Genomic DNA, 140732 nt, shown 5'->3' with positions numbered 1-140732 from the left:
GTCAGCATGAAACGTGCAGCTATAAACTCCTTGCTCACATGCCTCCACCCAGCCAGTCTTCAGACTGACCGTGAGTCACACAGCAGGCAACCTCACTTGCCCTGCAGACTGCATTTACAGGACCTGCCGCATGATCAGTTCCAGCAGAACAAATCATCAAAGAATCAAATAGCTTGAAACACCGTTGCCCTCCTGCTTGCCGATCCTCTGTGTCACATTGGCACAGAGCGCTAATGAGGAGCACACCCCTGAGTCGCTAGCGGTGCTTATTACTGTACCTTCCGGTTGTAGCCCACCATCACGTCCGTGCAGCCCACTTGGTGAGGTCCTTTCCCATGGGGGAGCTGAAGCGACTGCACTCCCCCCATGCCTTCCTGAGCTGCTGCCAGCACCTGAAAAGGGACAAGGGAGGTTGCAGTGTTAGAGCTGTTTCACCCAACCCAACAGCTGGTGAAACAGAGACAGTTCATCTCGCTTCCTTCATCTGTTTCCTGTTGATCAAAACCACCAACCAATGGCTACCCCACTGGATTTTGAAAGCTGCAAAACATTGGCCGGTGATCTTAATCCTCAGGCAGAATGAGCCACTGAGCAAGATTTTACCAAGAAAGCCTGTGCCATGACCCAGCATGACCAGGGCAGTGAAAGGAAGCGGGTCTCTTGATTCTCAGAATTGTTATGAACAGAGGCAACATGAACTGATTGTTCCAGCAGGGCACTGGGAACCCGGACTCCAGGTTTTTGTTTCCAACTCAGTCACTGACTCGCTGTGTGAAGTCAGCTCAGTCATTTTCCTCTATAGAATCACAGGCCAGGATGGGATCTCGAGAGGTCATCTAGTCCAGTCCCCTGCACTTATGGCAGGACTAAGTGTTATCTAGACCATCCCTGACAGGTGTTTGTCTAACCTGCTCTTAAGAATCTCCAATGATGGAGATTCTACAACCTCCTGGGGCAATTTATTCCAGTGCTTAATGACCCTGACAGTTAGGAAGTTTTTCCTAATGTCCAACCTAAACCGCCCTTGCTGCAATCTAAGCCCATTGCTTCTTGTCCTATCCTCAGAGGTTAAGGAGAACAATTTTTCTCCATCCTCCTTGTAACAACCTGTTATGTACTTGAAAACTGTTATCATGTCCCCTCTAAGTCTTCTCTTCTCCAGGCTAAACAACCCCAATCGGTCGTGTTTTCTCAACCTTTAATCATTTTTGTTGCTCTTCTCTGGGCTTTCTCCAATTTGTCCACGTCTTTCCTGAAATGTGACACCCAGAACTGGACACAATACTCCAGCTGAGGCCTAATCAGTGCGGAGTAGAGCAGAAGAATTACTTCTCATGTCTTGATACAGCACTCCTGCTAAAGCATCCCGGAATGACGTTTGCTTTTTTTTGCAACAATGTTACATTGTTGACTCATATTTAGCTCGTGATACACGATAGCGCCCAGATCCCTTTCTGCAGTACTCTTTCCTAGGCAGTCATTTTCCATTTTGTATGTCTGTAACTGATTGTTCCTTCCTAAGTGGAGTACTTTGCATTTGTCCTTATTGAATTTCATATTATTTACTTCAGACCATTTCTCCAGTTTGTCCAGATCATTTTGAATTTTAATCCTATCCTCCAAAGCACTTGCAACCCCTCCCAGCTTGGTATCGTCTGCAAACATTTTAAGTGTACTCGCTATGCTATTATCTAAATCACTGATGAAGATATTGAACTGAACTGGACCCAGAACTGATCCCTAAGGACCCACTCAATATGTCCTTCCAGCTTGACCATGAACCACTGAAAACTACTCTCGGGGAACAGTTTTCCAACCAGTTATGCACCCCCTTATTATAGTTCCATCTAGGTTGTATTTCCCTAGTTTGTTTATGAGAAGATCATGCAAGACAGTACCAAAGTCTTACTAAAGTTTGATATATCACATCTACTACTTCCCTCCATCTACAAGGCTTGTTACCATGTCAAAGAAAACTATCAGGTTGGTTTGACACAATTTGTTCTTGACAAATCCATGCTGTTACTTAACACCTTATTATCTTCTAGGTGTTTGCAAATTGAGTGCTTAATTATTTGCTCCATTATCTTTAGAACATAAGAATGATCATGGTGGGTCAGACCAATGGTCCATCTAGCCCAGTATCCTGTCATCTGACAGTGGCCAATGCCAGGTGCTTCAGAGGGAATAAACAAAACAGGTAATCATCAAGTGATCTTTCCAGATACTGAAGTTAAATTGACTGGTCTGTAATTCCCTGGGTTGTCCTTATTTCCCTCTTTATAGATTGGCACCATATTTGCCCTTTTCCAGACCTCTGGCATCTCTCCTGTCTTCCATGACTTTTTTAAGATAATCGCTAATGGCTCAGATATCTCCTCAGACAGCTCCTTGAGTATTCTAGGATGTATTTCATCAGGTCCTGGTGACTTGAAGACATCTAACTTGTCTAAGTAATTTTTAACTTGTTCTTCCCTATTTTAGCCTCATATCTTACCTCATTTTCACTGGTGTTCACTATGTTAGACGTACAATCGCTACTAGCCTTTGAGGTGAAAACTGAAACAAAGAAGTCATTTAGCACTTCTACATTTTCTGTTATTGTTTCCCCTCCTCATTGAGTAACTGGTCAACCCTGTCCTTGGTCTTCCTTTGCTTCTAATGTATTTGTAGAATGTTTTCTTGTTACCCTTTATGTCTCTAGCTCAGGGGTGGGCAATAATTTTTGCAGAGGGGCCACTCCATGAATTCTAGTAAGTCTCACGGGCCTGGGCCACTGTGGCGTCTGGACATGTGACTGGAAGCAGGAAGTTCGGGAAGTGACCAGCCCAAGAAACTAAGCTGCCCGACGCACCAACTACCTTGGGAACTGGAGCATTGGGCAGCTTAGTGATTCTCAGCCGGTCACTTCCCGAACTGCCTGCTTCTGGTCATGTGACTGGAAGCTGGAAGTTTGGGTAGCGACTGGCCGAAAGCTGCCTGACACTCCAGCGTAACACTCCTGAATGGTGGGCCAGCAGGCTGGACAGAAAAGTTAGACAGGCCAGATCCAGCCTGCAGGCTGTATTTTGCCCACCCCTGCTCTAGCTAGTTTAATCTCATTTTGTGCCTTGGCCTTTCTAATTTTTTTATATTAATCTTTTGTAATTTGACCTGGTTTCCACTTTTTGTAGGAATCTTTTCTTGGGTTTCAGATCATTGAAGATCTCTTGGTTAAGCCAGGGTGGTCTCTTACCATACTTCCTATCTTTCCTATGCAGTGGGATTGTTTGCTCTTGTGCCGTTAATAATGTCTCTTTGAGAAACTGTGCTGTTTTCCCTCCTACCATTCCTTAGAATCATGAACTCTACCATTTCATGATCCCTTTCACCCAAGCTGCCTTGCACTTTCAAATTCTCAATCAGTTCCTCCCTATTTGTCAAAATCAAATCTAGAACAACCTCTCCCCTAATATTTTTCTCCACCTTCTGAAATAAAAAAATCCATGCTTCACTTTTACAAAGTGCTTTGAGATCCTCCAGTGAAAGGAAATGCAAGTGTGAAATAGCATTTATTTAATCCTAGAACGACAGAGATGGAAAACACTCCCATTCATTACTGTAGTATATAAGAGCCAGATTTTGAAAAATGTTTAGGCTCCTAAAGATGCAGACAGATACTAAGCAGGATTTACAAAGGTGACTAGGGCTCAGGTCCTCAAAGGAAATCAAAGTTACTGATTTCCCTGGGAGTAAGGTTCCTAAATACCTTTGAGGATCTGTGCCTGGGTGCCTTACTCACATTGGAGGTACTTTTGAAAATCCCACTAGGCACCTATCTGCATCTTTCAGCATCTGTTCCCAAGTGCTTCATCTAATGCAGCCCTCCATGGACCTGTGCACAAATGTTCCCTATAGTGTGTTTTCTAGCACTTTGTCCATTCACCAAGAAAAGAGGCTTCCATCAATTTCCTTGGGACACTGCTGCACTGGTTTCAAAGCTGCTTGTAACAACAGCTAACGTGTCAGCAGGATTTGGCCAGCATCCAGGGCCAGGCAATGCCCCGCTCTGAGCTGATCCCTTTCGTCACTCAGCCAAGCAGAGCTTGTGCAGCCTGGCAGCTCAGCAGCTCTTATGAAAGTGCTTCCTGCGGGAGTTTTAGATGCATCTTGAAACTGAACGTACAGAAAACATTACACCAACCAACGTCCTGCTCTGGCTGCTGTTTATGGGGCAGTTGCCTCCCGCACGCTTTTTAAAGACCAAGCTCACGCAATCCAGACATCTGTGATAAGCTAGCTAGGGCCACAGGGAGACAGCGGGAGCTGGCCCAGGACCAGAACAGGATGCAAAGGGTGACAAAGCGGGCTTGCTTTTATTTTTTTTTCCAACTGAGTGACATGAGTGAGCGTCACTCCCACTTACCCAAGAAGGGCAACGTCGGAGGGATAACGCTTGGCTCTTATATGCCAGGATCTCAGGGTGCTGAGCCCACACCCGCCTGCAAGGCAGGGAAATAGCTGTATCCCACTACTACAAGTGGGGAAACTGAGGCACCGAACGGGACAGTGACTTGCCCAAGGCCACCCAGAGAGCTGGAACTGGAACCACGGCGTGGCCACAGGCAGCCCCTCGACCCCTTTCCTCACTGCACCCCACTCCCCCCCCCCCAGACTCGCGCGCCCTGCCCCACTGGCTGCCCCTCCCCCCACCTGTGTCACCCTCCAGCCCGGCTCCTTGTCGCCCCTCCAGGCAACCTGCCCCACAGGCGGGGGTTGGAGCCGGCGCTGGGTTCCCCCCTTTCCCGGCCTGGCCCCTCCGCCGCCTTTGGGGGCTCAGCGAAGCCAGCAGGGGGCGCGCCTGGCCTGCGACGGACAGTTCAGGGGAGGGGGCGGAAGCCCCCTTCAGGGCCACCCGAGCGGGCTCCGCAACGCTAGTACCTACCTGACCTCCCGCCGCCAGCCGCCCGGAAAGACGCGAGATCCGCCCCCCGCTGCATCCTGGGACATGTAGTGTCATGGCCACACCCAGTGTGAAGGGTCCCCATGCTCAGCACTACAACTCCCAGAACTCCCCGCGGCCGGGACTTTTTGCCCAGCACTACAACTCCCAGAACCCCCCGCGGCCGGGACTCTGCCCAGCACTACAACTCCCAGAACCCCCCGCGGCCGGGACTTTCCCCCCAGAACTACAACTCCCAGAACCCCCCGCGGCCGGGACTTTCCCCCCAGAACTACAACTCCCAGAACTCCCCGCGGCCGGGACTTTGCCCCAGCACTACAACTCCCAGAACCCCCCGCGGCCCGGATGGTTTGTCTGTCTCCCAGCTCTGTTTCTGCTCCGGAGAGTCTCTCGCTGGCCTTTAACTGCCTCTCCTGATGTTCCCCATGGACTCCCCCCGGGGGCAGGGACTGTCCGTTAACGGGGTAGCCTGGGTTCTAGTCCCAGCTCTGCCAGAGGAGCTGGGTATGGCATCCCTCCCGCCCCTAGGCACGCAGGTCTCAGCTCCAGGGAGCTATTCATCCCCCAACTCCCAGGACTACAAATCCCCTGGACTGCAATGCCTAGAATTCATTGCTGCAGGCCCCTCTTTCCCTGCAGTGCTAATAAACTGTCAGACAAAGACGCCGCAGGGCGCCCTGCTCCTGCCATGCCCTGGATTGCCGGCTACATCTGTATCCCCCCCGCTGCCTCTCCTCATTTTACCACAACTCCCAGAGATCGTTGCATGCCCGCCTCTGGGCTACTGAATAACAGCGAGACGAAGACGCTCTCTGCTTTGCACCCGCTGTGGGTCCCAGGTGCCGTGGCACTAGTGAGGAGGGTGCGAGCCGGCTGTAGGCAGCAGAGCCACGTTCTCCAAGGGCCTGCTAGCCAGACCTGTAATATGTGCAAGCGCCTTTGGGACAGGCAAAGGCCGGGTGAATCGGTTAGCTGAGCTTCAGTCCCCATTTGCGTGGCCTGTTACCAAATGCTCCCGTGCATGGAGACATGGAGGTGCGGACACGTGCAGACGTGTTTCCAAATATGCCCAGGTTAGGAGGCCCTTTAAAAATGTGGCCCACAATGTGCTGTGTTTACTAGTAAAAACCTTCTGCCTTTAGAAGAACTCTGTCTAGAGATTTCCCCCTAAACTCTAAGCTCCTTGGGGCTCTTCCCCCAGGCTTGGAACATGCTTTTCACGCACCAACTGCCCTTCCTCTCCCACCCTCCTTGAAATCTCTTTTCAAGTCCCTTTCCATCACTTACCACTACAACTACCAGATCCCTCCCCGCACCTGCCTTAAGCAGACCATAAGCTCCACAGTGCCAGGACTTTGACTGCGTGTGAAGTTCACAGGACATCTATGGTGCTATAGAAATAATCATAAGTTCTAGCTGAGGGATGAATAAAGGGATCAAAGCCTAGATCAGAACCTTTAGCATCAGCCTCTTGCCTGGTCCATGCTATGGCACCATTGCAATAACAATTACGGTGTTTGTATATAGAAGGGAGAACTGCCCACCTCAACCTCCTCTTCCTACTTCATGTTCCTAAATACAAATATTTTGGTGGTCCCAAAATTTGGGAGCCACTGCCCCCACTTTCTGCGCTCCCCTCTCAACTCTGCCTTTTGCTTTTGCTCTCTTCCTCCACACTCTTTACCAAGTTACTCTAGTCCTGGCCAAACTGAGCTTGATGCTGTAGCTCTGTTTGGCAGGTAGGTAGGTGAATCACAGATTGTGCCCAATGTCTGGGCCCACAGAGAGGAGGTGGGGGTGGAATGTCTGTCTGCCCAGATTTATTGCATTGTTGTCACTGAAATTAAGTAGACATCTGGAATTTCCTGGCCCCTTGGCTGTTTCCAGAGACCCAGTGATGGACTGGGAAGGTTTATATATGTTTGCTTTGCTACTCATCATTTTTGTCTTTACTCAGAAACTGTTCATTTGAGGGAACAGCAGAGAGGGCCTCAAACCACAGAATCCATCTTCAGTTGCAGAGTTTGATGACCTGGGGCGTTTTGGGGTTGATGACCTAATTCCTTCATTTCCATCTCTGATGTTTGTGATCTGAGATAATATTCTGAGCTCACATCCCTCTATTTTAACAGCCTGAACGTGGCCAAAGCCAGAGGGTGTGGAAGACACAAATGAAGGAAAATGCTCTTTGAAAACCAGCCCAGGTTTTCAGCTTCTAGCAGTGAGGAGCTTATGCAAAACCCCAGCAAACTCTCTGTGCATCTGGGATCTATTTTGTCATTTGGCAGCCTCTGTTGGATGTATTCATTGTGTGTGTGTGTGCAGAAAATGCTTAGCTCGCTGCTAACCAGAGCACATAATAGAGTCATCCTATGAAAGATGGCAAAACTAGTTGAGATAATTACATTTTGGACTTAATTAAAATCATGGACACTGGTGGCAGCTTGTGGTATATAAAAAGCTTAGTCTGAACTGGAGAGCTGGTCTTTCCAGCTAATTAATACATTTCATTTTGCAGCTTAAGTTGTGCCACAGTAAATAGTATGAACACAGTAAGGCAGAGTTGCATAGTGCAGAGTGTAGGTTAGTTCTTGGTAGTGATCTTCATTATGCTGATTATTTAGTATTTGTGTTACTTATGGGCTCAGTCAGTGATCGTGCCTTATTATGCTAAATATCACCCCACAGAGTACAGTTACTTTGAAGGGGACATTTCAAATTGGTAAAGTTTTAACCCTACATGTTTGTGAATCTGACCTTTTTTAAAAAAGTACAGAAAATGGAATAACAACACATGACCATTAATACAATAATAATACAATATTATTATTCATAGATTTTTAAGGCCAGAAAGGACCATTATGATCATTCTGTCCGTTCTTCTGCATAAGAGGGGCCATTGAACTTCACCCCATCATTCCTGCATCCGGCCCACGTCTTGTAGCTGAGCTGAATCATGTTTTTTAGAAAGACATCCAATCTTGATTTGGAGAATTATACCCATGCAAAGCTGCCACTTTATCCTCTTTTAAATCCCTTCTTAAAACCTACTTGTGCTGCTACCTATAAATCACTCCGGCCTGGATTGGTTAGGCAAGTGGCGAGCTGTGTCTTCCGCATTTCTGCAGAACTGCAAAAAAAAAATGGCATTTCCTTGAAATGTCCCTTAAAGCAAAGCGTTGTCCCTTATTTTTCATGTGATTTCCCTTTATTTCATACAATGGCAATCATCTTACTGGCCAGGGCAGACACGTTCTCCCACAAGACACCCAGGGCTTAATTTGTAATGAAAGAGATGCCCGAGCAAAAGCAATTTTTTTTTACATTCATAACTGACACAGTTCCAGAGGGGTAGCCGTGTTAGTCTGTATACAGTGCCACAGTCTTTAAAGTGCCACAGATCTCTTGTTGTTATAACTGACACAGCAAGCCCAGAGGTGCTGGGGCTATGAACTGCCAAGCCCAGAGGTGCCAGGACTCAGCCCTGGCAAGCCCTGGCATATTTTAGGCACAGAACACACCACAGACCCATTCCTAGAACAGCTCCAGTTAATGAAGCATTAGGAACCTCGGGCTATGCCCCCAGAGACCAAACCCATGTAACAGCTGAGCGTGTGTGGATGCACCTGCACCGGCGGTGCGCAGCTCTATAGCGTGGGCGCTCTGTGGCAAGTTTGGCTAGCATGCCAGCTGGGACGTAGCTATATTCTGCATCGTGGACAGACCCTGAGAGCCAGTGCTGACCCCATAATTAAGCATTAGCTGATCATTTCAGTGGAGGGAATGGGGTACGGTCTGGGGGTTGCCGCGGGGAAAGGAAGACTAGAGAAGAGGAAGCCTACAAAGACAGGGAAGAGAGAGGAGGATGGGGAAGGAAACCCAGGAAAAGCGGTGGTTCTAAGAGGAGCATGTTTTCCCATGCAGTGAGGCTCAATATGACTAAGCACTAAAGTAAGATAATAGCTGTGGGTAATTACCACATAAAGGCCACGTTCTACCCTGGATTGCCATGCAGAACCAGGAGCTCTGCTGTGCTTGGAGAACGGCAGAGAATCCGGAGTTTAAATTAAACATGGGATTCATCCCTCTCCACTGGATGGGTTGGAGGCCCCTGCTGTCAGGGGGTGATCACAGCCTCAGCTAGCACTCAGCCTAACCAGATGCATGCTGCTTGCCAGCTTTAATCTTTCCTTGTTAATTCATTGAGACTCCCCACCCCTCTGGGATGTACGTGAATATTGTTAAACATGGGAGGGAGCCAAGTGCAGAAGGAGGCTGAGTCCAATGCTGTACAGCAAGTCAATGGCAGGGCTGGGTATTTTTTTCTCCCAGTTCTCCCCTGCCCTACTAGACTCCCTCCCAGAACTGAGACTAGAACTGGCTCCCAGTCCCTGTACCAACCTCTAGACCTCCCGCCCTCTGGTAGGAACAACATGCAGGATTCCTGTCCCGCCTGCCTCCGCTATAACCACTAGACCCCACTCCCAACATCCTCCTCCAGCTCACAGTCTTGGAAAGTGTTAAGAGGGGTTCCTGCTCCATTCAGATGTGTCTCCTGTTTTTCCTGGAGCTGACAGGGTTCCAAAATGAATCATTGTATGGGACCATGTATATAAAGGGCAGACTGAAATGAATGTTTACTAATGAGAGCTGCTGGGCTCTCAGGAGACCGGTTTATGAAAAATAAATCACAGTGCCCTTGCTTTGGAAAACAGGCTGTTAATTACAGGCAGCCTCCCTTTGGGATGTTCACACTAGGAGGCTGAGAATAATTGCCACAGTGGTAAAAATAGTTACGGAATCCCGCAAAGTGATTAACTCTTTAACTTCCACTTTGTCTTGGTTTTGTCTCTTCCTGGAAAAAACTGCAAGGGTCTTTGATCTTGGAGGCTGGCAATGTGGTTGTGGGCAGCAGCCTACAGCATCAGTAGTAATGCTTTACGGTTATATCCAGTGTTGCCTTTCATCTGAGGATCTTCTCAAAGCACATTCTGAGCAGCACTGGTCCTGTTTTACAGGTGGGGAAACTGAGGCACAGGAAGATTTGCCAAAGTCAGATGGTGAAGCCACGAACAGAACCCAGCAGCCTGATTCTCAGTTACCCTGTTTCTTCATGTGGAACATGGACAGGCTGGAGGAGTTAAGGTGGTTTTCAGCCCCTCTGCACCCCACAGGCCATATCCTCAGCTGAGTAAATGGCTGGAGCTCCATTGACTTCACTAAAGCAATGCTGATTTACATCATGTGAGGATCTGGCCCCCTGTGCTCTGGGATCAAACAGGGGTCTGCCTGGCCCCTGCTGTAAGTTAGAGTGGCTTCAGGGCTGCTTTAGCCTTATGCTCCACTTCAACTGGTCCCTGGCTGTAGTGCAGTGTGCTCTGGACATGCCCTATCATGCCCCCTTCGCCAGGGGCTGGGAGTAGGGCTGATGTCCTTGCAGCCCTACACCCTCTGTGTGGGGCCAGGGTGCAGCACGGCATAAAAGGCCTTTCGCTGAGAGCCCGGCCCCTAGAATCCCGAGAGAGAGAACAGGGCTGGTGTATCCACAGCGGACTGTGTGGACGTCAGAGCCCCAGGGTGCCGTGCCATCGCTTTACTGATGCAGCGAGCATTGGGAGGGGATTGCTCTGGGGCTCCCAAGAGATGACAAGGTGCTTCCCTAGCTCCCGAAGGGCGAGTGTCACTGGTCTATGGGGTAGCCTATGAACATTGGTCATGTGCTGTGGAGCCGGGCAAGTCCGGAATCCTTGCCCCTTGGTGCCGGGTGTAGAGGCCTAGCTGAACTTACTGAGCGGGTCCCAGTCCAGTCCCCACCCTGACCAGCATCGTCCCATTGTGTCCCTATGCTCCCCCGTCCCTCTGCCTGCATCCACTTGTCAGCTCATCTTGTACTTAGATCGTCAGCTCTTTGGGGTTCTCTTTGTTCTGCGTCTGTACAGTTGCGAGCACAACAGATTCCTGGTCAGGACAGGGACTCCAAGGTGCTACCAAACCACAAATAAGACGAGATAATTTCTCAGGGTTTTATGCTGCTGCCCATCACTGTAGCATCTGAGCGCTCACCGTAGGGTCATCCTTGACAGCGCTCTGCCAGTGTGCCTATGGCCTGGCCCAGTTCTCGGGCTGACAGGGCGTCGAGGTACCAAGGGTTATTCAGCTTCTCCGCTGAGGCATCAGTAAGAGAGTGAGTAAGGCCTAACGGGGGAGGACGGGGACACCTGACAGCCACCAGCCTATGACACAAAGGCCAGCAGAGGGGACAACAATCAGTCAGCGCCAGCCCAGGCCGGATTGAAACGGGTGCCGCAGCGGTGAACGGTCTCCAGCCCCCACGACCAGTAACTCACAGGTTACGTGAGTACGAAGCAGTCTCAGCCCCCGCTGGGAGGTCAGGAGCCGGTGCCTGCCAGCGTAGGGAGCCAGACCCTAAGGGCTGTGTTCTGACAGAACTTGCTCGCGCTCAAGCGGAGTTTCACGCTCAGGCGTGTCCGGGGTGGAGGGTGATTCTCCCATCAGATTTCTGCCCAGCTGGTCTGCAGCCAGCTGGAAATCAGGGGAGGTGCTGGGGAGGCAGGAGGGAAAGGGAGCCAGGGGAGAAGCCAGCCCAAACCTGCAAACCACCCGCAGCTCCTAGTAGCACGACGGTTAGAGAAACCTGCCTGGACCACGTGAGTGGCTCTTACACGGCCAGCGATTCCAGGACTCCCTTACCCCTGCAGGCTCACTGCCCCAACCACATGCAAACCCAGGCCTTTGGCTGGAGCGGAGCATTCCCATGCATGGGTGCCTGCAGCACCTGGCACTCCAACCCTTTCCTCTCAGCTTCCTTCCTCCCCTCCGGCTCAGCAACCTCCGCCTGACCCCGGTCCGTGTCATTCTGCCTCCCCAAAGCCATCCCAGTCCCTGTTTCCACTCCGCTGGCAGCAGGTGCCTTTAGCCTCCCAGGATTCTTTTTGGCCGGACCACACAAAGGATTGCGGGGCTCAGCTGAGATCCGAAGGCAGAAATCGCGGCGAGGGAGCCAGAAACATAGCAGCTGGAGAAGGTGGTTGGGCATGACCTGTGGGTGAAAGGCCACAACGGTATCTGTGTCACCCTCGCTTCGTCCCTTAGAGGGGACCCGTAGTCACTGGGCCCATGTCTAAGGCTTCCCCTACCCCTCCTTTTTCCTGGGAGAGGACAGGACACCCCGAAAGCCCCATTTCTCGCCACTTCAGAACGATTGCTTCCCCTGTGGCTCACGCTCAGCGACCCAGGAAGCATTGGGCCAGATCTGTTTGCTCTCTAGGGGAACGGCCCGCAGCTCTACAGTTCTCTCCCTCTTTAGCTCCCATGCAGGGGCGAGGTGCAAGCCACGTCTGTGTGTGGGTTCGGGTGTGTGTTCAGGGCAGGGTGGGGTGCCTGGATGCTTTGCAGGATGGGCAATGCCTACGCTGCTGTGGACCACACAGGCATCCGTCGTGATCTTTACCAGCTGCTGGGATGGGCTCGGAGGCTCACTGCCCCTTGTCAAGTTTCGCCCAGCTCTTTCTCTGGTGATGTTTGGGAGGTGGAGGGGGCCCCACATCCTCTGGGTTTCTGTCTGTGCAATTGCATTGACTTCAGGGGGTTCGCTCCTAAGTCTCACAAGTATAAGTGACAAGGAGCTCAGAGCCTTTGGTTTTTAATTGGTGCTCAGCTATTGCCAGGATGGTGTGCGCGTGTCTGAACGTGTGTGTGAGACAAATGTTTAAATGACCTAAATAAAACCAAACTTTCCAGCCATCCCAGAAGAACGTGCCTGTGCTAGGGAAGACGCTTTAATTAGAATACCTGTCAGCCACCGACTTCAAAGGGCTTCTCCCGTCGTTAATTCCTGAAGCCTCACAACACCCCCAAGGAAAGAGAGAAGTTGTGTTTTCCCTTGTTTTGCAGATGGAGAAACTGAGGCGTGGTGAGAGGAGTGACGCTGCCTGTTGGTACTGGGGCTGGGATTAGAACACAGGAGCTGTGGGCACCCCAGGGCACCCTGGCTTCTTGGCCGGGATGGAAAAGCCTGTGTTTACGAATACAAAAACAGATCTTTCGCAGGACCTGCCTGCTCTGATAACACGCCCAGAAGGGAGACCCAAGCTCAGTGCTGTGTACACAGGCAGGTGGGACCGAGAGTCACTTTGTAACCAGGCAGCCACATTCATGCACTCGAGAATCCCCTCTTCTCCGAATTCACCACTCCCCAGAGGCCTCTTCAGATCACACCTCTGTTTATAGCTCTCCTGCCGGTGCGAAGAACAGGGCTCTGTCTGCTGCTGGGCTCTGCAGGGCAGGGCAAAACTATTTTGAAGATGGCTGCTTCGACCACAGTCTCTGATAGTTTCTGAAACTTTCCGAGGGAGCACAAGGCATCTGCTCTGGATCCTAGGCACAGTCGGGGTGACCCCGGCGAGGGAGTAGGGGAGAGTGAAGAAGAGATCTGACCCAGAGCAACAACTACCCAAACCAGTTATTAACAAAGCCTCACAGAGCCTGTCATCCCTAGCTCACAGATGGGGAAACTGAGGCACAGAGAAGGGAAGCAAGTTGCCCAACGTCAACCAGTGAATCAGTAGCACAGCTAAAAACAGAACCCAGGTGTCTGGATTCCCAGTGGTGGGCTGTAAGCACTAGACAGCGCTCCCTCTCCTCCGCACCAGTATTGCGAGCTGGGGGTGAGTGGGCCTGGCAGACAAGGTTCCTCTGGACGTAGGAACTAGAGAGGAGATTGCCGCTACAATGCAGGGATAAAAGAAGGTTAAGTGAAGGAGACAGGCAGCAAATACAGAGCTACTACTAAGAATCCACGGCGTAGCACAGCTCACTGAGAGCTGTCGGGGTGGGGCAGAGGGGGATGGAAAACAGGGGGTGGCAGAAGGGGAATAGAGAGCAGGGAGGGTGAGGCAGAGGGGGTATGAAAGCTCTGGGGAGGGTCAGAGGGGAACCAGAAAGCTAGGGGAGAGAGCAGGGGGATGGAAATCTCGGTGTGGAGAGCCGAGGGGGAATGGAAAGTTGAGAGTTGGGAGCAAAGAACTGGTGTGCGGAGCGGAGTGCAAAGGGGAACAGAAAACTGGGGGTGCAAGGCAGGGTGATGAGGTGCAAACAGAGTGTTAGCGCTGGGGAAGGGAACAGTGCATTGGAGGAGGGGAGAGCTGGCCCCTGCAGTTTTATAACATTCCCTGCTTTCTTCTCTTTCCCAAGACGCTGATCCTGATCCCCCCCAACCTCCCCCCTGTCCCTGCAAGTATTTATGTGGCTGGCACACACCAAAGTAATGTGGTGTCGCTATAGATCACTCTCACCACCATAAAGCTGGCAGGATGAAATGAGTTTAGTGCACAGGAGAGGAGAAATGATTGAAAATGTTGCAGATTTGTTCAAGGCCTCATCTCACTTTTGCCCAGAACGACTCCCCTCTCTAATCAGCCGGTCCCAGGGCGGCTTCTCTTCTCACTGCTCTTGATTAAATCGGCCTCTGCAGTTTTTTACATATTTATTCCATGGTCAGGAGAGGGGATTGTGTGTTGTCCCCGGTTGGTTTCTAAGCGCAAGGGCAATAGAACTGATCCTGGATACGGGTACGGAGAGAGAAAGACGTTTGTTGGGGTGGGGTTGATCCTTCTGCACTTTGACAGGGCAGCAGGTATTGAATCTATGAGAGTTCAGTCTCCAGCAAAATCTCCCATGGAGCAATCAGTTTCATGGATTCCTGGGGATCGGGGTTGGGTTGTGTGGAGGGGGGGTGTCTATAAAGGCTTTATTGTTGTTATTTATTATTTGTGTTACTGTAGTGTCTGGGAGCCCCAATCATGGACCAGGACCCCAGAACAGAAAGATGCAACTCCCCCCCCCTTGTGTTCGCAGCCCTTCCCCTTGCAAACACAATCCTCGAGCTGGCTGGGAAATCATCATCTTTTTCCCTTGCAAAAAAAAAAAAAAAACAAGAAAAAGAAAATGTTCCCTTTTTGTTGACTTTTTTTTCAGGTTTTCATAAAAACAAACAAGCCCCAAAACTGAAAAATGTGGTCATTTGATCAACGCCTCCCCGCCAACCTTGATGAGATCACCGTTTCACTGAAAATCCATTTTTCATTGGGGAAAAAAGGTTTGACAAAAATATTCCAAGTGGCACAAACTAATCACCCTGAGTCCTGGGATGTGCTGGGGGAACTGCAAGGATTGGCACTGAAGTAGGTGGCATTGGGGACTCAGGAGGTAGCTGTCTTCCCTCTAAGCCAATGCTCCCTACCCAGCTCCTGGTCCCCCTGCCCAGCATGGAGTGCACTGAGGGGACTTTCCTTGTGCTTATGCTGCTAATCACATTTCATGCACATCAGGGATCATTCAGCCTTTACAAGAGCTTTCTTTAAAAGGATTAACTTGGCCAACACATGCATTCCAGTCCCTGAGATCTTCAGGCACAATAAAGAGATTTAACAGCGGAGGCCTGATATCAGTTTAGATTGGGCCATTAACTGGGATTCATTGATTACAGAAGCCCTGCCTGTCTCTGGCTTCTCATCTGATCTGGGGACAAGGGATAGTAAAATCGACATGGCTTTTTGACATCGATCTTCTTTCCCAGTGAGGTTTTTGAACATCATCTGAAGGCCTGACCCAGGGTGACACTCAGTGCTAATTGACTTCTATCTGTGCCGTGGAAACCCACCTTCCACTCAGCAGCTACATAGCTGGCCATGCTGAGTATGAAGTTGGAGGAAGTTCTGCCTGGCAACTCCAGTGCAGGGCACACTGAGATCTGGAAGCTGTTAGGTCATGTTGCAGAGGGGCAAGGAAGATGAGGCCATTGTGGAGAAACTAAATGAATTCTTTGCATCGGTCTTCATGGCTGAGGATGCGAGGGAGATTCCCAAACCTGAACCATTCTTTTTAGATGACAAATCTGAGGAACTGTCCCAGACTGAGATGTCATTAGAGCAGGTTTTGGAACAAATTGATACATTAAACAGTAATAAGTCACCAGGAACAGATGGTATCCACCCAAGAGTTCTGAAGGACCTCAAATGTGAAATTGCAGGACAACTAACTCTGGCATATAATCATTTAAATCAGCTTCTGTTCCAGATGTCAGGAGGATAGCTAATGTGATACTAATTTTTTTAAAAGGCTCCAGAGGTGATCCTGGCAATTACAGGCCAGTAAGCCTCACTTCAGTACCAAACAAATTGGTTGAAACTATAGTAAAGAACAGAATTATTAGGCACATAGATGAACACAATTTGTTGGGGGAGAGTCAACATGGTTTTTTTAAAAGGGAAATCATGCCTCACTAATCTACTAGAATTCTTTGAGGGAGTCAACAAGCATGTAGACAAGAGTGATCTATTGGACATAGTGTACTTAGATTTTCAGAAAGCCTTTGACAAGGTCCCTCACCAAAGGCTCTTAAGCAAACTAAGCTGTCATGGGATAAGAGGGAAGGTCCTCTCCTGGATCAATAATTGGGAAACAAAGGGTAGAAATAAATGGTCAGTTTTCAGAATGGAGAGAGATAAATAGTGGTGTTCCCCAGGGGTCTGTACTGGGACCAGTACTGTTCAACATATGCATAAATGATCTGGGAAAAGGGGTAAACAATGAGGTGGCAAAATTTGCAGATGATACAAAACTATTCAGTATAGTTAAGTCCAAAGCAGACTGTGAAGAGTTACAAAGGGATCTTACAAAACTCAGTGACTGGGCAACCAACTGGCAGAGGAAATTCAATGTTGATAAATACAAAGTAATGCACATTGGAAAACATAATCCCAACTATACATATAAAATGATGGGGTGTAAATTAGCTGTTACCACTCAAGAAAGAGATCTTGGAGTCATTGTGGATAGTTTTCGGAAAATATCCACTCAATGTGCAGCAGCAGTCAGAAAAGCTAACAGAACGTTGGGAATCATTAGGAAAGGGATAGATAATAAGACAGAAAATATCATATTGCCTCTATATAAATCCAAGGTATGCCCACCTCTTGAATACTGCATGCAGATCTGGTTGCTCCATCTCAAAATATATTGGAATTGTGAAAGATACAAAAAAGCGCAACAAAAATGATTAGGGGTATGAAACAGCTTCCATATGAGGAGAGATTAATAAAACTGGGACTTTTGATCTTGGAAAAGAGACGACTAAGGGGGGCTATGATAGAGGTTTATAAATAATGATGGATGTGGTGAAAGTAAATAAAGTAGTGTTATTTACTCTCTCTCTCTCATAACACAAGAACTAGGGGTCACCAAATACAATTAATAGGCAGCAGGTTTAAAAAAAACCAAAAGGAAGTATTTCTTCACACAACGCACAGTCAACCTGTGGAACTCTTTGCCAGAGGATGTTGTGAAGGCCAAGACTATAACAATGTTCAAAAAAAGAATTAGATACGTTCACACAAGATAGGTCCATCAGTGGCTATTAGTCAGGATGGGCAGGGATGCAAACCCATGCTCTGTAGTGTCCCTAGCATTTGTTTGCCAGAAGCTGGGAATGGGTGACAGAGAATGGATCACTTGATGACTACCCGTTCTGTTCATTCCCTCTGAAGCACCTGGCATTGGCCACTGTTGGAAGACAGACTACTGAGCTAGATGGACCATTGATCTGACCCAGTATGGCTGTTCTTATGTTCTTAAATCTGCCAGCAAGCAGCTGAGGTGCTAAAGAAGGAAGCTGCCCTTTCCTAAAGTTCATGAGCCGACATGTTTCCTAGTTGCGGGTCTCCAGCTACAAGCAATAGGATGAAACCTAGCAAAAGGGAAATTAAAGCTGAATGTCAGGAAACATTTCCTGAGAAGTAACAAGAACTGTTAGACTGTGGAATGGTCCTGAGTGGGAAACCTGCAGTTTCCACCATTAAAAACTAGACAGGAGAAAGTTTATCATTCTTAACCAGTTTCCAAAGTACCACACTGATCTCACTTCTACCATAGCTCAACTGAGCCACAGAGATGTAAGAGGGAGGAGAATCAAACCTTAGATATTGGTTTGATTTTCCTACACACATTGGGTTTTTAAAAAACAATTTAGCCTTTTTGTTTTAAGATGGTACTTAAAATATTGTCGAAGCCAAACGCCGGTTTGATAACGGCATGGTGCCAACTGGCAAGGATGCCAGTGTAACTTCCCTACAAATCAGGTCAATTGCGTTGCCATGGTGAAGGCTGTGATCTCATAAAGAACGGAATTATCAGATCATGAGCAGAACGAAGTGGGGCAGTGATTCCAGAAAGAGAAAAGAGGTGAGGAGGGGAGAGACCAGGTGAGGGGCAACTCCTCAGATTTCCGATAGCCCTGTCTGCTCATGTTCAAATGAAACCAACCCCAACCCCCTCCCTCCCTCACCGGGAATGCTCCATCACTTCAAAATACTGTTAGCAAAGGGCACCAGCAAATGGCTCTGGGACTCCTGTGCTATTTTATCTTCGTGTTCTGGGGCACTGACAGTGGTTATTGATGCACACACAGCTTATTGTGACTTCAGTCTTCAGTTTGAAATCCCATCTCTTTCCAGCAGATGCTAGAAATGAGCCTCCTTACAAATAACTGTCTCTGGAGATAGATAGATATCTGATCTGCGTGGGTTTTGAAATCAATACATTAACACTAAGCACACATCACTTAAATTTGTTAGGGGTGGAACAGTGCTGATGATGTATATCCAATATATATATCTATTCCTGAGGCCCAAGACAAGGGGGAAAAGGGTGCTAAAACAAGGTTAACCCCTGATTCACCAGAGACCTGCATCTTGACGCAATTAGCTATATCAACCTATGTATCTATAGGCTCATGAGACAGAAGTGGGAAAATGCTTTTGGGAAAACTGGAACAAGATTTGAGCTGAGTCCCCAGATATCCTCAGCAGGTGTAAATCAGCATTATTCCATTGAAGTCAATACACTGATTTACACCAGCTAAGGATCTGGCCCTGTTTTTAATGTCTCCTTGTCTGCGTATGTGAAATGACTTTATATTCTTGCTATAATTAAACATTTTTCCTTCAGGGAAAGACCATGCTGACTGACTCCATTTCTTTCTGATGACATTTTCCCCCACCATCTTCTCTAATTAAATTCACTGTAGTAATTAGTCGGGCTCCCTGTCTTTTTTTGCTTGAACAGGTTACAGAGTGCCTGCAGAGAGGAAGGATAGTCTTGTGGCTAAGGCACTAAACTAGGACTCAGGAGAGCTGAGTTCAGTTTTAGTACTGCTCTGCCTTTGAGACCTGTGGCAAGTAACTTATATTCAGTATTCAAGCCGAAGAGAGGCACGACTGTGCTACATTCAGGGTTTATTCCTTCCTTCACATATAAAAGGCTCTCTTACCAAGCGCTTCCTGAAAGTAGAGGCTCTAAGTTCATATATTACCCTATATATGAGCACCTATAACAGCCCATGTTGGGAAGCTATCTATCATAACAATTTAGGCCTTCATCTACATGCAGAAGTTGGACCACTTTAACAATACTGGTCCATATAGTTTTGTAACCCTTCCATAGGTGTTGCAGGCAGTAAAAGAGGACTGGCTCCATTATCAAGGGGTTCTTCTGAGAACTGGAATAACAGTGGTTCAAGCCTCCACTTAGAAACTGGGAAAACTAAATTATCTCTCCTCGGCACCCTTGATAGACAATTTTTCCCCTTGATAGACAATACTTCCCCAGACAATACTTCCCCACTGGCAAGCACTGAGTCCAGGGGGTTCAAACCAAGGGAACTTGTTTGGGGAGTGTGGTGGAAGGGGACACAGAGTAAACTTGGGAAAGCCTTCAATTAACAAATCAACAATTGCTACAAGCAAGACTCCTCTCCTCCCCACATGTCTTGGCAACAGTCTTAACCTCAGGCCTTCTCTCACAAGGCAACCCACATTCCTTCCAGCATTAGCCACTTACCTCCTCTAGGCTGCTGCACTTACAGTTTGTTGTCCAGGGTTGGTGGAGTCCAAAATCCAGGCAGCTCCATCTCCAGCCCCCAAGAGAAATGGTGCTGGGGCTATTATCTTACCATCTACCCCAGCTGAACTGATAACAGCTTTTATGGTGAGTAGGGAAATCAACACTAGAAACCTCAGTTAGGCTGCAATTCCCTGCAGTTTCACCCCAGAACAATCTTTTACCTCTACACTACTTACTACACTCAGTGACATGCAACCTTTACTTTATAGTCTTGGAAAGGGGAATAGAATGTTTTCTTACAAACCTACAAACCTCCTTTTTTTTTTTTTTTTTTTCCTGCTAGTTTTAGCAACGCTGTGGTACCCAACCATGCCTGACTGTGGTTTATGTTAGGGTGACGCCTTTCCCCATGCACAATGGCTGCCAGCCTCTTGCCCTTTTTCTCTTTGATGGGGATCATAACATTTAATTGCTCCCAAATTAAAACTTGATTGAATTTTCATCAAAAACACCCCAAACTGTCATAATATAGAAATGCAAATGAGGTCTGGCCCATTCACTTGTCCCCCCTTGCTCGTCAACAGGTGGCAGCAGAGAGCGCCCTCACCTATGGAGCATCTGTCCAGCAGGAGTTCAGAAGAAGCTGTGGTCTGCTTTTTTCCCTGTTCATTCACTAACAGGTATCAAAAGTGACCTGCTGCTCCAAAGACGCAGGCCCCTGATCCCTGAGCTAAAAAGGAATCCCTTTTGTACGTAACAGGAATATTATTACTTAAAAGACAGCTCTAGCATTTTTTTTGCAATGCACTCACAGGAGAATAAAATTACCCAAGTACAAACTTGGCTCTGGATTCCTTTTAATATTTTATAGACATCAAACACAGCACTTCCAAAACACTGTTAATTAAAACCCTGATGGTGTCATTTATATCTTGTGTTATAAAGGAAGCGATGATGTCAGTTTCCTTGTATCTTTAAAACAGCTCAAATGTAGCAGGGGTGTTAGGAGGCGCCCTGATCTCTGTGGAGCAGAAGTGTTCCAGGACTTGGCTGTGACTAGCCAGGAGTGTAAGGGTGGCACTTAATTACTCCAGGGTTGCTTTTCCAGAGATTTAGGAGCATAAGTCCCACTGACTTTCAGTGGGATTTGTGCTTCTAAATCCCTTAAATGCTTCTGAAAATCCCACCCTTAATCTGCACAAAAGGCAGCAGATTGAATCTACATTTATTTTTAATCTGGATGTTGGGCTCCAAAGACTACCGATCCCAGCACACAAAACCTCATCTTGATCCAAGTGGCTAAGCCAAGACAGAGCATTGAACAATGGGATCTGTAGTCTCTGGGTGCTGCATTTTTGTATTAAAGCCCGTGAACCTTTTGTATCCATCCCGCGAACCAAGCTGACGCTGGAGGGTAGAGCTGTTGCCGAAAGAGTGGAGGGCGCGTGATTTCTCGGCGGACGGCAAGCCACAGCGAGCTGCTGCCAAAAAAGAAAGAGCTGCGAGATTTTGCAGTGGACGGGATCTGCCACCAAAATACCGTTTCTGGCGACATTTCTCGGCGGAGACTAGGACATGGTGAGAACTCTGCTGGCGGGTAATTCAAATGTGGCCCACCGGTGGAATTGAGTTTGACACCCCTAATGAAAATTCCCTGGGTGCACACCCTAATGAAATGTGCTGTGCACGCCTGTGATGAAAAGGCAGTGGGAGACACACCTAAACCCTTCCAAACAAGGGTGATGGGATTAAGACAACTCCCCCTAGCCTCATCTACATCAAAGATGTAAAAAGGAGGCATCTCAATTAGCACATTGACTGGAGAACAGAAGCCTCACCTCCATCGAAGATGGAACAAGAATTAGCATATCGAATGGAGAACCAAGCTCCAAAGCAGGAACCGCACTGAACTCTGGGACTGGCAAAGCAGGGACGCACTGCATGATGGAAGGACTTGTAGCCATATGAACACACAAGTAACACAAACAGTACATTCATAGAATCACACGCCCCCCCTTCCAGGAAAGTAACCCTAGTAAATGAGCATACCCCAAGGTGACGGGCAAATCTGGTAACAACTATGAGAGATATTATTCCCATTTAATAGATGGGGAAACTGAGGAACAGTTAGGCGAAGTAATTTGTTGATGGTCACATGATTAGTCAATGGCAGAGGCTAGAAGGACTCCGAGGCACCTTCCAGACCTGGCTTTGATTTTGCTAGGCAACATGAAACATGCTTCCCCCCCTCCCCGCCATGTGGTCAATGTGCCTTCACCTGGTCCTAGAGATACCCCACAGCGAGGGCAAGAGGGGAGTTCATTCTCCATGGCTCATCCCATCCTTAGCTGCTGCTGACACTGGGAGCCAGGGCAAGGTGGGAAGGGGTGCAGTTAATGCCAGTTGCAAGGTGAACACCTCTCTATTAGGAACCGGACTGAGACCTTCCACTTCATCTCCCTCATGGCATGGAACAGCCATCAGCTGGTAAGTGTTTGGGCTCTGCTGGCACAGACTGCAAAAGCCCCATGGCCAATGCCCTGAGCCATCCAGCTCCCACGAGCTGTGCGCCATTGAATCCATGACGAAAGAACCATCACCGTAACCCCCTCCCCCTCTGATCATAACACAAGCCATTGAACCCAGTCAGGTAAAGGCAGAAGTCGGGATCCTTGCATCATCTTGGTATCAGCCTGTCTCCCTTACAAGGGAAAATCCCCACGGTGACCAGCGTGACCCTAGCAGCCGCTCATAAGGGGGCTTGCAAGGCAGGGGGAAGAAAATGAGAATAAGGAGGATTAAGAGGCAAATAGGAACAAAGAGTGGGGATTAGTGACATGGAAACAGACTGATGAGAGAGGCAGGAGCAGGGGACGGAAGCCAGGAGCTGAATCAGAGAGCGCTTGCAGCAAGAGGAATGGGGGTGGCTAAGGAGTTGGATGGCAAAGACTTGATTGAACTGGCACCAGGGGAAGGGATGTGGGACTATCAGCGTCTCAAAGGATAAGGAGGAACAGAGGCCAGGAAAAGGGAGGGGGATGGAGCCAGGGAGCCAGCATGGGCAGCTGGGACCCGGAGCCGGGAACCAGGAGATGTAGTGGTGATGGGATTGCGGAGACACTCCACAGGGTTTCGGAAGTATTGAGCTTTTGAAGCCTCACTGAAGCTCAGCACCTTTGAAAACCAGGCCATCAGCAATCAGTATATGGGGGTTTAGGACACCCTTCCCTTCCCTCACACTTTCCTTAAAGGCAAGGGGCCAAATTCAGCCCCCTGCAATAGCCACGTAACCCCACTGACTTCACAGACATAGCAGACAGCAGAATCTGGACCTGGGCAACTAACATCCAGGAAATGTGCCCAGGGTCTCGTTCTGTCCTGAAAGTGCTATTGATTGACCGATGGGATGTCTCTGGAAGGAGCAGCTCAGCACAGCAGAGCCTATAGCCTGCAAAGAGAACCGTGGATTGAGTTCCACATCTCGGGAAGCTTTGTAAGGAGCTGGAGGGCTGGGAAGAAGGAGCATGGGGAGAAGAGAAGCAGTAAAAAGGAGAGAAGGGCATGGAGGACTGTGATCCTCAGGGCCCAGGAAAGAGAGGGGAGGGGATTCTCTTTCATCTCAAATTTTGTTGCCTGATCTATTGACTGTGTGTTAATTACACTGATTATTTAAGAATTCCCAATTAACACGCTGAGGTTTGGTTGGTTCTTGGACCTTTAGGAATCTTGCTGTGCACAGTTGCCACGCTCACCCTGAGGGAAAACCCTCTGAACTTGCAATTGTTTTATTACCAGAATTAGTAAAGTCCCAAAGCCAGCAAGGTTGATAGAAATCATACAGAATGTGCATCTGAGCATCCGTATACTCGCACCAGCCCTTGCAAAAGGACCCGAAGTGGCAGTCATCCCTCGTCCTCAGTGGTTGTCATCCTGGCATTTCCCAAGAGTTACATCTTCCAAGACACGCAGGCCGGGATACAACTTTTATATCATCTTACACTGACGCCACTGTGCCTAATGCACATTCAAGAGGGGTTTCAGCCCCTTTTCCTTATTTGTAGTTCCTCTCCTTACTAACGGTGGGTGCCCTTCTCTCACAGCTTACGAGGCCTTTTATCTTCCAACTTATTAGCACATACTACAATTAGTTACCAGGGCATGCTTGTGGTCAGACATCTGCTGATGTTCCTAAAAAATATCCCAGGCTGGGGTAAACTAGCATCCTGGGGTTACCTGTCAGCAGTTTAGTCCTCACAGCATCTATCTTGTGATATCTAATGATCCAGGGTTACTCCTGGTTAGCTGCTTATGCTAAGGCTTTTGTGCCTTATACCTTATTTAGCTAAGGCCTTGTAGGCTCATTACATTGCTGCCTTAACTTATACCCACGCCTTACCTAGCAAACACCTCTCATTGTGGGCTACAATCTTAAGGCACTTTACAAACATTAATTCTCACCACAGACCCGCAAGGTAGGCAGCTCCCCTGGGTATTCTATATATATATGCATGCAACAGATGAGAAAACTGAGGTGAAGGTGGGTTAAAGGTTAAAGTGTCAGTGGCACAGCTGGGAAAATAACCCAGAGGTCCTGACGCTCACTTGCTGTTTCTCACTACTGGACTCCACTTCTTCCCAGGTACAGTCAGGGAAGAACACTGGTTCTCCCACATAGCAAACGAGGTGCTGCGACCTTGACTTTAGGAAAACATGGAGACACACCACTGGGGGTGGAGGGGTATCTCATCAAATTACTTTCCAGTCAGAAAGGCAGCTCCCCAGCCGGCATAAATCAGAATAGTTCTGTCTGGCCTAGTGGGGTTTCGTGAGAATCTAAATGACAATGTTAAACCAAAGAAATGTTGTTATGAGTTGATCATGAGGAATTTAATGTGGTCAACACAGCCCTGGGCCTGCTTCTCTGGTGTTACTGACTTACTGATTTCTGACTTACACCAGTGCAAATATGGTTCAACTCCACTGAAGTCAGTGACATGCACCGAATCAGGTGCACCGAATTCAATGGCACTAGCGAGGCCCTGTGCTTTCAGGGCTCTTACATCTCTCAATGGTCTTTTTCCAGAAAGTTTGAGCTCTGATTCTTACTCCCTCCCGCTGTGCACAGAGCTTTGTAATCAGCATCAGGCTCCAAAAGGGAAACTGAATTGCTGACACAGTGGTTGGCCGAGGGGAGCACAAAGAAATTGCTGATAAGGCTACATGAGTGTCTGTGTGGTGGTGGGGGAAAGAGAGAGGGACAGCCGGGGGGGGGGGGAGAAAGAGGGCTGGATTTCCTGGCATCCTCCCTCCCTGATAAAGACATCTTATGGGTACTTCCCTGCTTCTAAAACCAGATCTGTGCTCTGAACACTTAAGAGGGGCACACGGGGTATTTTCCCTCTTCCTCCCCACAACTCACGGCTAAGAAGATGCAGTGGGGTGTGTGAATTTTTCCTGCTCATCTTGTACTAGGAATAAATTGCTGCCAGGGTTCTTCAGTCAGTGGCAAGTCATGGGGAAAATTTCCACCGCTTCCCCCTTACAAGTAAATGACTGCTAACCCTAGGAGGTGGGGATGGGGGGGTTACTTAGCTTTCTCTCTACATAAAGCCAGGCCTAAAGCCATGTGTGGTGGCAGGTAGGCGGGATGGGGAGAAGATCCCCCCGGCTCTTCACTATGCTAAATGTATCACTCTAAGGGGTGCAAATGGGGAATGAATCCCGAGGATTCCCCCTATATCTGAATCCCTGTTAAGACTATCCAGTGTGTGTGCGGCGGTGGTGGGTGATTTACATGCTCTCTCCCTACCAATAAACCTGGCAGGTTTCGGCTGGTTGGAGGGGCCAGCTGCAACCCACATGGGCTGGGATGAGAGACAGGAGCAGAAGATGCTGCAGCCTTGGGATTCCCCTACACAGGCTGCACACAGGTAGGCTCAACAGAGCCCCCTCCTCCCCCCCTTTCTTGCGGGCAGCCGCCTGAAAGCCAATCAGAGCGCAAGCCCAGGACCTCATGCCCCGCCCCTCTTTTGGGGCTCGGTTAGGAAGGGGTTAAAGAGAAGCCCCGCCTCTGGGGGGGCTGGGGAACGAATGAGAGCCGAGCGGGCGGGGCCGAGAGGAATGTTGTGAAGGTGGCATTAGAACGCTGGGGAACAGCTGCTGCTTGCCAGCCAGAGAGAGAAGTAGAGAAATAGATGAACAGACCGAGATAGGTAGATAGAAATAATCAGAGGGAGATCAGAAAGAAATGGCAATCAAAATAAATAGAGGAGGAGAGATCTCAAGGTAGACATAGAGAAAGAGACCAAAACAGACCAAAGATCAAGCCAGATAGGTCCCCAGCAAGAGAGAGAGAACATAGTCAGCAAGAGAAAAACAGAGGGGTGGCGAGAAAAGATATAAATGTAGTTTAATAGACAGGGTGATAGAAGAGGAGGTGAGTGGGGAGTAAGAAGAAATGAATCATGGATCAGAGAGGAGGGACACGGAAATAGAGAGAAAACAGGCATGCAGGGAGAAAGGTGACTGTGTACAGTAACTAGGATGTACTACTCACAGTATTTACTCTAGACACATGTGTACATGCCATTCGTACACACAAAGATAGAAGGGCTAATTACATAAGGTAAGACTAGAGAGTGTAGTTCTGCATACACCCAGGGAAGTGGGAGATAAAAAACACTCTCATACAGAAATAACTCCACTCAGAGAGAAAGGGCTAACCAAAGGGGATAAAGAGAAAGAGAGAGCTTAATAACAGGCAGAAAGAGCAGAGAGCTTAGTCCTAAAAGACCTCCAAAGACTCTCTAATGAGACTGAGGATGTGAGCATAACTCTGATCAATTAGTGACCAAGAGCTGGTTTGATCTTCTGTAGAAAGGGCATGGGGACATGCTTTCAGCACTGTGATCTCTTTAATTGGAAATGCATCCCAAAGACAGCAAGAAGCTAGAAGTCAAAGCTCCACAGAGGGAACAATCGAAGAAAGCAGATTGGAGCCCCGGCTGCTCTCTTGAAGCTCTTCAATGGCAAAGGAAGCAGCGATCTCTATCTTTGGACCATTGAAGGTAAAAGGGAGACTGAGATTAAAAGCTGGCAGAAGTGGAAAGGAAAAGATTTCCAAATGAGAGCATTAGAGTGAGCGACTCAGAGAGACATTTATCTTCTGCATGCAGGAAAGCATAAACTTCTAATACATAGAGAAGTCTGAAGGGGCTGGGGGGGAAAGTCTACATCAGAACTAAAATAGCAAACTGAGAGAGCTGATTAAAATGACACAGAATATTAACACAAGAGAAAGGAATGGTGCAACCTTTCTCTCCAAGGGTTTAAGAGCCAGGCCAAGCAGTGGTAGAAAAATGATTGTTGCTCAACACAGTTTCATGCTGAAATAAATATTGCGTTGTAGAAAACAGGATTGGACAATTTGGAAATATTGTACAACATCAAGAAATCTAAGACTACAAAAACAAATGATGCTGAGGAAGCTTTGCGATTAAATCTCCATGGGAGGAGAACAGATTTTAAATTAAAAAAAGCAAGAGGAGTCCCATTCAACGTGTGTGGTGCTGGAAATGCTGGAAGAGCTTACAGGGTTAATGCAGCGTTCCCAAGTACTGAAACAGACACGATACAAAACACACGCTCCTTGAGTGCTCCCGCTCCAGTTCTGAAGCTGGCATTGGCTAATGGATTTTGGATTGTGATCCTCCATTCTAAGCCCACCGGAATGATCTTCCTTTCTGAACCCACCTGCTGACAAAGTTTACCTCCTCCTGGTTCAAATGAGGAGTCAGGGGTCCAGATGAACATATGCAGACCAGGAAGAAATACATTTTCATAACTTTCTTTGCCTCTTGGCTTCTGCTTTTCTTCTTTGGAGGAGACCAAATAAGACGCCTCGCCTTCCTGTCCAGAAGGAAAGCCGAAGGGCTGAAGAACTGGCCCCACTGGACAGACAGGTCCCTCCTCAAAAGCTTTGCAGATCCTGAAGAACTTCAGAGCAATGGAGGCCACCACAAACAGTCCCTCAAAGCCAGAAGGGAGTCGAGAATGAATATCTATAAGAACAGCAGGTGCCGCATGGAAACTTGCTTTGATTTTTCCAGGTGTGAGAAATATGGTTTCAAGGTCTTTGTTTATCCCTTGGAGAGAGAGGACCCAGTGTCAGAAAGTTACCTCAAAATAATCACATCTGTTGAAGAGTCCCGATACTACACCTCCAACCCAGAAGAAGCCTGCCTCTTTATCCTAAATATTGATACACTGGACAGGGATCATCTCTCCATCCAGTATGTTCACAACATCAACGACAAAATCCAAGGCTTCCCTCTATGGAATGACGGTCGAAACCATCTGATATTTAATCTTTACTCAGGCACCTGGCCGAATTACACCGAGGATCTGGGCTTTGACATTGGACAAGCCATCCTGGCCAAGGCAAGTTTTTATGTTGAGAACTTCAGGCCCAGCTTTGATATCTCCATCCCTTTGTTTTCTAAGGAGCATCCTCAGAAGGGCGGGGAGAGGGGCTGGCTGTACCAGAACTCTGTGCCTCCTAAGAAAAAGTACATGTTGGCTTTTAAAGGGAAAAGGTACCTGACTGGCATTGGCTCTGATACCAGGAATGCTTTACACCATATCCATAATGGCAAGGATATCATCTCCCTCACAACCTGCAAACACGGCAAAGACTGGGAGAAACACAAGGACATGCGCTGTGACAAGGATAACTTGGCCTATGAAAAGTAAGTCATTACTGATGTTGGGATTTACTCCAGTCCAGTGGTTTCTGGGTGAAATTCCTAAGGGATGGATCCAGGTAAATAGTGCACTGAAATAGAGTTAGCCAATGAAAATGCAAAGACAAAGAGGAGGAGGGGAGGAAAATATGTATCTCCTGGCTGAGAAGTTGCTGAGGATCAGGTCCGCCGCTGTTGTGAATGGCCATTGGCTGTGATGATTTACACCAGTGGAAGATCTGGCCCAAAACATTTAGAGACAGATGACAGATGGGGGGTAATTTCTCTAATAATTTCCCCCCCTGCCATTCTCCTGTATAAACCACTGCTTAATTTCCATGATGGGAAGAGAAAGTCTGAAAATGCACGGCTTTCCTCTTCTGTATTAAAGTTCAAATAATCTAGCGAGAGCTGCTCTTATCTGAGATCAGTGTGGCTGCCCCTCTAATACGATTTGCTGTTTTCCAGAATTCCAGCAGAGATGAATGATACTTTCTCCCCCCCCCACCCGCCCCCACAGCATAAATATTTTTAGTGGAGATGAGCCCAAATGAAACCCCCAGATCTGAACACCCCCTAACTTGGAGGTGCTTGAAATCTGGATCCAGGCTTTCAGACCTTGACCCGTATCAGTGCCTGGGTTGGTGGAGAGAGAGTTTTAGCAGAATATTGATTCTAGGCAGAACTCCTTAGTTTGGTAAGGACAGGGATTACTGATGGGCTGTTGCAACACAGTGGTTTTTAAGAGTCTTTACTCACGAAGGGCACATTTACAGTTGAGCTGGAGGTGTTATGACCTACCTCAGGTAGACATGTGCCCTAGCTGTGATCGAGTAGAAGCGTAGCCATGGCGGGTGCAGGCAGCAGGACGGCTAGCTGCCCCAAGTACAATCTTGCCTGGGACCCTAGATACCTACTTGGGCGGCTAGTCTGTCCTGATACCCAGAACCACTGCGGCTACTCTTCTATTGTCAGCGCACTGGCTCAGTCAAAGCGAGTGGGCGTATATCCACCCATGTTGGAAATTACATCTTCAGCGTGAGTGTGGATGTGGTTGTGGGTGCGTCTACACTGCAGAACACCAAAACCCTAGCAGCCGTGAGTCTCAGAGCTTGGGTCTACCGATTTGGGCTCATGGGGCTCATGCGATGACACTAAAAATAGCAGCGCAGCTGTTCCCGCTCGGGCTGGAGCCCAGGCTCTGAAATCCAGCAAGGGGAGTGGGTCTCAGAGCCCATCTCGCCCAAATGGAAACGTCTCCACCGCTAGTGTTAGTGCTGTAGTGTGAACTCGAGTCTGTTGCCCTGGGCTGTGAGATTCGCTGCTACGTTTTGGGGTTTTTTTTTGCAGTGTAGACATACCCAAAGAGTCTGATCCCGAGAGGTGCTGAACATCTACGGCTCCTTCAATGGGATCCGATACCAGTCCAGGACCTAACCCTACGAGTTGCTGAGTGCCTCCTGAGAGGTGCCGAACAGCTACGTCTCCCCTCGACTTCACGTTGAGAGCACTTAGCATCTCTCCGGAGCTGCTCAGCCCCTTGAAGGACTGCAGCGCTCTAGATGAGGACACACTTGTTCCAATGGGATTTCCCAGGAGGGCTATGTTGCGGCAGCGGGTTCAACTCAGTGCTAGTGGACGTTCTTGTTGCTGCAAATTACCACTGATTGCAGCCGCCGGAACACTCCAGTGAGGCAAGATTAGCCCAAGCTGAAAAGTTTGGGTCTGGACTTTCCCCAAAGGCCTGTCTCTGGTGGGACTCCCCCCCATTGCTGACAACAGCAGTTACACCTGGGCTCACTCACACTCTGTGCAGTGGAACTGGAAATGGGCTTGTCCCGGCTGTGCTTGCAGTTAAACATTGTCAGGACCCGCTCCGTTACATTGCAAAGGATGACAAGTGTTGTTTAGAAGGGCTCGAACCCCTCAGGCTTCAGGGCAGAAGCCACCCACTAACTGCTGGCGGTTAGGCAGACTCCCCCTGCGGGCAGGTCATTCTGTAATTGTTCACTTTGCGGTTTTGTGTCCCTCCCTCTGGACGCAGCTGGTGCTGGCCCCTGTTGAAGACGGGATTTGGAAGTAGATGGGCCCCTGGTCTGCTCCAGTCTGGCAATTCCTGCACTGTCCTATGAGCTGTTATTGATAATGGTTGTCAACAGTGAGTCACGTTCCTGATGGCCGATGTTTTATTGTCAGGGCGTCTGCACTCAGATCCAGGGTTTCGGTTCAAGCCCATTGCTATCAGTTAGTAATATGTGACTCAGCAGAGGGGACCTTTAGACAGGCTGGCACAATGACAGGAGGATAATGACTGTTTTGTGCCCTTTCTTTTATATTCTGCCCCCAAGGGTCCCCGTGGGAGTTGTTCTGTTAGAAGCCCTTTGGCCTCTAATCTTAAATATAAGGGGCTAAATTCTGCCCCGTGGATTCAGTGGCAGTTTTATACCCCCCGCTCAGGCAGGGAAGTAGGAAAGAGACATCCAGCACTGGCAGAACACTACAGCAGTGCAGATCAAAGTGTGCGCCGGCCCCAGCTGGGGGTACGTCCCGGTCAGGCTCCAGGGGTTGGGGAGGTTGTGCTGGTCCCGGGGTGGGTAACTCTAATCTAGACCTGGCTTTGAAAAGTGAATGTACAACAGGGTTCACCTCATGCACCAAGCTCGCTCTCTGAGTCCCAACAAACCTCTGCACTGACCACGTTCCCCTTGCTCTTCCCGGTCTCTGTGCGCTCTCCATGCATCGTCAGCGTGTCCCCTCCTTATGCTACCCAGAGCGACTCTTGGAAGCATCACTGCAGCGGTCCTCTTGCCATGCTCTCTTCCTGGCCTCCCCACACCCTCTCACTTTGCCATGCTGCTTCTCTAAACCCGCACCGGGCCCTTGCCGGGGCAGCCTAGATGGCTGAAAAGGGATGGATGTCATGGCTTCCTCTGGAGTATCTTGGTGCGCAGCAGCTAGTCGAGGTCACAGGGCTCTGCACAAAATCCCCTGCATTCAATTTCCTGCCCCCCTCACCTTCCATGCCATGAAAACCTGCCCATCATATCATCTGATCTAACGCCCGACTCAGCCACTTTAACCCACGTAGGTTTGAGTTGCGTTGGTTTGATCCTGCTCTCAGTGAAACCAATGGCCAGGCTAGCAGGATTTCAGGGGGAGCAGCGTGAAACCCTATATATACAGCACACCGGAAATGCAGCCGCCGTCGGGGTGAGGGGCAGCAACCCGTCAGAGCACACTACACCATGCAATGCTGAGAGGGGGTTGGGGGGAGGGCAAACAATGGCTAAAGAGCCCCATCCTCTTTCAGAAATAGCCTGGGGACCTTTGACAGCCAGCCACAGCCCAGATGAACTCAGGTCCCAAGACCCTCACACTGTAAGCTTCATAGGGCCCGGTATAGCTGCCTTCCAAAGCAGAAGCCTGGATAGGATTTGCAGATGTGCATCCAGGGAGTATTGCATTCCCAGCTGGACGTGTAGCCTATTGAGCTATCCCCTCCAGCAGGGAGCGGGTGTTATCACGGACCATGACAGCGTCATTCGCCCAGCGTTCCGTTTGCACATCCCTAGGGATGGCTCCGCCTGTCAGCAGCAATTGCCCCCGGAGTGCCGCACTGGGAGGAGTTTGGGGTGTCCCATTCGTTCTCCTCTCTCTTTCCCCAGGGGATGGGACAGTTGGCGCTTGTCAGACCAGGAGGGTCTTAGGAGTGGCAGCTGTCAGGGGCCACACGAAGGCTGCAAAGCGACACAGACGTTCCTCTTTTTAAAGGTCTCTTTAACATCGTTTCATTGACCAAAGATGATGCGCTCCCGGAGTCGACGCTAGCGAAGGTTTTCAAGGGCCACTGGCCCGTTCCAACAAACACGGGGGGTCTGGCATTGACGTAGCGACTGGGTTCAGAATAATGATTCTGGCACCTGTCTTTGCCACCAAATCACTGCTTGGTAGTGACTGAAAGCCCCTGGCCGTCTGCCGGCTGGTGAGCTTTCCGTCTCCTGTACTCACATGGTCCCCGCACTGTAATATTCGAGCGGCTCACGATCTTTCGTATAGTTATCTTCATGCAAACCTGTGAAGCAGAGCAGTGCGGTTAACCCCATTGTACAGATGGGAAACTGAGGCACAGAGAGAGGCTGTGACTCACCCGGGGATTCTGTGGCGGACCTGCGAAATATACCCAGAGCTCCCAGACTGACGCCCTGATCACTGCCAACCTCTGGCCAAGTCTCCGCCTCGGAGAGCCCTCTTTGTTGGCAGTCACAGCAGAGGCCAAGACTGGCACAGATCTTAAGGCACTGGGCGACCGTCCCAGGCTGAAATTCAAGGCACCTAGGCAGGGAAGTGGGCACCTGCTAGCACTCTAGCTGTTTTGTGGAGGGATAGTGCTCCTGGACCCCACGAGGCCTGGCACCAGCACGGACAGAGAGGATAGCTGTCTCTGGAGCTCACCAAGGCTTTCCGTCCTTGCCCTTCTCTGCTGAGCAACAGATGCTCTGCGGCAGCCCCATAATAGATTCGCAATATCCCCCATCTCACAGGGAAATCAGATCAACAGGAAAGGCCTCTCAGGACAACAGCATTAGAGAGACCGTCGGCAGCCAGCATTAGGAGGTAGCGGGAGGCTAATATGTGGGCTGCATATGTCATCTGGTAGAGAAGATTATCAGGGACCTGCCGGGGAGTCTGTGAAACGAGAAAAGATCATCTGAATTCCAGAGGCCCCCGGACATCTCACTGGGCCCGTTTCCCAGGACAAGAGGCAGAGGCCTCTCCGAAGCCCTCCCCAGTGGCTTTGCTGCTAGTGGCGTTTCCCCGGATGGCTCAAAGGGCTGAGGGGACCCATCAGTTACCTGGAAAGCAAGCGGAACTCGGTGTCCCGGGGCTGGTGTGGCCTCGTGAACCCAGCGAGACGAGATCATGGATGTGTCAGAACGGCAGAGGCCTGCGTCTGTCCAGGGCCGTGGTAGAGCCTGCCCATCCAGCCGGCATCCGGAGCTCCTACGTCAGGTACCCGGAGCAGTGCACCTGCTTAGGCGACAGGGTCCTGCAGCTTTGTAGCCTCGGGAGGCAGGACGCTGCGCGGTTGCCCAGGATGGATGGCAGAGGGAAAGCACCAACCCAGGAAAGCAGCCCTTGCTGAGCAGGATCTGGTGTCGAAGCATGGGAGAGACTCGAAGGGGAAGGGCCCCAGAAAAGGAGAACCCACTACAATGGAGTAAAGAGTGACCACGACCCTGAGAGTTCAGAGGAAAGGGGGTGCTGTGACTGAGCACTGGGCTGGGAATCAGGAGGGCTGGGTCTCCCCATTCCTGCCTCTGCCACAAGCTCACTGGGGGAGCTTGGGCAATTCACTTATCCTTATCTCTCGGCCTCATTTTCCCCCTCTGTGAAATGGGAGCAATAACATTCCCTGAGGGCGTGCACTGGTGCCTCGCAGCAGCTCGGCCCTGGCTAGGATTTGGCCCAGGGTCCAGAAATGACTGGCTAAACCTCCCCCTCAGAAGGGAACGGGAGCAGCATGGACTCACGGCTGTGCCCTGGTGAGAATCAGAAGGAAGGAATGGTTCTTCCCCCTCTTAGCAGGGCCAGTGCTCAAGAGAACCTCACTGCGGTCAAAGAATTGCACCAGTGTGCGTGAGCTCAGAATCAGGCCCAGAGTATGTGTGTCAGGGGAGCTGAGGGAGAATCAGGACAGGTCACCCCTGGATGTCTGTTTCCTGAGCTGTCTTCCAGGGGCTTAGGGTACCTGTGGTCTCGGACGGGTATGTACTCAGGTGGCTAACCCCTCCAGCTATTTGTGCAGCCCCGGCTACGCTCTATTTCCAGCACACTAGCTTGATCAGAGCTAGCGTGGATGTGTCTCCTCGAGCTGGGAATCAGACCTGCTACTCGAAGTGCGGCCGGTCCCTAAGATCCTGACTCACGGCAGGTTTTGGTACTCACCAGCCCTGTGCCTGTGTCTGCACCCTCCACCTCTTGCGAGCATCTCTCTGCAACTATTTCAGGCTCCCTCGGACTCCCAGGAATGAATTAAAGAGACAAAGGGAGGGTTTATTTCATTTGCATTCGACAGAGGCATTGTAAGACTGGAGAGCGCTGACTCATGCATAATTAAAACGCCCCTGGCCCTGGAGCGCTAAATGCACCTCCTGCTCAGTAATTGCTACCCCGAGAATTAAAATAAATGGTGTATTAGTTTAACTAAATGGCCACCTGCTGGATTTCGCCTCCTGTCAGATGCCAGGTGCTCTTCATTTCTCGTCCATCACCAAGGGAACATTTCCCTGTGGATTTAAATGCCAGCCAGTCAGGAAGGGTCATTCGTACAACAACGAGCGTGTGAGTGTGGTTTGTGGGTGTTGGTTTGGGGAGACGCTTCTGTGAGCATGAGACTGGATGTTTGTGTAGAGAAGCTGTTTGCTGGGATGCAGGCCAAAGGAGTAGCGTGGCCCTGAAGTGGATGTCCCAGTGAAGGCAGGGAGTTGTTTGCTGTTTCCAGGAAGGAACTAGAAGCTAGGACTCCTGGGTTCTGTTCCTGCCATACTGGGCAAGTCACATAGGCCCACATTTACAGATGTGGGGCCCAGATTCTCAATGGTATTTAGGTGCCTAACTCCCATGGGTTTCACTTGGCTTTAGGCACCTAAATACCTGTGAGGCTCTGGGTGTCTAAGGTTAGTCCATAATTAGGCACCTGAATAAGGCATCTGATTTCCCCACACATTGAGCCCCGACAGCCTCGGCAGATTTCAGTGGGAGATGCTGGGCACTCAGCCATTTTGAAAAAAATCAGGTCACTTATTTATGCACCTAAACGTGGACTTAGGAACCTGGCTTTAGACATCTGGTCTTTAAAAAAAATCTTGACCCCGGATCCCTGGGTTTTGTTCACGACTTCCACTGATCTTCGGCAATTCTCTTAGGGCAAGCGTGTCAAATTAGCCTACCTAAACTCATCTGTAGGCCTGCGCTAAGCGCCTAGCTGTCAAACGTGGGTAGTACTTCTCTGGTTCAGACGGGGGTGGCAAGGCCTAATTCATTAGGATGAGCAGGGCACTTTGAGATCCTCAGATGAAAGGCATCACAGAAGTGCTGAGGGTTAGTACAGAAAGAGAAAAGGCGTCGTTCAGACAGAACCAAGGTCAGATCTTCACTAGCAGGAACTTTGGAAAGCGAAATACCTTCTCCTCCCCCTGCTCAAGTAATCCAGGAAAATGGTTTGCAATTTACATTTAACCGAGGATGGTTTTAGACTCCTGATACGTGAGGAGCACATGGTATAAGCTGGCAGACTGACGTATGGGGTGGCGTGGAAGTGTTTACTCCATAGCAGGGAATCAAGGTGACAAAGGGGCTCTGAGAATGGATAGACGGTAGCAAACTTTGATACATTTGGTATTTCCCTAAACAACGGTAACCCTTGCTGTGCTGCAGGCTTTTAAGAACTGGCAGTGTTAAGAATTTACATTTGCACAGCTCCCTTCCTCCTAGAGTCCTTCCCAGCAATGGACCAGATTCTGATCTCAGTTACACTGCTGTCGATCCAGAATCAATCATAGAACCATAGGGTTAGAAGGGACCCTCTAACCCCCATGCACTGACTTCCAAGGGTTTCCCAGGATGTAACAGATAGGAATCTGGCCTGTCATTGCCACTGAAGGCAGCTGTGCCCAGGGTGGAGGGTGGCAAACAGCTGCCACACAATACACTGCCTGATAGTGAGGGAAAGGAGATTTTGACTATGGAAGCTGAGGCTCGTGTCCTGGGATCTTTAAAGTCCATGCGGAGCAAACAGGACCTTGGTTTTTAAAGGTTTTATCTGAAAGATCTGCACGGAGTAAGCTGCCTGGGATCGAACTCATCTACCCTGGAAGGATGGAGGGCTGAGATGAGGGCATGTGTGTGTGAAGAATGTGTAAGAGTTACGTTATTCAATGGGGAGATCCATCAGCCGTCCTAGGACTCTGCAGAGCTGAGCGCGATCCTGCACTCCTTACTGGACTGGACTTCTGTTCATTTCAGCTGCTGCAGCAGTCCCGATGTGAATTGTGAGTGCCCACCATATTGTGTGTCACTGAAATGCAAACTCCATTAAAGCAAGTGAAATCTTCGCATTTATCCTGAGGGCCAGAAATTCAGAGGAAGCACAAGAGGAACAGGTGCAAACTCTGTCTGGGCCTGTGCCAAATGGGGGATTGCCCACATATTTGCAAGCCCAGAGGGTCAGGGCTCATTGTGGAAGCACTGCTCTGGACCGTCATGATTTGAAAATTTAGGGCCCAATCCTGAGCCTCCTCCACCAACTTCAGTAGGAGCTGTGGGGGCTCAGCACCTTTTAGGAGCAGCTTCACGCTTTGCAGGATCAAGCCCAACTTTAACCAAAACCAGATCCTTAAAAAAAAAAAAAAAAATCCTGGGAAAAACAACCTACATAAAGAAAAACAAACATCTTGCTGCCTCCTGAGCTAAATACGCCACACGAGAGAGGTTCCCGGGAGGAATGACTGATTGAGATTTATTTCAATCACAGCCGTATCTAGGTAATCCAACCCGGCCTTTATTATCCTCATTGAAAGCCAGTGATGACACAAACACGTTCACAAGTCGCTGATGTTTCGGCAGGACAATATTGCAGGCTTAACTATTTCTGTTGACAATCATTTGCATGTATGCAGTGCTGTAATCCCAAAGGATCTCATGGCACTTCGCCAACTCTCTGGGCACAGCCTTGCAAAATCATTGGGGAAGTTGGTTAGCACAGGCGGAACGTCTGCTTGTCCATGAAGAGCACGATGAAAACGTTCCAGGCCTGATTTCTTTTACACCAAAGCCCCTTTATGCCACTCTGCAAAGGGGCCTTAAAGTGGGCATAGCTACTAGAAATGAGACTCAGTTTCCTCTAACAGGCTGTATTTCTGTAGCGCCTTCTGCCTGCGGATCTCAGCACACTTTACTAATCTCTTTAAAAAATGCCCATGCCCTCTAGCTGATGGGGTAGGTGTTGGTTTTTAAGAACAGGTTAAACACCTGTCAGGGCTGATCTAGATGTCCCGACTCCTTGCTCAGTGCGGGGGACTGGATCTAGATTGACCACCTGAATTCTCTTCCAGTGCTACATTTCTGTGATCAGTGAATTGATGCCTACCTGGATTGTGAGGCTTGCAACCATTTTACAGCTGATTAACTGAGGCACAGAGAGGTTGAGGTCTACGCTGGCCAAAGTGGCCTCTTCTGGCCACCTCAGTTCTGCGTGGCCAACTTGACACCCCTACAGCCTGATTTTCAAAGGGGCCGAGCCCCCACAACTCGCACTTTGACTGCAGCAGGGAGCCTTCAGTGGTTCTAAAAATCAGGTCCCAGGTGTCTGAGGTTGGAGTACTCAAAATCAGTGGCCATTTAAAAAAAGATTGTGGCAGCCCCTCTGTTGACCCATTGCTTTGAAAACGTAGGACTCGGTCACAAACATCCTGCACTCCCATTGACTTCAGTAGCAGCATCCCAGGGAACACAGGGTATGTCTACCCTGCATGCCTATCACAGTTCTTACACATGCTTTAGCCCAACCTCCCCTAACCACCATCCACACACAAACTCCCAGGCACATGCTCACATGTCCTTTGAACCCGGGTTTGCTTGCCCAGAGCAGGCAACAAACCTCAACTTCCCTGATTCCCAGACTATCCTTGCTTCCTAATCAGTTGTATTTTACTCTTCGTTAAAAATGTCCTTGCCCGTGTGATGCTCGGTGTGCGTAGGTAGATCCATGCCAGTGGAATTTTCCGATACTCCGATAGGAATGCTAACAAAATTGCTTAATTAACACATCCTCTTCTTGACATGCATCCAGCACATTACACATAAGTGCACCTGACAATGCATTTTTCATACCAGGGTATCTTTGCATGAGCAGCTGAGACAAGGCCAGAGCCATTACGAAGTGAAGATGAGCGATTGTCTTGTCTGAGCTGGGAATGCAATGACGCTGTCTGTGATATGAAAAGAGACACTGTCTGTAGCCCAGATTCATATGTCATTAAACATCCACAGATCATCAGCATGAAGAAAAAATAGGCTTTTCTTTGCACTCGAGTTTCGGAAAGTGCTGGGCTGCCCCTTTTGCTGACGTAGTATCAATGCACACCTTGTGAGCCGTGGCTTGAGTGAACCTTAGGGGCATGGCCTAAAAAATTCTTTGGAGACTAGTCCTCAAAGTGAAACGTCGATCCAGAAACTGGCTTGTGAGGAAGAGCGGTGAGAGAGGAAGGATCTGGAAGGCCGAGTGCTGACGTGGAAGCCAAGAACTCCCAAATCCTAATCCTGGCTCTGACAGTCTCCTCTGTGACCTTGGGCAAATCACTGGATGGCTCCGTGCCTCAGTTTCCCCGGGTGTAAAATGTAGATGGTAACCCTAGAATCCTGGCAGAGTCAGCAATAAGCTTGTCCAGGGTTCCTCTCCATCCTTCCGAGGGGTTATTGTACAGTCACCTAGCTAGTTGTAGGGTTGGAAGAGCAGGAGAGCCAAGAGCCGGTCCTCAGAAGTCCTATTCCTCACTGCCGTCATCAACTTGGTGCCCATAAATCTTAAGACTACTGCTCACGTGATGGCCTGGGCATATGAGCACGATCACCGCTGGTTATATCTGGGGATAAATGGGTGACATCAGGGGGGTCTGGGATCAGTGGTTGCTCAAGGACGATAAAAGAGGTCTCATTACTGCTAGCCTGTCTCAGACACAAGGCTCAGTAACATGTCCATGGCAGCTGGCCCCTTGGAAAAGAGAAACATACCAGATTTACGTACCTTCTGCCCAGCCACCTGCAGAAACCAGGAGCTCAGTAAGAGTCGCCAGATGGCATTTAATGAAAACATCACTTCTGTTAGATCTACGCAGGACACGCACTGGCCCGGCTGTGCTGCTTGAGGAGCTGGTAATCTCCGGCTACGGGAAGAAGATGCTGATTAAAAGCAGGAACAGAGGCTGACCTGATGGCTCAGTGACAGCTCTTCCTAGGATTAAAGCTTGATTCCCGATCCAGGGCTCATGATGTCTGAGCTAGGAGAGACTGGCTGTACACTCAGTCCCTGGGGGAGTGGAGGTTGTGTCTCACAACACCTGTAGCGATCTACAGGCAGCGCGGGGCGTGGTGGGCTCACATAGCCTCCCACCAGGACAGTGGCCACATGATGTGACAGCCACAGCCACCGTCATGTCTCTTGTGGATGCCCCAGACCGGCTTGGAAATAGTCTACTCGCCTCCCTCCTCACTGTGCACAGACCTGTGGGTCTCTAGGCAGTAGGTTGACAGCTGCCAATTTCAGCAGGGCTCCCCAAACGGGGTGATGGAGTGCACAGGTACATCCTGCGGCACACACAGTTCTTTTGGCCCAACCTCGGGACCATCAATGAACTCTCAGCCACTGAAAGCAGCAGCCAAACTCCCACGGTCATCAGCAGGACCAGGCGAAAACCCTCCCACAAGAATGGGTCCATCCAGGGCAGTTTCTGTTCCATTTTCTCAATGTATCAGCACAAATATTTCTGCAAACACACATTAACTCCCCAGTGGGTCCTTAACCTATTTCAGTTTATAGGGCAACTGCCCGCCCCAAACCATCAGAGTATAATAGCTTCATTAACCTGGTTCTTACAGCAGATGACCTAGAACCTGTGACTCATGGTCTTTAATGGGAAGAAAATGGAATGTGGTCAGAAAAATGAGGCAAAGGAAAGATATGGAAGAAAAAAACCCACACTTTCCAGTTATTGGGACTATTAGAATTTACTGTCCACAGACTCTCAGTAGGAGATGTTGTTCCTTTTGTATTTTGCACATGAAAATAGAGTAGAATTGGGTAATAAGGGTTAATTTGGGCAACTGCTGCTCTGATTGTTAGGGCCAACTGACCGTCACCTCCAGATCTGTAAATAGTGACCTTCCCACATCAGACACACGTAGCCATGCGAAATCACCATCTTGCGAGGACCAGATGAGCTCCGCTAGGTATTTTAATGTCATGGCAGGTCAATCGGGTTATAATTGGCTCTGATTGCCAGCCCTAGGCAGCACTACGGTTCTTTATCTGCAGCTGACTGGCACCTAGATAGGTGTGAAATTCATTCCCACCTCTGCAAGCCTCAGAGAAAGTACGCTCAGCCTGGCTCTTACCGTACGAAAGGAGGGGCCAACCCCACAGCTGCCACCGTAGGAAATGGCTTTGGCAATGGAGTTTTGGTCTGTAGGGGCAAGCGCGCTCTGTAAAGCTGCGTCTTCCCCACAGAAAAGGTGTGTTTATTGTACAGCGAGACAGTACGTTGGGGTAAAAGCCCGATGGCGGAGAACCAGCCAGGGAGGGGCAACTTTCAGGTAGTAGAGAGGGCCACAAAATTCACAGAACCCTTTAGCGGGCTGGCGCAGTCGAGGAAGCAGCCGCCTTTGCTGCCCTGGGGCAGCTTGCCGCGGTGGCTGCTGCTGCTGCTGGGAGAACATGGGCCAGAGCAGGGAATCCTGCGCTGACCCCACCTTGCTGGATCACGTCACACTCGCTTGCCCGCCCACGATCTCTGGGAAGATGGAGGAGACTGTGCCTCCTGCCACCAGGGACACGCCGCCCCCCTTCGGTAACTCCCAGGCAGGCGTTGTCTGCCAGGGCCATCCTGGAGCGAGCCCTCTCACCCTCCCGCAGTCCTCTTCTCTGCCCTGGCAGCCGCCTCCCCTCTGCCTTCTTTGGTTGGCAGCGGGCCAAATAAAATGATCCAGGGGGCCGGATGCAGCTCCCAGCTGCCCATCCCTGATCCAGGATGGCCCGTGTGACCCAAAACCAAAGTCCCATTTTCACAACTGAGCTGGGCACTCAGGGATTTTTAAAGATGCGCCTTGTGGCATTTGCAGATGGCCCTCATTGAAATCAATGGACGTTAGGGGACCTGGGGCTTTTCAAAACCCCCCTCTGAATCTTTGAAAAACTGGCCCTGAGGGGCCCTAGTCCCAAATCAATGAGATTTAGGCTCCTAACTGCCCAACACCCAGATCCTCAAAGGTATTTAGGCACCTCATCCTCTGGGAGTTAGACACATCGATGCTTTTGAAGCTCTGGGCCCAAGTCACTTCTGAAAAGGAGACTAGGTCTACACTACCACTTACTCTGATGTAACTTACCTCGCTCAGGGGTATGAATAATACCCCCCCTCCAGTGCGACGTAAGTTACACCAACCTACATGCCAGGGCGGGTAGGAGAGCTTCTCCCATCGGCATCAAGTGTCTTCACCAGACATCAGTGCAGCTTTTCTGGCTAGTGTAGACGAGCCCGAAAGCCTGGCCTACGTTCCAGCTGCTACAGAAGCCCGGGGCAGTGCTGCAGCTGTGCCACTGGAATGGAGAGGCTTCCTGCGTCGATGGAAGGGGTTCTCCCGTCGCTGTAGGTAATCCCCCTCTCTGAGAAGCAGTAGCTAGATCGACAGAAGAATGCTTCCATCGACCTCGCCATGACTACACAGGTGGCTAGGCTGACCTAACCGTGGTGCTCAGGGTGCGATATCTTTTCCAGCCTTGAGCAATGTAGCCAGGTCAAGCTAATATTTAAGTGTAGACCAAGTCTTAGGCTCCTCAGTCACTTAGACACTTTTGAAAGTCCCACCCCCAGTCGAAACACCTCCCAGGGTGAGGGTGAACCTTGGAATTGGAATCGAATGGTGCCAGGGTTGGGGAGATCTTCCTTGAACAGGTCGCAGGCCCGTGTCTCAGGTTTTACCTCTTATAAATGTAGGTGTGGTCCTCTTTACAGACTCTTGCCCAGCAGGAGTTCCTCCATCACTTACAAAGAAAGAATTCATCAGGTCAGAGCATCCCGCCTGACTCAGCAACATACCCCGTTTACAGTCGTTTCCATGACACAGTGGTAGATAACTCCATTTCCCCATCGTTAATTTCCCCTCCCATTCCCAGGCTTTGAGCTCTGGGTGTTTGTTCCTGGGACCGTTAGCGTGCTGGAAAGATGCGAGACTGACAGCCCAGGGGACCGAACTAAAGCTTCTGTATGAGACACAACGGTACAGCGTAGACAGCAGCTGTGCAAACCTTCCACGCTGCCCTGCCCGCCCTGCCCCAGTGACACCGTCTCTGGAGATGACTGGGGACTGCCGTCTTAGTCCGGTCAGCCTTGGCTTCTGTGCGGAGACGCCAAGATGGGGCCGTGGGAGCTCAGGTCACCTGGGCTATCAAACAGTCAGCAGGAGGCAGCAGCTCAGCCTCGCCTGGACTTGAAGAAATGACCCAGGTGAAAAGCTCTCCCAGCTCCTGCCCGTGGAGAGCGTCAGGCGTCTGTCAGGTTACTGTCAAAGCAGCGCCTATAAACTGGGGCTCGAACTCGCACGCCCTGCTGGGTAGCTCTTGGGGAGGTGGCTGTCGAAAGCCCAGGCCTGTCAGGCAGCTGGGGGACCCATTTAGGACCTAAATTCACAGCCGCTTCAGTTTCCCTGTCCACTCATGGCCCTGCGCCTGCCCCCCTCAGCCACTCTGCCTGCCTGCCTAACCCTCTGCCTACGGCAACTGAGGCTCTTGCTGGTTGATAAGGCCCCTTCACACAGACCAGGAAGCGCAGAGGCAGCACCCAAGCACAGCAGGGAGCAGGGGAAGATTTGCATCTGTGCCGTGGCCGTCTGCACTAGGGTCAGCTGGTGCTGCAGCCTAGGCAATGGAGCAGCAGTGGGTGGGTCAGGGTAGCAGGGTAACACCCCTGGGCCTGCCCCCTTGTGACAGCTGTGGCCTTGCAGACCTGCTGCCCTCTCCTAGGCTTGCAATGATTTACTCAGGCCATAGCTGCACTACGGATAGGACAGGGGCTCGGCTGCAGCAAAGCTGCCGTAGCGTCGACGCTTCCCGCGCTGACGGCAGGGTTTGTGCATCTCTGTAGTTAATCCACCTCGCTGAGCCGCCGTGGCTGCATCAACAGAAGAATTCTTCTGCAAACCGAGCCACAGCTGCACTGCGGTTTAAATCAGCATAACTACAGCACTCAGGGGTGTGCAAGTTTTTCATACCCCTGAGCCCCATATCTAGGGGATCTGAATTCTAAGTGTAGAGCAAGCCTCAGACCCAGGAATCCGGTCAGTGTGGAGCAGTTTGCAGGCCTAGCATCTCAGAGATCATCTCTCGAAGAGCCTCTTCCTCCAAGGGAGCTCTGGGAGTAGCTTTTTATCAGGCCAGGTGCTCGTTAGTCAATTAACTGCCTAAGTGGCTGGCTGGCAACTAATTGCTTAGAGGAGGGCCAACCTGGGCTCATTCTCTTCAAAGAAGCTTGTGTGAGCAGACTGGGCCCTGATTTCCCTTAAAGGGACCAATCACCCACCCTGTGCCAGTCAGACACTCGCCTAGAAGAGCAGGCTTCCATCGTGCCCTTTGCTCTGCACCTAAGTCTGTGACCCGTGCATGGAGCAGCACTGACTGGCTGCTCCTCCCCAGACAGACGGGGCCGTCCGGGCTGTGGAGTAGCAGCTCAGCAAAGGGGAAAGGAGAAGCTTATGGGAACTCTCCTAAAGAAACCGAGGGTTTCTCCTGGAGGTGAGCTGGGAGCCCAGGAGTGACTGGGAAGAATTAGCAGCGAAAGGATCCATCGCCTACAGACACCTGGCCTCTGTGCTCTGTGCAAACCCTCTGCCATCATTTCCTGCAGCACTTAGATGCCGTCATGCAAAACCCCAGCAAGAACCATTCTGCGGCCAGCGTCCTGGGCCTGTCAACCCGCTGGAGCGGTTATTAATCCTAACAGAGCCCACTTGCCTGGCGGGGGAGAGGCTGCACCACCTCTTGCTGCGCGTGGATGTGCTTATGTGAGAAAAGTCCCTCCCGTCCCCACAGCTATGAACAGCTAAGAGCTTGCGGTGCGTCCCCAGAGCACAGAAACACGTACAGCGCTTGCCTTCGTGCACCGCCCAGAAAACGCTTGGCGTGCTCTGTCGTCGTGATCTCAGCAGCTGCTCTGAGAACCTTTGGAGACTCTCCCCCACCTAGGGGCAGCCTTTGGGGCCACGAAACCACCCCTAGAAGTTGTTCAAGTAGAATGAAAGTAACAACGCTGAGACAGCCAGCCTGGGCTAGCGCAGGGAGCCTGCAGACCTGGGTGCTGCTCTAGCTATGTGCTGATCTGGCCCCATTACCAAGGTGCGTAGGCACCTCACAGTCTTTAATGTATTTATCCTTGTAACACCCCTGTGAGATAGGCCAGTGTTATGATTCCCATTGTACAGAAGGTGAAGGGAGCAAAACGACTTGCCCAAGGTCACACAGTTAAGCTGTGGCAGAGAAGGGATTTGAACTCAGGTCTTCCAACTCCTAGGGAAGCAGCCCAAGCACCACTACTAGCCCCATCCTCTTCTGCTGATGTGGGTGGCTGGCTAGAATGAAAGTGTTCCAGGGCACAGGTCAGGCCTGCCTATAGCTCTGTCCAGCACCTGGTGCATTTTGGGTGCTCCTGTACTAATAAGTGACGAGGACTCTCTCTGAGCCTCATTGTCCCCATCTGAGAAGCAAGAATAATGGGATCTGGCCACCCACCTCTGTAAAGGGCTCCCAGAGCTTTGACTGAAAGGTTCTTTTTGAGTCCCTAGTTGTTATCATTAGCTATCATAGTACATTTCATTGCACCCATGATCCCTAAAAAGTCTTAAAGGCACAAGGAGTTCTGTGTTCCTTGCTCAGCTCTGGCACTGATGTAATCTTGGACAAGTCACTAACCCGCTCCCTGACTCAGTTTCCCCATAAGAAGATGAGGAGAATATTTGCTTTCCTCAAAGCAGGGAGTGGGGGGCAGTATTGCTTCATTTGTGTTGCCCTCTGCTGGACTCTCTCCAACTTGTCCACATCCTTTTCGTAGCGGGGGGCCCAAAACTGGACACAATACTCCAAATGCGGCCTCACCAATGCCGAATAGAGGGGAGTAATCACTTCCCTCAATCTGCTGGCAGTGCTCCTACTAATGCAGCCCAATATGCTATTAGCCTTCTTGGCAACCAGGGCACACTGTTGACTCATATCCAGCTTCTTATCCACTGTAACCCCCAGGTCCTTTTCTGCAGAACTGCTGCCTAGCTCGTCGGTCCCCAGTCTGTAGCTGTGCATGGGATTCTTCCGTCCTAAGTGGAGGACTCTGCACTTGTCCTTGCTGATTTCTTTTGGCCTAATCCTCCAATTTGTCTAGGTCCCTCTGTATCTTATCCCTACCTTCCAGGGTATCTACCATTCCCCCAGCTTAGTGTCATCTGCAAACTTGCTGAGGGTGCATCCACCCCATCCGCCAGATCATTAATTCATCTTTCATTTGTTTTAATGAACAAAACCGGCCCCAGGACCGACCCCTTGGGCACTCCGCTTGTGACTGGCTGCCAGCTAGACATGGAGCCATTGATCGCTACCCGTTGAGCCCGATGATCTAGCCAGCTCTCTATCCATTTTATAGTCCAGTCATCCACCCCATACTACTTTAACTTGCTGATAAGAATACTGTGGGAGTCTGTATCAAAAGCTTTGCTAAAGTCAAGTTATATCACGTCCACTGCTTTCCCCACATCCACAGAGCCAGTCACCTCTTCATGGAAGGTAATCAGATTGGTCAGGCATGACTTGCCCTTGGTGAATCCGTGTTGACTGTTCCTGATCACCTTCCTCTCTTCCAAGTGCCTTAAAATGGATTCCTTGAGGTCCTGCTCCATGATTTTTCCAGGGATTGAGGTGAGGTTGACCGGTGTGTTGTTCCCTGGATCCTCTTTCTTCCCTTTCTTGAAGATGGGCACTATATTTGCCTTTTTCCAATCATCAGGGACCTCCCCCAATTGCCACGAGCTTTCAAAGATAATAGCCAATGGCTCTGAAATCACATCAGCCAACTCCCTCAGCACCCTCGGATGCATTGCATAGTCCTGGACCTGTTCCTTCAGCACTGCGGGATGTTCACCTCCTCCCCATTCTGTGCTGCCCTGTGCAGTAGTCTAGGAGCTGACCTTGTCTGTGAAGACAGAGGCAAAAAAGGCATTGAGTACATCAGCTTCCTCCACATCCTCTGTCACTAGGTTGCCTCCCCCATTCTGTAAGGGGCCCACACTCTCCCTCTTGTTGATAACATACCTGTAGAAACCCTTCTTGTTCCCTTTCACGTCCTTGCTAGCTGCAATTCCAATTGCGCTTTGGCCTTCCTGATTTCATTCCTGTATGTTCGAGCAGCATTTTTATAATCCTCCCTAGTCATCTGTCCAAGCTTCCACTTCTTGTAAGCTTCTTTTTTGTGTTTAAGCTCCCCAAAGACCTCTTTGTTAAGCCAACCTTGGCGCCTACCATATTTGCTATTCTTTCTGCACATCAGGATGGTTTGTTCCTGCGCCCTCAAAAAGGTTTCATTAAAATACAGCCAGCTCTCTTGGATTCCTTTCCCCAGGATGGGCCCAACACAGAACTCCAGCTCTAAACACCCCCAAATCTTTGAAGAAGCGGAGATCAAGATCAGCTCATCATTGTTATAGGAGGGCTTAGAAATCCTAACTGAGCCCATTGTGCTAGGTGCTGTACAGAGACAGTCCCTGACCTGAAGAGCTTACAATCTTAACAGAGGGGAGAGGATGCAGAGGTGAAGTGAGTTTCCCCTGGTCATGCAGTAGGTTAGTGGCAGAGTTGGGAACAGAACGCAGCTCAGCTGACACCCAAAATGTGATGAGACTGGCTCAGAACTTTGCAGCTCCTGCCCCGTCCTCTTACTGCCAGGGAGGGCTGTACCGGGCTCGCACTCACTTAGTTCTGATGCAGTGATTCAAACAGTCTCCTACCCCAGAGGCCTGGAGTATTTTCCCTGTTTCACTGTGTGTGAGTGAAGCGAGAGTAGATAAGTGGCTGCACTAGCAGGGGTAACATGGGCCTAGCATGGCAACAGGCTGCCTGGCTGTAGCTTTCCAACGCCGGGACTGCATGCAACACTAACCCTCCTTTCGGGTTATGCGCCGAGCAGAGGAAGGGCTTGCGAGCAGCTCTGGCTCCCCTCTTCCCCCCGGGAATTGCCTGCACAAACAGGTTCTGTGCCCAGATAAAGAGCGTCTTGTAGCAGCTCTGCATCTTTGTTCTGCTGCAGAAAGAAGGCTGGTAAAAATCGATGCTTAGTGGAAAACCTCTTCTTGGTCCAATTAGTGAAACCCGCTGTCGTCACCCCCCCAGTCTCCTCATCCCAGACCTACTGTTTTGCTTCTGAATGACGGGAGTGGATGAACAGAGATCAGAGAGTTTGTGTCCCTGGGGTTGTACGAAAACAGGGAAGCACTGAGTATATTATTGCTCGGAAACCACAGAACGTCAATAGCAAAGTGTTTCCATAAGGAGCATTTGGCTTTCTCAGCCCTGCTGGCGTCAGCTGCCACTTCCTCATTTCCCTGGATGATAAGGCTGACCTCTGACGGCCCTGGAAAATGCCCCCTTTTCTGCTCTCTCTGGATACAAATACCCCCTTTTTCTCTGACTCTGAAGAGCATGAGATCTCCCATTCTCTCTTCTTTCCTTGGTATAAATACCCTCATTCCTATCCTGCTGGGAACAGCCAACTCCTGCATCGCCACTTTCCTACCTGGTGCTTCCAAGTGAAACTTAAAACTCTCACCCCTGCTGCTTTGCTATAGCTGGGGCCTGAAGGTAGTTGTGTGTGTATCCTGAAGGGGAAATGTTTTCACTTTCTTAATCGGACGGTGTAAACCACACGCTGCATCCCGGTTGCAGTCTCCTGGGGCTCTGTGAGTGCAGGGAAAGAAGCCAGGCTCCTTTCAGGCCATCTTTGGTTAAAATGTAGCGGCGGCCAGACCTGACTGCTGCCTCTCCGGAGACTCAAGGAGCCACTGGCTCTTCGGTTACACCGCAAATTGGAAGCACGTCGATGACAGAACGTTTGGTTTGGACACCAAGTCATACAGAAATCGCTCTGGCTTTTGCACGCGTAACCCTTCCGCCGGGCAGAGCCGGCAGCAACAAAGGGCCGGGTTCTATATCTAGGGGTTCCTGTCAATGATACAACACCAAACCGGCTCGAGCCCCCACCCAGTCACCTGGGAAACCACACACAAGTATTCCCCGAAAGGCAATACTTCCCCTCTCGCAAGCAGAGAGTCTGAGTGCAGAAAGTAAACCTTTTAATAAAAGGAGGGCAGTAACACAGCACTGGCTTGGGAACACGGGGCAAACAGAATTCATGGACACCATGATCGAACCCACCCCACCCCAGAGTACGTGGGGTGTCCTTTGCCTCTCCCTTTCCACTGCCCGTCATAGCTGCAGCGGCTACCTCTTGTTCGTGGGGCCCCGCCAGTCCTCTCTGCTGGCTCCCACCACCTCCGGTCTTCATGTTCGTGGGGCCCCGCCAGTCCTCTCTGCTGGCTCCCACCACCTCCGGTCTTCACCGAGTCCCTCTGCCGGCTCCCCTCAGTCTCTCATGGCTTCCCAGTTCCTTTAGTGATTTCAGCTCTCTGGGAGCTTCAGCTGCTACTCATGGGAATGCCTTCTACTGACACAGGAGTGCCATGCCTGCTTTTGTTAACAAATAAAAGCCTCCCCAAAGAATCATGAATTTTACCTTTCAACAGTCAAAGAAAATTAGTAGCCCGTACAACCTCCACAGAATGGTAACCTCCCTCCGTGCTTGAATTTTTACAGTCACTGGCATCCAAACGCCTCCTTTGCTGAGTTCTGTTCAGCTGAGAGTGAATCTTTCATCAAACCAGACTCAGCACACGCCTGCTGCCATTTGTTTATACAACAGGGAGACACGTTTCATTACCCTGCAGTTCACACTCCAGCCATTTGTAACCCAATTCCAGCCAAAACTGACCATTTCCCATCAGGTTGCTCAGCACCTAGGTGGGCTTATGCAGATACAGAGCCCAGGCAAATAAAGTGCCCCCCGTTTCAGCTGACTGAGCAAGGGGAAGGTCACCCAGACCTTGCTTACACACGATTATAGCACCAGCTATTTCATGCCCAGCACCCTTTGCTCATAGAGCTGGAAAGTCACCTTTGGTGAGGTTGTTCCTTTTCAGTTGAGAAACACCTTGCCATAGCGAGAGTACATAGCTTGAGTTCCCCTCCTTTGGTGGTTTTAAATGAACAGGAGGAAAGGGGAGGTAGTGTGGTCTAATGGGTAGCGCCGCGGCCTAGACCCCAGAAAAGCTGTGTTCTATTCCTGGTTCTGCTACAAGCTTGCTGTATGCCCTTCCTGCTGCTGTATCTCTTCAGACTGCAAACACTTCAGCAGAGGGACTGTCCCTTGCTGTGTGTTTATACCACATCTAGCACAATCGGGCTGTGATTTTGATTGAGGCACTACTGTAACATGAATAGGGCTGGATGTATTTTCTATGAACAATTTTGAACAGAATGAATTTTTTTTTCACTTGGTTCACAATTTTAATTCCACAGAATTTTTCAGATTTTCAGGGAACTGAACATTGCCAGCTTGCTTCGGGTTTTGAAAGAGGAAAAGCACCTAGGGTCAGTTCTTTGACTGGTTTTATTTACCAGCTAATCAGGATTTTTCCAGAGGCACCAGCAGCGGAGTGAAGAGACAGAGAAGCAGCCCCGGCTGAACAGACTGCAGCTGGCATTTAAGCTTCAATCATTCAGGGGGAGAGTTTCACTTTAATAGCCAAGTAAACAAGTTCCAGGATAGGCACAGTCTGAAATGTAAATAGCCTGCACCAACACGGGACCCTCCCCCGGAGCAGCTGGCACTAGCCACTCTCAGAGACAGGCTACTGGGCTAGATGGATTACTGGGTCCAGGTGGTACGGCAGCCTCCAGGGTCAGAGGAGGAAGGACATAACAACGTGTGAGCACTTGATTTATCTTGGGGGTGTATTAGTTCTGCTTCACAGCTGGGAACTGAGGCCCAGAGAGAGGAAATGACTTGTCCCATACAGGGGATTCTGGGGCTGAACTGGGATTTGAACCCAGACCTCATAAGCTTCCCCTGCAAACCTTAACCCCTGAGCTCATCCTTCCTCCTACAGAGTCTTCACCCCCAGCACAAATCCTGTCCCCCTCCACAGCAACCAAAAGTCACTGCCAGCTGCTGAGTGGCCTATAGGAAAGAAGCATGCAGGGTGCAAGCCAGCTCCATCTGAACACGTGTCCTCAGAAAGCCACCAGCACAAGGGGCACGGAGGGGCTGTGTTGTTGGCAGTCCAAGCACGGGGGGGTTGTCAACGGGCAGAGCGTGCCACGGACAATGAACTCCCCACTCACCCCCACAGCTGAGCCAAGCCACAGCGGCTGGGTGGGTCGCACACGCTGCTGCTCGGTGGCGAAGCAGGAAATCTCTGGGGCTGTTACGCCAGCATCTTTCCCCATCCTGGCATTATCATCCTTGCTTTAAAATAGCCAGTTCCTGGTCTCAGTTCCGCTGGTGCTCAGCTTCAGTGAGCGACTGCCGTGGGGTCAGTGATTTACAGCAGGGTCAGAAATCAGCATCCTGCCAAGGGGGAGGTGACGGAGCATTGACGCAAGGGGACAGATTCTGTGCTGAGCAGAGGAGCAGTTGCGGCAGGCTGGGTGGGAGGGGGCTGGAGCAATCACCCGACCTCTGCTGCTCTCTTGAAAGAGGTGTCACCAGGACGCTAGACCCTCCGTGAAGGGGATACACCACACAGCTCCCTCCGCCTCCCAGATGGCTGCCCCACAAGCTCCCCTAGGACGTGTCTACACCGTGGTTAAAAAATCCACAGCACCACGTCTCAGAGCCGGGGGCAGCCGACTTGGGCTGCACGGCTAGACACTGCCGTGTAGACGTCCTGGGCTGGGCTGGAGCTCGGACTCAGAGACCCTCCCCGCTCACGGGCAGGAATCTAGACATGCTCCTAGATTCCTTGGGACTGGGTTGCCCTCAGTCAGTGTAGCATTTGGCCCAAGCTAATTAAAATAGGTGCTAAAAAATAATGCCTGGTGTTTTCAGGGAGTTGGGCAGAAACACCACTGGAAACAACAGCATTTACACTGCAACTTGCCTCGCCTCCCGGTCTCCTGCTAGCCCAGTGAGGAATTTGCTGCCCACGCCGGGGTAGAAGCGCAGCAGGCCAGTGCGAGAGCGGCTACGACATTTCTTCTAACACAAAAGATCAGAACGGGGGAGCTGAACGGATTCTGCTCTTAGTTACACCAAGATGGTTTCAATGGAGCAACTCCGGAATTACACTGGTGCAATCAGGCTCCGGTCCAGGAAGTAATGTAGCCAGTCTGCCAGATAAGCCCCAGCATTCAATGAGGGGGAAATAGCTGTAAGCTCAGAGATGCATCCAGGGGTTTAAGAGACCCTCGCTCCCGAGGCTATAGTTGTGCCTCGCCTTGGTTCGGGAGCCGCAGCAGAACAGAGGGGGGCACTCAGCAGAGAAATCGCACTCTGTGGCATTTGCTAATGAAATTTCATGGGAATGGGATTTTTGTTGAGCCTATTTTAAATTACCCCCCCAACTCCACAGGTAGCTCGACTCAGAACGGGGATATTAATGAGATGAATTGAACTAATGGGGTTTTCAGACTCCATCAGAGGAGTCTGGCTGAATTCCCTGGAGGTGGTTTTTGTTCATAAACTTTATGCTGTCAGTACATCAGCTCCCAGCTGGGGCTAATTTACCAAATCCAGCCAGCTGCCCGCAGAATGTGCCCGGGACCCGTTGACAGGAGACATCAGCAGGAGAAGTTTAAGCTGATGCAGCGTTAAATGAAGGCGCTAGATTGGGCTGGCGGAGGGAGCGGCGCTCTGCTGTGATGGGGTTGGGGTGTTCTGGGCCTGGAAAAGCTTCTCTGGGGGGTGCCTGGCTCTCTGGTTCCAAGTTGAATGCGGTATGCAGAGAATGCATGCAGGCCTAGTGGATCCCAGAGGAAAAAGTATACAGCCAAAAAGTATACATCCAAGTTCCCAAGGGGGTTTTGAACCCCAAGTTATGAGGTGTCTGGGTGAGAGCTCAGGCCTGCTATACAGAGGGGGAGGTTGTTCAGATGCACCAATGTGATCTGGCTTCCAGGAGGACTTAGGCTCTGAAGTTACTTCTCCCTGTTGTGGCTGCCCTGTGTCATCCCTGGCTGGGCAAGCAGGGCCCTGCCCGCACTCCCTGCCTCAATTTTCTTCCCCCCGGCTGGGTTTTCTTGGCTCTCCACACACCGCTCTGAGCTGGAGCTGTGGCAGCTCTCCAGCCAAGCCAGAAACAAACCTAACCTCCTCCAGGGTAGCACAGATCCAACTAAGAAAAGTCCCCCTTTAACGAAAAGGTTTTCCTGGGTCTTCAGCCTCTCTGGACGCTGAGCGCAGCCCCTTTCTCGGCTATATGAGGGTCTTTTCCCTGTTCTGGTATACAGCACTCAGCCCCCAAGACTGGTTTCCCTGGAGTGCTGGCATTCTCAGCCCCTTGTCACTGGCTCAAGATCTTCTGCAGCTGCCTGCTTATCCCCTGGGGATGGGATTGGCCCTAGGTCCCCCAGGAGCCACCTGCAGCTGCTACCTCAGGACCTTCCCACTGTGGTGCCAACTCCCAGCCTGCTGCCCCTCAGTCCTTTTATAAGGCCCAGCTGCCAATGAAGCTATCACCTGACCCTCCTTCTCCCACCCCCTCAGGTTGAGAAGCAGCCAAATAATTATGGCCCAGGTGCAGTGCTTAATTTGCAATGCAAGAGGTGCCGGGGCTCCAGCAGTTTCTTTTACTTCCATAACTGATGCAGCAAGCCCAGAGGTTATGAACTGCCAAGCCAGCCCCCGCTAGCCCTGGCACAAATTAAGCACTGCACAGGAGTGGCTGGCTCCATCGCCCCTTAAAGCGGCCAGTCGCTCCCCCATAAGGACTAGCAACAGGGCATAATTGGAGCTCGGGCCCACTTTCCGGAGCTAGCTTTAATCCAGCCGGTTGGAGTCCCGGAGCGGTGAAGCTGTGGCAGAATGTGCGTGAGCGCAGGGGATACAAACCCACCCAGAACCCTGGGTAATTGGTCACAGGGTAGCCTGGGCTGCTGCGGCTTCATGCGCCGGACCCTGTGCTAGCTGGATTAAGGCTAGTGCGGGTGCGTCCGCTCGCACTGCAGTGGCACCCTGCGATTGCAGCACAGACACACCTGAAGTTCAGAGGCGGCTCCAAACTCCTTCAGAGACCGGGGGTTTTGGATCCAGGGCTCGGTGCATCATGGGAGCCTTGACAGGACCCGGTGACTTTCCCTTTCCCTCAATCCAGAACGTGCAGGGCCATATGGATTTAAATAAAGCAAACCGTTTATCAGGGTTGGAAAAGCTGCGCGAGGCTCCAGCCAACCTGCAAGCCAGGCCAAGAGAAGCAGACTGCTGGGCTTGCCAGCGCAGGGTTTGTTCAATGCGAACGGCATGAGAACACCGGGTGTGGGGCAAAGCACTGGCAGCTGCAGTGGGAGCTGGAAGTCCTCCAGCCTTGAGCCCTTTATCCTGCATTCTGCTGGGGCAAAGGCAGCGAGGGCCAGCAACGGGGAGTTCTCTGCCGCTGCAGCAAATCACCAAGCTGCTGCAAAATCAGGCCGATGTCCCTGTGCAGGGTCACCTCTGCCTGGCCTATGCTTTCAGGCAAAGGCAGGGCTCCAGCAGGACTTGGGGTGGGGTGGGGAATCTCTCAAACCCTGCTTCTTGTGCGCATGTTAGATAATGCCGGTTTCTGGAAAGCATGCCTGAGCAGGGCTGTCCCAGCATGGCTCAGTGAATGCAGACAGCAGGGCTTTTTGCTAGCTCGCTCTGCTGAAACCTGTGCTCGCCAAGCCCGATTGGAGCCTGAATCCACCCTTCTGACCTACAGCAAAGCTCTGCAGCGTGGGGAGTGCAGGGGGCTCAGAATAACCCTGCCCATGCTAGAACCCGGCCAGCAATGTGAGAACCTGGCGTCAACTGCAGAGTGGACGGGTCCTTCGTGGGGAGAATGGCTTCATAGTCAGGGATGGGGATTTCCAGGGGTCACCAGTGCAAGTGTAACAGGAGCTGTGGAACAAGCCACGTTGTGTGTAAATTTGCTCAGAGCCTGCAATGCAGTGAGACCTGGGACAACATAGTGGTGTAACAGTAAAAGGTGTGATTGTGTGTGTGAGTGAGAGAAAGGGAGCACTGATTTGTTTATTATTGCTTGAGTGAGATGGGGATACATGCTGTCAAGGCCAACGTGCTATCATGACTACCTATTGCACAGGCCACTGTGACATCATCTCTTAATATTTGGGCAGGTGTGATATCACTAGGAAATGCGGCAGTTAGTGGAATGGCATCATTGTCATGCCATTCTTAGGGTGGCGCGATATCATCAGCGCACAGTGGCTCCCAGGGGCAATGCTGGAGCAGGCATGCTTTTACAGTGGAATTCCTGATGGGTGTGACATCATTGCTATTCAGTGCTGGTGTGGGTGTGATGTCATCGCTATGGAATGCTCAGATGGGCGTGACATCACTACTATGCAGTGCTGGCGTGGATATGATGTCACCCTTGTGGAATGCTCAGAGGAGCGTGATGTCTTTGCTGATCCCCTAAGCAGGAGCACAGCGCTTTGCTGGCCAGGCTTGTGGGGTAGAAGTAGGTCCCTGAGTCTCCCAGAGATCCCTTTCAGCCCCACACACCCTGGCATGTTACATGCGAGAGGCGTGTTCCCCTCTTCCCAGGAGACCGAGAGCTGAGCTCTGGCGCAGCCTGGGAAATAGTGGCTCCTTGTTCTTCCTGCCCCGTCCCTCCTTGTTGGTTGAGCTGAGGGAAGAAACAGAAGGTGGTCTGTCCAGAACGAAGGTAAATATTGGATTTTCCTGTGCGGTTGCAGGGACCCAGCCATGAATGTGCCTCTCACAGGCCAGGTGCACAGAAACGTCTTTCAGAGCGCAGGGCTGAGCTTTGGCGAACGAAATCCAGAAGGGGAAACAGTCACCCTCAAACCAGGGCACTTCAGGCACGTTAGGGAGAGGGCAGCCCCCTGGAGGAGGTGCTGGGGTTCCTGGGGTGGATCATGCTGGGGAAGTGCTTTACATTTTCCCGGGCTCGCAAGGAAGTGATCAGTGAGCCCGCAGAGAGCGGGACGAGAGGCTGGCGTCAGTGCCTGGGACTTGTCCATGAGGATCCAAGCTAAACAGCGATAGAGGGAAGGCTTGGGAGACGGAAGCACCAGGCTGGAAATACCTAGGCTCCCTGGAACACCCACAGTCTTAGCCCTTGCATCTCCAGCTTGCTCGAGGAGGCGGGGGGGGAGTGTCTTTTACGTGAGACAGTGAGTCCAAGGAGAGGTCTGCCTTCATCAAAAGCAATGAGGGGACTTGGTGGGAGCAGGATTGTCCCAGTCCCGCCCCCCCCCCCCCCTGCATGGACATTAAATAGCGCGGGACAATATTTGAAAGGGATTTTTTCCCCAGTGTCCTCAGCCAAACTCATCCCTACCCCGCCGTGCTAGCTCTCACAAGGGGCAGCTTCTGCTAGGGGTTATGCCCGGGTACAAGTAACCCAAAAGCTAACTCCGCTACAGTCAGGGAGCCCCTCACAATTCACACCGGGATAAGCAGGCAGAGTCCGGCTCGGCTGATTGACGGGGTGGAGGGTAACAGTAAAGAACAGGGGCAGAGGAGTGACGTTCCATGGGGGGGGGGGGGGGGACACACAGAGAGGAGGTGCATTAGAAAGGGAGCGTTTGACCCAGGGTGTGAGATCAGGACGGGAGGCAGGAGCCTCTGGGGTAGTTTTGTTCCCTTCAGGCCGTGCTGTGAAAATAAACATAATTCAGGGTAAGTGGGGTCTAGATCACCCTGAATTCTGACCTCCTTCCTCCCACCTTCTCCAGAAACATTTTCCCTCCAAGCCATGTCTCTTCCACAGACGCTCTGGGTCCCCCCATACACACACAGGCTGTCACCACACTGAGGTCATCAATCATCTCTGGCCAGTGAACCAGCTGCACATGATGTTGGCTGGGACGCCTCCGGAAGAGATGTTTATGAACCCAAAGCTTCGCCGCTTCGTGACACCCTTATGGGAGATGGCACGTTATTTACTGCTCCCTGTTTAACCTCGTCCAAAGGACCACCGTGGGGTCAAACATTTTCATCCTATCTAAAAGTAACCATCTCGTTAGTGCCCCCTTAGTATTGCTATGGCAGTGGTCAACTCATGGTGCTGTTACATAGCGTCTTACAAGGTTTTTTTTTTTTTTTTGGCAGGCAAACATTTAGTCTTGGAGGAATATGCCGTGTTGTTAGTTTTGTAAGGATGTTGCTTTTTGGGGACGCTGTAGCAAGCAGCTGGGAGCGGGGGGTCCCTGCCTTAGTCTCTCCAACTGGAGTCAATACTTAAGGCAGAGATGCGCCCTGGCAACGGGGCATTGGTATTTGGGCTCAAATTCTTGACAGAGACCATTGCCTGCATGCTGTTTGTGTCCACCTCTGTTCTAGGACATGAGCTCTTGCCACTGAAATACAGTAGCAGAGCTGAGGACACTTGAGTTGACAAAGGGGGTGGGGGAGCTTTGTGCTCGATGGAAGGAACAGGGAGCTCTACCCACAGGTGTCTAACCAGAGCTGCATTTTGTTCCCAGGTTTGACTATCAGGAGTTGCTGCACAACTCCACCTTCTGCATCATCCCCCGCGGCAGGCGGCTGGGCTCCTTCCGTTTCCTGGAGGCGCTGCAGGTACCATCGTGGGAGAGACAGCGGGAAATGGCTGTAGTCAGTCTGTGCCTTTCCCTCCTCCCTCACCCCAGTCCCAATGCACAGGAGCCTCTGAGAACGGAGAGAGAGAAGCAGGACAAGAGCCTCCTCCTCCCCCCCCACCCTACCTCAGCTTCTCCAATCCTGCTCCTGTCCCTCCCTCAGAGATCTGCCCCCTTTCCCCATCCTCCTTCTGTTCTGATAGGAGCTTCCACCCCTCTTCTCCTCTCCTGCTTCCAGCCTCTTTCTTGGGTGGTGCCCTTCCCCGCTCTCACACTCTCCAGTCCCTGCCTGCTCCTGTCCCCTCCTCCTGCCACTAGTCCCTAGGCAGCTGTAAGGTGGACCATGAGGAAATCCTGAGTGTTTTGGGCCAGCCTAGAGATGGTTTAAAGCTCCTAGATCTTGGATGAAAGCAGGCTTTGAAAGGGGACTCTTTAGAAATCATTTGGGCTTCTAGTACCACTCGCCAGCTGCTGTGAGCCTCCCTCGGGCCTGCTCTGTTTCCCCCGCCCCCATCAAACCCAGCGGCCAGGCATCCTAGGCTCGGGGGTAGAAGGTCCAGTGGCCAGGGTCTCTCGAGCATCATCGTCTGCTGTTTCTCATTGATCCAGGCCGCTTGCGTCCCGGTGCTGCTCAGTAACGGCTGGGAGCTGCCCTTCTCCGAAGTGATCGACTGGAGCAAATCAGCCATTGTCGGGGACGAGAGGCTCCTTCTGCAGGTAATGCAGGGCCGTGCTGTCTATGAGAGCCTGGCCTGGCACGGGATGGGACAGCCTGGCACGGCCCCATGCGGTGCCATCGGGCAGAGTGCCTTCGCTCACGGCACTGTAGAGCCCCTGGACATCAGATCACCCTGTTACTGACAGCCTGGCTCTGAGACGGATGGATCATTTGTTAGCGGACTGCTGCTACGGAGCTGGCCGGGGCAGCCAGCGATCACAAACTGGCCACCCGTCATCGCCTCTCTCAACCCTTGTCCGCTGTCTCCCACGGCGGACGTGGCCTGACACGCCCTCCCACAGTTCGCTTAGACAGCTGCACAGAGATCCCACGCTTTGCCTTTGATTTTGGGGGGAGGAGGGGCAGGATCATTAACACACCACATGGGAACTTAACCAAGAGCGCTAGAAAGGTGTTAATAAAAGGCCTGATGGGATCCCAGAGAAACCCGCCCATTGCTGCAAAACACATTGCCTCCAGGATATTGAAAATGGTGCTTGGCCGGTGCCCAGGTCAGCACAAAACAATGGATTTGTGTGGGCCCTATATAAACACGCCTGCTGTGCATGTCTGCACTGTGTCTGGCAGGGAAGATTAAGGGCTAGATTCCACCTTTAGGCTCAGCCCTGAGCATTTAAGCTGCGCCTCCCCTGGAGCAGCCCTGGGAGGAACAAGCCCCTTTCTGCTTCCATCCTGCTCCGGCTGTGTCATCCTGTGCTCCCGCCTCTCTCTGCGGCAAGTTCCAGTGAGCCCCAGGACCGACCCGTGGAGGAAGTGGAGACAAAGATCCACCCACCCACACCTGCTCCAGAGGGATGTGGGGGATTGAGCCGATGCTGTGTACCCAGACCCAAGGTCCAGAGAGCCATCACAGGGCCAGAAGATGAAGGGGTTCTGACCCCCCCTCTCTTACAGCCCTGCAGGGGTGTCACGTTAACTGTTGAATATTGACTCCTTAAAGGGGCAACAAAACGTCACATTCCTCTGATGGTTCCAGGCCTGGGCCGGCCGTTTCCGAACACACCTTTCTGGGAAGATTCAGGGCTGGGGCGAGTGTGATGTCACCTTCCCAGCGGTTAATTGACGCTGGTGGTATTGCAGGCAGGCTCTAGGGTTACACCCCAGAATGTGCCTGTGTCGCAATGGGCAGACAGTCACGAGCTAGCCCATAATACCTCAGTCTCAGTTTAGGAAGGATGGCCCAGTGGTTAGGGCACTAGCCTGCAACTTAAGGACATCTTGGTTCAATTCCCTGCTCGGCCACAGACGTCTTGGGTGGGCTTGGGAAAGTCACTTTGTTTCTCTGTGCCTCAATTCCTCCATCTGTAAAATGGGGATACTAGCACTGCCCTGCCTCACAGAGGAAGATAAATAAAGATGATGAGGTACTCAGGTACCCCAGGAATGGGGGCTAGATATGTACCAGAGACAGGCAGATACCTCCCTGCAAGGTAGGGAACACTGCACTCCTTTTAGAGATGGGGAAACTGAGGTACAGGGTGGTTATATGACATCTCCCAGGCTACAGAGAAAGTCACAGCCGAGCCAGGAATAGAACTGAAGATTCCCAAGGCCCAGCTGGTAAAAAACACCCAAAAAAGAACCCTTGTAATGAGCTGTTTGCTGTGGGGTCAGTGTCCCTTTAAGAGTTTGCATGTCGTGCTAAGAGATCGAGGCCTATTTTCGTTTAAAATGTTTTTAACGCTACGATGCTCTGGCCTGGGTTCCAGCCCGGCTCCCCAATACCACACTCAGAGGGAGACACTTTGCCTGGCTGCATAAACCTTACTAACCCCGTCCCTTCTCTGTCCTCCCCCCCCCCTTGCCGTGGTTTTTGTCCTGCTTAGATTCCTTCCACAGTCCGCTGTATCCACAGTGACAAGATCCTGGCGTTCCAGCAGCAAACCCAGTTCCTGTGGGAAGCATATTTCTCCTCTGTGGAGAAAATAGTGCAAACCACCCTTGAGGTAAGCCACAAGCTTCTGGTATCTCGCCTGCAGCAGCTCTCCTCAATGACCTTCCCATGTGGTTTGGTTTTGCTTTGCTTTGTTTTGAACAGGCTGCCTGAAAGCAGCAACAACAGTTGGGACCAACAAGAACTGGGCTGTGGAAAATCCCACCCTGGCCCTGTCTCCGTACCGTAGGGGCTGAAAGCTGGTCAAGGGAGAGGGGCTGGCACCAGCTCAGGGGAGCTCTCCGTCTCTCAGGGCAGGCGAGCGTGGACTACTGGGAAATGTAGAGCTACTCCAGTGCCAGCCTCTAGGGGGCACTGTAAGGAATGGGGCAGGAGCGCTGGCTGTGGGGGAGTTCCCAGCTACTCCAGTGCCAGCCTCTAGGGGGCACTGTAAGGAACGGGGCAGGAGCGCTGGCTGTGGGGGAGTTCCCAGCTACTCCAGTGCCAGCCTCTAGGGGGCGCTGTAGGGAACAGGGCAGGAGCGCTGGCTGTGGGGGAGTTCCCAGCTACTCCAGGCCTACCCTCTCCCAGCAGGGTGCTATGGGGTGTGATGCATTCCCATCAGCCAGCACCCATCAGGACGTGTTGCTTTCAGACTTCCAGGCAATCCCAAGCTCCACCGTCACCATTCTGGGCGCTCAGCTCACATTTTCCTTAGCAACTGAACGGAAAGAAAAGACTTTCACTGGACATGATAAGCGGGATGCCTTGCCCACAGGAAGCCGGCTGCAGCACAATATCTACAAGGGCTTCCCAACTCCGCCCCATGCTTGGCGTCTAACCCATTTTCTCCCTGGAGTGGAAGATGGGCATTTTGCCCGCAGAGCATTTGTGCTTCATATGTCGCCCTCTTCCTTAAAGGCATTGCAGGATGCTACGGCTAAGCCAGTAAAGAAGTAGGGGCTCTCGCTCATTCCATACCAAGCTACGTCTCTCCTTCTGCCTTTACGCCATCATCCTCACCTAGAGGCCAGAGTTTCAAATCCCACCCAGCTAAGTTATGACCAAAAATGACTGTCCCCAATGGCTCTTCTGTGGCACCCGTGAAATGAGCGGGGGGGTGTCTCACCACAGCTCCCAGTGGACAGGTGTCCACACCAGAGCGACCATCACAGAAAGGCCAGGAACTCAAGAGCTTGAGGGACAAAGTCATCCTCAGTGTAACTTCACTGCAATCAATGATGTTGCACCATGGATGAATTTGGCACCTGCTTCCTCTCTTCCCTGTCACAGAAAGCCTGAGACACAGTGGCAGGGCAGGGTGGGGAAAGCCTGCCCTGTCTTTGCCCTACGGGGAGGCCGTTGGTGGGCCGAGACGGCTGCCCATCCTGCTGGCCAACATCATCGCATTGTTTCCTTGGGCTGTGCTCCCGCATCTATTTGTCTTTCGCCACCTGTTGTCTCTTATCTCATACTTAGGCTGTGAGTTTTTCGGGGCGGAGGACAGATTTTGTTCTTTGTTTGTACAACCTAGCAGACCGGAGTCCTGGGACTCCTGGGTGTTACCGCAGTACAATACATGCATAGAATAATCCTAGTCAGCAGCAGCAAAAAATAACAGAGGCCGTCAGGCCCCCAGGGTCATCCATGCCGCACCTCTCCCGAGTGCTAAATTCACACACACCAAAGCTACCAGCCTGTGATTCTTTCCAATGGTATTTCCCCTTTGGGAGCGAGCTCCTGATTTATTGTTGTTTTTTAGACAAACCCTTCCATTATCAAGGCGAGATGTGTGATCATGTCAGGATCCAGGGCTCGTCCCCCGCAGATAAATCGAAAAGCATTTGATTATCTGTCTTTCATCCTCACTGCCTGGATGGGCCTCAGGGAGGCCGCGTCTTCCAGTTATTCCGGTTGGGTCAGAATAAGGAAGGGCCGGGAAGTCTGGTTTGTACAACTTCCAGCCCTGTTGTTGCAGATCAGCGAGGCTGGGGTAGTTCAAAGCGGCGCAGAGCGTTTGGCCGCTCAGCCAAACCCAGTGCCGCGACCTTCTGAGGTTTGCTCATTGCTATAAATAGGGCGAGAGTGCCAGGGCAGATGCTGTTCTCGTGTGGAGTTGCCAGCGAGCCCATCGCAGTCAGCGTGACAGCATGAGCGAAGGGCGCAGCATCTGGCACATAATGAGCAGCTGGAGCCACAGTGCCCTGAAATCCTGGGGGCTGGTTGAGCTCAGCGTAGCGGTGGCAGCGTTAGCTGTTCAGTTCTAGAGCTGGGGGTCTTGGTTTCAGCCCCTCCTCTACCTATCTTTAGGCCTGGATTCTGCTTCCACTGACTGGTGTAAATCAGGAGGAATGCCACTGAAGTCAGTGGAGTTACTCTGGGGTAAAGCTGGTGCGGCAAGAGAATCAGGGACTTATGCATTGACCGCCCTACTGCATAAGCAGGAGTCCCCCAACCCCAACTTTCAGGGCTGAGGGATGGTTTCAGATGGCTGCCCGGTGAAATTCAGTGACTTGACGTGGGATAAAAATGTGATGGCTTTAAATCAGTTTCATGCTGATTTGAGTCTCAGGGCAAAAGGCAGGGGTATGATCCCTCCCTCCCCAAGTCAGCTCTCCCTGCCCCTCCTCCCAGTCGGTTTGCACAACTCCATGGCCAGCCAGATCCTGCCGTTTGCCAGGGCTCAGCAGAGCACAGTGCAGTTTGGGTGGGTGGCGGGGTGCATTTTCCCAGCCCTGGGTTTGCAATTGGATGTCGTCTCCTCTGCTGAGCATTGAGAGATTGAAGAGCTTGCTTGCTGCTAAGGTGATGAAAGCAGTCTCTATCTCCCCTCCCTCCCCCCAGATAATAAAGGATCGGATATTTCATCGAGAATCCCGCCCCAAGTTCTTGTGGAACACCCTGCCTGGGGGGCTGCTGGCTCTGCCGGAGTATTCCACGCACCTCAGCGACTTCCCTTTCTACCACCTGCAGCACGGTAGGAATCCGCCCCCCATCCCTGCTGGCCGTGCCCTGGCGCGTCCCTCAGGAATCCCGCACTGATCGTCTCTCTCCCGTTGCAGGGTCCAGCCCCTCCAGCAAGTTCACGGCTTTCATCCGGGCCGTCTCCCCCGTCGTCTCCCTCTCTCAGCCCATCCTCAAGCTCATCCAGGCCGTCTCCAGATCCCAGCACTGCGCCCAGGTCAGGGGCGAAGGTTCAACCCACCCCACCCCTCGCCACGGCTCCCGGGTTCTGGCACCGGGAAGAGGAGGCGAGGGCCCGAGCTACTATTTTGTTCTTCCTGTTAGAAGTAGGGACAGGCCTGAACCAGACCCCCCCGGGCTTTGGGAAAGTTTGGGTTGGTTCTGTACCCGTCTCCCATGGAAAGGCGCCCAGTGACTCCAGCAGATGCTGGTCTAGGACCAGGGTGCCTTAGCCCCAACTCTAACAATGGCAGACAGCCTCACTCCAATGACACCATGGTGCGTGTTGTCTTTCTCCCGATGGCCGGGACCACGCTGGCCTTCTGCCGCGCTGAGCTGCTGGGACCCTGGCCCCCGAGCCCTTCCCACGCAGCTCTCCAGGCTGGGAGGCCAACGAGCAGATTATTTTTTTTTATTTGTGAAACTAAGTTTACTGTAATTTTATACATTGCTGCATTTTTATACTGTACAACAGAAACGTGCAATTTAACTTTCTGCATGATGGGCTATTTGCAAGATTTCACCACATAACAGCAGGGCTTTAGTAAAAAGGTCAGATGTCCTGTGAAGAAAGACGCTGGGTATCGATGGCCAGAGGCTATCAGCCCCTATGAGAAGCGAGTTGTTCAGTACTGACGGACTACATTGGGTAACCACTATAGCTTTGGACACAGCTTTGCTTGCCCACTGCTACCCGCCAGTATCCGGCAGTAATGTGAAGCAGTGATCCTGCTGTGGTGAGATGTAGTACAGCTGGAGGGGTAGACCCAGTGGGCTGAAAATGCTCCTCTTACAGAGGTGGTGAGGCTGCTCTGCACTCCAGCTATGTAGTGATAATGTAAACGATAACGTGCTGCCAAGTTACAAGGTATAGAAAAGATTGTAAACAAAATGTAGACTTTAGTCTGCTGCTTGGAAGGTCACCTGTGAATAAACACCAGGCTCAGCAGTAACATGCCCACGGGCAGATGCTAGGGCAGCCGGGGGCTATTCTTGTTTTAAAACATACGGCAACTGGGTCTGCGCACGGCTGCTGGGCTCCCAGCAAGCGCAACACCAGACAGCACGTCTGCAAGAGGTTGGGCCCCCCGGGAACCAGCGGGACACACAAAAACCACACTTAAGCAGAGGCCCTGGTAGATCAGCAAAGGTGCTGAGCACCCGAACCTCCAGTACAGCTCCATGCACTCCAGTGGAGCAATGCTGATTTACACCCGCTGAGGATCTGAGCCCACTGACTGCCATGGCATAATGCTGACTCACCCCAGCTGGGGGATCTGATCCACTGACTTCAATGGAGTGACGCTGATTTGGAGTCACTCCAATGGAGTGACACCAGTTTACACCAGCTGTGGAGCTGGCCCCGTGGGATTTGCAAGTGCTCAGCACCTCTGAAAATCAGGCCCAAAGAGTTTCTTTGTGACCAAGGGCTGGGAAAGGGGAGCGCTTTATTTACCTTAATTAAACACTCTCTTTAACGAGAACTTTTCCCACCCACGAAAGCCCCCGGCAGGCGCTCCCAGCCTTGGCATTATAATTTTTTAATTTAGAACTGGGCGAGCTCTTCAAGGCCCCAATTAGAAGTGAGTTGAATAGAAAGTAAAAGTTCAAAGCAGCCAGAAGTGAGCGGTTGGGCCCCCTGGCGCCGCCCAGGTGTGTTTGATTAAAACTCGGTGCCACGTTCTCACTTGCTGCTGAGGTTCCAGCCAGGTGGGTGGTTGGGGCTGGTTAGCCGGGGGTTTGGGACACACCCTCCCGCCCCATCTGCCCTCCTCAGTGTGCGCACATGCAGAGCCACCCACATGTAAGGTAGTACATCAATGGATCAGCCCACAACCCCCCTCCAACTGCCCTCCCTCCCACCCCTCTGCTCCCCCTCCCCACGCACGCCCAGCTGCCATCCATATGTCCTTACTCCAAACTTGCTGGCCCATGGCACGGTTCCTTGTACCTTTCCCCCTGGGGCAGCTGGCTCTGGCCCCTGCTGCAGACAGGAGCGTGGCTGGCTGGACCCTGCTCTGATCTGGGGCAGTGGCTCCTTCCGTGCTGACTTGGGTTTCCTTTTAGATTCTCATCCTGTGGAGCTGCGAGAAGCCTCCCCCGCCGAGTGGGAAATGGCCCCAGACAGCAGTGCCTTTGACAGTTATTCACGGCAGGAGAAAAGTAAGAGGCGTCCCGGTTGGTTGGTTTGTTTGCTTCCATTCCTGGGATTTCTTGGAGGACAGGGAGGGCTGTGACGGTCTGCGCAGACCCCAGACCCAGTGGGGTTGTCGCTGTCAGCACAAGGACAGCCCAACCTGACCAGGGGAAAGTGGCTAAACATCAGGGAGCGGCTTCGGCTGTTGCCCAGCCAGGAATCAGCAGCAGGTGCCCACTGCTCTGCCCTACCTGTGATGGTCCTGTCTGTGCTCTCTGTGGGATGGGGAAGAGGAGGAAGGGGTTCTGGCCTCCTCCCTGATTCTGCTGTCCTCTCTCGCTCAAGGTAAGCGACCGGTTCTTCCCCTACTCGGCCATCGGGACGGATGCGGTGCTGAGCCTGGATGAACACACCAGCCTCTCAACCAGCGAGGTGAGATGGGGGTGGCTGCCGGGACGCAGTGACCTAGATCAGGCAGCCTTGTGGGACAGCAGGGTCTCAAAGGGCTTCACAAGCTGTAGACACAGAGCACCACAGAAGTGCAGCTACCTCTGGGGTGGAACGTGGCAGCTGTTTGACAGGGCACAGCAACTCTACATCCCAGATCCTGCAATGTGCTGAGTGCCCTCAGCTCCCAGGGCCTTCTAATAAATGTTCGTCACCACAGGATCAGGCCCGAGTTGAGAAGACGACAGATAAACCATGGTGGGAATTTAGAGAGACCCTGTAATAATAATCAAGCGAGAACAGGGGTGTCAAACTCATTTGCTCTGGCGGGCTAGATTTGAATTAAATGTACTTCAAGTGGGCCACATGTACCATACATCGAAAGACTAGGCACTTTTGGAGTGCTGGGTCTTGTGCACACAGCGCTCCACGCGCTGCCACCAGAGTACACGGATCTCGTGGCCTCGCGCGACACTGTAAGATCTCCCAGGGGCCGGACCGAAAAGGTTGGTGGGCCGTATCCAGCCCGTGGGCCGGATGTTTGACACCCCTCAGCTAGAATTTGGCCAGGACATTGGGGTTAATGCCCGCCTCTCACCAAAAGTGCCGTGGGGCTAATGAAGACCTGGAGCAACCAGAAGCGCTGCGTTACATCCTATCTAGAAAACAGTATATCCAGCAACGTGGCGCCCCATGCCGGGTCACTGGCACTCACCACCCTAGGGCACCCGATCGCCCAAGCTAAGCAGGGATGGGCTGGGTGAGCACTAGAATAAGAGGCCTCCAGGAAAAACCCAGATGGCCGCATGCCACCTCCTGCATCATCCACCCCTCTGGCCGGGCCACCTGGCTGTGCCTGGCAGGCCCTCCCCCAAGTACACGCCCGGCCCACGGGCGCTTACCGCCTGAGATCTGGCGGGGTCACATGGCAGCCGGGCCTGCAGGAGGAGGGCTGAGGCAGAGCATTTCTGCTCCTAGCTGGCTGGGGCCTGGCCTGGGCAGGAGGCATGCTCGTAAAGGGGGAGGCGCAGGTAGCTCGGCGCAAAGCGTCGCGGCTCAGAGAGGTGCCGAGGGCACTTTGCAGACGTGTCCGTTCTTCGCCGAGAGCAGCGCTGCTGGTAAAGCCCGAATGGGTCGAATCCAGATGGGCTCCACCTCAGCCAGGGCGGCTCTGCTCCGGCAGTGGGTGTTGTCCCCGGGAGGCGGCCGGCTCGAACGGTGGAAGCGTTTGACTCTGGCTCTGCTGCTTCTTGGCCCGGCCCCGCTGGTGAATCCTCTCCTTCTGGCTCCCCAGGTTGACTTTGCCTTTGTGGTGTGGCGGAGTTTCCCCGACCGCATTGTTGGGTTCCCCATGCGGAATCATTTCTGGGATTCCAGCCAGAACCAGTGGGGCTACACCTCCAAGTGGACCAACCAGTTCTCCATGGTCCTCACCGCAGCTGCTTTCTATCACAGGTACTGGCGTCCAGCACCTCCTCCCGGCCCTAGGGCCCAGCCCTGGGAACGCCAGAGGGCTCAGGTCTTCCACTGAAAAGCTCAGGGGAAGAAGAACTAGCTTGAAGCTGCCTGGCCAGGACTTCAAAACAAGTGTAGGAACAGTCTAGACATCTAGGCTTCAGACTGAACAGGGCTAGATAGCACCTCCCAGCTGAGGATCTCAAAGCACTTACCCTGGCCTGGGCCAGTGGCTGCCATTGGCTACGTGTCTCTACACTGCGCAGCATCCAGGACAATGGGGCCCAGCCTGGCCAGGTGCCGTCAGTGGCGCTGCAGGGTAATAAGGGATGAATCGAGCCTCTGGCCCCGTGCCGGAGCTCCATTTGGAGACCAAGACATAGCAGCACAGGGAGACCCCGGCCAAGCTCGGGAAGCAGAAGGTAATAGGTAGCTCCCCAAAGCCATCCGTAGGCACCTGAATAAGTGGCAGGGCCGGGCAGGAGCACCATGGTAGCACCTGGTTTGGAAAGTCGTGGCCCGAGTGCCACGGGCGGGAAGCGAACGGGGGTCTCCTGCCCTCGGCTCGGCAAGAGCAGCCTTCATCTGTGCCGCGGACGGAGCCGCTGAGCTGGGTGGCCCGTACGTTCGCCCCAGCCACGGCAGGTCTCTGGGACAGAGGAGAGGGGAGGGACGGAGCGAGGACAGCGCAATGCAGCCTGTTCAGCCGAGTGGCAGATCCTCCCCTCTGGGAGCAGCAGAAGCAGGGCTGTGGGTTGCACTGTCGCCAGAGGAGGCCGACGGCCCATGGGACGTGCTCTGGCCGCACCCAGCCACGGGGAACGTGATGGTCCCTCGGTGGCAAAGCCAAGCACAGCAGAAACGTACAAGCGTTTCCAGCAGGCTCACGCTCTGAGACACCCCCTTCCCCTCCCCGTATTATCAGTCTCTGCTCCCCTTCCCCCCCCGCCCCTCCAGGTATTGTCACAGTCTCTGCCTTGCTCCCCGCCTCCCCAGGTATTATCACAGCCTCTTCACCGATCACCTCCCCGCCCGCCTGCGGAGCCTGGTCGATCAGCTCTCCAACTGCGAAGACATCCTGATGAACTTCCTGGTGTCTGCGGCCACCAGGCTCCCTCCCATCAAAGTGACCCAGAAGAAGCAGCACAAGGAGGCTGCCCCCCAGCAGGTAGGGAGCTGGGAGTGGCGCTGTGGGGCACCCCCGGAGTGCAGAAACCAGGCACAGGGCTGGGGGGGGGGACATAGAGTCCTCAAAGTTAGGGTCCTCTTGGGCCCCCGGGGCCACTGCAGGCTGGGTCCTGGTGCCTGTGCCCTGGCTCGCTGCCCTGTTCAGTCCTTAATGAGCTAAGCACTGAAGCTGCCCTGTCCCCAGGAGAAGCCATCCCACACCCCGGTAGCTCTCACCACTAGGCAGTGTTTCCCAATAGCCTAAAACATCCGGTCCTTCCATTTGAACCCCTTCCTGCAAAGAGTTATACATCCATGGGCCACCCTAAATATTTCTGTTACCTGCTCAGGGGTTACCCCCTTCCAGCACCCACAGAGAGCTCGGTCAGCGTCCCAGCGGGCCTCCTAGCAAACTCCCTTCAGAGTCCTGCTGCTGGGGCAGCATCTGGCCCCCAGGCTGCAGCCGCTGGCAGTGCATAGGGCTCTGCGCTAAGCAGCTGCCGGTAGCACACAGGTGGTGTGTATCCTGTAGGAACCGGTCCCGGCTCTGCGCAGGGGCTGTTTTGCTGTGGAGGGGGGTGGGGGGAATCAGAGAGGGGCCAGCCCCTCCGGCCAAGATGACAAAATAAAAGACAAATACTTACCAGCTGGGCGGGAGGTGCAGACTGTAGCCGTCAGATGCAAAATGTCCCCCCTACAGCTGCAGCAGCTTGTCTCCCCCAGATTGAAAGGGCCAGCTCCAGGAAAGGCTGTTATCAGCGGGCAGCCCTGCAGCCCACTGCTTCTACTTTCCTCTGGGGCCGGAACTTACGCCCCGTCCCATGCACCGAGTAACAGTCGCTGTTGCCGTGCTGCTCCCGCGGGGGGTTCATGGCCCCGGGGGGGCTCTCTCAAACAGCTGGGGAGAAGGGAAAGCTGTGGAAACTCCCACCTGCCAGCCCCCCTCTGAGCAATCAGGCCCCTAGCTCCCCCACCCCCCACTTCTCCTCTCACTTGTTGCCCACGGCTGCCTCTCCCGTGTTCTGGATCACAGTCCCAGCCTAGCTCCGTCTGTAGCTGTGGCTTCCCCTCTCCCTCCTCGTGGGCTCGCAAACGAGCGGCTGGGTCAAAAGCCTGTAATTGAGGGTCTGCTCCTCATCCTGCCAAAATCAACGGCAAAAGCACCCTTATCTTCTTCTTGGGGAGCAGGACAAGCCCCTAAGTCGGTGCAATGCCCCTGAGCCCTCTCTTCTCCTTGCTCCCCAGCTATCTAAGAGCGCGGCCGTCTCCAGCGGGAACCTGCGCTTCTCCCAGCGGCAGGACTGCATCAACCAGTTCGCAGCCTGGTTTGGGTACATGCCGCTGGTGCACTCGCAGCTCCGCCTGGACCCCGTGTTGTTCAAGGACCAGGTGTCCGTGCTGCGCAAGAAGTACCGGCACCTAGAGAAACCCTAGCGGGCAGGAGAGCGCGGCGACACCTTTGGGAAGCAGAGCTGGGGAAGAGGTAGCCGCTGTGGCTGGAATTGCAGTGGCACCTGGGTTGTACTGTGAGCAGCTCAGAGCTTGAGTCCACTCATGCTCCAAGGATACATCACAGAGCTACAGACTTTAACGTCACGGATCTAGCCTCCATTGTAGCCATGCGGCCTGGAGTCCCAGGAGGGCAGGGTGCAGCGTTCCTTGCTGAGACCTCCCTACTGCTGGGCTCTGAGGAGGATGGACTCACGTTAACAGGAGCTGGTGAGATACTGGAAGGAATTTCCGTCTTTATTGGGTTTTACCAGTACAAATAAAGGTTTGCAGGAATGATGCGCCCTTCCCTTTCTTTATCTGCTTTGGAGTCTCGCCCTGTCTGCTTTCAGAAAAAGAGGCTGGTTTGTAATTTAAATTCCACTGATTGTCTTTGTAGTAGCCCCGGTCCCTCCTTAAAGCCACCAGAAATGCAGGGGCAGAAATAGGCTCTTGTGAAAGCACAGTAAGAATACGGTCCAGGGCTCATCCCTCCCTCTGCTGCCGCTAGGGGTCAGCACCTGTCTGTGATACACACACGTGCGAGGGATCTATTGTAACGTTAGTGGCTTTCCTAGCAGGTAATTCCAAACTCAGTGAATTGGGAAGCAGCCTCAAGGGTCTGTTTTATACCCATGCATTGAACAGCAGAAGGATGAGACTGAAATCCAGGCATCGTCCCCTCACCAGCCAAATCAGTTTATTGTCCTCATGTAAAAATAATGGGGGGCCAGGTTTGCTGTGCCTCAGAACCTGTCTTGGGTCTGGTTCTGGATGTTCCAACAAAAGGCAACTAGAAAACTCCCAGGTGTGCTGCTAGCCTCGGCTACCTTTTCCTGCCAGCCCCCCAGGTCACAAACCATGGATCAGGCCCCCAAAAGCATGAGACTGATTTAAAAACCAGTAAAGGGTGCATTCTTTTCCTTTGCTTTTGGAGGATGGAACATTTAGAGGGTCACTTTTTTCCCAGCTTTTCTCTGCAACCAGAAGGGCTAAAAACTTATTTTGTTGTTGTTGTTTAAATGAAAGCCCAGGTTCTCTTATAGCCACCCAACTCTCTGCGCTGGAGCTTTAAGACAAACACCCTCGATCATAAGATTTCTGATAACACAGCAAGGGCTGGCACCACTGGCGGGCACATTCCACTCAGCACAGCGTCACGCGTGTAAGACTCGCAGGGTTAACACCCATCGTGTGCACTCAAGAGGGACTTTATTATTCTTCCTGATGGAAACTCAGGCTCCTGGGGGGAGGTGGGGCAAATCAATTACCTCGCCGCCTGTGTCTTTCCTATGTATTCCCCTAAAGCATCTCATAACATCATTCAGTATTAAACAGAAGAGGGAAGTGCTGCATGCCACGAAGCAGGAAACAGGACACCTGGGTTCTCCTTCCAGCTCCAGCAAGGAGAGCTGTTGCATGGGCAGGGCAAGGAACAGGGAGGCAGAATAGCTGAATTTCCATCTTAATTCAGCAAAAACAAGGAGAGTTCTGTAGCACTTTAAAGACTAACCAATTTAATTTCAGCAGGCATAAGCTTTCGTGGGCTTCAGCTCACTTCCTCAGATGCCCACGAAAGCTTATGCCTGCTGAAATTAAATTGGTTAGTCTTTAAAGTGCTACTGAACTCTCCTTGTTTTTGCTGTGTACAGACTAACACGGCTACCCCTCTGCAACTCGTCTTAATTCAGACTCACTGTGGCCCAGCTCCTAAGGTATCCAAGTGCCTAACTCCCTTTTAAATCCTCAGATACTTCTGAGGATTTGGCCTTTGGGACCTTGGTTAAGTCACTTCAGCCCCCATTTTGAAAAGGGCTCACTCGTTACGGGTGCCCAGCTTGAGACATCTAGGGCCTGATTCTTACCCTGTGGCAATCACCCCCCAGGGAGTGCTACAAACCAGGCCCGCATGTTACTTGGAAAATGGACACAAAGTTGGAAGACACTTTTGAAAACCCAGGCCTTGGCCACTCCGTGCCTCAGTTTCTCATGTGTAAAACAGCTGTTCTTCCCTCGCTATCCTTCCCTACCTCAGCACGGTGCGGTGGGGCCGAATGTTTGTAACACGCTTTGAAATCCTTGGATCAAAGCAGCCAGCACAAAATCTACAAAGAAACCATGCAGGAATGTGGTCTCAGCAAGACAGGGCGCTGTTGTGAGGAAGTTCACACTCAAAGCACCGCAGCAGCTGTTGCCAGAATTCTTATGGCACCGCTGTGGGGAAGCTCACGGCAGAGTCATACTGTTCATTTTCTGAGCTGAACGAAAGCAGCATCTTAGAGATGAAACCCTAAATGGAAGAGGTGAATTCCAGACAACTCGAGTATCAATGGGCGGAAGAAGAAAAGGCCAAAAGGAAGTCATTAGCTGCTAATTAAACAGCCAAAAACATGGATTTGGACCAGCTTCAAACAAGAAGGTAAATGAGACCCAGCAGGTGCTTTTGAAGCAATCTGCCACGTAGGCCGTTAGGTTGTGGCCGGGGTCTCAAGCAGGGATTTGGTTTAAGGTTCTCATGGTTATGGGCTCAGAAAATGATGTTTATAAATAAAGCTGAAGTGAGGCTGGAAGGAGACAATACAATCACAAATAAATCCCTGCACTGGATTTCCCACTGGGATTTAAGCTGTAGTGATCTGGAGGAAACAGCTGACCGTGCTGAGAAAGCTACAGGGCTCCCACATCTTAGTTCTGCTCATTCAGACTTTAATTGCTTCCCTAGGATACAAATATCTCGCCTTTATCCCTCTCCTCTGCCATGTTCCACACAGGAATTGCCTCACCCACCACTGAAATGCAGCCACTTCTAGGGTGGACCACAGCAGCACCTGAGCAACACACACCACTGCCACACAAGATTTTGCAGCAGGAAGCAAAGAATACCACTTCCAGCTGAAATTGTTGGCAAGATTTTAGGGAGGCAGTTGTCCAAATTGGAATTTAACCAGGGCCCAGGAGTTAACATCCTGTAACACCGGTAGAAGAGGTCCAGGGCAGTATAAAAAGTGTAAATGGTGAGGGTGGCTGGCTACCTAGAAAGACCATGTTGCCTAGTGGATAGAGCATGGGACAAGGACCAGTGATACCTAGGTTCTAGTTACAGCACAGCTGCTGGGTGACTTTAGGAAGTCATGTTCCCTCTCTGTGCCTCAGTTTCTCCATCTGTAAAATGGGCATAGTAATAGTTAGCTCATAACTGGCTTGTGAAGATTAGTTAATATCTAGTAATTCACTGACAGTGCTGTATAAATGCACTTGTTTTTAGGTCTCCCACTCTTCTTAGTTTGGGCAGGCTGCTCAAAGTCCACATTTGACATGGACCCGTTCGACTTATAAACCTATTAAAACCCCCTGGTGAAATCAGACTGACTTTAAGAAATGACTGGAGATTCCTAGCTAGAGAACCAGATCCTCTATGGATGGAGTTCCATTGACTGTAGTGGTGCTAAGCTGAATTACACCAAGGAGGCCATTGACTTAGCTGGAATAAATCAGCATTGCTCCATTGGTGGATCTGGCCCAGCAAGGTGAAAGCACTTTGGGAGGATCTCTCTAACAGGGTCATTAAAGCCAGGGCTTTCCTCTCCTTAGCTGCTTTGAAAAATAACAGCTCTACAAATCTCCCGAGAGAGCCATAAAAATGCTTTGAGGAGTCTATAAACAATGGGAAGCCAAGCTCGTAAGGACTGATTATTTCATAAACAGAGCAGCTCCTACACTGCACGTCGTAAATATCACTCCACCAACACTGCATAAATAACCATGGTTTTATTTCCGAGCGACACAGAGCAGCACAGTAAATAATCCTGGGACAATTATTTGTGCAAGGAAGCAGGCCTGGTCTCCCATAAAACATGCATAGGGGCACAGGCTCCCCCTCCCCGCAGGGGTTTAGCTCCCCCTGGGAGGTGCTGAGCATCCATAACTCGAAAGATGTCGATGCCCTGTATGCGCTACATTAATCTGGTGCTTGGGCATCAAGGAACTGACCTGACGGATCTCGCGGTCACACTGGAATTCATGGGGCACTGCTGTGAGGAAGCTCGCAGCAGAGCCACATTCAGTTTCTTTGAGCTGCTGAAAGCGTCCCATCCTCTCAAAGTCAGTCCCCCTCTTCTCCTTTCTGCTCTGCAGGGCCACAGGCACTCTTTAGAAACAGGGGTGAGCTGGTGCCTATTAAAAATATAGGTTGGCAAGGGAGGGGGTGGGGATGGTCAAAAGCATCAGTGAAGGCAGGATGGGTCCTGCCTTGTGAGGTTTGCACCCCTGGGGATGGCAGTGCTGAAACGGCCCCCACGTCTACAGAGAGACAAGCAGGCACCGGCCCGGTGAAATTGCTGGGCTCCGTACAGGGGTAACTGGGTGGAGTTCTATGGCTGGTGCTATACAGGAGCCAGGCGAGATGACCTAATAGTCCCTCCTGGCCTTAAAACCCATAAATCGTGCCATTCTGTACCCATGAAAATATGAGCACAAAGCAGACCATTAACACCAGGATTATAACTGCTGCCTCTGGGGAAGAGTGAGGAAGGAAGCTGTGATAGGCAGGAGCCCTTGGGCCCGTCTAGCACCCCATGCAGGGCCCACTGGAGTCACGCAGCACCCACTGCTCTCCTGGTGTGTGGACCCTGCAATCAATTTAAAAAAAAAATAAAAAATCCATGGCATCCAGTCCCACAGCCCAGGTCAACTGACTGAGGCTAGAAATTGCATTGCAGATATTCAGGCTGAGCTCGGACTCAGACCCACCTCCCTCCTGTGATTTCAGAGCCCACGGTTCCAGCCCAAGCCCAGACGTCACCACCGCAGGCGTTAGCCCTGCAGGCTGAGCTCTGAGAGTCCAAGTCAGCCGACAAAGACCAGCCGCAGACATGTTGCAGATCGTCAGTTGCAGAGTAGACATAAGGCATAAATGATCTCCGCCAGATCGAACACGGGCCCCGGTTGCGTTGTTGCTTCCCTCACAGCCAAGCCTCCCTCTCTGTTTTCTTTCCACCACAAATCTCCACTTTAAAATAAATGGCAATAAAAATCCCCCAGAAAGCATTGCAAACAGGGACAGATGTTTGCAATCCATTGCTGAGAGCAAAAGCCTGCCAGCCCCAGCTGACAGATGTGCACACAACCCCCTGAGCCACATGAGCAGAGCCCATGTGATGCTTCAGGCAACTGTTGGCTTTTTGACCTTGCTAGGATTTTGAGCAGTCATCCCCCTGAACAAGACAGACCCCTTCCCTCATGAGCCTCTGCACCCTTCCCCATTTTTGGCCATCAGCATTTGCACACATTACAGGAGAGTTTTGTCATTGGGAGCCTTGGGCAGAATTGGAAGTCTTACATATTTCCTGCATGAGTCTCTGACTGGATAAGTGATGGCATGGAGATCAGAATGCTAAGGAAGGGAAACCTGATGGGAAGCAATTGTTAGTCAAATGCTGGACATCTACGGAGGGAAGGAAAGTGACTCAGGCAGCTTGAGTCAAATACATAAATTAATTTTTTTTAAGAAGTTCCACTTTCAGATAAAGGTTCTCCTTCCTTCCCTCCCTCCCCCGCAAAAAAACTGCAAGTCCAGGAGCTTAAAAATTACTGGTAAGAGGAAAAGCGGCTGAGGTTTACCAAGGGCTTCTCAGCTTGCCCTACACGGGACAGTTTTAGCAGCATCAAACAATTACATGGAAATAGTTGTACCAGTGAAGGCCTGTGTGTGTGAATCCAGTGATGATGTAAAGGTGATCTAAACCCGTATAGCTTATTCCCCTTCCCATCCAGGAATAGCTGTACTAACATAAAGCATCTTTATGCTAATGGAACAGCAGCCAACATTGGAAGGGCTTAACTAGACCATTGTTGTTAAAGTGAAAACGACGAGAGTCCTGTAGCACCTTAAAGACTAACAAATTTCTGCAGGGATAAGCTTCCGTGGGCTGCAACCCGCTTCGTCAGATGCCTGCAGCCCACGAAAGCTTATGCCCGCAGAAATTTGTTAGTCTTTAAGGTGCTACAGGACTCTCCTTGTTTTTGCTGTGTACAGACTAACCCGGCTACTCCTCTGGAACTTTTCACATTGTTAAAGTGGTGCAACTTTTGAGCACAGACAAACTAAGCGTCATGCTGTCAAAGGCAAAGTCCGTGGAATAAAAGCCTCCCACCATTCCGCTAACTCATTTCCCTACTTTGGGGGGGTCACTTGAAACTATCGGAGGTACAAACGTTTTACTGGACAAACTTGGGCCTGTGTCCCTTTAAAGACCCAACTCCCCAGTCTTTCAACCAAGGTCTGAGAAAACTCCCTGCTCCCAGTGCAAGTCCTGAAGTAGGGGCAGGGGAGATCAGACTGCACATTCCTGATGCTCCTAAGGCAAACGAAGCAGAAGAGAGTGCTCCGGAGAGTAGACGTGCCTCTCGGAAAAGAGCACAAAGCCAGCGGGACAGAGCCATTTATTTGCTTTATTTTCAGAATATTAAAAGTGAGGCTTCCCGTTCGGGGTGGGATGAAAGTGAAATAAAAAAAAGAAGAAAATAGTGTTTTTCTCTAACCCACAGTGCGGGAGAGAACACGGTCATATCCCCCCAGCCCAGTCCCCCAGGGATTGGCACCCTGCTACCTCTGAACGGGCACTTGGCCACAGCGTGTCCTCGTTCTGGATGGCAGCAAAGGAGCTCTGAGGTAGCAGCGTTTCCAGGGCGGGGCGTCCCCGCCCCGTGGCGAGGCGGTCAGTCGAAGGGGCTCTGACACTCCCGGCAGTCTCTCATGTCCTCCGAGTAGTTCTCGATCTGAATGGTGGTGGTGTGGAAGTTGAACGCCCCTTGCAGCTGGGAACTAGCCTCCTTCAAGATGGTCTGCGCATCGGCGTTTTCATCTGGAACGAACAAGCAGGGGAGCTGGAGAGAGGTCACGTAACGGGGCAAAGATTTAACCTTTGCGCCCACAGGGTGCACTTCATCCATGGACCTGGACAGATCTATAGAGCTAAACCGCTAAGGGATTTTTAGGGCACAGGAACTACCCAATCAGTTTGCAGGATCGGGGCCTTAAACTGTATACATTTTGGGAGCAAGCAGTCACACGCACTCGGCTAAGCCAGACCTAAGCAAAACGTAGCCAAAACCCACCAAGGTCTCTTGGGATGGAAATTTGTGCAAAGCCGCCGAAAGCCATTTTGTACTCCAGGATCACGAGCCTCTGGGTGAATCTGCGCTAGACACAAAACCAGGAGAAGAGATGGTGCAGTGCCAAGGAATCTCCCATCATCCTCCACTTCCAACAGCTTTTCTGGCCTCCATCATGCCAAGAGCTTTGAAGCCTTCAAAGCGTGGGGCACGCTGCGCTACGCCAAGGGGACTAGGAAGTGTTGTTGTAATCCTGTCGGGCCCAGGACATGAGACAAGGCGGGTGGGGGAACGTCTTTCACTGGAGCAGCTTCTGTTGGTGATAGAGACAAGCTCTCGAACGGACGCAGACCTGAAGAACTCTGTGCGGCTCGAAAACCTGTCCCTCTCGTCAACAGAAGCTGCTCCAGTAAGAGATGTTCCCTCACCCACCTTGTCTTTCTAAGGTCCTAAAAGGGCAGGCAGGGCAGATACTTACTGACAGCTATATGGACCGACAGCACGGGGTGAGACACCGTCAGGGCCCAGATGTGGAGGCTGTGAAGGGCTTTCACGCCATGGATGGACAGCAAGATCTCCTTCACGTTGTTAAAGTCCACCCCTTTTGGGGTACCTTCAAGAGAGCAAGAGCACACAGGGTCAGAGCTCCACAATGGCAGGAAAGGGAGGTACCCAGTAACCCACAGGAGAACGCAACCCGGTCCTGTCCCTGTGGTAACCAATCATTAACTTAACTATTCATCCCCCGCCCTGTGAAGCCTCTTACCTTCCATCAGTACAAGCACAACATCACGGAGGATGGTCAGCGTTGTTCCAAGGACCAGGATGGAGAACAGGAAGGTACAGATGGGGTCTACATATTTATACTCTGGCTGGCAGGAGATGGAGGAGAGCGGTTACTCGGTATATTTAATTCAAAGCTCAGATGCCTCATCGAACAACTGCCCTCAGCATCCACGTAATCTCATTACACAAACGCTCAACAGTTTCCTTCCTGAGCTTAAATAGAATTTTCCTTTGAAGTTTCCCTCTCACCGCTGCACCGTGTGTTGTGAAACACGAGCGGATCACAAGCTAAGCAGAGGTTCAGCCAGGTCACTGGCTGGGAAGCCTCCAGGGAACGTCCAGGTACTGATCATTTACTGTGTTGCACTATTTCCTCTGAGTAAGCCAGTCTACACGAGAAAGGGTCTGCCAGCACAGCTATGCCAGCAAACCCTCCTAGCCTAGAAGCGGTTTATAGTGTCAAAAAAGGGCTTTGTCAGTATCTCTTAGGCTAATTCCCGGAGTGAAATAAAAACGTTTTTGCCAGTGTAACTGTACATGGGAAAGTCTGCCCAGTATAATAAATGTAGCAAATAAAGCCACATCCTGAAGCGACATTGCTGTGCCAGCAAACGTTCCCAGGGTAAGCCTGGCCTGAGCAGTGACCTAATGCCTCAGCATAGCATCCTCCTGTGTGATAAGAAGGCAAGCAGAGATAGTGATCACAGGGGGATATTAAGGATCGCAGAGCACAGAGCTGGGGCATTAGCATCTCAGCTAAGTTTCCACTTGGATAGCTGTATCCCTGCATTACTCTCAGTGGCGTATGGAGAGTCTCCGGCACCTGGGGGCCAAGCCTACATTTACGCCACCCCCATGCAAGGGGTCCCGGGGAGAAGGGGTCTGTACCTGTGTGTGGGAGGGCGCAAATGCAGGCTTAGCTCCGTCACCCCTTCCTCCCCTGCATTTACACATGCACAGCACTCGCCTCTCCCGCTGCAATCTCCACAGCCTGGCACCGGCTCGGATGGGGCGGCCACACACACCCTTGGCTGGGGAGGGGGCACCAGGCCGGCCCTTCACGACACATGGGAGGTGCTATGGGGCGACCCTCAGAGCCTCATGCATCCCCTGCCTCCTGCGCATCGTGAAGGGCCAACCCAGCACCCACCCTCAAGCCGGCACCCGGGGACCTGGCCCCCTCAATATGCCACTGATTACGCTGAAGTTTCAAATTCACACTGAATTCCTCACTTCCCAACCTAAACGGTTGTGCAGTGTTGCTAGGCAGCTGCTGCATTCCGCTCCAGAGGTGGCTGCATTTCACTGGTGGGTCAAATAAGTGAGATGCAATTTAAAAAAAAAATAAAATAAAATAAAAATCCATATATAATCTGTGCTCTGCCACTAATTCCCTCTGCGTCCTTGGGCAAGGCACTCTGGGAGACTAATGCAGAGAGGTGAAGTGACTCTCAAGGACAGAGAAAGAATTCACAGAACAGCGATTAGAACTCAAGAGTTCCTGGCTCCCAGTCCTGTGCTCAGACAACACCTACCTCCTACAGGAGTACCTCTTCTTTCCTTCAACGGGGACAGCACCCATCATGCTCTAACTCCCGTAGCACAACATTGAAAGATCCCGCTGCAGGAGGTGAGTTTCCGGCCAGTCTACCTCCTGCGCCCAAGACACTCCCAGCAACAGAGCCCGTACCTTGAAATATATGATGTATGCAGCGACCAGGATGCCGATGCTCTGCAGCAGGTCTCCAATGACATGGATAAAGGCGGCCCGGACGCTGGTGTTCTGCTGCTTGCTGTGCCCGTGGTGGCTATGGCCGTGGTGGCTGTGCCCAGGCCCTGACTGGTGAAGAGTGATTCCCATTCTACAGGCAAAGACAGAGCAGCAAAGTCATCCAGCAAGGTGCCCTGACCCATAGTCTCTTCCCATTCCTTCCGAGCCCCGCCTGCAGAGGGACAAAGTCCCCTTCCCACCATCTCCCTGCTCAGGGAGCAGCGCTAGGTTTCACAGAGTGCTTCGGACCCTGCCTGCAACCTACCATGTAAACCACAGCTGCTCTGGCCTGCATCGCTCCGGCAACAGGGGGCCTGGCATCCGGAGACAGAGGGAAGCTCAGATCCTCCCTCCTGTCCCCCACCACTTGGGTCAACAGAACCCAGGCCAGTAATTCCCAGCAGAAGCAGGGGAGACAGTTCAGAACCCCGCAGCCCCTCTGTGGCCTGGATCCCAGGGTGAGCGGTGTGCAGGAGATGCTAGCTCCGGGAAGCCGAGGAAGAGGAGTCCAGAGCCCTGCACAGCCACTTGCAAAATGCTTTCTGGCAATCTGATCAAGGGCCTGCCCCCGCTCCCAGTGGAAATCAACGGCCAGACGCCCAGGGGCTGCCAATGGGAGCAGGATCGGGTCTCGGGAGACCTCTAATCCCAGGATTAAGCGCCTGTTTGGACTGGTGGGCCTTTCCGATTGGCCAGAAGAAACATTCCAGCGTGAGGGATTAACCTTTGCAATTTGACCAGCGAGGAAAGAACCGTCACACGCAGGCACCCCCCTCGCCCCGGAGTGTTCTCCGAGGGGCCGAGAGCCGGCAGCTCGGATGTACGTACGTACATGATGTTCACCGCCACGGCGCAGGCGGAGGTGATGAGCATGACGTCACCTTCTATCTCATAGTTGTTCAAGAGCAGACGCTCCACTGCGAGATAGACCAAGACTCCGGTCACCACCCAGATGGACAGCACGGAGAGCAGAGCCCCCAGGATCTCTGCAGAGAAAGCCCGGCCCACACAGGGTTAGAGAACAAGAAACTCAGTTAATCCTCCTCCGGACACCCAGGGCCCACCAGACTGGGGGACGGCACCCACGGAGCTTCATGCAGGGGCTTCTCGGCTTTATGGCAGCCTCCCCGGGGCTGCACAGAACCCCCCAGCACAGCCTCTGTGCCAGGGACTGAGTGTGGGGTCTGTGGCGAGCTGCTTCCCTTGGCCTTACGCAGCTCCTGCACCAGGGGAAATTCTGCCCCGGCCACTTGCAACTCCTTCATGGTCCATATATACCACTGGAGCAGCATACAGGGGTGGGAGCTGGGAGGGGGTGTGTAGAATTGACCTCTAAGGGCTTGTTTACGTGGGGAAAATATGCTGGCATAGCTATAGCAGAATAATGATTCTTCCACTCAGCTATGCTGGTCAGTTTCCCCAGCTGGACTAGTCCTAAGCCTGTTTGAACAATTTTAGGTCACACGGGCATTGTTAGTTGCCTCTCCTGATCCGCACCTCTCCTCATCAATCACACCACTCAGCCTCCCCTAGTGACCACTACTAAAATATAGCTGATGGTTCCTCTCTGAGTTCAGCTCTCTAGGCACCAGTTGTACCACTTCACTCCCCCTGCATAGTTAAAGCTGCACAGCCTCGTCTAATGTGGCTGCAGTCACATGGGTATAAAGGTCATACACCTATATAATTTATACCTGTAAGGGAAGGGGCATAAGCTATCCTCAGACAAGGTCTGCTCCACACAGATTTTGTGCCAGTTTACTTCACTCAGAAGTGTAATTTTTTTAACCTAGTTACCCTGGTACAGCCCCGGCTATAGATGCAGTAATACCTTCCCGGATGGGAATGAGTTATTTATTAGAGATAAAGCACCTTTATACTGGTAAAACTGCAGCCACACTACGTGGGTACCACTTTAAGTACCCTGGGATAGTTAAAGCAATACAGCTTTTGGGTTTAGACAAGACAGAATAGACATTTATACCAATAGAGCTATATACATGCTAGGAGCGATACAGATTTAACTGTTAACAAACACCCTCCCCCACAGCTGAAATAATTATAGCAGAACAACATCTGTTTATAGACCAGGCTCGCAGTCCAGCACTTTTCACAGGCACAAGTGTTCACTCAATGTTAGGAAAAGAACCGAATGATGTAAAGAGGACAGTAAAGAAACACCATGAAGATCACAGCAAACAGAGGGGGAAGAAGGGGAATAGGTGCCTTACAAATGCCGGACAGACAGACAAAGGGAGACTGGCGATGGAAATGCTAACAGACCTTTAACAACTGCAGCACTGAAAAGCCTCGATAAGGATTTATAGAACAAAGGCAGCTGGAGGTTTCCCTGTCCTTGGATAGATGATAGTGGGGCTGAAATAAATCTACCTGGCACACGGCTTTACAGATGCTGTCGTTTGCAGGAGGCTTTGAAAGCTGTTCCCCCGGCTAGGACTGCAGCTAAGCGATGACTGAGCTAACTCAATCCTGGGTGGATAATCCTCAGATGCAAGTTAATGGGTGTGGCCCTTAAAAAGAGGAGGGAATGACTATCCAAATACTGGGTCAGACCAAGGGAAAGGGAACATCCCATCCCAGCTGCAGTGCCATGGGGCTAGTTACGACTGAACCCACCCTGGTATGGATGGGGAAGTATCTGCTGCCAGGAGGGCCCAGTGGGTATTTGCTGTGGTAGGGTCCTGTGCGGGGTCGCTAATGGTCTTTGGGGTTAGAGGTGCCAATGATCCTGGCATAATGGATCTGCAGGGGCAGCAAAAATGACAGTCACAAAGCTCACCTACTCCGGGGAAATGGGAGTTAGCGCACAGCTTGCATTGAGAGCTATTGCAATAGCACTGCAGCCCCTTTGTGAGTTCAGGTGTGTCCTTCACAGGGTGGGGTCTATTGGACCCCAGTTCTTAGCCTGCATTGGCTGGCTGTGATTTGTGTGGGATCCTAACATCTTCCCCTCCCCCACTGCTCTGCGCGTGTCCCTCCCACCCAGCTCCACTTAAGAGCCTTTGCAAATCACACACCAAGGAAGCTCCCCTCCTTTCAGACAACCCCAGCAGCAGACAGGAGCGTTGTTATATGGCATCCCAGCCCCCCTGCACCATTCTTCCATTGAGCACCCGGGTTCCATCCCATGCTGAGTGGATTCCCCTGCAGGGTAAGTTACCTGCTCGGTGCCAGCCAAAGTTCATGGTTTTGGTAGCCGGCCGCGAGGCCATCCAGAGGGAAAACAGACTGATCATCATGCTGGCAAAGTCCGTCAGCAGGTGGGCTGCGTCCGTCATGATGGCCAGGCTGTGGGCCAGGTATCCCCCTGAAGGAGTGGAGGAGAACGAATGAGCCAAGGGAATCTCCCAGCAGCTCCAACTCTGCCCGTGTGCCCTTTACAGAAGGGGCAGGTGACCTGAAGCCTTGGGATGAAGCTAGGTCTCCCTGAAAAACGATCAGAGGCCATGTGACGGTGGGCCACTGAGACCAGAAGGGCTCAGAGTTGTAGCCAGAGCCTGCTACAAAACACCCATCTGGGTTTCCATTCATAGGTACTGGAACTAGGGATACCACCACACACTCCAGCGTGAAGTGCTTTCCATCCTATACAGGGTTTACAGTTTCGTTCAATAGCTCTCAACACCCCCGGGATACACATTGTTCCAGCGCCCTGTTTTCATTGGGTCTATCCCAGCAGAACCCCTGCTAACTGGAGCCAAGTGCCAGCTGTGGAGAGATTGCCCTTGGCTTGCATGAGTGAGGGAGAGAGATGAACTGATGTGACTGTCCGTATCCCTCCACATGATAAAGGTGACAGAGTCTAGTGAAGGGCAGCCTCAGCTACAGTGCCGTTCACCCAGAGGAGCCACTTTAACACAAGGCCCAGTGGCTTACCGATGGGAGGGGGGGAGAGAGGAGGCGCAGAGGGAAGGCCAGGCCCCCAGGCACCAGCTGGGGAGATAGGGGGGGGGCACTGGCTGGGCCCTCTATGACACACAGGGGGCGCAGGAGGTTCTGAGCGGGAGAAGCAGGCATCATGTAGCAGGTAAGTGCAAGGTGGGGGAGGGGGCGGTGGCATGCCACCACCATGAGCACCAAAGTCCCCGGGGTGCAGGAGGATTGTGGTATCTCCCCCCTGCAGATACAGACCCCCCCCCTCCCAGGGCAGCAGCATCTGGGGGGAGCCAGGGACCCCTCCTGCCCTGCGCAGGGGGGAGGAAGGGGGTCATAAGGCCTGTGGGGGGCGCAAATGTAAACATTGGCTCCCGGGCCCCGGAGACCCATGGTACACCACTGCCCAGTCCTGCACTTATGGCAGTTTTTGCAGTGGATTCCAAGGGGCATAAGATCAGGGCCTTAAGGTTTGATCCTAAAAAGTGCCAAGTCCCATCTTGCAGAATCAGGCCCTTAAAGAGATTACAAATTATATCTTTGGGATCAGCTCCCTCAACAATGAAATGCAGCCACTTCTAGGGCAGAACGTGGCAGCTGTTTACGGAGGAGGTGGAGAATAATCCCTTGTCCAATCTAGCTGTTCCAGCAGCTTGTTTTACAAGTGGCTCTTCCAAGGCAAGGAAGCCCTCACAACATGGGGTACTTCTGTGTCTTACCTACAACTTCTCCTGTCATGAAGACCAGGCAGATCACGGATGCGATGTAGAGCTTCCTTCGAGCCCGCTGCTTTTCGGAATCATTATGGTTGCCAGAAGCCCGGTTGGAATGACAATGCTGGTTCCCCTGGAGGCCCAGCTCAATGGAGGATGTGAGCATGGAATTGTGAAAGATCTTCTCGGAGACACTCAAATAGGACCTGAATGACAGAGTCACCTTTACTGAGCGCTCTTGGGAGCTGCTGGCTAAGACACTTGGGGAGAAGTTCTGGAAGTGGGAGAAGATTTCTAATTGAAATTAAAATGATGCCCCTTTGTGCTCAAGGCCCTTCCCCACCCTCCCCCCAAAAGAAGCAAGGGATTTTTGGGTGCCCACCTTGAGGTGCCCAATTCTCAAACAGTGCTGGAGCACTCACCCTCTGAAACCCAGACCTCTTGGTGGCATCTCACATGGGGCACCCCAAAGTCACTAGTCACTGTTGAAAACCCTGGCCAGATTCTAGTCTCCTCAGCTTGACAACACCCCTCCATCCAGGGACCAATGGAAACTCTGAAGCATGAGAGCCCCACCACGCTTTCCTTCTTCCACCCACACTCATTCCCTGCCCTGGAAGCCCTTCTCTTCCCCCCTTGGCAGTCAAAATGATCCACAATTATTCCAACTGCATATCCCTACCCTACCATGTCCAAATTTCCCCCAATAAGGGACAGAGGGTTGGGTTGGTCCCCTGACCAAATTACTGGGGGCCTTCCAGTGGCAGAGGTACCCTGTGACCCCAGAATGGCAGAGAGACTCCTGAGCCAGGGAGGCTATTGGGCTACCTCCCAGCCAGCAGCAGGTGCCCTGGGCCCCCCATATTTGGGTGTCTAATGCCCATTAGCATCAGTGGGAGCTGAGCACCTAAATACCTTGGAGGGTCTGAGCCTGGCTGCCCAGAACAGGGCAGAGGAGGCTGCAGCCAGGCTACGTTCCTGGGACCCCACAGCTGGAGGGGGAGACAGGCTAGCCTAGGGGGTGCAGAGCCGGGCTGGGGGGAAGCAGAGAGATGGGGGGAGACACCGAGAAGAAGTGGAAGGGGAGAGTGCAAGCCAGGGGGAACCACGGAGGGAGATGGGGGAACTGGGGTGTGTTACTGGGAGGAGGCTCAGGGGCGGGGGGGGGGGAACCCGGATTGCCCCCCGCAGGGGGACCCTCCCCCCTCACCGAGCTCCAGGCTGCTCCAGCAGGTGCCGCTTCTCCTCCCCGTCCCCGTGCGCCATCTCCACCTGCCGCGGCTCCGGCTCCGGCTGCCCTCCGGGGGTCCCGCTGCTCCGCCTGGCTCCTCGGCCGCCCCCCGCCGGGCTCGCAAGCTGCTTCTTTATCCGGCCCCGGCCGCGGCCCGTGTGAAGCGCTGGGGGCTCGTGTGCAAAAGGCCCGGCGGGGGCCCCCAGCTCAAGCCAGGCCGGCTGCAAACTTTGCAGAGCTGCCGGCCTCTCTCCCAGCCCGGGCACCCTGGCTGCCTGCTGCCCGGCCGGGGCGCCCGCGGGGAGCGCTGGAGAAGCCCCCGGCTGCCCGCTCCCGTGCGCTCCGGGCCGGACGTTGCACCTGCCCACCTCCCCCGGGCCGGGTTAACCCCGCCGGGCCGGGCCCCGCCACCTGCTCCAGCCCCCGGGGGCGCGGATCTCCCCGCCCAGTCTCGCCCTCTGGGCGCCCTCCCTTTCTCAGAGCGAGGGACGGGGCAGGGGTGGGGAGTCGGCCGGTCCCGCCGCCCCAACTCCCCGCCTGCCCCTGGAGCCAAGTTATCGCCTCCGGCTCCAGAGCCTCAGTCACTCAACGCGGGAGTGAAGAGTAGATACAAAGCGGGAAGGTGAAACCCGGCGGGTCTCCGCGCTCATCCCTCCACAGCTGAACGCATTCCCAGCGCCTCCATCCTGCCCCGATCGCCTCACCTGGCCTGACATCTGGGCGCCCAGCAAGAATTTCATGGGGCAACATTGAAACCTTGTATCGCGCTCAGTTAACTCAGGGAGCTTCATAAACTCCCAGCCCCATGTAAAATATCTGCAATCCCTCAACAGTTTCTGCTGCCTCTCATACCTTCCCCCCAGTGCCAGCAGGAAATCGGAAGCCTTGCCTATTTCAGACCCATGGAGCAGTTTAATGAATATCTGCTTTTAAATCGATTTAGTTGAACCAGTGCAAATCCCTATGTGGGTCCTCTTAAATTCGATTTGAACCTGGTTACTTTAATGTGTGATTTTAAATTAAAGTGGTTTGAATTTAATTTAAAGGTGGTTTAAATTAAGGTGGTTAGAGTTTAAACCTGCCTTAAATTAAGGTGACTTGAATTTAAATCTGGTTTAAATCCATTCAAGAGTTTCCACACAGGTTTCCCTAAATCAGTTTAAAAGCACACCTTTAGTTAAACTAGTGCTATTTTAAATGTAGACCATCCTAATAGAAACGTGGGTAGGGCTTTGGGACATTCAGGTAGCCATCCAATGTAGGCTGTGTTTGAAATACTGTGGATTTTAGGCCATGATCCTGCAAATACTTACACATGTGAGTAACATCTATTGAGTTCAATAGGACTAACTCACCTGCATAAAGCGACTTTGCAGGATCGGGGCCCTGGATTGTAAACTCCTTGGAGCTCAGATCCCCTTTTCCCACCTGTACAGTCGCTGCTCAATAAATAAGTGATCTCCTCTAATGTAACTTGGGGATACACAAAGAACCAAAGTGCTGCTTGTACCCTCCCTCTTTGGCTTTCTTTGCAGTAGAGACGTGTAGCTAACATTGGTTCAGTTCCACTAATGGCAGCGATATTGGGAGCTGGTGCATAGATGGGGCAGTTAGACGAGCTCTGAGTAGGGTTACAGGACATGGTGTTAAATGCCAGCGGCCTCTCTGGGGTGGGGCTCCCAAACTTGCTACCCTCTGTAGAATTGACCCTATGCAAAATATGTTGCCCCCACTTTGTGCAGGTGTAAATGAGCAGGCAAGACCATGGAGAACTTTAAGCTGACAGAGTCTCTTCAGCCTCCCCTGGCCTCAGTTTCCTCATCAATAAAAAGGGGATAACACCTTCCACTGTTCCTGAAACGTCTTGAAGATGAAAACTGTTAAATATTATTAATCTTTTTACAAGCAGAAAGAGTTGTGTTTATAACGTGTTGCTAATTGTTTGTACTACCGTAGTGCCAGGAACCTCCATCCTAGGCCAGGATCCCATTGCCCTGGGTGCAGTACAAAGAGAGCAAAAAGACAGTCCCTGCTTACATACATGCATGTACATTTAAACCAACACATGAATTAATATGTGAACATATACATGCGTGTAGAGGCGCTATGGCTGAGTGGTTCAGGGGCTTGGCTTCTAGTCCTGGAAGTCATGAGTTTGAGTTTCACACAGAGAGGCTGCCTCTGGTCCACCCAGCCACCTGCCTCACTGAATTAGAGTCAGGCTCCACGATGCTCACCACTTCCCTCCTGTGGGTGTCGTTGGCTATGGAAACTCATGTGCCATGGGCTTGGTGTGAACTTTGACTTTTTGATATACATGCAAATTAAGGAGGGCCCTAGGCTATCCGACATTGGACCCATAAGCTGTCATGACATTCAACTGTCTCTACTTTTCAAATGAACTGTTAAACTCAAGATCCAGTTCAGTCTCCAGGCTAGTGGCGACTCCAGCCTTCAGAAGCTATAGAGCCGGTAATAGGAACATTCAGACATCTAACTCATTTGGAATTAGGCGCCTAAATATCTTTCAGGATCTGGGCCTTCGTGGCTTCTGAACCTGTTCCCTTTGTAAGGATCATGCAGGATAGCCAAGGTCGTCTACTTCCCTTCTGCCAACGGTGGCTGATTGACTCAGCTTGCGTGAAAGATCCTTATTCAGCCAGTGGTCGCAACATGCTCTGACACACAGCTGCTCTTTCACAAGCAAACCTTGCGGTACGAGAAATTTCCACTGCAAACCACAGATGAGACCGGATCTACTTTATTGTGACAATGTGCAACATAAATTCGATAAATCTCCTGTGAGTTAGGACTATGCATTGCAATGCAGAACATTCTTTTCAGCTGCCTCTTTCCAGACCCCCCCAAAAACCCTTTCTTGCTGCTAAAACTCCTTCTGCCTGCCAAGGTCTGGCACTGCCCTCAATGTATCCCCTACAGGTTGCAAAGAAACTCTTTAATTCCCAGAGTCAACATCTCCAGCGCAGTATGTGCTGGTCAGCAAAAGAGTTTTCTTTACAAAATACACAAAATTCAAAGTCCCGTTACAATTATATACAAAATAATAGAACAATATAAAATGTATGAAATATTCTAGTTTGCACCCATGTATAAAAGTGAGCTTCTATGTGCTTCGGTCAAGTTTTCATCCTGAGTTAGCAAGACTGTCATATGGCCAGGTGGTGCCCGACTGTCTTTTCTTCAGCTGGGACCCTGGCCCACTCCTCCCGGAGCTTGTTGCAAAGTTTTCCCTACCCCCGTGTCCCCAATCACTCATCCATTCTGCAGTTGGGGAGTGTCTTCTGGCCTGGGAATTGCCTCTGCTCTGCTATTGAGGTGCTGAAATAGAGGGGGGAGGAGGAGAATTTCAGTGAAGCTGATGGGAGAAGGCAATTGGAGGAGGACAGGTAGGAGGATGTGGACCAAGGTGGAATTCCTCCCTGCGCACTGAGGCAGCACAAGGCCCATGCATCACTTAAACCTTTTGAGGCGTCTACCACTTCCCTTGGGGAGAGTCTTCCACTGTGAAACAGCTCTTGCTGTCAGGAAATGCCTTCAGCTTCATCCCATTGCTCCTAGTTACAGCCTCTAGTGCCAACCTAAATAAGTTCTCCTTTCGCTCCTGGATCCCTGTCCAACAGCTGTGGACAGTACCATGTGATACCACTCCCGTACTGACCATCAGAGGGAGAACATGCATGGCATGGGCTTTAGTGTCATTCTGCTTGCTTTTCACTTAATGTCCTGTTTACCGTGGGGCTTGTGACTGCAGCTTCTTGGTGGGAGGGGAAGCGGGGCATATGTTAGTTACACAAGGAAAGCAGGAGTGGGTCATCAATCGGAGTGGGGCCGGAGGAGCTTTCTCCCCTACACAGCTAGGATGTATCAGTTTGAGCAAGCAACATTTTAAATCTCTCAATGAAACATACACTGCAAATTCCTTCCTAAGAGAGGCGGTTACTCAGCTGAACCCTGATCCATAGCCCATCTAAGTCAACAGGAGTTGACAGCCCGTGGCTCAGGCTGTCAGCCCCAGTTCAGTCAATCCAGAGAGCCAGGTAACGGGGGCTCGGATAAATGGGGCTCTACTGTATATGGTTTTATTTTTTCACAAAATGTAAAAACTAAATTTTCTCTGTAAAAATGCAAATTCCACATTTTTCTGTGGCAAACGGATTTCTAGGATCTGTACTCATCACAAGCCCGCTGCATTTTTTCCTTACCATCCACTTTCTTTTCTTGAGACTCCTCCTCTTCTGTTTCTTCTTCTTCCTCATTTAGCTCTTCCTCTTCCTCATCTGCAAACAAAAGTAACATGACTTAGAAAGCTGAAGCCCCGCCCCTAGAACTGTATTTTCAGCATAGGTGCCACTTATAAAAGGCAACATCCAATTACAGCAAAATATTGTCTATGCACTTAGGGGCTAGGAGAGAAAGGTGTAAGTCTAGTGCTGAGTAAGTATGCCTGGGAGTCAGAACTACAGGGTACTATTTTCAGCTTTACCAATAACTTACTAGCCTCGGGCAAATCACTTTGCCTCTCTGTGTCTCAGTTTCCCTATCTGTAAAATGGGTATGGTGCCAAGACCAAGTGTTCCCAGTTGCTATAAACCATGGGCCCAGTGCAGCGTACATAGACTATGGGAATATATTTACTTCAATAGGTGTTGTTGGATCAAGTCCCAAATGAATAACAGACCTCTAATCTTGCCAGCTAACTAACTGGAATGAGTTGAAGATGTTATTGCTGTAACTTGACAGCAGTCTCCTCTGTTAAAGAGAGGCAGTGATATCTAGTGGGTAAAACACAGTGCTGGGAGACACGAAATCTGTTTTCTTATCCCTGACCCTGACTTGCTGTGTGGCCTGGGCCAAGCCACTTCCCCACTCTGTGCCTCAGTTTCCCTGGGGATTGTGAGGCTTAACTCACTGGTGCTTGTAAAGTGCTTTCAGATGTTTGAATGGAAGGGGCCAAAGAAGGGCACAATATTATTATACCTGTTCCAAAGTCAATGGCTCTCAGGGCTTCTGCTATGTGCTCCAGGTCTAAGGTGAAGTAATCCATATTTTCAAAGCCTTGCTCGATCTTCCCCAGATGGCCACCCTTTGACGCATCCACAATTCTGGGGGAGACAGACAAAGGGATTGCGTTCTTAGCCACTATTCCTCCAGAGGAGAAAATTACCAGCTAGAGTGACTGCATGTTCTAGCTGGAAAAGATTATTATCCAGGGAGCAAGCCACAGGAAAAGACCTCTCTAAAATCCTCCATGTCATGCAAGATGCTCTAGAGATGGTCCCACTGTCCTCTTGACAGCTGCCACCGACATTGTATTAACACATTCTGAATCCCTAGCAATTCCCGGCTGATTGCTCTAAAAAGCCTCTTTCAGATGATCCCTAGGGCACCTCCCAGCAATCGTGGAGCTGAGGGAGAGCTAAATGGATGGCAGAGCAGCTGGGAAGGCCGGCAGCAGGTGAAGTTGAACAGGATACACTCCTGGTCTCCAGGTCAGACTTAATCTCTTTCTGGGCTTTCAGCTTTATTGGTAACTCAGTTAACAGCATCAAGCCTAAGCCTTAACTTTCTCCCCACGCTTAGCTGTTCCTCCCATTGCTCAACACAACCTCTCCATCCAGACTCTTCCTTACCTAGGGCTGGTCTCCAGGAGAAAGTTGCACTTGTTTAACTTGAGGTGTGATTTTCAACCATCCTGGCTAAACTGGTGCGGCCTCCTGTGTGGACACCCTGATTCTGGATTAAACTTGGCGTGTTTTGGTTTAGCTAAACCAATGGGGAATCAGTTTAAGCTAAAGTGAAATTAGTATCCACACAGCCTTTTGCACCAGCATAAGCAGATCGTTTTAAAAAGCAATTTAAATTAAACCAGTGCAAGGTTCCCCAGGCCTTTCCAGAGATGTTCTTTTGTGTCTCCGCTGGAGCTAACACGATCCACCCCCTGGTGGGACTCTGTATTCCTCCCTTTTGCAGAGTTCAAGTGCTGGAGTCAGGCGGGCTCAACGGAGGAGCTCAATACCTGAGAACCTGCCATTCTATTCCAGTCTCTCGCTAGTTGGGAGGAAGTGGGGGGATCGTAACAGAGAAACTTGACAGCAGCTCGGAATTTGCTTTCGCCTGGATTCTTTTTAAAGGAGCCTGGTATTTAAGCATTAAACTGGACCCGGGCTCGTACTGGGAACGGCTGTTATTTTCCGGGAACAATCCTTGGGTGGATTTTGACGTTGCTGTAGCGTCTCAGACTGTGGCCCTGAAGCAGCAATTTAAAAAGGCAACCCCGGGGACTTACGTTTTAATGAGCTGCTTGGCATTCTGTGAAGAGAGCAAAGGAGAGGAAGAGAGGGGAAAGAACAAAGTGAGTAAAACGTTACCAGGAAGCGGATAAAAGCAGCAGTTCAGGTTAGTACGAAGCTGGCGCCAGATGCAATGTCGCCAGCGCAAAGCAGGGTTTGTCATGCCAAGTGGGGGCTGGGCTGTGATTTGGGGCTTGGAATTGCAAGCCACTGCCCGCTCCACCAGAGTTAGATCAGCTTTTCCAGCCGCTCTTGGGAACTCTAGGTTGTTCCCTCTCGCCGTGTTGAAAGCCCGCAGTTCGCCCTAGAAACCTAGTCCACCCGGGGACACACAGAGGTAGGATCCTGGGTGAGGACTAAGGGCTGAAGCGGGGGGTCAAGGTCGGTGGAGGGCACAGCTGATTGCTGCTGATTTGGGCTGAGATGGGAGGAGACTGGGAGGCTGAATCTAACTTGTGGGGCTGGGGGGGTGGACCCGGTTAACCACCCTGCTAGAACCAGACTCCATCCTTCTCTGTGTCCAGGCCTTGGCCAGAGAGGAGCCACTCACCATGAGAAAAGTGGCTCCTCCCGTCTCCTCCAGGGACTGAAAGGCTGTCTCCACCAGCTTGGTGGACTCGTCCAGCTGCTCTTTGTACTGCTGGATCAAGGTCTGCACCAAGCTGGTCTTCTCCTCCTGCTCTTTGGTGACCTTCTGCAGCAGCTCACTCTTCTTCTCCTCCAGGATTGCAATAAGGGCATTAATCTTCTCGCACAGCTCCTGCTTCAGCTGCCGGCTGTTGTCCTGCCAACGAATGAAGGGCATGAAGCAAAGGGGACAGGTCCGCTCCCAGATCCCCGCTGGAGATGTCACAGCTGCACAGTCACGCTCACACAGGACGAACTCAGCCGCAGGCAGCTTGCAAACATGCAGAGCTCAGATCTCGAGTCGAACTTCGATCTAGCCCTTGTCTCTGGGCAAAGCAGTTTCTAGAGGCTCCTGGCCACATGGCAATCCCTTAGATTCTCTTGCCGATGCTACAAATATACTGAGCGGCACTAGCAACAGGGGAAATGGAAACCACTTTACCTGTTACTAGGGGAGGCAGTGGTCAGAGCAGGGGACTGGAAGCCAGGACTTGGGGATTTTACCCTCAGCGCTGGCACTGGCCCAAGACTGTAAGCTCTTTGGGGAAGAGATCATCTCTCTGTTCTGTAGTTGTACAGCTTCTAGCATAATGTGGTCCTGATCCATGACTAGCACTCCTTGGCGCTACCATAACGCAAGAAACAACAACTGGGTGATCCTGAGTAAGTCACTTTTCCGTGCTGTGACTCAGTTTCCCTGGCCGAAAAATTAGGCTAATCATGCTCCCTTCACAGGCAGATGGGAGGATCATTTAACAAAGGTTTGCAAATGGCTTTGAGAACATCACATTGAAGACAGAATGCAAAGTATTATTATTAACATCAGCAGATATCCTCTCTCTGGGGTAGTGTTATTTTAGCCTGATAATGACCATAGTGTGACCGCCCCCTATTTTACCACCTGGACCCTTTATAATAATGCTTTGCACATCCATAGTGCTGAGAATCATTACATTTAGCTCCAGTTTTGTTAACTCAAATTTTGCAAAATGCTGAATGATCTAGGGACCGGTGGTAGGGGCAGGGGGTGCTCATGGCGAGTGTGGATTGACTATGTAGACAATGGGACAGGATGCGGGATGGCACGCTTCTCAAGGCTGTGTGAAGACCACAAAACAGGGAGGAAGACAGATGCCAATGGCTCTCGTGTGTTGTTTACTGCTCATTGCCATGTTATGGTTCGCACCTCGGGAGAATGTGTGTGCATAAATAGCCTAAAGTGTCTCTGACCTCTCCGTCCTAAGAGCAGGGCATGGGACATTCACCTTGTCTTACCACCATTTGGGATTTCCATCGAAACCTGGGTAAGAATTGGAATCCTGCTCCATTAAGATGGAGAAACAGACACGGATGGGTTAAGTGACTTGCCCTGTGTCGCCCAGTGAGTTTGTGGCAGGGCTGGGAATGAAGCCCAGGCGTATTAACTTTCAGAACTTTGCTCTAATCATTAGACCCTCCCAGACCTGGAAATAGAACCCAGGAGTCCTGACTCCCACTTGCCTGCTCTAACCACTAGCTCCCACAGTCCCCTCCTCTTCTAACCCACCATTTTTGTATAAAAGCCCCCCCGCCCCCATTGAATTAAACAGGTTTCTCAGCTACATGAGCAGAGAGGGAAGCTGCTTCCAACCCTGCCTAGGCGACACCTGCATTACCCATTCAAGGACATTGCTCTGGGTTGAATTTCGTCTCTGCCACTCAGATTTCGAAGGGCTGGGTCATTTTTCTCATTCCTCACCTCAGTGGTTTTGGACGAGTCCTCCAGCTGGCTGATGATAGTCTGGATTCTGTCATTCCCAGCCACCAGCATGGAGATGCAGTTGCTCAGCTCCATCTGTGAGAGAGAGAGGAACAGAAATAGATTTAACCCTTACACCACCAGGCATGGGTGAAGGCCTGCAGTGCTGTCTCAAGGGGGGGGGGGGCAGGGCGAGTGAGCAGAAAGGACGGTGGGCCAGAGTGGGTTTAGATTTCTTTTTTAACCTCCTACAGCGAAGGCTAGAGCTTTTTCAGGAACAGGAGAGGTAGGACAAAGGGGAAAGGCCTTGACTGTCTGCAGGTAGGGGCTAGAGAGGAGGAATGCAGTCTCAAAGCTGGGGACATGCGCAAAGCAAGAAGAGCCTCGAAACTGTCTCCCGGTGGGGATGGGAGCCAGAAGGGCAGCCTTGACTGTGCTGGGCCCTCCGGGGTTGCTGGGTGGGCGGTGGGCAGGGGAACGGCACTAGATGCCCTTGGATCGTGGAGCTGGGAGCGAATCCTGACTGGCAGGAGAGGGTCCATGGAGGTGCGTATGGGGGGGAAGGAGGAAGGTTTGTCTATGGGAGTTTGTGATACAATGGCCCATCCTAACCCACCCAAAGGGTCTGGATGCCAGGGAAAAATGAACATCTGTCTGCTTAGGGATCCCTGCTTCTCCCCCATTAAACAGGGAGAGGGGTGCCCCCATCCTGGGGGAGATCTTGCCATCCTGGATCTCATCCAAGGTCCCCAGGGAAAGACCTCAGCTCACATGGGTCTGCTCACAGCTGTAGGAACTGCTCCCTTTGGGACCAGGGCTGGCCCTTGCTGCCCAGCTCTCGAGTGACTCTAAACATAGACGGACGACTGCTTCTCGACTGCCGTCACCTCTGCCTATTAATACCCCAGTGCTCAGACGCTGAAGCTATTCCTGAAACGCCCTAGCTCAGCACATCACAGATGCAGGAGAAGCCCATCCCCCCGGAGACCTCATCTGCATTCTGGGTGAGTGGATGTGAGTCCCCGGTTGAGGTCTAGGAATCGCAGGCTCTGGCCCCGCTGTGGAGCGTCTCATTGAGGGCAGGCCACAGTTTAATACTGAGGAGGGGGAAGCAGCAGTGACCCAGCCAGTACCTTTTGCCCCTGGAAGACATTCTGAAGGGGTGCAACTTCACAGTCTTTGTGAGCTCCAAAGACCTTGCACATGGAGCATGTGGGGACCTCGCAGGTCAAGCAGTAGATGTTGATCTTCTCGTCTTCGTGCTCCTTGCACATGGGGTGGTTTCCTTTCTTCAGGGGCCTGCTGAAAAGAGCAAGAAACCAGGCAGGGTTAAACAGCCTGGAGCAGCGTTTAATCGCATTTGAGCTGTGGCAGATACAGATTGAAACACCCACAGGACCGTGATACGAAGCAGAGACCAGACTGTGGTCTATACAGCTGAAGTACTACCAGGACTGGCTTTCCCAACACCTAATCTGAGTTATAGGCTTTATAGAGTCTGATTTAAGTTACATCAGTGCAAACCCAGACTAACTCCAGGGGAGTCGCTGGGTCCAGTGGAGCTAATCTGGATTTATAGTGCTGTAATGGAGACCAGAACATGGACTTTGCTTTGTACAGTGGATTTTGGATCAAATCCCAACCCGTCTCCAATGTCACCCTCATCAGTGATGTCATGTTTAGAGCCTGCGCCTGTATGTGCCAGGGTCTCTGATCAGCTCGCTCTGTCCGTGCAGAGCTCTGTGTTTAATCATAGCAAGTGAACCCTCCAGGACCTTCACTCAACAGCGCGGAGAGCATTTCTGTGCCAGGCGTCCTCCTGGGAGAGATTCTCCTGTCCAGCGCCAACCCCCAGCTCCTTTGCTTTTCTGTGAAGATGTGTTTAAACTGATAACCCGCAGGCTGCCATTTCCCAGCAGGCACAACTCTAGTCCACCACACACCACTGTGGCTACTGGGGCCACTGATAGACCCGTCGAGAGAAATTTGGGGCCCTGGTACAACACATTTGCTGGGGCCCCACCGCCTCCCATGTCACATTCTTTACACAGACATTACAGACATTTTGGGGCCTCCGTGAGCGTGGAGACCTAGTTCAATTGTCCCTCCTTTCTCCTCCTTCCCCATCAGTTGTGACCACTGAAGCCACTGGGTCCATCAGGGTTACAGAGCCACTAATGGTTAGATCCAAGATACAAGGATGATGCGGAATATCCTAATTATAGACACATGATGCAAAGGCTCACGCTACCCTCTTAATTGCAAAACCTATGGTGCTACTGGCTCCTTATTTCCTTCTGCAGAAACCTATAGTATATTTAAAGCACAGGCAGTTGGCTAGGAACCACCAACAGTGACTTTGGCCTACTTTCCCCCCCTTTTAGGCAGAATGACTGCAGCTGAGAGATTTTTAAAAGAGAGGTTAAATAAAGTCACTTGGGCCAACTTCAATATGGACAACCCAGGGCATTCAAAAACCACGAGTCCGGCAGGCTGCCAAAAGTCATGGGATCGGCTTAAAACCATTAGTCTATTATGGGGTGCTTTTGTTGGCTGTCAGGGTTTTCCGCAATTAGGGGTCACATTTTCAAACTTTTCTCGGCAACCAGGAAGGCTAGAAACTTGTTTTTTGGTTTAATTAAAGCTGAGAGTTTCATAATCTCCTGATTCCAGGTGCTGGGGCTCAAAGGAAGATACCGAATAATGCGAGACTTGTGATAAAATTATGATATCTGGCAACGTTGCAATTTGGAGAAGTCACTTTCTTTCTCTGTGCCTGTTTCCCCTCCCTCCGTTGGTGGCTCCTGGCCCAATGGGAACTCAGTCTTGGTTGAGGCCTCTAACTGCTACAACAATAATAAGCATTGGAGGGGATGGAGTGGGATATGGTAGAGGTCTTTAAAATCATGAATGTTGTGGAAAAACTGAGTAGAGAAGTGTTATTTACCCTTTTCCACAATACAAAAGCCAGGGGTCACCTGATGAAATTCATAGGCAGCAGGTTTCATACAAGAGCAAGTACTTTTTCCATGCCATACACAGTTAATCTGTGGAACCCATCACCTGGGGATGTTGTGATGGCCAAAAGTATAACTGGCTTTAAAAAAGGACCGGATAAGTTCACGGAGGATAGCTCCATCAGTGGCTATTAGCCAAGATGATCAGGGATGCGACCCCCCCATTCGAGTGACCCTAAACTTCTGACTACCAGAAGCCAGGAGTGGAAGACGGATGGATCACTCCAAAATTGCCCTGTTCTGTGCACTCTCCCTGAAGCTGTGGCCACTGTTGGAGACAGGATACTGGGCTAGATGGACCATTGGTCTGACCCAGTATGGCACTTCTTATAAGTGACGACAACAAATAACAGCCAATTGCTGTGGTATTGTTCCACTTCACTGACTGACACTGTTTCACCCCATCACCTACCCTGCTACCGTGGCTCTAGATTTGTGCTCATTTGGCCGGTTATTATCTGTGTCACAGTCCTCAAGCCAATCTCAATTCCTTTCTCAAGTAGGAGCTTGAGGCAACGGGCCCCACAGATCGTCAGCTGGTGCAGATCGGCCCTGCTCCATTGACGGCAGTGGAATGACACCAATTTGCAGTAGCTGAGGATCTGGCCTAGGATATTAAAAGCTCAGCTAACTCTGGCTGTATTACTGCAACTGCTTTTGACCCCTCTTCTCTGCGACATGATTTTAAAAAGGGCGATCAAGCAGATCTGGGCATGAGTTCTTTTTCAATAAAGTTAGCTCCATTATTTCACTACTGGAACTAGATTTAGCAGATGGTATTTGCAAGTACTGCAGTCGTGCTTAAACACCTTCTTTAAAACACTGGTACCATATCCTCCTCTCCCCCCCCCCCCCAGCATCTGTCTCCATCTCCATGACTTCAAAATAATATTGCCAGTGATTCAGTAAATTCATTTGTTAATTCTTTTAAGACCTTGGAATCTGTATCTGCACCTGCTGACTTATAAATACTCTCTTTTTCCTATTCCCGTGCCTGCATTTTATCAGCACCTATATACTGAGTCATCACTTCCCGGTCATTCATGCCTCCTCTCTGTATATTTCTCGTTTAGATCCAGTTTTAAAAATGAAGATCAGGTCATTGGAATCACTGTTGATTTCACACCCTTCCTCATTTATGAATGGATCTATTTTCTCTCTGCTGTACATCCTGATCGTATTCCCTTTAGCCAGTTATAAACCTGCTGTCCTTATCTTTTCTCCTACAAACTGCCAGTGACTTTACATTCCTGGTTGGTCTGATCCCCACTTCTCCATCTAGCACAAAATCATTTCCTCCCTTCAAACTACTGAGCAGTCCCTTCTGAAGCCCTGTTGGCAATTTCTGAGTCCTTGTTTTATTCCTTCTCAGTAGAAGGCTGCATGCAGTCTGGGGTGAACTCTGTATTTGTACTTCACGTCTGTACAGTGCCTAGCACGATGGGACCTGGTCTCTGACTGGGGCCTTTAGGTGCTAAAGTAACATAAATAATAAGGAATCAAAAATAGTCTCGCCTTCTTCTGCAATCACAGAGCTTGATTGTCTTCTGCTGCAGTGTAAGGCTTGTGAGATTTCAATGCAGCTAATATTTGATGGGGTTTTTTGGAAGTTTCAACAGCTGGAATCAAGAGATAGCATGAGATTCTCATCTTTTATTAACCTCACCTGCCAACACCACCCAAGTTCTGGGGCTTGTGAATGTGGAGAAAATCTTGAGAAGACAACCTGAGTGCATTCCAACAGCTCTGAACACGAAAGGCAAATAACAAAGACCGACCATTTATTTATTTACACACACACTGCAAAAAAACCCATGAATTTTAAGCCCATCTCATGATTTTTTGAGGCTTGACACATGATTTTTGAATGTTTGGGGTTGGCAATAATTAGTTACTCCTGATTACGCTTAGGGCGAGAGTAGAATTAGGCCCAGGAATTGTAATACTTCTCCAAATCCACCATATTCATCAGTTTTCTGAAATCCCCAGAATTTGCTCTCTTAAAATCCCCCAGTGTGCACAGCTATTCTCTCTGAATCCACTCCTTTGCAGGGGGAGATCCCAGGCACTCCGTATGACCAAGCGTCGTTATTGCCACAAGTTCTCACCCAGCTGGCTAATTTGCTTAAGCAAACTAACCGGCTGCTAGAGAAAGGAGAGTTTCTTGCACGAGGTCAATGGCGAAGCTGGGAATCCATGGCTCAGATATAGCTGGTGTCAAACGATGGTCTTATCAACCTGCGACATTTGCTTTGCTGCTATTTGGATTAATATGGACTAGGGGGAATGATCTGGATTAGTGCAGGCTGGATGTGTGAGATCTGTTTCTGGTCAATGAAAGGAATTATCTGTATTAGTTCAATATGGACATGAGGGAGCTCTGCCTGGGAGAGTTGGGTGAGTGCCAGGAAGAATATGAATTGAAAATCGTTCATCCCTGGGAAGTTTTTCCCTTTAGCTCCTGCCAGAGAGAAATGGTAAAAGATCATTTCATGCCAACTACTGAGTAGCACTGCTAACCTGGAGTACTCCTGCTTGTAGATGTCAATGATGTTCTCCACCAAGAGGTTCCGTTGCAGCCCGTAGACTCCGTGACGGTCCAGGATCACTTCGTGACGGCAGGAGGGGCAACGAAACCGCCCCCCTGAGAGGGTGGTTCCCCGGGTCTGCCAATACGGGTTAGCAGCCTGTGAGTACCACCAGCACAAGGTGAAAGGTTAATGTCACCTCAGACACACAGACACTCGCAACAGCCTTAAAACCCACCATTGCTCAGTCTGAGACAGAGAGATGGACCCATTTAAACACCACCATGGCTACCCAGCGTTCCGCCAGGGATAGAACATGCATCCCTGTAGTGCCCACCCCAGCACTTTCCATCAGAGGATCTCTAAACACTTCATGATGAATGAAGTGAGGCTCACAAAACCCGAGTGAAGAAGGCAAATATTGTCTCCATTGTACAGATGGGGCACCCGAGGCAAATTAAAGGTCACCCAGTAGCAGATCCAGGAATAGAACCCAGGAATCCTGATTCCTAGACCTCTGCTTTAAACACACGTCTGCCCCTACCCTTTAGAAAAGGATCTTAAGAGCAATGTTAGCATGTCAATGATATTTCCCTGTTGCGTAGGGTGATGTTGTGAGGCTTAATTCATTAATGTTTTACAAACGCTTTGAGATCCTCAGACCAAATTTGCTACATGGGTGTAAACAGGTTTATTAATGGACTGATTAAACTGAGACATTAAGATCCTGACCCAGTGCTCATTTCTCCACTGCTCGGCACCTTCTGGGGTCACTTATCCCAGTGAAAAAAGCCATCGAATCAGAATTTCCCTCTTGCACTAGTAGGAGCACGCGACACAGGCGTGAATGAGCACACCAGCTGCGTGGCAGTGGAGAATCAGACGTTCAGTTTTTGCAGAGGCAAAATTCCCAGTGAGGGATTTGTACTGAACGAGACCTCGACATTCTGCCTCTTGTTGTTACAAGCACAAAGAGGTCTGGACTGGCTGGCTGATTACATGGGGGAAAGTGCCCTCTCTCTCCATTTCCAGGCTCAACCGTTAATTATAAAAAAGCTGGGACAGCCCCATCTCCCTGCACAGCTGCCCCCGTCCCCGAGCCAAATAAGGCCTCCATCCCTCGAGTCCATTCCAACAAGCGGGGGCTGATTTCCCCTTTCATGCCTGGTTTTCTCCTTTCTCTTTATTGCTGTGAAGGTTTGACACTAACCGCACAGCTCAGCAAAGGAGGGACCAGTTTTATCAGCTGGTTCCTCTCCCCTCTAAGCAGCAAGAGCAGGGAGGAGAGAAGGGTCTGTTCTGGAACCATTTGCCAAGCCAGGCTCAGATGCCGTGGTCTCGATCCAACTCCCATTGAGGTCAAGGGGATTCTTTCCAGTGACTTCAAGGAGAGGTGGCTGTAGCCCTTTGGCACCATCACACTAGCGATGGGCATTCTAGAAATACATAGAGATAAGCGCCCCCCCCCCCCCCTTATGGACAAGCACAGCCTAGCGCACAGTCTACAGCACTTAGAGTCGAATTTCTGGTCTACCCAGAGTCATGTCTATCCCCGCCCAGTGCTGGTATCAGCGGCTCTCAGAACGTCCCCATCCAGGGACCACACAAGGAAGACGGTCCATTCCAGCCACTTCCCAGCCCCCTCCCCGGACTCAGTTCTCCCGCAAGCAGCCTCTGGCTGTAGAGGTTTGATCGCCGGTGAACGCGATGTTGGTTTAACACACAACTGTCCAAGAATTCCCACCTGTGACCGGGCTACCGGATGCAGCCTGGCCTGATGCTCTAGGCTCCGTTTGCACGACACTGACCTGGAAGATGTCGCTGGCACATTTCCGACACAGGTTGTGCTGACAAGGCAGGATCACCACGGGTTTGGTGAACATTTCCAGGCAGATGGGGCAGATCAACTGCTTCTCCAGGTTCTCCATGGGGTTTGCATCGCGGATAATGCTGGACTGGTAATCCATCGTGCTGGCCAACCTCTCCAAGTTATATCCTGCTGCCGGCGCCTCCTGGGTGGTTGGCAGCGTCTCGGTAAACTGTCCTGGCTCTCTCCTGGCTTCTTGCACTAGACCAGGTTCTGAATTCAGCTTCTTGCTCCTTTCCTAAAACTCAGCCTGGGGCTCCTGTCTTTGTCCCCTCTCACTTGTCTATTTATAATTTATCTCAGGGTCACATGTGCGGGAGAAGGGGTCGAGTTTCGAGCTGCAATGCCTGTCACATGTGAGACTGAGCAATCGCCCCTCCAGAGAGCGAGAGGGCTGTAAACAAGGCTGAGGACAACCTGTCCGGGGCTGGGCACAGCTACACTTCCAGGGATTTTGCAGTGTCTTTCAGGACAAAGAGAAACTGGAGATGCAGCTGTAAACAGAGTCATCACCCTTCTGAGCCCCAGCCTGTCCTCAGCCATCCATATCATGAAAGGGTTAGCCACGAAAAAACCCCTTCCTCCAACCCACTCTGCACCTGCTCCAGCAGGAAGTCTTGATCCCGGCTCAGCATCACGCAGTTCCACCCATCCTTCCCCCACAAGTCTTCGATTGCTCTTCTCCATCTCAGAGCTTCACAGCCACCCAGCCCTGCTAAGCTCCAGTGGGTCTCCCTCCTTCTCTGGGCCTCGGGCATCTTCATGTTATGTTAAGCCTCTTACCGCTAATTAAGCATTTCATGGCATTATAGGCCCGTAAACCCGCCGGCGCAATCTTGCTCTTGTTAATGCAACACAACACCACAACCGAGCACCACCCAAGGGGTGTTGCAGTTGTTCAGCACATGGGAATGCTTATTAATATCAATTTTACGGCTCCTCCAAAGATCTTCCTTCCCCTCCTATTCTCCCCTGGTTTTGCCACCCCGTTGATCTTCCCCCACCCCTGATATCACGCTCACATTGTCTTTAGTCATGTTCTCTCTATCTATGCAGAACAGGCTGTCAGCTCTTTAGGGCTAGGAACTTGTTTTCTTTTAGACACAGCTGTGTGGGTTTTTAGCATGCCCCTCACTCTATTGTCCCGGCATCAGCAAAAGGGTAACCCTACAATGTCCCACTTTCTCTGTGTCAATAGTAGCAAATCTGTAGGTGCTTATCAGTGACTCCCAGGAAATTTTAACAAGGACAGAGGGTTGTTGTGAGGATCCCCGACTCTTCAGCAGAAGGGCTTGTGAGTGGCAGGTGATTCACTGGAAAGGCGATCAGGAGAATCCAGAAACGCAAGTGTTCCTACCACGAGTTTCTACTCAGAGCTGGAGGGAAAAACATCCTGTTTACCCTTCAGTGAAAACATGCCAGACCAGCTGACTGGTGGCCCCCAATCCCTGAGGAAGCAAACCTCGCAGAGGCAGAGTGATGGATAGGAGAACCAAGGGAAAAGCAAACTATATTTAAATGGGACTGGAGGCATGTGGACCAGGAACCGTCGTCTGTAGGTTGAAAATCTCCTCTCCCATGTAGGATCGATTCCCTGACATGCTCTCTAGCCCCAGCTACCTGCTTCCTAGCACACCTCCCCAAGAAGTTTGGGTCAGGCTGGAATCAGACCCAGCCCACCAGCCTGATGTGACAGCAGGTGAAACTCAGCTGTTCCTCTGCTCCAGGACATCGTAACGGTGCCCAGGGGCAAGCATCCTTTGTTGTGAGGATAGCGGGGAACAGGCATTGGGTGGGGTGGTGGCAACAGCAATTGCACTGCTGCAGCCAGTCCCCTGGCACTTTCCCCACTGCTCCCCATGCGGCGGGTCTAGAATCACTGCGGTTAAAACGCCAGCTGCCCCTAGCACCCAGTTGGCACTAGGGCTCCAAGCACTGGTGCAGCTGAACTGCTGATCGTAAGGGCAAGGAAAGCTTGTGTGGCCCAAGACCTAACTGGCAGTGCCGAAAACGGAGACATTCTTTATCTGCAGCTGAGGGGCCCTTGAAAGAAGGGCAAAAATAAATTCCTTCCTGCCTCGGGGTAGGGGGATGGCGGGGGGACAAACCAATCTGACCATTGCACTTGATATAAGCGAGGGGCCAACACCTTGGCCGCATGGGACATGACTTGGGGGAAGTCAGAGGCCACCATGAGGGGAGAGCAACTAAAAATGAGCATGGAGCAGGAGGAACGGGCTCCAGAGGAAAGGTTAAAAGTGCCGAATACGGTTAGCGTGGCTCAGCGACAGCGGAGAGGGGCGGTGAAAGCAAGCTGCATGTATCTGAGGGGTGCTCACCCCAAGGGGTGAGAGGAATTATTTAGTGTGGTGCCGGGAGGCGGAGCTGGGCGCCAAGGGCTGAAATTAACAAGGGGAACGTGTCAGCTGAATTTCAGGAAAAGCTTCCTCCCAGGGAGCTGGGCTGGGCAATGGTCTTCCTGGGAGAGGTGATGGAAGCCCCCTTGCTTCAGACTTTTAGAACCATCTTAGCCAAAACCTTCGTAAATGGTGGAAGTGCATGGGCTGTGGTCAGCTATCACGGGTCTTCTCTGTCCCAAACTGCTAGGGCTCTATGATTCAGCCTTCGATGCAATATAAAACCCTCCACAAGTAGGCAACGCTGGCAGAGGTAGAGGACTGTGTAAGAGCTGGGCTTGGGTACCCACTGCAGGCTCCTGTATTTAGAGGGGAAGCAGTCAGCCAGGATCCCCCCTGCCTCGTGTGTAGTCATTTACACCTGTGCAAAGGGAGCATACAACGGTCCCAGATCAGAATGGGGGGGCTTGGCCATCCACTTAGAACAGATATAAGTGACTGCACCAGCTGCAGGGCAATGGAGGATCAGGACTAGTGTGTCTAGTGGTCACAGCCAGGTAGCTGGGAGTCAGGACACCGGAGCTCTATTCCCGGGTCTGCCACTCACTCAGCATGTGGCCTCTTGTGAGTTACTTTCTGTGCCGCCGTTTATCCACCTTAAATACCCGCTTATCACAGAAGCGCTGTGAGGGGTAAGTGTTTATAAAGTCCTTTCAGATCCTCTAATAATAAACACAGTCAAAGCAGAAAGCCTCGCTCTTTATCAGTCCCCAACCAGAACCACACCTGCCAGGCTTAATGCACTGCTGGAAGGTGCTCAGATACCATGATGATGGGCCTAGTAAAAGAACCTGAACAGAACAGAACCACTACAAGCAGGGGGCAACAAAAAAGTTCCACTATATTCTTAGCTTCGGGTCTGGCTACCTTCCCTTCCCACCCACTTCAGAAACGGAAGGCGAGTCGGGTATCACTGCACACAGCTATGGGCACTCTTTGCTCAAAAGCTCTTTCACGGTTCTGTCTGCAGAGTGACAGCCGAGCGATCACTCCTCAGCTGACTAATCAGTTGATGCAAGTTGGCAGTAGGGGGAAGGTGGGTTCTGGGACCAAAACAGCAGCTGACTCAGTGGGCAGGTGCTCCCCCTCAACCACAATCTCCATCCACTGGACATCAGCCTGAACTCGGAGATCGTCATGTTCCAGCCTGGCCAGGAAACCTACCAGCCAGTAAGTAGCATTTCCTTGACTCAGTGACAAACCATCTGAAATCCGGGAAGGGTCCAGAGCTGGACAATGCTGATGACAGGGTGCTGGGAGCGGTATAGGAGAAAGGGCAGGAGGGACGTTTAGCCCATAAGCCCTGAGCCGCTGAACAAGAGACGTAGGCTGGGTTCGTGTGGCTTCCCATCTGTTTCGTTGCAGGCTACAGTTCTGTAATGGGCACCTGGGACTTCACAGCCAGCGCCGTGTAGCACAGCCCAGCCATTCAAAACTTCATGGGCGCAGCGGGGCTAGAACTCAGATCCAGCTGCTCCAAAGGCCCAGGCCGTTTCTGCTGTGCGGGACAGAAGATGCTCTATCAGCTGTTAATTGGACCTGATGACACTCAGTGATGTAAGGAGTAGCCCCATTTAACCCCGAGGGAAACTGAGGCACAGTAATTTGCACAAAAATCACAGAAGAAAGCCGTGGTAGAGTCAGGAACTCTGCCCAACTCCCAGCCCTGTGCTTTTACTTAAAGGGGAACTAAAATCCAAGGGGCAGTTGCCCCTCCTTTCCCCCCATCTCTTTGTGATGGATAAATCAGAGCGGAAAGGTTTTTATTTGTATTATTGCTCATGTTTAGCCTTATAAACACCAAGTCCTTTCTCAGAGGAGTTTGTAGAGGCCTCAGAGCTCTCTTGCCTTAATTGCAGGGGTGTTGAATCTTTAACAAAAGCTACCTTTCTCCAACATGTTCTTTTGTCATTGACATTACATGGGTGTAAACCATACAAAAACCAGAGTTTACACATTGGCTAAAAATTTCGTTCCCCTCCACCATTCAGCTCTCATTCTTTTGACTTTTTGATGTCATTGTTTCACAAGTTCTGTAGTCTCCATAGTACCTTCTAGGGAAGACAAGCCCTGAATTTCTAACATGAAAAGCAAGCAAATAAAACAGTTCACACACTTGAAAACAAAAACCAACAAGAGAGGTCTTTCAGTATATGATAAGCCTAAACACAAATTATTTTCTTTTTGCAGGTCATCCTTAAATTCAATAGATGCTGCAATAGTCTGGTGCCCTACCTTGGTAGCAGGGAATGTTGAGTGGATACTGCTGACTTATTAAATCATGTGACATTTTACTCTACTCACATATAATGGAGGTGAGAGTGGCCATCCAGAAAGAGAACCTAGGGTGTGGGCTGAGCAGTCCTGAGGGAGGAATCTGAAGTGCAGTCCAGCTGGGGGAGGAGGTTTGAGTTGAATGTTGTGTATTATTGTTAATTTCTGCATTTAAAAAAAGCAAACCTCATTAAGTCAGTGAGTCTAGTTTCTACAGGACATGGGCAGCTGGGGGCATATTGGGAAAGGCACCTACTTACAACACTTTCCAGCTCTCTCTGCCTGTGCTTTATCTTGCTGGCCTTATATCCCCTTTCTCTGCCTGTCACACTTGTGTGTCCTTGGATTCCCTTCCTGTGCTGACTTTACTCCTTTGCTCACAGTATCACCCTTCGGGGGGAATTTTCAGAAGTGCAGAGTTAGGAGCATGAATCCCCTTGACTTTAAATGGGGCAAGGAGGGAGGGACTTGCACTCCTACCTCACGGACGTGCTTTGGAAAATCCACCATGTTCTGCTCTTCTTTGCAGGAGTGTGCACTAGTGCTTAAAGCAGGGGGCTAGGGGAGTCAGGATTCCTGGTGTCCATTTCCTGTACCACAGGACATTCACCAAGTCCCTGGGTCACTTTGCCTGGGCCTCTGCTAGCCTTTTTGCCTTCAGGATTTCCCACCACTGGTGAGAGCACCAGCGCGTGTGGGGTGCTAGCTGTTAGCCACCAGGTAGCGTCTAGAATAGATCGCACGGTGCCTGCAATGCTTCTGGTACCTCGTTTAAACTGGATTCACCCGCCCTCCACTACGAGCCAGGGTGACCTGATGTCCAGAGTTTATAGACACAGTCCTGGTATTTGGGACTTTTTCTTATATGGGTGCCTATTGCCCCTCCCCCTCGGTCCTGATTTTTCACACTTGCTGTCTGGTCACCCTATGCAATCCATGCCATGCGTGGTAGCATGAATGCAGCTATGGCCTGTGTGTCTCAGCTTCCTCATCTGTAAAATGGGATGATTATTCCCGACCTTCGGGGTAGTGGGAGGCTTCATTCGTGAATCCAGGAGGTGGTGTGGACTAAGTCAATGGGAACCTTTCCCTGAGACAGCGGCAACAGTTTAGAAGAGGAGGGACTGGGGATGTAAGGCCCTGATCCTGTCATTGGAGCTGCTCTGACAGACCCCAGTTGGACTCCATGCAGGTATAAGCAGCATGGCCAACCCCAGGCATTCAAAAATAATGAGTCAGGCCCCCCAAATCAGGAAGATGTTTTACAAATAGTACAATTTGGGGAACTTATTTGCTTTCTGAGCCTTTAGGGGACCCTTGGGTCCCATTTTCCACATTTTCTTTGTACCCAGAAGGGCTAGAAACTTACCTACTTAAAGAAAGGAAGCTGAGACTCACAAGTAACCATGCAGCTCCAGGAATCAAGTCTTTAAGGAAACAGCAGACATGACAAGCGTTGGCAGCACTCAAGGATCCGTGCGCATGGATCAGGCTCAGAGTGTAATCTGCAGATATTAAACAGGGAGGTGCCGGCGGCAAATGAGAACAGAAAAACACAATGAAAGGGACCTAGAGACATTGAAAACATGGCAATTTGCAGGAGGGGAGGGGGCAGGAGAAACGTGAGCTATTGTAATACAGTTGGAGGAAAAAGAATCTGAAAGAGACAGCCCTGATCAATAGACTGTAAAGAACCATGTTGGGCAGGGCAGGCTGGGGATGAGCTAAATTTATGCTATTGAATGAAGTCACCAGTTAATTGACTCAGAAACTACAGCATCAATACTGGGTTAAAGGAAACCCATCACCGCATCCATTCTTTGGCTGGACAGATTGCCTTGGGCAAGCGTCTGCTCACGTTGAAGTCAGGAACAAGATTAGATCCTTCAGCAGCAAACAAAATCCTGGAAGGAGGTGGGTGAGGAACCAGGAAAAGAAAAGCAGGCTTGTCATGGGAACTGGAAGTTGCTTCATTCAGACATGGCTATTGAGAGGACAAGCACTGGTGCTCCAGAGGTGACGTGCGCTGGAGGTCAAAGGATTAACAAAAATCATGTCACCTGCATCCCAGTACAATGCTCTAGTCAATAAACGGCGCCGCTTCTGATACAAACAGTACTTCCCGGGCTCACAGGGGGATCGTGAGGGTCGACTCATTAAGGTGTGTAAAGTGCTAATGTGCTTTGAGATCCACAAGATGGAAGTCGCTAGACAATTTTTTATTTTGTTTTAAACAGAGTGGCCGGTATCAAACTCCTCATTAGGCTTTGATTGATGTCACAGCGTAAACGAGGGGTAAGCAAGCTGGCACATTCCCTCCACCTTCAGGGAGCCCTAAGTATTTATGGCGGATGCTGCACCATCTCTAATAAAATGTAGTTGTACAGTGACACTTTGGGATTTTGCTCAGATCAGACTCCAGAGACTATTTTTTAAAGCACAGATTCCACTGGCCGCCAGTCTCCAGGGCAGAAGTGTTAATAAAAGAAGCTCCGCCCAGTAACTGTTCCATGGGGTAGAGTTCACATCAAAGTCAAGTGCTAATTTCATCCCAGCTGCTCATCTCCCTGCAAACTCATCAGCAGAAAGACTAGAATGGAGCAGCCTTTACTAGGCTAGAGAGGAGGGAATCAAAAATAGAACAGCAGGAATTAAAAGGCCAGAGTCTATTGCTTTCCCTACCTAGGGACAGAGGCAGAGTCTGCATTAAATAGATGTATAAACAAATAATGCATATATACATGTGTGCTGACAATAAATACCCCGTCACCTGTGCCAAGGATCTCTGCACTCAGCCTGAGTCAGTGGTCCAATTTACAATCCCCAAATCACTCTATAAACTGTGCATACAGAAACATTCTGCTTACCACTGAAATGCAGCCACCTCTGGGGTGGAGGGCCACAGCTAGACACCACATACCACATTTTGCAAAGACACAGGGGTAAAACCTTCAACTCCTATACAAAGGGCTCCATGGTCTTTGAAGTCCATGATGAGTGGACAGGACCCTAGTTTTTGCAGGGTCTCGAGTCACACACGGTAACCAGCAGGGAACTCCATTTCTCTCCTGCAGGAGGATAAAGGGCTGAGTTGATGCTTGTGAAACGGTCAGTAGAATCTCTGTCCGTGGGAGGAAGAGGCTAGTACTGAGCACCCACGCCTAGGCATTCTCACGCTTGCTTGGCTCCCTGGGGGTAAGGGCTGTGGGAGGGTTTCTTGACCCAAATTAATGAGTGTAATAACATAACGAGCTGTTACCTCTCCTCTTAGCCACTCAGCCCCTACTCTGAACTCATTGGCCTCTAGTGCAGGAGTAGGACAGCAGACAGGTTCCTGTTTGTTCTCTGGATGCAGCTGCCAGGAGAACAAAGTGTGACGGGGGAGACAGCAGGTGGCCCCCTTGAGGAGCCCACCCCAATTGTTCATGTCCTAGTAGGGGAGATTGCAAGCTGCCTGGCTTGTCCCCTAGGAGAAGGAAACTCCCTTTCCTCTCTACATGGGAGCGACTCCCAACAGGACGCCTCCCCCCCTGGGCACTGAACTGTAGGGCCCAGCTCTGCCTGGCACTGGGAAGGCTCAGCAGCTTCCTGAATTTATTGCCCTTGTGGGTTAGATAGGAAGACTCCGAATCCCCAGGGAGGAGAGTAAAGCAGGAGAAACTGTCAGCCTACAGAAACCTTTCCCTGGTGTAAGGCCATCAGCCCCACACAGCTGCTATTTCCCCACCTCTCTGGCATTGAGTATGCAATCTCCACCTGCCCCATCACAATCCCCCCACCAGCTGGGGTGCTTTGGCTGAAATATTTGCAGAACTCTTGCAAGGCTTAGTGGGATTATTCCCCCCGATCCAGGCTATGGTGCACTTCAGAGGAATCTGACTCATGGATAAAAGGCACCTCAGCTGGAGATGATTTAATCATGATTAGCACTGGTCTGGTGCATCCCATCCCTAGATATCAAAAGGTGGGATTCACAAAGGTATTTTAGGCTCCCATTGATTTGTGAATCCCACCCAAAGTGCTTTACAAAAGGTGGGTTCTAGCGATAGGGAAACTGAGGCTTGTGGAGGGGAAGTGATTTGCCAAAGGTTACCCAGCAGGGCAGCGGTAGAGCCAGAAATCGGCTCTAGGTCTCCTGACTTGCAGGTCTGTGTCCTATTCACCATCCCACGCAGACTATTATTCAGCAGCATGCAGAGGTGGGAGATGCCCCTAATTAAACCACTTCACAGCATGGAAATCTCCCAGCATCTCCCGGAACTTTCCAGGATTCATCTGAATTACCGGGAAGCTCAGCTGTCTTTTCAGAGCTTGAGGGACATAGGCCCAGTTGGCCAGGACACCCAGGGCTTCTGGCAGGAGGAACATCTTCAGGAGAACAAGGACAGAGCTGGGTTTAGTTCAGGCCATTTCTGACATGGCCAAAACTCAGGTTCACATGATCAGGGTGTCAGTTCCCGATTCATCTGGGAACTCAAGTGACAAACAGGTTATTATTCCAAATTCCGGCGCCCGTCCACACAGAGGCCTGTAAATACTGGCAGGGGAGAGGGAGTGGGGAGCAAGGGGAGGCCAGGTTAATTATAGCACCTTGACTCATGGGATCATGCTGACAGCTGGCCTCATGTTTATCGTGCAGGCAACTCCTGGAGCAGGCATTCCAGCCTCATGTAAGAGTGTCCTCAAGGGGCGCAGGACAACTGGCGATATGTTACCGACCTCTTTTAATGCTGCCTGTGCGGAGGATGAAACTACGCTAGCAACAATGAAACGGCCCATCTATACTAGTCGGGACTGAAGTTAACCCACGCAGGGTGGTGTCCACACGCAACAAGGCAGTCACCAGCTCTGCTGTGTTTTGGGGCCGCCCAAAGTTCTGCCGTGATTCTTCCGTTGTGTAGCTGGGGCCACGCATCCTCTGTCTGTACAAGCGGCCCCCCCAGCTCCCCTATGACGCCGCGAGATGACGTCCCACTGTTCACTGAACCACGTGGGAAAAAACACACCCATAACCCTGGCCACTGAAAGAGGCTGGGATAAGGACCCAGACTGCACCCATCCAGAAATGGCTGCACAGCACAGCAGGGGAGGACAGGTCAGCACAGGCCATGGCGGGGTAAAATGTATGCAGTGAGCTGCGGTAGCGGCACCAGAGTCTGGTGACATAGGATACAGTTTGATCTGCAGAGGGGATGCAGAGGCTCACACAGATCCAAAAACCAGGCTCCCTCTTGTGATTCGGCAGAGCTGAGGTTCGCTGCCGGTCAGAGCAGGCTAGCAAGGCCCATCTGTTTGCTTGAGTCTACACCACTGATTGGGCAGGGCCCACTGAAGCCCCTGGGAGCAGTGGCAGAGCGAATGCCGGGACGTGGGGCGGTGACTGCCCCCCCGCCAGAGGCCTTCAGGTGCATGTCTGGTGCCTTGTCAAGCGTATCATGCAGTTGACAAGAGGAGGCGTCCGACCCGAATTTTCACATAGGATGGGACAGCGAGCCCGCCCTGCCAGAGGCAACATCTGCGGGGGCGGGAGAGGCATGAGGGGTCACCTGCCTCCCCCACCCCCTGATTTGCTGCTTGGCTTGTACTGAGCATGCTCAATAACACTGGTGAAGCCGGCTGCCCTCACTCCGTCCCCCACACTGTCAGCAATCAGGGGTCATCTCTGCGCCCTGGCAGCTCCCGTCCTGTGAGGCTGCTGTTTGATGAGCCTGGGGCAGGCTCGCTCTCCAGCCCACCTGCCGACTCGTCAGGTGCAAAGCCTGGCTGGCTTCGCCACTGAGTGGGAGCAGTGGAAGCGCCACCTCAAAGCCAGATCACTCCAATAGGCACCTAACTTCGGAACCCAAGTTTGGAAGTTTTGGCCCCGTGCAGTAGCACAACTCGCTCACATGGGGATAACTGCCCGGTCAATCCACGCTACATTATAACAAGACAGCGTCCTGCCATGACAGCGGTTGCATAGCTAGGGTACAAAGCTACAGGTACCTTTGAGTACCAAGTGGCTGCCCTTTGCCTGCTCAGATCCTGGACTGCCAGCATCTCCGGACTTGTCTCCTTGGGAAATGTACCGGTACATTTGTACCACGGTAATTATACTGGTGTAACTCCCTATATCAGAACAACAGTGGTCTTTGTCCGGTGTAGCTTAATTCGCTTTAAGCTAGTACATTTCCCTGTGTAGACAAGTCTTTATTCTATAAAAGAGCCTTGACCATAAAAGGCTCCCTCTAAAACCCGATTCTAGTCCCTTTGCTTAGGGCTGGGGAGATTTTCACTGTGATGTAGATGCTTGGACTGATGAACCGTGAGAGAGGATGGGGACTTGGGGCACAGGAGAGGAACCCATTGGGCTTTCCAGACTGGCTACTCTGGCAGGAAGCGTGAGCCTTCCAGTCGCGAGCAGGGGTTCTCTTGGACTTCAGGAGGAAACGGGACCTGTTTTGCTGAGCTCAGAGATTTCATTGAAAGTGCTGCTAGCCACAAATCAGCTAGGGCTGGGTGGGAGCATGTTTGTAAGTTAGCATTCTGTTAGCATTCTGGAGACATCTTTTCACATTCACGTGTGTGCACACGCGTGTGCAAGAGAGAGAGGCTGTAGAGGCGGAATGCCAGCCCTGGCAACCCCGCTGCTCTGCGTAGGCACAGGACATGTGTGCATGTACCGCCTAGAGAGTGGCAGCACAAGTGTCCCCCACACAAGCAGACCAGGGAGTCTATGCCCTGGGCAGGGACCACCTCCAGAGGCAAGGAGAGCCCATAAAGACCTTGGCCTTTATGGGGAGAATGCAAACAATAGTGCTGCCGATTAGTGCCTCCTGGGGCCGGTCTCCTTTGCGATGCACCGAGAACTGGACTGAGATCTTCCAAGCTGATTGCATGCAGGCCCCCAGATCACAGCAATTTTAACTGCCAACCAGGACTAGCTTTGACCTTGGCCTCTCACCCATCAGCCAAGCTCTCCCGTCCCTCGACCCTCTGCCTCTACTCTCTTGCTGAAGAGTGCTATTGTGTTGGATGTTGGCAGGACGGGAGGCACGCTCAGCCACCGCTAGGGAGTCTAGATCCTATTTGAATGAGGGCTTAGCAGGTCAGGTTTCCAAGGTGCTCAAGCACCTACAGGATGCAGGCAGGCACTGAGTGGGATTTCCAGACGTGCTTAAGTCCCCAACTTCACTAGGTGCTTAAATACCTTTAAAAATCTGGTCCTATGGCATGCTTTAAGATTTGTACAGGGACTGACCGAACAAATAGTTACATTTCCCTTTTAATAACTCTTACTAAAAGCTCATTGGAAGGCTGTTTCCCAGTGCAAAAACCTAGAGAAAAGCGCAACAGAACAAGTGCTGTCCATGCCGCAAACCCACGGTTGCCTACAGAGTAAGAAGCCCTGGAACAGCAGCACCAGCATCTGGCAAACCTCAACATCACAGATTTGATTGTTCTCAGCTCTGGGAGAACAGTAGCAGTGGGTGCAGTATAAATCCCTAGAGAGACAGAAGGTCTTTGTTAAATGTTTCCTCCTCCTTTATCTGCTGATTATGAGTTCTTCAGGGCAGGGACATTGGTGCTTAAAGACCTTTGAGTTAGGTGGAGGGCCTAACTCACATTGATTTCAGTGCCTTGGAGGATCTGAGCACTTGTCTTGTATCTGCCCCATTGAGCCCTAGGGGGCTGTCAAAATCATTAGTGAGAATGTCACTTTCAGAAAGGTGGCTACCACTGGTAGTTGTGTGAGAAATGTCAGCATTAGATGTGTCCCTGGTTTGATCCTCCACCACCAAATGCCGGGAGAAGCCCTGTTTGGATACCTTCAGTCCTGCCTGGGCTTAGTTCTGGCCCTTAGCTCAATTTCTGTCCATTAAGAAATGCTTCTCATTCAGGTGGGCTGAGCAAAGTGGAAGGAATTTACCTCCCAGTAACTATTGTGATTCATAACAAAACAAATTGGCCTGGAGGAAGCTGCAGGCAAGATCAGAGAGTCTGAGGTGAGAACAGCTAAGAGATCCCCTGGGAACAGTGCACCCTACAATACATCTCCTAATGGCAACACCACCACCAAAGAACAGAAAGCTATTGATGTACCATATTCCTGCAGTAAGCCTCCCACCACTCCCTTGAACTCTTTGGGGGCAGGGACCATCTGTTTGTTCCATTGATGTGGGATCTTTTTGTTATGTGTTTGTACAGCCCCTAGCACAGCGAAGTCCTGATCTATGACGGGAACCCCTAAGTGTTACGTAATACAAAGAATAAAGCATTGTGCTACCCACTTCACAGACAGGCAAAGGACAGAGTGGAGAAATGATTCCCTCAAGATCATTCAGCAAGTCAGTGGCAGAGCCAGGAATAGAATCCAGGAATCCTGACGCCCACTCCTTGCTTTCAGCACCAGATCACATTGCCGAGTGCCGTTTGTTTGTTTGTTTGAACCCAGAAACAGTTTGCACTATTGCACCGTTTAGAGCTTCCAGGAACAAGAATCGGTGGAGCAGCTGCAGCCTGATGGAACCCTTGTGATCTTTAGGGTGATAGGATGACACTATCAGTGTCTTCTTATCTCCTCGGGCAGGTCTGGGTCACAGAGCCAGGACACGATCCATTCTGCTTGTTGTCTTTTTTTTTTTTTTTTTTTAACAGCAGAGTTAAGTAACAGGAACATGTGCTGTGGTCAGGGAAAAGCACAGCTGTTGTTTAGAGCACTGTCACCATGCTCTCTGACTCACATGTCAGGCCAGTGATTGAGTTAGGATCTGCAGGTCATGGCCACCACCCCGTTTAAAAACACAGCGTGCAACACAGTCACTTTTCTGGCAGACGTCAAGGTCCCGGCTTTGGGTTCATGGCTGGCCTGGCCCTAGATGATAGTTGCTTGGAAGCAAAGCCTCCTGCAAAGGCTTAGAGCTTGTCTACAACTAGCTCAGATCGATTTAGCGTAGGTCAGTAAGGAATCAATTGAAGCGAAATTGGTATTAGCCACTTATTATCCGCTGTAAGGGTGCGCGTAAACAAGTTGGCAGCAGTTTAGCTGAATTGATAGAATACAGATTGACCTAGACAAATTAGAGGATTGGGCCAAAAGAAATCTGATGAGGTTCAACAAGGACAAGGGCAGAGTCCTGCCCTGAGGATAGAAGAATCCCATGCACTGCTACAGACTGGGACAAACTGGCTTGGCAGTAGTTCTGGAGAAAAGGACCTGGGAGTTACAGTGGACAAGAAGCTGGAGATGAGTCAGCAGTGTGTCCTTACTGCCAAGAAGGCTAACGGCATATTGGGCTGCATTAACAGGAGCATTGCCAGCAGATCGAGGGAAGTGATTATTCCCCTCTATTTGGCACTAGCGAGGCCTCATTTGGAGTATTGGGTCCAGTTTTGGGCACCCACTACAAAAAGGATGTGGACAAATTGGAAAAAGTCCAGCGGAGGGCAACAAAAATGACTAGGGGGCTGGAGCACAAGACTTATGAGGAGAGGCTGAGGGAACTGGGCTTGTTTAGTCTGCAGAAGAGAAGAACGAGGGGGGATTTGATAGCAGCCTTTAACTACCTGAAGGAGTGTTCCAGGGAGGATGGAGCTAGGCTGTTCTCAGTGGTAGTAGATGACAGAACAAGGAGCAATGGTCACAAGTTGCAGTGGCGGAGGTCTACATTGGATGTTAGGGAAAACTTTTTCCCTAGGAAGGTGGTGAAGCACTGGAATGGGGTACCTAGGGAGGTGGTGGAATTTCCATCCTTAGAGTTGTTTAAGGCCCAGCTTGGCAAAGCCCTGGCTGGGATGATTTAGTTGGGGTTGGTCCTGCTTGGAGCAGCGGGTTGGACTAGATGACCTGCTGGGGTCCCTTCCAACCCTAATCCTCTATGATTCCATGAAATTGTGGTAACTGAATTCCAGCTCAGCTGTTTTCAGGCTCTGGTGCTTTGCCAGCAGTCGAAGGGACGGCGGAGTGACCCGACTAGCAGCTTTGAAGCACCTAGACTCCCTGCAGCTTCAAGGCTGATTTAGCCTGGCTTCCTCCTGTTGCAGGTAAATAGAGCCCCTGTGCTTTAAGTGCCTGAGCCTTCTGATGAACTCTTAAATTAAGTTCGGATTGCTCTGCCTGGGTACAAGGCTGCAATGGCCCTGCTTGGAAGAACAGGGGCTTCTGCCCAGTATCCCTAGTCAGGATCTCCTCTACCCCACACCACTATCCTTCCAGCTTCTGCTCCCCCTTTAAACATGATGGTCTTTCAAGAGTGACCTAGGCCCAGAGCCTCAAAGGAATTTAGGTACCTCACTTTCACTGAAATCCCAATGGGAGTTAGGCATTTAAATACCTTTGGGAATCCAGGCCCTAATCCTGGTCAGCACAGATGAAAGGCACTATCTACTGGAACAAGAGATTACATTCAGGTACCTCTCTTACCACACACAGTACATCTCCTGGCTTCTTCATGGAAGACTAGCAGCCCAGCCTGCCTCAGATAATGTACAAACCAGAGTTAAAATGCAGAGCCAAGCAGCAGGACCTCAGCATCCTCTTCTCATGCCATGGTACTTATCCAAGAACATTTCCACTTTCCAGTCAGCAGCTGTTGTCTATCAACTCTGCACTGAGAGCATTTAAAGCTAGTAGTTAATGTTCACCCCCTGGCCTGAAGAAACCAGGAGTCAGCCCTTCCTTCCTTGCCTTTTAACTGATACTTATAATCACTAGGTCTCCTGACCCATTCCTGCCAGGCAATCCACAAAGAAAGAGCTCAGGAAAAAAAACCTCAGTGTATGGGAAGAATAGTATTATCAGTAAGAATTTGATTACAGACAGTGAAGGGCTAATGCTAGTAGAGAAGAAAGGGACACCCCTCTCCTACTTTCCATAATTTAACAAAACTCTATTCCTCCCCATTTCCTTACAGACACTTAATCACAACATCTACCTACTGTAACCACATTTAAGATTAATAGTTATAATTAGGCTCAAATCAGATTTAACAACCAGCCATCTGAAGTGACTAATCAGGCAGAGCTGAATCCTAATCTGCGTATCATGCTGGTGGCCAAACTCATTAGTTCTAGATCAGATCATTTAGGCCTGAGTAGATTAATTTAAGGCAAACAGGCTGCCTCTGAAATGACATGATTCTGAGCAGACTAGTCTAGTGTGAAATTGATTAACTAATTGTGTCTGAAATTGATTAAGGTGGTTGGATAGACTAGTCAGGGTTGTAAAGCACTAATCTGCCACAGGCTTGTAAGTGTCTGTCCTGCCTCTAATTAGCTATATGTGGGTAAGTAAAATGCACTAATCCCACAAGTCTCACCCTAATTAATTGGTAGAGTTCATTAATCCAGTCTGAAATTAACTAATCAACCTTCCATCAGCCAGGGAAATCTAAATAGAACTAAATGAGTTTGACTAAGTCCAAAATTAATCAAGTCCAGTTAGATGATTTGGTATTGCCATGGAGGTGAAACAGCACTGCTTTCTCCAGGGAAATCCCTATTAAAATCGTGTTATCAACACTTGTTGACAGCCGCTCCCCAAACTGCAACTCATTCCTAATTTTCAAATGTCAAGTTTCCATTCTGATCTTTAGTTTTGTACAGACCCAGATTGGAAGACAAAGAGAGAGAGAGATTGAAGGTTGGAAAGCAGTATTTTGGGACCAATGTATTAGTTTAAGAAGAGAGGCATAGGGGCTTTTTCCATAAATAGCCTGCCCCAATAAATGATTTACTAGAGTAGCAGAGGAATCCAAGGAAATTATATTAATTTCAGAGCACCTACATATCTAAAAGCAGGAGCAGAGGTCCTATGTACTCACGCTCCCAAATCTTTCATAACTTTTCATAAAAGCAAATAACTCTGCATTTCACTTTAAATGTAGCTCTAACTGTGAAGAACAGCTCTCCTGGTGGGCGCTGTGCGGAAGTGCCGCCTCGGTGATGGCTGATTCAGTACTTCAGTGCCTTAAGAACAGTGCAAACACAGCTGAAGAAAGGGGAGCAGGACGTGACCATCCCAAAACCTAAGTGTATTATTAAAGTCTCAAAATAACTCCCTGAATTTGTCAGACTGACCCTCATGCTCAGATTTTTTTTACTACAAAGTTAGCAATAAACTACAGCGTACATCATACACAGAATACGCCAAGTGTAGACCCGTCTGCCTGTTTGTCTCCACCTGTCCTCTTTCGTTTTATATGTAGTCCCTGACCCAAAACGTTTACAGTCTGTCTTTTTGATCTGTGTTTGTACAGACCTTAGCCCATTTGGGCCTGGTCCATGAACGCAGTTCCTAGGCATTACCACAATGCAAAGAAACAATAATTTTCTCAGTAACAGTTTTTAAATTACATGCAGAGATGGGCCCAAACTTAAACCTTGGATCCAAACCTCAAACTGAGTGTGGATTGGAGTTTACTGCTAGAACTGCTCTTAACAACAAGCTAAATTCAAAAGCTCAGATTCTGCTCTGGATTTCAACCTTGTGCTTTAAAATTCTTGGAACAGTGGATTTGATTCAGCCCACTGTACAGATATGAAATGCAGATCTACAACTGGAGTTCATGGATTCGTAGATTTTAAGGCCATAAAAGGTCACTGTGATCATCTAGTTGGACTTCCTGTATCACACAAGCAAAAGCATTCACCCAGCAATTCCTGAATTGAGCTAAACATCTTGTGCTGGTTCAGATGAGTTATGTAAGCCTGGATCCATACTAGCTGCATTTCTACATCTGATTTGCATTAATAGATAAAATCCTCTTGAAGCGTCAGAAAAAGTTTAAACTGTCCATTGTCAAACAAATCCTCTAATTTGATTATACACCCCTCCCCTTCCAATCATGACAGAGTGAACACTTCCCCTTTGTTTTTCCATCTCATGAAACTAAAAGCATCATTCCCTAGAATGTTGTTCTTTGTGAATGGATTCTCATTTCATGCAACAATCCTGAAAATCAACTCCCAGATTTATTTTTCAAAGGTGGTGTGGAAGATCAGTTGCCTCCAGAGATTGGCAATGGGATACAGAACCTTTCATCTCTACTGTTGGTTTAAATCCCGCCTCGCTCAGAAGTGACCAAGAGTTCTTACTCATGGAGTAGCAACGTAGTTCTCTTTGCAGAAGTGACAGGTGTCCACTTTGTCATGTACTGCTTGTACACTGTAGGTTGCAGGGCTGCTAATGGCAGATGAGGCTTCTGTATCAGATCTCAGATGCAGACAGTCTACTCCTCAGAGAACGCCAGATGTGTTGTGTTCACTATAAAATCCTTCAGGGCTCCGCCAGGTATGGCTAAGATTATTTTAAATAAGGTATTTTACACACAGCACCACCTACTTGCTGATCGGTATAACACAATTTAGCATTCCATTACACACATCACCGCAATCAGTGTCAACCAGCACCCTGGGAGGCCAAAGACTGAATGGGCAGAGAATCCCTTCTCAGACCTGCTGTAGAGGTGAGGCACGTTTACAGCGTGGGGAAAGCATGCACGGCTACTGCCCATCCTGTGACTGTTCTATGGATAAACAGATGGCTTCAGTCTCAAAAGCTGTTGATCCTGCACCTTTCCATCAGCCCTAAATGCACACTGTATTTTGAATTATATGCTTAAAAATGGGCTGACAGGGGTTGGAATAACTTTATTCCAGCAGATAGTCATTTGGAAGAGGCCTCTCTCCTGGTAGACTGAAGCTCTCCACTGAACAGAACATTTGTCCTATTTCCTGGCAGAACCTCGTACGGGCAATTGGTCCCAGTCCCCTTTCTCCAGAAGCAAACGCCAGTCAGACAAGGCCATCTATCTGAAATCACAAGGCGCCCCCTAGTGCCATAAAAGCCAGATTTTTTTCCCATGCGCCCAGTGACAGCTGTTATGGCTATTCTCAGTCCCGCATCCTTAACCAAGGATTTGCAGACTTTGGAAAAAGCTCCCTGTGACAGCATGTCCACGATTAAACTGGGCACAGGCACCTTCCAAAACAGTGAGAGGAAACATTCCCTGCTTTAATGTTCTCATATGGTGACAAAGCAAATGTCTGATCACAGTATAATAGGCTGTAATAACAGTTCTGCATTAGCTTAATGGAACAGGACCAGCAACAGGCATGAAGAGAGCAAATCTGGAAGGTGTGTCCTTCTGTGCTCAGGAAGCCTCCAGAGTAATTTGATTTGGGAGGCTGGCTGTCAGAGGGGTCTGGTAATGAGAGAGGGAGCCTGTCACCTCTGGTTGCCAGTTCTAATCCAGCCCATGCTGTTAGTGACTGACAGCTGTAACATTTGATGGCTCTTTGGTGGCCTACATTGAAAGAGTTTGGGCTGAGACACACCAATAAGCAGCTGTCCCCATCAAAAAGACCAGCCGCTCTAAGAAGTAGAGCTGGGCAAGGAAAAATGTAATGTCCTGAATTGCAACAAACAGTCAATATTGCCAAAAATGTTCACAAACTGAAAATATGAAAAAATGTTTGGGTCACTCAAAATATCTTGTTTTGATCATTCCAATTGTTTAATTTTGATTTCAACCGGTTTTTAATATTTTTCCCTCTAGGTAGCTTAGATTTCAAAGCAAAAAAAAAAAGTCATTTTGAACCAGAAAACTGGATCTTTTCACTTTGAAAATGTTCAAACGAAATGTTCTGACAATTTCTAAACTTTCTCCAAATACCTTTCAAGTTGAAAAATTCATCAAGACTGACCCTTTCTGGCAAAAAGTTATAGTTTCAATGAATCAGCATTTTCTAATGAAAAAATGCTGTCAAGAATTTCTTATCAGCTTCACAAATGATCAAACTCAGAATTAAAACCAAGGATTACACTGGGCTTGAAGATGTAATTCCCCTCTTGGCCCTTGCGGAGGTCTCTCCAGGACAGGGTTTGTCGGCAGGGCAATGTGGAGTTAGCATGCACTGCCACTTCCTACGCTGCAGGTAGGTTGGTCTCTAAATTCCAGATTCTGGGGCACCCACCCTCACTCAGGAGGGCTTGAGGCTTTGTTGTTCTAGTGTGCTCTGCCTGCTGTATCATGATCAGTGAAACTGGAGTCAGAGGGCCTATATTCCCTGAAGGGAGTGGGACTGTTATTGACAGGACACACCAGGAGAAGAGGGACTGGGAAGTGGATGGTGGAAACCATATGGGCAGAGAGCAGTGCACATGGCTAAATGACGTTTAATAAAGTTGTTCAACTTAACTTGCATTCAGCTTCTCTCTTTGCTAATGAAAGAGGGTGGCAATGCCAGAGTAGTAAGCCAGGGAATATGGTCTAAAGCCCCCCGGAGCCTTTGATTCTGCAGACATAAACTTAGCCCAGCAACGGGCGTGAAAAGAGGAGTGCCACCTGCACATAGACCTGGACATGCAGGAGGATAACGGCAGAAAAGCAAGAAACAAAGCAGAGAGATCTGCACCGCTCTGAAGCTCACCTCTGCCTCAGCCTCCTAGGAGCCCCTGGGGAATTATTCCTCCCCAAAGCAGAACAAAAGTGGAGCTTTCACTTGAGACCAATCCGAAGGGGAGGGGATTGACCCGTGTTATTGCCTTCTGCACATGGGCTGCTACCTGCAATTTGGGGGACTTGACAGACTCCCTGGTTCGGAACAGGATAGTCTATAGCATTTGGGACTTTCACCTGTAGAAGTGGCTGTTCCAAGAATGCAATCTCACATTAGACATGCTTAGACAAGAAACATGCAGTGGAAGCCTTAAGAAAAAAGATGAAAACCCTAGGAGGCACAACACCACCAGAAGACCATGCAGTGAGAACAACAGCAAAAGTGAGCTGATGACCAGGTTTCTGTAACGATATCGAGAATAAAGAGGCATTTACTGTAGCCGACAGAATGAGTGGGTAAAAGAGAAATGCCCCATGTTAGGACAGTGTTGCAAAGGAATGTGGCTAGCTGAACTCATTTTAGCAGTGTATGCAAGAGCATAAGTAGCTCTCAAAGATTCAATCAGCCTTGTACAAGAGATGGATGGCACATCAAACAGTGGTGATGACATCATGCTTCTCTCCTTGAATCCAAGAACAGAGTAGCGTGACAGAGATGGCAATTTCCTACAGTATCCTGCATAAACTTTACTGAATTAAGTTAAAAATTATTGAATTAATTTAAGTATTTTAGGAGCTTGTATTAAAAATGTAAATGTTTCTGTATTATTGTGGGATTGTATGTAAATTCTCTAGGAGACATGACTAATGTAAACGTTAGGAAATATTATGAGCTTCAAAGGTCTCTTTTAAACAAAGGACTAAGGCAACATGAGTAGGTTTCCCAGGAAATCTCTAGGAGGCGAATGCAAATCCACTAATCCAGTTATGCAAGAACTCAGCCTTTGAAGTTTTGCAAGGAGGTGGAGACCTTTTGTCTGTTTTACCTGTTCAAGATCACGGCAAAGACCCAATCTGGATGAAGGAGTGACCCCCCGATTCATGAGTGTGCTTGTTCTGAGTGAAAGGTGTCACAAATGCAAGCAAAGGAAAACACCTAGGTGGGGGTTCGAAGGACTGTTTACCAGCCAGAGCCTTTGTTGGAATCAAGCGGTGATCTCTGCTTATCAGCATGTGTGTAGGTTCTTTTATTGTTTTTAATGTGTTTTCTCTGAAATGCTTTTGCCTTAAGAATAAATGTGCTTGCTTAGAAAGAGCTGTGTGGTAGCGTAACTGTGGCAATTATACTGTTTATTCGCTCCCGGGGAAGTGGCATCCAGGCTCTCCAGGACGAAGAACACGGCCCCGGGGAAGGACGGCATCCGCTACGGCTTCCTGAAGAAGAAGGATCCCGGCTGCCTGGTGCTCTCCACCCTCTTCGAGAGGTGCAGGCAGTTCCGCCGGACCCCCACCTCCTGGAAGAAAGCCATGACGGTCCTGGTCTATAAGAAAGGAGAGAGGGACGACCCCAGCAACTGGAGGCCCATCTCCCTCTGCTCCACCATGTACAAACTCTACGCCAGCTGCCTGGCCGCCAGGATCACGGACTGGGCCGTGGGAGGAGGTGCCGTCAGCCCCGTCCAGAAGGGCTTCATGTCCTGCGAGGGGTGCTACGAGCACAACTTCATCCTCCAGTCCGTCCTCGAAACGGCCAGGCGGGACCGCCGGAGGTGCGTCATGGCGTGGCTGGACCTGGCCAACGCCTTCGGGTCCATGCCCCACCGGCACGTCTTCGCCACCCTGGAGGAGTTCGGGATGCCCGGAGACTTCCTCCAGCTGCTCCGGGAGCTGTACGACGGATGCACCACCACCATCCGCTCGACCGAAGGGGAGACGGCGGAGATCCCGATCCGGAGCGGGGTAAAGCAGGGCTGCCCCCTCAGCCCCATCATCTTCAACCTCGCCATGGAGCCGCTCATCCGAGCCATCGCCAACGACCCCCGAGGGTTCGAGCTCCACGGCGAGAAGGTCAACGTCCTGGCCTACGCCGACGACCTGGTCCTCGTGGCCGACGACCCCGAGAGCCTCCGAGGCATGCTGGCCGCCACCAGCCAGGCCGCCGACTGGATGGGCCTGCGCTTCAACGCCAAGAAGTGCGCGTCCCTCGACGTCGACGGCGCCAACAAGGCCTCGGTGCAGGCGACCTCGCTCGGGATCCAGGGCGACCCCATGATCCCCCTCGAGGAGGGCCAGGCCTACCAGCACCTGGGCACGCCCACGGGCTTCCGCGTGCGGCAGACCCCCGAAGACACCATCCAGGAGATCCTGCGAGACGCCTCCAGCATCGACGCCTCCCTGCTGGCGCCGTGGCAGAAAATCAACGCCCTGAACACTTTCCTGATTCCCCGCATCTCCTTCGTCCTGCGGGGCTCGGCCGTGGCGAAGGTGCCCCTGAACAAAGCCGACAGAGTCATCAGGCAGCTCGTGAAGGGGTGGCTGTCCCTCCCGCAGAGGGCCAGCAACGAGCTGACCTACATCGGCCACAAGCAAGGGGGCGCCAACGTCCCGCGCATGGGTGACCTGTGCGACGTCGCGGTCATCACCCAGGCCTTCCGCCTGCTGACCTGCCCCGACGCCACCGTGAGCGGCATCGCGGCAAAAGCCCTGGAGAAGGCGGTCGCGAAGCGGCTCCGCCGAGCGCCCACCAGCGACGACATCGCCACTTACCTGAGCGGCTCCCTGGACGGCGAGTTCGCGCAGGACGGAGGCGACATCTCGTCCCTCTGGTCCCGCGCCCGCAACGCCACGCGGCGCCTGGGCAAGCGCATCGGCTGCCGCTGGACGTGGTGCGAGGAGCGGCGGGAGCTGTCGGTCCTGGTGCCCAGGATCCGAGTCGACGGCCACACCATCGTCACCCCCCGCGCCAGGTGCATGCTGGAGAGATGCCTGAAGGCGTCCGTCCACGCGCTGTACCTCGAGAGCCTCAAGAAGAAGCCCGACCAGGGTAAGGCCTTCGAGGTGACCAGCAAGTGGGACGCCAGCAACCACTTCCTGGCGGGGGGCGGCTTCACCCGGTTCGCGGACTGGCGGTTCATCCACCGGGCCCGCCTCAACTGCCTCCCGCTGAACGGGGCCGTCCGCCACGGGAACCGGGACAAGCGCTGCAGGAGGTGCGGGTACGTCAACGAGACCCTGCCCCACGTCCTCTGCGGCTGCAAGCCCCACTCCCATGCCTGGCAGCTGAGGCACAACGCGGTCCAGGACCGCCTGGTGAAGGCCATCCCGGCCCACCGGGGCACGGTGGCCGTCAACCGCACCATCCCCGGGACCGACAGCCCGCTGAGACCCGACGTCGTCATCACCGACGAGGATCACAAAAAGATCGTCATGGTGGACGTCACGGTCCCTTTCGAGAACCGCAGCCCGGCCTTCCACGCCGCCCGAGCCCGCAAGGAGGAGAAGTACGCCCCCCTGGCCGACACCCTGAGGGAGCAGGGCTACGACGTACAGGTCCACGCCCTGGTCGTCGGAGCCCTGGGCGCCTGGGACCCCCGCAACGAGCCCGTGCTCTGGGCCTGCGGCGTGGGTCGGCGCTACGCCAAGCTCATGCGGCGCCTCATGGTCTCGGACTCCATCCGGTGGTCCAGGGACATCTACGTAGAGCACGTCACCGGCCACCGGCAGTACCAGGAGGAGAGGGACGGAGCACCACCGCGGGACCCTCCTTCCGGACCGGCGGACCCAACCGACGACCACCACGACAGACGCGGCGAGGAACGCACCGGCGGACGCGGCGGAGGACGCACCGGCAGACGCGGCGAGGGACACACCAACGGACGCGGCGGGGGACACACCAACGGACGCGGCGGCTGCTGACGCATCGGACTTAATGGGGGACACCCCACTTTGTATGGACTTATTTACTCCATTTGTTAAAACCCCCAAAAAGTAACCCATAAGCATACTCAGTGACGCTCCCCCATTCCCATATACTCCCTTGTACCCTTTAACGCCCACACCATCACCCCCCCATCCAGGACCCCGCAGATTATCCATCGTTATTCTCCCCGGACTTCCAGCCACTCCCCTCACCTCCCGATAACCTGCACACAGTCCCTGGATGTTATATATAACTTCGCCCCTTTAAAAATCTATGGGTTACCTGTTTGTTATTTTTTCTGAAATATCTTCTCTGAGGAGGAAAAGAAAGCAAGCCGGCTTAGGCAGCTGGATTTTGCTGGGGAATTCACAGAACAGGTAGGGAGCTGTGCAACCTGCAAATACGCCACCAAGGGGGGAGAGAGAGAGAGAGGCATGACTCCACCTGACAGGCAATGTCTGGGGAACTAGAAGCCTGGGCATGGGTGCCCTTGCTGGACCACAAGGGGGTGAAGTTGCCCTGAATAGAGACAATCAGGTTCAAGCTGTTGGGATGGAAAAGTTATTCTGCAATACTTTAAATACCCTCAAATAGCTAAAATTAAACAAAAGTTGTTGACCTGGTCTTCCCCTTCAAATAGCAGTAAGGACTCAGGGTAATTTTAAGGCTGTCCATAATCCAATTGGCCACTAGATGTCAATACAATTTCACTCAAGGAATATGAGGCACTTAAAAAGACATTATCCATTTAAAAATCACTACCTGAATATTTTTACATAGTATATTTACTAATTGCTTATTATTGGTACAGTAATACTTTACAGTCCTAGTCTTACAACTGTCTATGCACATGCTCAGCTAAATAGTCAGGCTTCATCCAAACGCAAAATCCAAAGAGCAAGATATTATTACCTCCATCCAATAAAAGTTGATGCCCCGCACTCTGATAGATTGTCCATTTTCTGGGGGAGAAATAGACATTTATAAGTTCAGATACATACCTTTCCTCCAGCAGAAAACCCACAAAAGAAAGGAGCTGCGTATGACATTGAGAAAGCATGTGTGTCTCAGGAAAGTTGGTTTCCTCCTAACTCACAGCATAGATAGAAGTAATGGGCTAACCTCATATTACAGACATGACCCAGCTAAGATAAAACAACCAAGATAAAAAGAACCAACCCAGATGAGACCTTTCTTTCATGAATCATATGTGCAGCCCCATTCCTGGGAAGAGGTAGGCTTTAGAGAAGCCTCAGATCCAGGCATTTCCACTCTGTTTTTCATGGGTAGGTGCTTGTGGATATTAATGAGGATGTAATGAACGCTGATCCCTGCTAGACAGCTGTGTGCATGTATGATGCCCCCGGAGTGTTCTAATAAAGACTGATACTTGACTGTCTTGTGCTATGAAGTCCAGGGGCACTAAAGGTTAACCCATTCTGAGGTGCGTGCAGTGGTGTCTTTGCTCTGCCTTTGCTCGGGGATAAAGAAGATGGGGGCCTCAGATGCCTGTCAGCATTGCTTCTGAACTGTATGTCTTGCCGGTGGTGACTCAGTATAGTAAAGACACTGCGACTGCATAGTCAGTGAATGTGTCCTCCCCCATCACAGCAGGGAACAATGCAAACAGTATCCCTTTAAGGGAAGATACCACTAGCCCTGCATCCTCTAGAGGAGAGGGGGGAAGGATCTTACCAAATGATTGAATGTGCCTGCAGCCACCTAAGAAGCATGTCCCCATCACACAGTGACAGGGGATAACAAAAGGTGCAACCATCCTCCCTATGTGGCCTACAATAAGCCGCTGTCTAACAAGGGCTGCTTTTTCTTTTTAAAAAAGCAAAATAATAGGATTTATTTTTTTAAAATTGCACAGAGCTAATCGCAGAAGAGAAAACAAAATGAAAAACGCACACAAATTCAGCAGGAAAATCAGCATCTATGGGTGACAGACACGGTAGGTGTTTACAAAGGAGACTGCAGCAAGCAGGGGGCAGCAGCATCCCCTTGGTAAAACGGGGTGGGGCGGGCTTGGGATAGTGGGTACAACCTATGCAATTCAAACCATTAGTACTTAACAGGAAGAGAGCGGCAGGTTGGGTTTGCAACTGAGGGTTGATATATATATGGAGAGGGAGACTGCGTGGCTTTCCTCAACCGCCTCCCCCTCCCATCTGTATGTACGCTGCACGAAGTGGTACATTCTCCCCCTGACTCCTGTATGAGCTGCATCCATGGCGCATCATCTCTTCATCCCCTTTTCTTGCATCCCTAGCGTGAGCTGCAAGAACGCCATACCCACCCCTCAGACAACCTCCCCATGTCAGCTGCCTTAAGTGCTGCGTCCTCGTCTCCCCTCTTCCCTGTGCCTCTCTGGGAGCTGCACCAATGGTGCATCCATTCCCGTCCCCCGGCATCCCGACCCTGATGCATGAAACTAGGGGAGCGAGGCGAGGGGCGAAGCGTTCCAGGCGGCGTGTGCAAACAGAGGCGCGAGCGAGCTGCCAAGAAAAGCCCCGCCCCGCGCGCCTCCGGCCCAGCCAATGAGAAGCCGCGGCGCGCGCCACACAGAAGGCGCGGGGGTTCGCCTGCCTCTTTCAGCCAATAGGGAAGCGGCAAGGGTCGCGCGCGCGGTCCAAGCTGCGGCGGGGGCGCGCGGAGGGGGGTGTGTCGGCGGCGCCCGAAGTGTGGGGGAAGCGAACCCTATAATGGCGGCCGGGAGGCGAGAGCGCGGCGGCGCTGAGGTAATGTAGAGTCGGCCGGGCAGGCCGGCTCTCCGGTGCAGCGCAGCCAGGGGCAGACGGGAGCCGAGCGGGCCCGCGGCCTGCAGCAGGGCCTGAGGAGAGGGGCTCGTGACAGGCGGCCCGAGCGACGCGGCCTGCTGCCGGGGGACCAAGGCTCAGTCCCCTGCTGTCAAGATGGGGGAGGGGCAGGGGTGGGCGTTCGGAGGGGGGCTGAAGGGAGGGGAGGCAAAGTGAGGGGGGATGGGCAGGGTGGGGGATTGAGGCTGAGGGGAGGTGGGGGGCTGGAGTGAAGCCTCCTCTGCTGTGTGGGGGGAATGAATGGGGCTGGGTCCCTGCTGCTGTCTGGGGTGTGGAGAAGACCTGCGAGGGGGTTTCATTGTCCTGCTGCTTTCCCCCCCTGGGAATGCTAGGCCAGCTCTGGTTTTGCTGGAAGTCTCCAGGGAGGACCAGAGAACTGGCGTGGGACAGATCCCTCCTGGGTGCCTAGAGAGCCTCCCACCCAGTAGCTTCTGGAGTATCCCAGTTAAATGTTGACGAAACACATGAGCTCCAAACATCTGAATACAAATAATCTAACCTGTTAATCAGTCAGGATACCTCTCTTGTATGTGTCTGATGTTGTCTAGTCATTCACAGAGCCTTCCTGGAGAAACCAGGTAGAGAGCATGTGAAATCTGATTTTACAAAACATGTTGGGGGGAAAATGCTTCCTACAAAAAAAGCCAAACAATCCATTTCCAGGCCCTAATCTTAAAGAACCAAAACAATGGAACATGTGCAATTGGTCGTTTCCTTTGCAGGTCAACTTTAACCATGCAGCTCTGATAGCCTCACCTGTGATGGTTAAATGGGTTGCCACCTATTTAGAGTGTGTCCTCTGGGGTCTGATGTTTGGTTAGGTTAGGTTATTACATAGGCCATGAAGATATACTTGTCACTAATCATTTATTTTTTAAAATATTTTAATTCTAATTATCTAATTGACTATTTTGTCATTTAGTCTCTTTTCTTTTTGCATTTCACTCTGCTTGGCCAGTGATGTTAGCCTGGCCAGTTTATTTTCGGTCTGTAATTAGTGTCCCTTTTTCATTTGCTTGCATTAGTGCAGTACTGTTGTATTTTTGGGTTTGTAACCTTGCAAGAAAGTGCTTGGATATATTCCCATTACTTTTTAAAAATATGCAACATACTAGTTTTAGTCCAGCCTCCTTCCGTTTTTAACAAAACCAAAATGAGTGTAAGCAATGTAGAATTTCTCTTTAAATACCTTTCCCCATTTTAACTGTCCACTCATAATAAGTTGTTTGTTCAGATTGTTTAATTTTTAAAAGAATTAAAATACATCTGAAAGCGCTAATCTTGCCTGAGTGCCCGACAACCATTTAATAGTTAAACTATAACAGAGAATGTTTACCAGGTATTCTGTCTGCTGAGTTTCTATCTAATGCAATTTGAAACAATGTATAAAATATCCCAAGTATGGGCTTCAGTGAGGACCTTAATTGGAAAAATGCTATAGTATCTGGGGAAAGACAGCAGAGTATTTCAGGGATATTGTACGCAGAATTAGAGTAAAAGATGTTGCGGCTAAGCCATCGAGAGGTATGTGACAGTTCTATCCTGACCTAATACTAGTGAAAGCTAGAAATGTTGTATGCTTGAACTGTGAACATTTTATGATAAATACCCGCTGAAATGATGAAATCACTAGTCTACAGTGTATATTATTTTAAAATCCTTCTTGGCATTAGTTATGGTTTTACTAAACAAGTTTGAGGCTTCTTCCTATTGGTAACGTCTGCAATGAGCCATTACATTCAATCTGGTTTATATTTGATGAATGGAAATATTGATGATTTTAAGCAGAGTGATTAGCCCAAATGATACTTCTCTAAGTGATACAGAGAGAGGAAATGCAGATCAGTCATTATTCACAGGGTTTTTTCCAGTCCTGTGTGGTGTTCTTTTTCCCCCCCCAGAACTCTTGACCTTGAAGATGGTGAGTAGCCAGCCAAAGTACGATCTAATACGGGAGGTTGGTCGTGGTAGTTACGGTGTTGTGTATGAAGCAGTCATAAGGAAGACCTCTGCACGGGTTGCAGTTAAAAAAATTCGGTGTCATGCTCCAGAGAATGTGGAACTAGCTCTACGTGAGTTCTGGGCACTTAGCAGTATCAAGAGCCAGCATCCAAATGTCATCCACCTGGAGGAGTGCATCTTACAGAAAGATGGTATGGTGCAGAAGATGTCACATGGTTCCAGTTCTTCCCTTTATTTACAGGTACATGAATCTGGGAGGGGGATGAGAGTAATTTATGGGTATCTGTGGCTGGGCAGGGAGAAAGGAGGGGGGGGAGGTATGGCCAGCTTTTTCTTTATATACAGTGTAAACAATGCTAAGAGTGCTCTAGATGCTTGAATACAATGTGTTCACTCAACAGAGTCCCGTGGATTTTTAGATTTGTAGCCATGCAACTCCAGCAGACTTAATGGAAGTCACACAGCTAAAACCCTATGTAGCTCTGACTATTTAAGGGAATGTAAAAAAACACAATCCATATACAGACTGTTGCATGTTCTGGGTAAAAGCCCTGTAGCAGCTCTAATCATGAATGAACATTTGCTAATTTATTAAGACACCAGCTGTCCTTGGAAGAGGAAGTAACCATCTTTGCTTAGGAAGCCATCATTTAGGATTCTGTCAGTAATCAGGAAGTCCATTACCAGAGTGCAAGAGAGAGTCTGTGTGAGTGTGGTTTTGTTTTTTTGTTTTAAATCAAATTAGCTTTAAAAGCTTATGGAAGGGAAGCAAAGGCGATGAAGGCATGATGGACAATAGAAGATAGGAATAGATATCTGAGAGAGTAAATTTTGCATTTGTCTATAACTATCATTCTTCACTGTATGACTAGCACATTCAGTGAATACTTATCAAATGTTTAGTTTATATATGTCATGTCATCACATTAAAGATCAATTGCTTTTAAAAATCAGAATCTGTAGAGCTGATCAGAAGATACGTGACAGTCAGATCCCTGTTCCTGTGATGGTTTTATTTTTATTTATTTATTTTTGCATCCAGTGCAGGTCCTTTTTATTAAATATTTGTTATGGTAGCACTCATTCAGGATTTAGGCCTCATTGTGTGTGTGCTGTACAAACATACGAAGATTAGCAATCTTTCTGTTGCCCTTGATTCATTCATTGGACAATGTCAGACATGACTGATGGGGAAAATTGTGAAAGTGCCTAGCTCACTGTTGTTAAAGTGAGGTATTGAGGTATTATACCAGTGTTGTTGACATTTAAACTAGGTGACCTAAAGAAACTTTCCATTTTGGATTAATGGAATGAGGGCGGATCTACAGGGTGCTGCTGGAGTGACAAAGAGCATGGGGTACAAATTTAATATAGTTTTATTTATTACTTATCATTTTTATTGTATCACCTAGAGGCCTCAACCAAATCAGAGATCCTTTGTACTAGGTCCAAACATAGTAAATGATAATACCTGCCCCAAAGCGCTTACTAGTATAGAATTATCTTTCATAGGTAGACTTTCAAAGTGTCTTGGGTAACTTTATAATGACATTTATAGTTATACATGCCCTATCCCCACCCAAAAAATATAACATTACAGAATTGGCCAGATGAAGTATGTTATTGGTGAAGAGGGAGTGCCTTCTTATGAAGCATTTGGGGATAGATACTCAGCTGGTATAAATTGAAGTCAGTGGAACTATGACAGTTTAAACTAGTTGAGGCTCCACCTGTTAGTTTTGTGCCACTGTCAGAGGTAGGTTATTGAACTTTGTGGACTAGGAAGATTTGGTAGGGCTGCATGGAAGAAAAACGTTTACTGCTATGATACATTTGCTCTAGGAAGTTTCCTCACTAGTGCCACAGTGCATCAATTTCACTGTTATGAGATGTGTGTAAAAGATGAATATATAGTTTGAACAAGGTTATTTGAATTCCTTGCTCAGTCTCTGCTTCTTGCAACCTTATGAGCACAGCTATATTAACAATGTTACTTTCAAACTGCCATGTATTCTGCCTCTCTTTTCAGATGGAGAGCATGACTGCTGATTCAGAAAGTGTTCCTAGAAGGCTATATTAGCAGCTGCTTTGATTTTTGAAAACTCTTTCCAAGTGTCTTTTGTCCAATATGTATTGGTACTATGTTGTGTTTATTATTAACACAAATGGTTTGAAATGTTTAGCTTCCAGAATATGCTGAAAGCCATCTCACATAAGCTGAAGAAGTAAATGTACAATTGTGTAACTAGGACTAACAAAACTGATTGGTTGTTTCATTTGTTTTCATGTAAAGCAAGTACTGGAAATTGCTGCTCAAAGGTATTAATTCCATGCATCTGGGAGAATAGCTAGTTAATAGTGATTACTTTAAAATAATTTCAACAAAAGCAGGAGCCTTTTAGTTTCTATTGCTGTTTAGCTATGTATACTGATTGTCCTTCTAGATTAGTAGATAGTATGTTAGAATTTATTCATGGAGATGGAGTGAAAAGTAAGTTCAGAGTTCCATTACATAATGTTAAATCAGCAGAGGACAAGTAACTCCTTGGCACTGCACCAATGCTACTTACTGAAACACTGTATTTTGATGAACCTTGTTAGAGTGGATGTGTCTAGTTTTGCTGTGGGTGGGACACTGGCCCAGCTGAAACAGATGGGAAGGTGGTGGTTACTTAGATGTCTTTCAAAATACTGTTATCTACCCATAGCTCTAGATCCTAAATTGGAGTTTGAGCTATGCTCCTCAGGCAGAGAATTAGTAGGATTATCAAATACAATGGCATTTTAAACCATTTTTTAATTTTACATGAAATAGATAAAAATGTAACCTCTCTCACTCCGGTCATTTCTCTTTATTATTTTTTTTAGTCCATAGTTTTTTGTTTCTGTGAATTATGCTTCCTGAACAGGTAATGTGAAATCTCTCTTCCTTGTTACAGCTTGTAGAGACATCATTAAAAGGAGAAATAGCCTTTGATCCCAGAAGCGCCTATTACCTTTGGTTTGTGATGGATTTCTGTGATGGAGGAGATATGAATGAGTACCTGCTATCCCGAAAGCCTAGCCGCAAGACCAACACCAGCTTCATGCTTCAGCTCAGCAGTGCCCTGGCTTTCCTTCATAAAAATCAGATTATCCATCGTGATCTCAAACCTGACAACATTTTGGTGTCTCAAAGCATAGTGGATGCTAGTGACTTGGAACCCACTCTGAAAGTAGCAGACTTTGGATTAAGTAAGGTATGTTCAGCTTCAGGACAGAACCCTGAAGAACCTGTCAACGTAAATAAATGTTTCCTTTCAACAGCATGTGGGACTGACTTCTACATGGCCCCTGAAGTTTGGGAAGGACATTACACTGCAAAAGCAGACATCTTTGCACTGGGGATTATAATTTGGGCAATGTTAGAAAGGATCACCTTCATAGACACTGAGACTAAGAAAGAACTTTTGGGGAGCTATGTGAAGCAAGGGACAGAGATTGTTCCAGTTGGGGAGGCACTTCTAGAAAACCCCAAAATGGAACTCCTCATCCCTGTAAAGAAAAAATCTATGAATGCCCGTATGAAGCAGCTGATTAAGGAAATGCTGGCTGCCAACCCACAAGACCGTCCTGATGCTTTTGAATTAGAACTCAGATTAGTCAAAATTGCTTTTAAAGACAGCAGCTGGGATACGTGACCTCTGGAATATTCATAAACCTCTCAACAGAGCTGCTTCTGTTTTTAACAATGGTGCAGTCTTTTGTGGCAGCAAAAAACAAAAACCTGAAATGAGAACTTCAGGGTTTAGTTTTTACCAACTGAATTTCTTTCGATTTGCATAACTTAAACTAAACTTGAGTTGGCCATTTTATTATAAATACATTTATATGTATATTACCAAGGTGTTATACCAAGTGTGGATGTAAAGATGGCCATTCATATAAGTTGGCCAAGAAAATTCATGAGTCGAGACATTCTTGCTTTCCAGAAATGTGTTATGGAATATTGCAGACATTCCAGTTTCCTATCACAGAATTAGGAACTCCCGTGGAAGGGGAGGTTTGCATGCTGGTAATGCAAATCCTTGAACTTTGTAAAGTAAATCTGTGTATATATTTATGTATATGTGAGTGACTGAACATGTGTGTTTGCATTCCATGCAGAGAATATGCCACTTTTGTTTAAATTATTTGGTGTGAATCTGGATGATTGGGATCTGTGAGGAAAATAAATGAAAAGCATTCTTCTCTCCCCACTCCCAAATGAATTTTTACATTTTTATTTTTATATCCTATAAATTTAAACAAAGAAAGGGCCTGAAACTTGACTTTGTAGACAAAAAATGCAATGCAAAGGGACCAGCAGATTCAAAGGAGCACTTATCATCTAGTAAGGTTGTAGCTGAGGGAGTCAAATTACAGATTTATGCAATCATGTGCTAGCTTGTTGGCTAGATCATTATTCAATTTTACTTTATTTAGATAACCAAGTACTCTATTAACATATTAGGCTACAGTTTCATAACATGCCTGCACTTGTACATCTATAATCCAATAGCAATTACAGCACTTTTGGGATGGTTATTCTATTAACTTGGTTTATGAAAATGTTGATACTTAATAGAGGAATCCAGCAGATAAAATAGTACTCTAAGACTTTTTTTTTCTTAATTAAAAAAAAAGGGGGGAAGGGGGGGGGAGACTGAAACACAGTTTTTCCTTGCCCTTTTTTGTTTGTTTCCCAGACTTGTTAGTCACTGACTCTTCCTTTCTTCTTGGCATTAATACAGCGATGTCACTTAATTTGATAGTGCTGTGGTGATAAAGGGGTGATTGTCTTGAATGTTGAACATCTCCATTTTTAAAGATAGGAGAGAATTCATAAAATTCAATGTGTGAATGAAATATATTGCAGCTTCAATTGAATCTTTCATGTGGAAAACTTTAACCAATCCTTTGATTGTTTTGCTACATATTAAGAAGTAGAGTTTATTCCTTTAAAAATAAATCAATTCAAATGGATGGTAAACTTAAAAGTTTTGAAATAGTACAAGGCTTTTTACGCCTGTCTCCACAAAAACTGATTCAGATGTTAATGGAGAACTTTCACAAAGAGTGCATTCTAGGGTAGACTAAAACAGCTTTGCAGTGGTGACTAGCTCAGGTGCATGATCTTACTTGCTCACCCTTTAAATTGATCATAATTGGGAGAGGAGACCCGAGTCTAAATTTATTCATTCAAAAGTCATATCTAATAGGTGAGTAAAATCTTAAAGTTGTATTGAAAGGACACTGTTAGATACATTAAGGCCAAAATTTGGGCTTTTAAACAACTTTTTTACATAACGAAGTTCATGAAACTTTTAAAATGAAAAACACTTCTTGTTTGGGTTTAAACATTCCCCTGGAGTATTTGCAATCGGAACATTGTACCCTAGTGGTGCTGTGCCAACACCAGAAAGTGAAACTGACCAGTCCCTGTTTACTGTCCCTGTGAATGAAGTGAAGAAAGAACAAATGAAAAGTACAGTTTGTCCCTTCTAAAGCAAAAAGGGGAAGGGATCATGCAGCAGTTATTGGTCACTTTACTAAACTGAGGAATTTGTAAGAGCCAATTGTATTCTATCCTTGCACAGTGTAGTGTGGTCTAGTGAGTTAGCAGGGAACAAGGAACTCTGGATTTTATCTTTGACTCACTTTGTCACTGTAGGCAAGTTATTTAACTTCTATGTCTCTCAAATGTGTATACAGTATTTCCATGTCTCAAATATGTATTATATGGTTTATTGATTCTAAAGTGTTTGGAAATCTCTGAAGATGCTATAGAAATGCAAGGTAGTTTTCAGGAAAATGTGTTCTATCAACAACTCAACATGACAGTACATTGGGCCAGAACCTTAGCTGTTATGAATTGGCATAGATTTCAGTGGTGCTTTGCTTATTTATACCAACTGAAAATCGGTCCCTGGTCGTCTTGGACAGACTTATAGTGATGTCACTGTCTTTCTCGCATGTGACTTTGTCTATAAAGGTAAGGTTGGAGCTTAAACTTTATAATTCATAAATGGAATTTAATGGAAGTCATCTGTTCAGTCTGTTAATGTTGTTTTTTTTTTTTTTTTTTAAAGTTGAATCAGTACACCAAAAGCCCCTACTTGCCTTTAGAGGCAAGGTCACAGTGCAAGGAGGAAGGTAAAACTGTGACTGTGTGCCAGTGTTACTTGTACAATATATTAGTAACATTCCAACATTAAAAAGTTGATGCTTTTTTTGGGGGTTGTGGAAGATGAAAGGTCATACTATGTTAGAACTACAAACTTTTGGAGATTTTAAAAATGTCAGAATACCAAAGCAAGGATACTAGTCTTTTCACTAATCTACCCTAAAATGTTAGTCTGTCTTGGAATAATAATATTTAGCATTTACTTTCTTTGCAAATCAATCTCCTCTAAAGAGTTGCAAAGGATAAACAGTGAACCTGCTTCTTAACTGCAGTTGAGAAATTAATTTAAAGTGATAGATTTATGGATTATACAGTAGAACTGTTGATTCCCAAAGTGTTTCTTTGCACTGATTGCCACTTTAAAGGCTGGGGGTACCTATAAGACCCTCACATGGTGCTTAGCCTTGTTGCAGTGAAGCAGAGTGTTTCATTGGTTAACGTTGAATGATAGTTCTTGAGGTCTGTGTTTTTGTGTGATTTGTTTGTCTGGGTTTTTTTGGATCTTTGTTGTAAAAACTTTGATAAATCAAACTATTGTAGCAGCTACAAAATAATTCACCAGCATGACACAGAAGTCGAGATATTCATCAGCACTTGAGAAAGAAAAGACTTTCTAACCTTTCTTTAAAATTGTAAAATATATTTTATGAAAAATTTATAAAAGGAGGAAATTATTGTGTAATTTATTAAGTTCATGACTGTTTTTTAAATAAAATCTGAATTTAAATGAAACCTTTGGAGACTATAGAGTGACTTTCTTCCTAGTCAGTGTCCTTGGGCTATATATTTAACCATCACCTAAACTACAAAAAAGCTTGTTTGTCTGTTCAGTCACTTGTTTGCTGGGAAAGGACTATTGAATTGTATCAGATTCTTAGTATTGTTTCCTCAAATGCATTTAGTGCTTATGAGAGGTGCTAGATTGATATCTTCTGAACCCTGAAGTCTCTCCTCTATTTAGGCTTGGCAGAATTTGATTTTTTTCATAACTTTGACAGATAATACCAATGTTTATTTTAAAGCATTTAAAAAAAAAATTGACTTTAAATTTTCACAGTTGTGGGAAATTATGGGGGGGTGGTCAGACAGACAATGAGAGTCAAAAAGGTAAAGCTTTGTAACTGTTAACACAAATTGTCAGCATTGTGTCAAAATGTACAAAGTAAATAGCCTTAGGTCAAACTCTAATAACTTCTCAAGCAGCATTTTTCTTTCTTTGTCTGTCTATGTATTTTTATTAATGGAATCTTTTTTTCATGGGTTTGTGTAAGTATGGTGAAATTGATGTCTACCAACATTTACTGATTAAGTATCCAATCCTTCCAAGCCTATCTTTATTCATGGAAGAAGATTGGCAGGGGTAGTAAGAATACAAGTTTTCTGTTGGTTTCACATCAGTGTACCACAAATCTGACAGAGCAGGGACTGATGAAACATGAAGATCAAGAGCTAATTTTCGTACCAGTAGAAATGGTCCATGTCTGTTCAGTCCTTGCTGTCTCTGCTGAGGCTGTTCATGAGGGTTTAAGTTAAGGTGATCTTGTGCACAAGTTTTCTTACCACTAAGAAGTGGCCTGAGATCACCAAGGCGTTTTTGTATATATCTTTGAAGGCATCTGATGGTAACAATTTTCAGTCATTGACATCCTGGACTGTATTTGAATCTCTGAAAGGCTCTGTATCTCGTTACCAATCCTATTAAGCTTTTGAACCTGTCCCAGCGGGCTCTCTGTAGACAGAGATGCCTCAACCCTTTCAGGTCACTGACATACATCCCATTAGAGTCACCTTTGTACTGTTAACTTAGGTTCAAATACACACCAGTGGGAGGTTCGTCCTAGGGGGATGTCTGTGCTGTGCATTGGAAGAATCAAACTTAATCCAGAAAGATGCCAGTCACTGTTCTGTATGTGTGTGTAAACTCTCACCAGTGACCTCTTGCAACAGTAGCCTCACTGTGGTGGATTGGAGGGAGCATTAAAGAAAGGTGCAAACTGGCACTTCTCGTTCTTCAAGTATAGTATGCATGCAGAATGCCCAGATGTGACCTTATTGTTTAAACTAGACTGGTTTTAAGTTGGAGCTGGAAAAAAGCCTCCCCAATGGGAGGACTGCATAGGTTGCGTAGACAGTTCCTGGATCCCTGTTAGATGTAATTCCCTCTTTTTGGGGAGGCATGTAAAATAACAGTGACTCCACAGCACACTTGGATCCTTGGCATCTATGGACGTGCTAATAATTATGACAAAAAAATCTTAGTGGTGATAATGAGGGGAAATATTACTTTTATCCAGTATATATATCTAAAATACTCTCAATGATGAATTAAAAAATAGTAGTATGAGTGTTCCAGAATGAGGGAAACTACCACTGGAATGAGATGAGTAATGTATAGAATAGCACAAGCTGTAAACTTTATAAATTCTCTTTGCTTGTCTTCTAGCTCCCCTGTCCCTCCACCAAAGAAATCTTTCATCTTTACCAATGCACCTAAATCCTGACCTACAATATTCTATCTATCCTAATAGAGAAAACAGACCGGATTCCCAGCAATGAAGGACTTGTGTGCTAAAATCAATAAGCTAATGAGTCTCTTTATTTCCCGCCCCCTCTTAAAGTATACATTTTCACTACAGGATAAAACTGATTTAATTCAAGGCAAAACTGTCACAATTCCTTGATACCGATATATATGTATTTATATAGCTTTTTTCAGAGTGGTGATTTTTAAACATAAATTCCCATCCCACAAATGAAATAAAATGTTAAACCTACATCAATTCCAAATATGTATTACAGGTTAATGTTTTTAAAACTGAAATTAATTTGTGTGACGGAACTCTTTGGCCCAGTAATTAGATGAAACGAAGGCCACATTTTTTCATCAGTTAACACAACTACTGTATTTCACTCATGTTGCAATGTGTTAAGATCAGACTACAGCTTGCTCATACTGTATTTATTGGCAGGGCGTTGGTCTCTAGTGCAGGGGTTGTGAACTCTACTTGGTTTTGTTTTTGCTTTCTGTGTTCATTTAAACAGGGCTCTTCTCTGTGCATTGGCCAATCATGGCTCCTGCCTAAATTGCAGCGTAATGATAGACGTTGCTTTGTGGTTTAGATAAAATCCTGTCTGAGGAAACTTAAAGTAATTATGCCCGCCCCTTGGAACATTGCCTTCTCTTTAAAAGAGCTGCACTTTTTTTCCCCCTGACATTGACTGTTTGTTAGTACAAGGTCCGTTTGAGTTTGTGCAGCCTGCATAATGAACTTGGGAGACTTGACTTTTGTACTGTTTTTTCTTTCCTACCAGGGATTGGTGTTCATGATTCTTTTGTGTTTGTGTGTGCTAATTAAATGTCTTTCTAAACTTCTACTGGAGAGCTGTAAGAGAGGAGAAAAGGGTAATGAACTTCCACTAGAATATAAAGGACACTGCTTCCAGGTAAATAGCAAAAGATGTTTAACACAAACTATTTTTTAACAGGGCCCCACAGTTCAAAGGAGACACTACCAACCATGACTTGCTACGTCTCCTTTTCTTTTCAGTCACGAGGTGAGCAGTTAATGCAAAGTGCTTGTTGATCTTGTAGGTACTGTCCCATCAGTTAACAAAGAGGAATTTGTTACACCCCATATTGAACGCCACAAAATGCCTCTGTGTGTCTGACCTGTCCACTGAATATTTATGAAGAAAAAGATAAATTAGAATAATAATACCCAGCTCTTACAGTGCTTTCCATTCATAGATCTCAAAGTGCTTTACGAAGGAGATCAATCTCATTGTCCCCATTTTAGAGATGGGGAAACGGAGCTATAGAGATTAAGTGACTTATCCCTTGGTCATCCAGCTGGCTAGTGGCAGACAGGAATAGAACACTGGTCTTCAGAGTCCTAGTCTGTTGTGCGAGCTCTAATATTTACCCAGCTCAACTAACGTGGTCTCTTGTCTATGACTTGGAACGTTCAAATGTCCCACTGAGTAATATGGAGCACGGCCACGAGGTGGCATCTTATAACCAGGATTTTTGCCAGAGGCTTCCTGGATTTCGAATTGCCTCACTGTTTAGAGTTTGGTGGTGGTGGTGATACCTAACCCTTTTCATCAGGTAAAGTATGTTTATTTCTTAGCTACTGAGGACTTTTTAAAAGAGAACTACATTTACAAAAATAGAAACCCTTGGGGCAGCTAGTGAATGCCTACGTTTTTGTTCTCATTGAGAGCCCTGGAGACTGAAATAGTCTATTTATTCACCACATAGCAGTGCAAGCTTTCCCCCAGGCTGCCCCTCCAATGTCCCTCAATGTGACATGGAAAGACTATTTATGGAGGGGGGTGTCAAGGTGACTCCTTCAGTCTATGGCCTCTCTGCCATTGCGGCCAGTATATTCCAATCGTGGTGGTGGTTTTATTGATGTGGTGCCCTGGCCAGTGGGAATTCC

General features: G+C 50.0%; 5 protein-coding genes and 2 long non-coding RNA genes across 10 annotated transcripts in view; 3 read left to right on the top strand and 4 right to left on the bottom strand.

Moving 5' to 3' along the window:
- PAFAH2 (platelet activating factor acetylhydrolase 2) overlaps window positions 1-4996 on the bottom strand; it is an 18885-nt gene extending 13889 nt beyond the window's left edge. For 2 of the 3 annotated variants that reach the window (XM_067543373.1, XM_067543375.1), the window contains exons 1-2: window positions 4925-4996; window positions 279-392 (exon numbers count right to left, since the gene is read on the bottom strand). In XM_067543373.1, the coding sequence (XP_067399474.1) occupies window positions 279-368 (90 nt within the window). In that variant the 5' untranslated portion in view covers window positions 369-392; window positions 4925-4996. Of the gene's footprint in view, window positions 1-278; window positions 393-4405; window positions 4429-4924 lie in introns of those variants that run through there. The other variant, XM_067543374.1, reaches the window with a different exon arrangement.
- Window positions 4997-27146: 22150 nt separating this feature from the next.
- On the top strand, window positions 27147-70525 carry EXTL1 (exostosin like glycosyltransferase 1). The gene is made up of 11 exons (XM_067543349.1): window positions 27147-28608; window positions 57173-57266; window positions 57896-58003; window positions 59852-59971; window positions 62743-62875; window positions 62961-63079; window positions 65149-65244; window positions 65564-65650; window positions 66960-67120; window positions 68117-68288; window positions 69533-70525. The coding sequence occupies exons 1-11, from the start codon at window positions 27674-27676 to the stop codon at window positions 69719-69721; spliced, it is 2214 nt and encodes a 737-aa protein (XP_067399450.1). The 5' UTR covers window positions 27147-27673; the 3' UTR covers window positions 69722-70525.
- A 5680-nt stretch (window positions 70526-76205) lies between these two features.
- On the bottom strand, window positions 76206-86181 carry SLC30A2 (solute carrier family 30 member 2). Its single transcript, XM_067543347.1, has 8 exons — window positions 85263-86181; window positions 84059-84258; window positions 82627-82773; window positions 80278-80431; window positions 79365-79536; window positions 77655-77760; window positions 77367-77501; window positions 76206-76638 (listed from the first exon to the last, which is right to left on the bottom strand). Exons 1-8 carry the CDS (start codon window positions 85316-85318, stop codon window positions 76493-76495), a joined length of 1116 nt encoding a protein of 371 aa, XP_067399448.1. The 5' UTR covers window positions 85319-86181; the 3' UTR covers window positions 76206-76492.
- Window positions 86182-88028: 1847 nt separating this feature from the next.
- Window positions 88029-101643, bottom strand: TRIM63 (tripartite motif containing 63). The gene is made up of 9 exons (XM_067543348.1): window positions 101313-101643; window positions 99497-99663; window positions 95093-95261; window positions 93960-94055; window positions 92145-92378; window positions 91591-91613; window positions 90282-90406; window positions 89507-89581; window positions 88029-88622 (listed from the first exon to the last, which is right to left on the bottom strand). The coding sequence occupies exons 1-9, from the start codon at window positions 101469-101471 to the stop codon at window positions 88612-88614; spliced, it is 1059 nt and encodes a 352-aa protein (XP_067399449.1). The 5' UTR covers window positions 101472-101643; the 3' UTR covers window positions 88029-88611.
- A 1464-nt stretch (window positions 101644-103107) lies between these two features.
- LOC137149748 (uncharacterized) lies at window positions 103108-106431 on the bottom strand. Its single transcript, XR_010918834.1, has 3 exons — window positions 106323-106431; window positions 106093-106227; window positions 103108-105283 (listed from the first exon to the last, which is right to left on the bottom strand). It is a non-coding gene; the product is annotated as an uncharacterized lncRNA (long non-coding RNA).
- Window positions 104823-106058, top strand: LOC137149749 (uncharacterized). Its single transcript, XR_010918835.1, has 3 exons — window positions 104823-104958; window positions 105154-105345; window positions 105979-106058. It is a non-coding gene; the product is annotated as an uncharacterized lncRNA (long non-coding RNA).
- Window positions 106432-127931: 21500 nt separating the features above from the next.
- PDIK1L (PDLIM1 interacting kinase 1 like) lies at window positions 127932-134723 on the top strand. Of its 2 annotated transcripts, none has more exons than XM_067543371.1 (3): window positions 127932-128045; window positions 130025-130326; window positions 133025-134723. In XM_067543371.1, exons 2-3 carry the CDS (start codon window positions 130042-130044, stop codon window positions 133763-133765), a joined length of 1026 nt encoding a protein of 341 aa, XP_067399472.1. In that variant the 5' UTR covers window positions 127932-128045; window positions 130025-130041; the 3' UTR covers window positions 133766-134723. The 2 variants fall into 2 exon arrangements, with proteins under 2 accessions (XP_067399472.1, XP_067399473.1); XM_067543372.1 differs by lacking the exon at window positions 127932-128045 and adding an exon at window positions 128403-128701.
- Window positions 134724-140732: the final 6009 nt, after the last annotated feature.

The sequence above is a fragment of the Emydura macquarii genome, unplaced genomic scaffold (genome assembly GCF_026122565.2).
Source record: "Emydura macquarii macquarii isolate MOO-44397 ecotype Brisbane River unplaced genomic scaffold, CSIRO-AGI_Emac_v2 contig_820, whole genome shotgun sequence".
Taxonomy (NCBI): domain Eukaryota; kingdom Metazoa; phylum Chordata; order Testudines; family Chelidae; genus Emydura; species Emydura macquarii.
The sequence above is the reverse complement of the archived record's forward strand: the minus strand, read 5'-3'. Positions and strand labels throughout refer to the sequence as shown.

Excerpts from the sequence above, each read along its gene's own strand:
- EXTL1 (XM_067543349.1), top strand. The coding sequence starts at position 27,674 with ATGCAGACCAGGAAGAAATACATTTTCATAACTTTCTTTGCCTCTTGG. Across the intron at positions 65,245-65,563 it reads TTATTCACGGCAGGAGAAAA|GTAAGCGACCGGTTCTTCCC; the intron begins GTAAGAGGCGTC and ends CTCTCGCTCAAG. Across the intron at positions 68,289-69,532 it reads AGGAGGCTGCCCCCCAGCAG|CTATCTAAGAGCGCGGCCGT; the intron begins GTAGGGAGCTGG and ends CTTGCTCCCCAG.
- SLC30A2 (XM_067543347.1), bottom strand. The coding sequence starts at position 85,318 with ATGGCGCACGGGGACGGGGAGGAGAAGCGGCACCTGCTGGAGCAGCCT. Across the intron at positions 79,537-80,277 it reads GCCGTGGCGGTGAACATCAT|AATGGGAATCACTCTTCACC; the intron begins GTACGTACGTAC and ends CTTTGCCTGTAG. Across the intron at positions 77,761-79,364 it reads CATACATCATATATTTCAAG|CCAGAGTATAAATATGTAGA; the intron begins GTACGGGCTCTG and ends ATCTCCTGCCAG.
- PDIK1L (XM_067543371.1), top strand. The coding sequence starts at position 130,042 with ATGGTGAGTAGCCAGCCAAAGTACGATCTAATACGGGAGGTTGGTCGT. Across the intron at positions 130,327-133,024 it reads GTTCTTCCCTTTATTTACAG|CTTGTAGAGACATCATTAAA; the intron begins GTACATGAATCT and ends TCCTTGTTACAG.
- TRIM63 (XM_067543348.1), bottom strand. The coding sequence starts at position 101,471 with ATGGATTACCAGTCCAGCATTATCCGCGATGCAAACCCCATGGAGAAC. Across the intron at positions 91,614-92,144 it reads GAGGAGCCACTTTTCTCATG|AATGCCAAGCAGCTCATTAA; the intron begins GTGAGTGGCTCC and ends CTCTCTTCACAG. Across the intron at positions 89,582-90,281 it reads AGCCATTGACTTTGGAACAG|ATGAGGAAGAGGAAGAGCTA; the intron begins GTATAATAATAT and ends TTTTGTTTGCAG.